Here is a 144,179-nt window from a genome sequence, read left to right as displayed (position 1 = left end):
TCTCTGCCTGGTCCTCAGAACTCTTCCTTCACTTGCTCCACATCACACCCTTGCTTTTGCTTGGTTGAAATGTATTCTTGAATACTAATGCCTCCTGCTTGTCTGGATGGAGCTTTAAGAGGAATGTGCAAGTGTATGTAGAAACTAGCCTACTGGACAAAGGCAAAGTTTAACTTCATTGCTCTATCAGCTGTTGCTTCTGGCCCTGCCAGAATGTGGCCCCTAGTCTATGGTTACCAAACATCCCTGTTTCCCGGTGACAGTCCCCAAATTTACAAATTTGTCCCCAGACAAAATCCGTCCCCGGAATGTCCCTGGATTTCATTTAATGTCCCCGGATTTATATTTTAAGTGTTGTAGATTTATTAGTATGGAATGAATGTTGCGCAATTGGTTTAACGGCACAAGACACATCATATGGGGCCTTCCGGTGAGGCAAAATGGCGGGCACCACGGCAGCGAGCAGTTCCTGAAGCCAGCCAGAGCCAACTGTGCTACCAGGCTGGCTCCGGGCTGCTGCCACTGCCGAGGGGGGAACCAGGGACGCCCGGTGCGTCAACTGGGGGAACTTTTGACACCCCCCCACGACCCAAATAGAGCCGGGAGCAAGAGTGCCCGGCCACCCAGCTGACTGCCCAGTGGCGCTCTGGGGCGAGTAAAAACCCCGGAGCCGATGCAGGGAGGAGGAGAGGAGAAGGAGAAGAGCGAAAGAGGAAGGAGAAAAAGAGGGGAGCCCCGACCTTGCTGCGCTGCTGCTGCTGCCACTGCTGAAAAGGAGAGGTAGGAGAGCACCGGGAGGGCAAGGACACATGGCCAAGCCCAAGCCCTAAGCCGAGTCTACTCCACGGTGGCTAGCGCTCCAAGAGAGCAGGCTGGGGCCCAGAGGAAGGCTGCACAACAGAGGAGACCACAGAAGAGAAGATATTACTTCTTAATGTGTTTTTTTTTTAAAAAAAAAAGTAAATAACTCCCCCCCCTTACCCTAGTAGGTAATCCAGAAGGAAATGTGGCCCTCAGGCTACAAAGGCTTCCACACCACTGTTCTACAGCAAGAGGAGTTGTGCTGATGAATGTGGGGCTTTCAGACATGGATGGAAGATGCACCAGGCCAGGCACCCCAAGTTGGAATAGTAGAAAAAGTAGAAGAGGCTATGCTACTTGGATTACAGTGCTATTTCGAACATAGCATAATCCACATAAATCCAGGTATTTGTCCTGATCCACAACATTTGAGTAAACAGAGCACCAGAGGAAACTGCTGGTACCCATAATTCTGGCGCATTTGTTTATTATGCCTTGGGATCTGGGTGCTTTGGGTGGAGGTGGGAGAAGCTATTTTAATAGTTCCTCAAAAGGAACTGCATATCTGTGGCTCTGTTCTCTGGGTGAAGCTCTTGTGATTGGCCTGAGCAAACGCCAAACTTCCAGCAAGGAAAGTAGTTGGTCTGCAGTTCTAATCTCTAGTTGTCAGGTACGTTTGGACATCATCTAGGTCTGATCTGGCTGTCTGCATTCCTGCGAAGCTAGTAGTTGTGCATCAGCATGGTGCATGAGAACAAAAGTTCCAGATTGTACCCTGCAGGTCATTGGTAACAAAACTAACCCAGAATGGGAATTTCTCCCATTATTTTACCATGGACTTCTGCAGTGTGTGTGGATAGATAGATATAGTTGATAGATATGAGAATGTTCCCTCTCCCAAGTGCTTGAAGTGCAGGTGAGGAATCATTCTCTGTGTTTGGGGATGTCTCCCTTTGCTGCAGTTTTAGAAGGGGGCATGATTTGACCCCTTTTTCTATGTGAAGGACCTCCATGGCCCCTCTACCTGGATCTTTCCATCATGTGTTTCTTTAGCAGTATGCATCAGTACTGTTTGTTTATTCAGGCTGTCTCTTTAGATCAACCCATGTTCAGTGCTTGAATTAGAAGAGGGCTAGAAGGGGCTTAACCACCGTACCTTTCAGGATGTTCCCCTAAGTAACTGTTTTTAGAAAGCAATGCAAGGAGCAGGGCTTGGCTAACATTGGGCTGCAGCTTGTAGGTTTCACCTCCCTGCACACGTCTCATCCTTTGAGCATTGCAAACAAATAAACATACAAACATTTTATAAAAACCTAAAGAAAACGGAGTCTGGTGCCCTCATTGCCACATATAAGCATATACTGGAAACAGTTTCATTTTAGTGGACAAAGCATTGCTTGTTTTAGTAGACCTGCTGTCTTCAGTTTGCTGTGTATTAAATCATTTGCTTATTTTAAATTGTTTAAAATAGCCTTTTAATTTTAAAAGGTTTTAAATTTTAATGCCACATTGGATAAAACTCTTGAAAGCTAGCAATCTCTGTACTGTGATTGCTTCTCAATCTTTCTACAAGGGAGAAATGATTATCTTTTGGTCTGACAAAACATAATTCACCTCAATGGGGATTACTTATGAGTAAAATGGCTAGCTTTTTGTTGCAAATTATACCAAATCTCTTATGTAAATAGCACTCCATGTTATGCAAATATTTAGATTAGTCTTCCTTCTACCCAAAGCCCAGGACAATTAGAAGAATGAAGGAGCTGCATGGTGTAATTAATTGATTCATAACCGATCAAAATTTGACTTGATTTTTATTTTATTTTTTTACTTGGAATTTGCCAATCTGATTGTCATTGGTGAAAAAAAAATCACCTTCAACTGACTAACCAGAGATGTTTTACAAATAAAAAATAAAAAATGCCCCTCTACCATCTCTCTAATTCCTTTAATGTGATGTAAGAGTGACACAAGCTGGACAATATGTTTTTTTCCTAACTTGATGGATTTATGAGCATGCCTGGTGCAGAATGTGGTGGCCAGACTGCTGATAGGATGCACAGCTTTCAACATAGAATCATAGAATTGTAGAGTTGGAAGGGAGTGAAACCATTGTTAAAATATCTCGCTGCACATTTATTACTAAGCCAAGTTCAGGGTCCTTGTATGAATCTACAACTTTATGCAATTTCGGTCCAGGGTGTATTATGGACCACCTAAACCTTTATATCCCAGCTCATTCACTGAGATAACCTGCAGGAGTGTTGTTAGTTGTTTCCCCAGTTGGCGAGGCTCACATGACAGCAACAAGAAACTGAGTCATTAGTACAATCAGCCCAATCCTGTTGAACACTCTGCTAATAGAAATTCAGTAGGCACCTTCTGTTTTAACCTTCAGACGTCTGCTGAAAGCTTTTCTGTGCCACCAAGCTTATTAAGAAATTCAGAAAATATTTTTCTGTAATAGTTACCGGTGTATGATCTCCGATTTTACATGGTATTTACTGTACATAGGGACGCGGGTGGCGCTGTGGGTTAAACCACAGAGCCTAGGGCTTGCCGATCAGAAGGTCGGCGGTTTAAATCCCCGCAACAGGGTGAGCTCCCGTTCCTCGGTCCGTGTTCCTGCCAACCTAGCAGTTCAGAAGCACGTCAAAGTGCAAGTAGATAAAATAGGCACCACTCCAGCGGGAAGGTAAACGGCGTTTCCGTGCGCTGCTCTGGTTCGCCAGAAGCGGCTTAGTCATGCTGGCCACATGACCCGGAAGCTGTACGCCAGCTCCCTCGGCCAGTAAAGCGAGATGAGCGCCGCAACTCCAGAGTCGTCCGCGACTGAACCTAATGGTCAGGGTTCCCTTTACCACTTTACCTTTACTGTACATACATGTGATTGTTGAAAACTGCTTTGATCTTTTAATTAATAGTGGTATACAAATATTTTTATAAATAAGGCAAGAGACAAAAGATGGACTCTTGGGATAGGAAAATTAAACGCCACTCACTCGCAGGACTTACATAGCAGGGTAGTTAGGGAGACAAATGAGAAAAGGATTGCAAGCCAAGGGCAATATAAGCTAATATGGAATAAATACTATCTTAGTTGCAAATAAAACATGGTGAGAATTTCGCCTTGTGCTTTAGATGTGCCAGGGGAAGTTCTCTGCATTATTCACACACAGCATATGGATTTATTCCAACAACACCCACAAATGTTGAAATAGGCTTTGGGAACAACATGAGTACCCTTGCCTAGGTGACTCTTGCCAGTTTGCCTTTGACTTCATTACATTGTGAATCAACTCATCTTAGGATTTTCAGTTGTTATAAGACTATGGACTAAGAGGGATGCTGCAGTCCTGGATTTCCATTTCTTTCTCAATCAGGACACCTGCTCCCTTTCTCTGCCCTATCAATCCAGTTGCTGGTCTGTCTCAATTATGTCAATTAGAGGTTCAGTGCTGCCTTACTGAATTGAGCTGGCTTTTCCTCCCTTGATAGAATTGGAATCCAAACTGCGGATGGGAATCACTCAGGCTGCTTTTTTATTGTTTGCTGATTAGAAAATTAGTTTCCATGGACCCAATGGAAAACAGTGTTGCTGAAACATAACGAACTGGTTTTCCCCACTCCCAATATATTTGAAGTTTCACTGAGGTTTTCAAGACCCAGACACACTAGTATCTAATGCAACTATTAATTCATCTGTTGCAGTAATGCTGCTTGCCTCCTGCCCAGTCTTTTTCCATATTGGTGCTTAGATGGACAGCAAGACAATGTTTTCAGTGAGTATTATCATGTGTATTATTATTTTTTAATCTATTCACCTGTGAGCCTGCTGCCTTCCCATCCCACCCCACCTCATCAACCAACGCAACATATTCACTGATATTCTAACTATTGAGCCTCACTGCTAGGCTATGAAACAGCCATTGATTGTCATAAAGTCTACCAGCAAAGTAAATGACAAATTGCAGAATGCAAATAATGTGCGGACAGAATTTGAAAAAAGGGGGAAGGTTTAAGTGTGGGTTTTAATATTTACATTGGTGATGAAGGGGCTGGTCATGCAACCCCACAGAGAATTCTGTATTGTGGGTGGGGAAATAGGAGCAAATAGCAATAGAGTCCAGCATCCTATTCTCACAGTGGCTCACCAGGTGCCTTCTCTGGGAAGCCCAAAGCAGGATGTGAGTGCAACAGAACTCTCCCCATCTGTGATTCCCAGCAACTGGCATTCAGAGACACGCTGCCTCTGTGTTAGAGACAGAACATAGCCAGCATTCATGGCTCACTGAGAAAACAGTATTCATGGGGCTTTGGGCTAAAAGGCAGTATATAAACAAGCCATGCCATACACTACTTCTAAAATTACCAATATATCTTTTTAATTAGTTGTGTTGGGGTGATCTACATTGTTTTAGTGTGTTCACACTTCTTATTTTGAGGTCCTCCAAGTTTAGCATGGAAGAGGGTAGATCTGCCAGAGTATCTCCTATTCCCTGTCCTAGAGGGAATGTGAAGTAAAAGGATAAAAGGTTTTTGTCCCTGCAATAAAACACACAGCCATCAGTTTGTTTCCTATTCTGTGAAAGGCTGCCTCAATGCCACATCAGGCCCACCACGCTGGGTCAGCTCCTTTGAACACAGGACAATAATAAGAGCCCTGCTGGATCAGACCAGTGGCCCATCTAGTCCAGCATCCTGTTTTCACAGTAGCCAACCAGAATTCCATAATTTAACTGTGTGCTATGTGAAGAAGTCCTTTCTTTTGTCTGTCCTTGATTTTGGTATAAAATCATCTCTCTCCCATCTTTCCACCTCTAACCCTCCAGTTTCAAGCTTCTCAATTTTCTCTCTTCCCTTGCTTTCAATACTTGGGTACATAACTGACTTCTTAAATGTTATTTATTTCTATTAAAACTGTTTATAGCTTGCCCTTCATCTGCCTGGGTATCTGAGCTGTCTACTTTTCTGGCTTCCATTCTCCTGCTTCAACCAACACGGCAAGTGCTCTCTCAACACAGAATCCTGAGACTAGACAGCTACTACGCTTCTGACCTGATGGCTGACAATTTTCTGGTTTCAAATTAAAGAGAGAACGAAATTAGCAAATTAATTGTTTGCTGTATTTTTGCTAGGTGTTGTGTCAGCTGCCTTAAGCTTGGCAGCCAATTGAAAGCTCAACTGGAGCCATCCTGCATAGGAGGTGGAGCTCTGCATTGGGCCTTGCTATCCACAGAGTGTCAATCACATTAATTTTAAATTACTTCTGTACAGCCTGGTGTCAAAATGATTAAAGCATGAAGAGGAAAGCAGAGAGGAAGAGACACTTACCTTGCAATTACAACAAGGACACATCTTCTCCCGCCCCCTGCCCTTTCATCAGTCTCCAAACTTGTCGAAACCTTAAAATATTTGTCCTCTACATGCATACCCAAGATATTGGAAAATTGAGAGTGATTTTTTTTAATAAAAAATGTAGCTACATTTGTGAGGCATTAACTTCTAAGATACATTAAGTAATACACTGAATTATTAAATAATGAGTAATATTCCTTATAGCATGGATTATCATAGTCTATGTGGCGCCCTCCACATTTAACAATGCAAGGTGAGTACAAAGAAAGTAGAGAATCTTTCTTACATCTTATGAGATCTTAAAAAAGGAAGAGGAGGAAATTGTAAACATGTGAAGAGAGAAGTCACTTAAATATGATTTGTCCTGTTTTCAGACACAAGCCTTCCCCCTACCCTGAACCCCATTTCCCAGAATTAAGGCCGCTTCAAGTATCTGAAGGAGAAACTCCACATCTCCATCCTATATGTGCCTTTACTTGCTCTCAGCAGCTGTACTAAGTCACTGTCAGGTCCATGTTTTGAGAGTCCAGGGTTAAAAGGTCTAGTAACTGGACTAGAGGTGTACAAGATTCATTTTCTGTTGCTTTCAGAATTAATATAACAATTTTGAGAATATGGAAAGGGACTGTTTGAAAATGAGAAAAGGGTACAGAATTTAAAAATTGCATCCATTATACCATGCTAATAGCAAATTCATTCTCCCTTGATCCTTACATAGCCAAAACAGCACCATCCATGTACAAAGGGGAGATATTCGCAGGCTTGGGGGAACTTCAAGGTTTGCAAAAATACAAAAAGAAACAAAAAAACAACAACCCATCTAGAACTGTGTGGGCTGAATATGCTTAGTGGGCACTGAATGCTAATTGACTTTCGGGGGTAGGAGAAAACCAGGGAGAATGGCATGGAGAATCCTGGCAGAAGCAAGGAACGCTGACCACAGGGCAAAATTTGTACTACTAAAGTTGTCTGGTTTTAAGTAGAGAGGGGAGAGGTGATAACTTAGTACCAGAACATGTGTTTTCTATGTGTAAAAGCTCTGCTTTAACCTCCAACATCTTCAGTTACATTTTCTCAGCTCTGGAGGCTGAGAGAGATCCCTCCCTTAAGACCCTGGAGGGCTGCCTCTAGTCAGCGTAAACAATAAGGAGCCAGATGGACTGTTGGACTGACATGATACAAGGCAGATCCTTATTCTTGTGAGGCAATATTATGTCCAGACAAATTGGTACCACTTGTAGATATACTCTAGTAAGATTCAGAACATGCAAGCAATTGACAACCTCTGAAAACACTATACCTACGAATGATTTCTACAATTGTAATGTTTACTTAGCACCAAAAGTGTGCTAGGCTCTATTAAACAGGAATCTGTTGAAGCAAATGCATGGAACCCTGCTGGGCACTGGTGTTAGCTTAATGCCTCCCTTTGTCAGCATTGGCAGAAATGGAAGAGGATTGATGATGATCCTATCCTAAGTTTTTTTAAAAAAAACAATGTGTGTGGTGGGGAGTGTCTTGTACCATGTTTGTCCTTCAGTAACAGAAGTAAGAAGCTCTTGAAAGTGCTTTTAATCAGTGTTTCTCAATGTGGGAGCCGTGGACAGTTGCCAGGGAAGTCCAGGATTAAAAGTATAACCCTGCTTCCTTTCTTTTAGGGTTGAGGTTGGATGTATGGCCCTAAGTCTGGGTTGAGTTTATACTGTTAGCTGAATTGTCTGTCATACATTTGAAGAGGTTTGCATAGCAATAGCTGTGAAAGTCTTTCCCAGCAAAACCAAGACAAAACCTATTGTGACATCCTAAAAGCTAACAAATTTATTATGGTTTAAACCAGGCATTCCCAAACTGCGGCCCTCCAGATGTTTTGGCCTACAACTCCCATGATCCCTAGCTAAGAGGACCAGTGGTCAGGGATGATGGGAATTGTAGTCCAAAACATCTGGAGGGCCGAAGTTTGGGGGTGCCTGGTTTAAACTTGAATAGATTACAGCCCACTTTATCAGATGCACAAATATTGAGTTTTACACACGCACACGTATTACACACAGAAACACACACATACTTTGGGGGAGGGGATTATAAACAGTGAAGTCAGAGGGAAATGGAATGCAGAAAGTACAGGGGTGGTGATAATTATGTAATTAACAGGGCCATTCACAAAAAAATAGTTGCTGATAACATAGACATCTTGCCATTGGTAAGCAGAGCTGCCCAAGGCATTTTGCTGCTTGAGGCAGAAAGCAAGTACCGCTTCCCCTAGTCAAGGCATATATTTTGGCACCCGAAGCAGAAAATCACATGTGCCTCTTTCCCTTCCCAGGCAGTAAAAACAGAACAATCATAAATTTAAAAAACTAACAATTTGCTGCCCTTTCATAACACACAAAACCAGGTGCCTCTGTCTGCCTAATGGTAGGGCCAATCATGTTAGTGTCAATTAACACATGTAATGTGAAAAACCATTGTTATTACTCAATAAATCTGTTAGTGTAATGTGGCACAAGAGTCGCTGTTGTTGGTGTTTGTTTTTAGTACTAGGAGAGGTCCACTCTGACAAAGTTAAGAAAGCTCTTGCTTTGATTGTTTGCCACTAAGTGTAGGATATGGCTAGCATCGTTTGCTAAGCGTAGCAGAGCTATTTGCTCTGCAAGCATTTCCTGTGGAATAGTCTCTCTCTTAGGCAAACAGTGATATAGGTGGTATGGGAACTGATGGATAGTCCATCTACAACAGGCATCCCCAAACTCAGCCTGCCAGATGTTTCAGGACTACAACTCCCATCATCCCTAACAAACAGTACCAGTGGTTAGGGATGATGGGAATTGTAGTCCCAAAACAGTGCCGCAACCCCAGAGTCGGTAATGACTGGACCTAATGGTCAGGGGTCCCTTTACCTTTACATATGAATAATGGAGTGCCTGGAGAAGGTGCAGACTAGCTTTTCCCACCCCAGCCACACATAGTTTTTTATTGATAAATTCCTACTCATATCTCTTTTGGTTTCTCAACAGCACCACCCTCTCCCACCCCAAAAATCCTCTCTTCCCAAAGCTCACACACCCTTCCTTCCTCCTCCTCTACTTATACCCTTGATCCTATGACCAGATAAGCCCGTTGTGACTAAGAGATGGCTATGGAATGTGCACATTAACAAGAATCTGAACTTGAGCTAACCCTGCCTGCAATCTAATTCGTATGTGTGCTTCGCCTGTTTCACATGCAAATGAAAGTAGCAAGCAAGCAAGCAAGCAAGCAAGAGAGAAAGAAAGAAAGAAAGAAAGAAAGAGAAGTTTAATTGGAGTAATACACACGCATATACATATTTTCTCCCTTTTGCTAAGGGAAATTTGCAAGAACCGGCACCAGGGGGCAGCACAGGGAGAGTTTTTGTTCTCTTCCCTGCAGTTGGGCCGTTTTTCCTACTGATTGTGCTAAATGCTTATGTACCAATGTTTCCATTTACAAACCCTGCCTCCCCTCCCCCATCCTCCAGCTCTGCTCTGCCGTTAACCCTCTGCGATGCTGCTGTAGCAGCAGCTTGCTATGGAGCCTGTTCCCCACCTCCCAGCTGACATGCAGCTTGGTGATGGGATAAATTGAAGGTCTCAGAAAGGAGACTGAGAAAGAGAAGTGTGTGGGGGTTGGGGGGGAGGCACTCTAGTAGCAAAAAAAAAAGGGAGCGAAAGCGGGGAGGGGGGTACACACACCGAACGGGCTTTTCCCCTTATTCTAGCCCTTTCTAAGTCTGTAGGAGTATGGAGGGGTGGGGGTGACTGCTGCTGTGCGCTTTCCAGATTTTTTTGGGGGGGGGTTAATTAACTCTCCATTTGGGATAGTGGCGCAAGCTACAGCAGACTCTGAAACACACACACACACCCATGGAAAAGTTAGATTTTCCTTGTTTGGAAGTAAGCAAAAGCCGACCTGCCTTAGATTTTAGTGGACTGGGCGCCCCCTCGCCTTCAGAGAAGGCGCTCCACTATCTCACGATTCGGGGTTCACCCCTCTCTCACTGGCCCCCGTGTTTTTGAGTTGTGGGAATTAACACGCGCCCATGGGGTGGTTGGTGGTTGTTTCTAAATTATTATTTGAAGCAGTGGACAACAAAGGTTCCTCATTTCGCCCCACCCCAATTTCGGGGTTTGGGGTTCCGCTTGGGAGAAGTGCTTCGGCGCCCTTGACTTAAAAAAAAAGAGTTATTGGGGTCATTATGCCCTTCCCCCTGCTGTGTTCTGTAAACGGATGACAATTTTTCCCCTTATGAAGGGGGTGTCTTTTGTGTTCCTCTGGACGACAGATACCAAACGCCTCTGCTCTCTCTCCCTCTTTTTAGGTCAAGTGTACATCTGCACCCCCTTTAAAATGTGCAGGGTTTGTGGTCTTTTTTGTTGTTCAGACAGTGAGCACTGTATGCGGTGCCCCTGTGACGATTACTTTTCAGTTCTGTACTCTTGCTCTGCCCTCTGGGCTCGGGCTCGCTTTTTACCTGACTGACTGACTACCCGCCCATTCCCCTCACAGTGTAGGACGTGCTCCCCGCCCCCCTCCTGGCCGCCCCACCCGCTCCTAAGCGGGAGTTTCCAGGAAGCGCTGAGCAGAGCCGCAGTATCGCTCATCCGCTCTCTCTCGTTAAAACCCCTCCGCCGAGACTGTGGCAACCATGTCAAGTAGTCCCCCCGGTCTCACCACCGCGAGCCCTCGCTTTCTCTTCCCCTTGCGAGGGTGAGGGCGAGCGAAGAGCAAACCTGGCGCGTTCTGGGATTTGAAGGACGCTTCGGCCGGCGTGAAAAACGAAGTGGTGCGTGTAAATATGCTGAGTATGAGGCGGGGGGAACGAGTCCCGGCCGCCGCGGCGGCATACAGTCGACAAACAACGGAGTGAGAGAGCCGAATATCTCGTTTAGCGAGAGGGGAGGGGAGTGAGCGGGAAAACGCGGTTCGGAGCTGGGAACAGCCTTTCCCTCCCCCACCTCCACTCCCTAGCCGGGGGCGCTTCTCACTGAGTTTCAGAGGCGCCAAGCTCTGCCGAGCCTGGGAGCTTCGAGCCTGTCCTCTTTACACAGAGTAAAGGGGGCGCCTGCTCCCTGCCTTTCATTTTTCTCCTCGCAAGCCATGTGTATTTGCCAGTTTCAGCCAGACAACCCCCCCACCCCACCCGACGCACACACTGAGGGCGCCCCAGTTTTCAGTCACGGGGCATCCGCCTCAGATTTCTGTTGCCCAATCTAACACGGACGTTTGCGGCGAAATAAATACCTGGAAAAACACACACGTACACGTTTTCACCCCTTCCCCAATTATTGCCACACTACAAGAGCTTAAGTGTGGCTTTTGAAAATAATGCAACCCCCCACCCCCACTAGAATCCTGGAATTCACTTCATAAAACACCTCAGCAATATCAAGAGCCCAACTGAGTTAAGAATTGCCCCTTTATGGTTTATAAAGCATTCTCTGACCTATGAATAAACCATCCTATTAAGTACAGAGCTCCCTGGAAGCTGTGCAGTTGGCTTTTTATACTGTAAACTTCTCTGTGGTCCTCAGATGAAGGGTGATATAGAAATTAAATAAATAATTGCAGACACTCTGGACTATAAGACCTTCAAAACTGTGATAAGCCAGTCCTGCTCCATTTGTTGGGGGTCCTCCTGCACATTACCCTAAACTTTGGCTCCAAAGCCCAGCCCTGAAGCTGTGCCTGCAGTCACAACATTATTAGAGGGAGAAAACGTTTTGTTGTAGACACCCTCGGATTAGGGGAAATATTCCTTCATTTCTGTGGATCTTTCCCTCAAGTGTACAGATATAACTAGAGCAGCAAATTTGTCCTCTGAAATAGTGATGATGTCGCAGAATTGAAAGCAGGACTGGAGTGAAGCAGGGAGATGGGGAGCAAAGTTGGAAAGCGGGAAAGACCCTGCTTGTAGATGAGATGGGGGTGGGTGGGTTAAGAACAAAGGAATAGGCAGACTTTGGTGGTTATTTTGCAGAAAATATGCACAGGAAGGACACAGGAGTCATAGGAAGAAGCTAGTGGCGCTGCTTCCAATTCAGACATTCATTTCTCTCTGTGTTGCATCTGGTTCTGAGCTCTCATTCTGACAAGAGTGAAGGATTTAAGAGGAAATGCTGAAGGGAATGGGGGATTTGAAAAGTTGGTGGCTATTTCAGGAGGAAGTACTAACTAGAACTTGGGCAAGCAACAAGATTTGTAAAACGTGGGCCAGGTTTCAACGGAGAGCCAGTGACATTGGCTCTGCTCATGGACTCATATGCCCAAAGGCTTATCAGTGGTGTCCAAACATTTTTCAAAGAGGGCCAGATCTGATGAAGTGAAGGACCATGGGGGCCGACCAAAGTTGTTGAGCTTCTTTTAGGATTGAAGTTGTTGAGGTTTTGGTTTTTTTTTTAGGATTTTACCCCATGAAATAAACTGCCACAGGGGCCGTATTAAACCAACCGGTGGGCTGGATTAGGCCCCCAAAACGGACTTTGGACATGCCTGGCTTAGATGGAGGCAAAGGGCTCTTTAAAAAATGACTCCACAGTACAAACTACAACAGCAGCTTTGGCAGAGCCCTTTCCTTAGGCATCTTGGAGGCTCACTACCATTTCCCAATATCCTGGCTTGCTCACAGGAGAGAGTCACCGAGGTGCATAATAAGGAGAAGGCCATGCCAAAGCCTTCTTTGCTGTATATGCTGACAGAGAGTAGGTTAGAAAGCCTTTTGCTTGTGACTCAGCTTGGGAGTAAGTAGGAGTGAGTGTCCTTAGGATCAGAGGATATGCAGGAGAACAGGTGAAAACTTTTAGGGGATGATTGTGCTCCCCAGGCTTTCCTCTCCTAAAATATATGTCAATTAACACATGGCTTACAATGTCTAAAAGTATTGTTTTTAAACAGGGACACAGAGCGGTTAATGGGGCAACTGACAGAATCCTTCCTAATACACCTTTGTTCCCATTGATTCTGCAAAAGAGAAGTTCTGAGCTCTACTTCTATGACATTTCCCCCCACCAAAATCAAATCCAAATAGAGAAGTCTTGCTTTGTCAAACAGTAAGTATACAGTTACATCGGTTCCTTCCTTTGTGGAAATCACACTCTGGCAGAACTACAGCATATAGCACACTTTTGGGGCCTTTAGTTTAGATCAGCTTATTTTTTTATTTAAAAAATGGGGTTTTAAATGATCTGTCTTTCCAAAGGAAATAGTTTTCTCAATACCCCTTTCCACTGGGTATGTTATTCCCACCCACATGGAATGATAATCCTGAGTCTCTTTCCCAGATAAAGAAAATTCAGAATCTGGCCGGGCTTGCTGCACATTTTACTTTGCAGTACACTCTGCAAATCCTAACTCTGGATTTCTACCAGAGCTTCGCATCCTCCAATTAAGCTAGCTGGGAGACAGGGGCAAAAACAGTGATCATTCTGAAGACTTGTTTTCTACTGATTCAATTTCTACATCTCAGTTACCCAGTGTACCTATTAACCCTGAGAAAGAGGGCAAAATCCTAAGTATTCTCAGGCTTATTCTTGCTGTTTTTCTTATCCCATTTGTAGCTACAAAGGCTTCACATCCTCCTGTTAGTGCTGCTGAATAGAGCAGAGGACTGATGAGAATTCTCAGGCCTTGCTCTGGTTTCCCCGCCCCCTCCATTACCCCATCCCCCCTCAAGGCTCCTATAACTTGCATCCCTCCTGTTAACACTGAAGAGAGGGGAATACAAGAAGCTCTGATGGTTTTCCCCCAACTATATATATATTCTCTACCAGTCAAAACCTACAAACACAGCCCTGTCTAATTACAAAACCCACAGCCAGCTTTGTTGTCACATCTGACTGACTGACAGCCCAACTGACTCAGCCCAACTGACTGACTCAGCTCAACAGAAAACAAAAATGGGACTGCCTGCATTTCACTTCTATTTACATTTAATGGGCATTGATAGTTCTTTATTTTTCTTATTATTATTATCCTCAAATATTCAGTTACTGCATAGTTCTTCAGATGCTTGATTTTCACCCTTTTTAAAGAGTTAAACTTGTGTCATTTTTTTCTGAATTGCAAAGTGTCTCTTTAACCCAGAGGTTTTCAACCTTTTTGTGTCCAGGGCTCCCCTGACCAACTACATTCTTTCTGCCTCCTCTCCTCTCTCCTTCGGAGTCCTTTGGGCAGCAGCTGCTACCACCTCTGGTCTCTGAGCAGCTCCCACCCTAAAGAGAGGTGCCTCCTTATACCACCCCACAAGGGGTGGTATAAGAGGATACCCCCAGCCTTCGTGGTCTGACAGAGACTGGCCAAAGGTGAACCTAACTCAACTTGGGAGGCAGCAGTGGCAACAGCAGTGCCAGGCATTAAGCTCCCAGGCAGGAATTGCACATGGCAAGCATTCTAATTGCACACTTCTTATTTTTATTAACACACACACACACACACACACACACACACACACACACACAGAGAGAGAGAGAGAGAGAGAGAGAGAGAGAGAGAGTTACCAATGTGTTTTCCCCATACCCTTGTTGATCATTGAAGCTACCCACTTACTTGGGAATAAGGTTGCAGTATACTGACCTGGGACTTTGGGAATACATTGCGCTGACATAATGGGACTTCCTTATAAAGAAACATGTATAGGACTCCTCTGTAAAATGCTTCTGATAACACATTCTCTAAGATGCTCACATCTGTATGGGCAAATTTGTGGTCCAGCTACCTATGTCAGCATAAATGTCCAAAATGGGCGTGACAAGAGGAGATGTAGCTGGGATAGAGATGCCCTTACATTGGATTCTTCAGCTGCTTTTGAAAAAAATGATGGGGCTTGAGGAAAGACAAGAAATAATTACAGCAATGGCCTGTGGCAAAGTCCCTGTATTTGTTACATTAAAAAATGACTGGAGAATCAGATGCATATGCTCTCTAACCATCCAAAAACTCATTGTCAGGAGCGAGCCAGCAGTAAAGCACACCAAGGAGGTGGAAATAACTCTTTATTAGGAAAAAAGGGATCTGCACAGGAGTGCCAAGCCCTAATGAGCACAGCAACTCCTTGCTAGGTCCTTGCCCCTATGAAGCAGTTGTGGAGACTGAATGTCCCTCCCCCCCCCAATAGCTGCCTAAGTCCCCTCCTCTCCAGGGTTTTCCCCAAACAATCTGAGACTGTGCCTTCATGCCTGACTTTGCTGCTCCCAATTTATGCCTCTCCTGGTCCTGGGAGGCCAGGAGGGAGAGGAGCTTGCCTCAACAGGATAGAGAAATACCTGTGCTCCTTCACCAGCCTGATTCTTCTCTGCCTCTTGGCCTCCCTCTTCTCCTGTATGAGTTTCTGCCTCTGAGTCTGGACTGTTCTCTGCCACAGACTCTCCCTATTCACTAAGCCCTGTTACTTCTTCAGCTTCCAACACCCGCCCCCAGTTTTCTCTCTCTGACCACTCTCTCTTGTTCTATGAACACTCCCTTGGCTTTGAGCTTTCTTCCCTTGGGGGTTCCCACTATTCCTTTGCATCTAATCAGTGACACTTCTTCATGTAATGGACAGAGAGATGAATTTGCCAGTCTCATAGATCAGGGTAAATATTACCAATAATATTAATTTATTCCAGAGCTCTAGCTGTGTTTGTTGCAGCAAAAATAACTAACAAATGTATTATTTAATCAGCTTTTGTGGATCAGAACTGACTTAATCAGATGCAAGTCCTATATCTCTAGAGTAGTTGATGCCACCTGTAATACCGGTAAATGGATACTAACACACCCTCTAGTCATATATATATATGTAGGCTCACTCCCAACGAAGTGTTATGATGCCTGATTATATAATCACTCCTTACACATATTTTTAAATACCAGTGTTATACGTGAGTGTTACAATTCCGAAAAGGCAGGTTCTCAATATATGAATAAGCATTTTTAGAGTTTAACTTACCATTTTCCCACAAAAAACTCCTTTTGTGAGTTCTAGTTAATGTTTGTGAAGCACTTTGAGTTAATAATTGTGTGCAGTATTTATCAAATGCCTAAGGGAATAGGTACTGTAGAAGATCCCTATAATATAGACAGTTATCTGTCTATGGTATCTGAAGAAGTGTGCATGCACACGAAAGCTCATACCAATGACAAACTTAGTTGGTCTCTAAGGTGCTACTGGAAGGATTTTGTTTGTTTGTTTCAATAATATAGACAGTCATTAAATGCAGTCTAGAAATCCAAGGCAAGGCCTAAACACACTGATGGAGAAAGCCCTATTGAACACAGTGTGTCTTCCTTCTGAGTAAATGTGCATATCAGAGAAGATATATAGGATCTTTATCCTCAGATAAAAGTATGATGTAGTACAGATTTTTTAAATAGATTTTTATAATACCAATTTTATTTTTTAACTAATTTAACTAATACATTGTTTGCAAACTCCAAAATGCTTATATTATAGTGTCCCATCATGACAGCATCTTATTCATGACATTTCTTGCTGGAAGACATCCAGTCAAGAGTAATGCTAGATGGAGGCCAAGGGTTTGTATTTTGAAAAATGTGTTCCTTTGCAGAGAGAGAGAGAGAGAGAGAGAGAGAGAGAGAGAGAGAGAGAGAGAGAGAGAGAGAGAGAGAGAGAGAAGTGAGCAAGCAAAACAAAATATCCTTCAGCTTATTGCAGAGCACTCATACTTTTAATGTATTCTGATACATTTTACTATTGTGCTTAGATGTCAAGGTGAAATGTGTTGTAATAACAAGTAGTGTGGTATAATAAACATTTTAGAAGAATTTTTTTCAGTTTTTTAGGACAGGAGAGACAAAACCCTTAACAGAATTATATGCAGCTCACCCGTAGATGTGCTCCTTTAAGGGCAATTTAAAGAAGTGCAAAGACATGCACATATGAACAGGTGGCTTAATATGAAGTTGCTTGTGCCCTATCTTCTCTCCCAGTTATAGTAGGTTAAGAAGATTGTGTGGGGCTCCAGATTAGGAGACACCCTCCCCAAATTGCAGATGAGACATAAAGGAGAAACACATCAGCTGCTTGTTGAGGTGGTAGGGAGAAGTTATAACAGCATTGGGGAAACAGTTAAACAGGAAAGAGAAAATGAGTGTTAAATATGTATGTATGTGTGCATATGATGTAAGACTGAAAGTTGAATATGGTAATATACAGTCTTTATCAGGGATGTAAATTTATTAGGAAAAACTAATTTTAAAGAGGGCAGTGATAAACATGAGTTTCCCTTCTCTTAACAGGAAAGCAGAAACAATAACATGGGAAACATAGACTTTTATAGATCTTTATTGAACTACAGTTGCAATTACAATGCATCCATATTCAGGTAATTCAGAATAGAATCAATATTTTCCAATTGTTGATATGTCTTTTTCAAATGATTAAACAAGCTTAATCTTTCAGTTGCATCTTACTATAAACAAGCAGCATGCTGGTATATGCAGCCCATTTACACCTCTCTTCCTGCAAGCATGGAAACTAACAAGGAAGGGCTAGCTTACTGTGATATGCCAAACAGGGAATCCAGTTGTTGCTTCCAAACAAGCAAGGATTTGTAAGCCTTCAAACCCTGGCTCCTTTGGAAACAACAAATCAGGATCCTGGGTTTGGAGAGCATGATAAACAAGCTCTTCCTGGTTAGTTTTATCTGCTTGTATAAGGGTAGGGTGTAAACAGTGAGTATAACTCAGGGCATGGCCAATGTTGCTTGGTCATTTGTACCTGGGCTACTAGTCTGCATCTATATATAATCATTTGATGGTGGTGGTGATGTTTGTGATGCTTGTTAGAATCTAATGCAGTGTCCACAATCTTTGGAGCAAGGAGCACATCTGAAAATCGACAAAACTATTGTGGCCAAAACAATGGGCAAAATAGCTGCAAAAAAACCAAATAAAACATTTTTTTAAAAAACTGTCAGCATTCCCAAACTCAAACAATCCACCTCAACCAAACATCAAAAAGCCCCAATAAATAAATAAATAAATAGGCAGATGGACATGGGGTGCCTGAAGGTGTCAGGATGCCATTATGGAGACCACTGATATAGTGTCTGACTTTGGCCTTTTTAGTCTGAAGTGAAATTGAAAATTACCGTGCAATTAAACAATAGAAGAAATAATGCCTTGGGGCACAATACTATGCTAAATTTCCACCAGTTACTCTAAATTTAGCACCTTATGATTTAGCTTAAGTCTTGGAGATATCCCACCCTCAGAAATTCTACACTGTTAGATCACTAGGAATACACCAGTGTGATATGATGCCGGTGTGTCCCCACTGCCAGTGCAAGTCAACAAGCAGGGGAACAAAAAATTTGCAGCACTGGGAATATGCTAGGAGAGGGGTGACTTTGATTCCTGACATCCCTCACATATCCCCTACACTATCCTGTACACTAGCATATTGTTATGTCTACAAAAGAGGTGGCATACCAATATGCTTGTATTTAACTCAATAGAGTTCCGAAGCATTCAACTACGGAGGTGTTCAAAAACCAAGGTGCCACTGTATATCTGATCCTGTACAACCGTTCTTCTTTTCCTAATACTGTATGTTGAAATGTCTAGGGTTTGAGGAAGCAAATATTAGAAAAGAGGTCAGGGAAAGTAGATTAAAGAACTCAGGAGTCAAAGCAAAATATTAGCTAATGAGAAAATAGGAGAGCCTTCTGGTTTCCTCAATGAAAGCTTCATTTGAGGAGGTAGCAAAGTGAGACTAAAAGCAAATGAACATGGAGAAGGTTGGGAAGCAGGAGGATAACAGAATAAAGGGTAAAGAGAAGTGAATAAAAATATCCAGCTGACTGGAAAAGTGTAACAATCAAATGGAAATGGAAGATACAACGTATGCATAAATGTATACAATTCTGAAAAAGTTTGAAGGAGGAATCCACCAATCCATGTGGAATGAAAAGAAAATAAAGAGTAAAAGCAAAGCAACAGAAAATAATAAATGTAAGTAACACTATATTACATTTTATAAATTACTTGTTTACATGTATGAGCACCATGTTATGCATGGCTTATCAATAGCAATTATTTTCAACATAAATTAGCACATTGGTTCAGGTTGGATAGTTTGCCAAACCATGGTTTGAGTTTCCAGACTACAGGAAACAAACCATGGTGTAGAGCTGCTTGTCTGTGCTTGTTAGCTACTCCTCCTCAAAGAATTTTGGGAGTGCAGTTTGGTGAGAGTACAAAACTAAAATTTATCTGTTGACAATCACTTGCCTCTCTCACAGAAACTACAGCTCCTGTACTGTCACATAATCACATTTAACACCTTATCTCTTGCTCGAGTTGTGTTTATCACACTTCGTTGGTATTTTGAACTCTGCTTATAATTATAGTCATCTTTGTATTTCTGTTTTTAAGACTAATAGCCAACAAATAATGTAATTAAGCAAAGGTATGGCAATTGTTAATATACACATCTACTCAGAAGTAAGTTATATTGAGTTTAATGGGTCTTACTCCTAAATAAGTAGGTATAGGTGTGCAACCTTAAAGAGCATGCAACCTCATGTTCAGAGGATACCTGATCATCTGATTGCTAAAGTATGGATTGCCTGATGGATTGCCTGCCAGGGGCCTTGTTGACAACCATTAAACCATAGTTTAAAATAAAGTATGGTTTAACACGCACAAGCTGCTTGCTCTTCTCCTGCTCTTGACTGTACTTGTGTGGGAAGGAAACAAGTCAGAAAAAGCCTGGCATGTCATGACATGCCACCCCAGGCTCATGATTTGTTTCCTCCAATCAAACCACAAGCAGTAAGTTTAAAACAAAACTTGGCTTATACTCATGGTTTGTTTGAAGAGAAACAAACAATGAACCTGGGTTCACGTCACGATAAACCAGATTGGCTTGTTTCTTCCCACATACGGCACAGTCAGAAGTGTTAGGGGGAGCAAAATGCCAGTGTGCATTACACCAAACTAACTGTTTAACATTGCGTGTGAACTGGACGGAGTGGCTGACTTCATAATTTTCTTAATTCTTCAGCCCTTCCCCTGCAATATTCCAGTGAGCCCTGTTGCACAGATCGGGAAGCTGAAGCCTTGAGAATGCCTGATATTGCATGAAAGAAAGAAAAGAAATATGTCATTCAATCACAACAAATTCCCAAATGAATATACATAATAAGCATGAGCCCACCCCCCCACCCCATGTTATAGGAAGAACAGCATATGGCTATTCAGGCAAGCTGATTCTATATGAAGGGAAATAAAAAAAAATCACAGTGAATACTGTATAACATTACACTAAATTTGGCATCATTTGTCTGAGCCTGAGGAAGTCTTATGTTTCTTAAGCTGTCCAGCCTCACTTGTCTAGAGGAAGGATCACTGTAGTTTTCCAAGTACAGTCTGACACAGAGAATTTGCTGAGCATGCTTGTATTCTATGGATAGGTCAGCCTAGCTTCTACTCACTGTGTATTTTATGCTTCTTTGCACTCTTGTGACCTGATTGGCTTTTGGAAGGGAGAGAATCATTTATATTTTGGTTTTCCTTTGCAGGGTCCCTTCATTTTTGTTATGTTACTTCATATTGTTGGTTTGTTACAAGGTAAATTAATTTAAATCAAACCAAATTAAATAATTGATTTAAATGAGATTCACCATTTATACATTCTTTACTTTCTGAAGGAAGGCATTCTTTCTGGAAGATATAACCATTGAAATATGTTGATTTATGAAGAAATAGAGCCTCTGCATTGCATTTGGAATGATGTTGCGACTTAAAACAATATACCTTAACTATATTAATTTATTTCACAATTAAACAGTTTGATATCCTTATTAACTGAACGTTTTAGTAACTGCTAAATAAAGGTGAATTATATATTTACTTTAAATATACAGAAATTGTTGTTGTTTAGTCGTTTAGTCGTGTCCGACTCTTCGTGACCCCATGGACCAGAGCACGCCAGGCACGCCTGTCTTGCACTGCCTCCCGCAGTTTGGTCAAACTCATGTTCGTAGCTTCGAGAACACTGTCCAACCATCTTGTCCTCTGTCGTCCCCTTCTCCTAGTGCCCTCAATCTTTCCCAACATCAGGGTCTTTTCCAAGGATTCTTCTCTTCTCATGAGGTGGCCAAAGTATTGGAGCCTCAGCTTCACGATCTGTCCTTCCAGGGAGCACTCAGGACTGATTTCCTTAAGAATGGATAGGTTTGATCTTCTTGCAGTCCATGGGACTCTCAAGAGTCTCCTCCAGCACCATAATTCAAAAGCATCAATTCTTCGGCGATCAGCCTTCTTTATGGTCCAGCTCTCACTTCCATACATCACTACTGGGAAAACCATAGCTTTAACTATACGGACCTTTGTCGGCAAGGTGATGTCTCTGCTTTTTAAGATGCTGTCTAGGTTTGTCATTGCTTTTCTCCCAAGAAGCAGGCGTCTTTTAATTTCGTGACTGCTGTCACCATCTGCAGTGATCAAGGAGCCCAAGAAAGTAAAATCTCTCACTGCCTCCATTTCTTCCCCTTCTATTTGCCAGGAGGTGATGGGCCAGTGGCCATGATCTTGGTTTTTTTGATGTTGAGCTTCAGACCATATTTTGCGCTCTCCTCTTTCACCCTCATTAAAAGGTTCTTTAATTCCTCCTCGCTTTCTGCCATCAAGGTTGTGTCATCTGCATATCTGAGGTTGTTGATATTTCTTCCGGCAATCTTAATTCCGGCTTGGGATTCATCTAGTCCAGCCTTTCGCATGATGAATTCTGCATATAAGTTAAATAAGCAGGGAGACAATATACAACCTTGTCATACTCCTTTCCCAATTTTGAACCAATCAGTTGTTCCATATCCAGTTCTAACTGTAGCTTCTTGTCCCACATAGAGATTTCTCAGGAGACAGATGAGGTGATCAGGCACTCCCATTTCTTTAAGAACTTGCCATAGTTTGCTGTGGTCGACACAGTCAAAGGCTTTTGCATAGTCAATGAAGCAGAAGTAGACGTTTTTCTGGAACTCTCTAGCTTTCTCCATAATCCAGTGCATGTTTGCTATTTGGTCTCTGGTTCCTCTGCCCTTTCGAAATCCAGCTTGCACTTCTGGGAGTTCTCGGTCCACATACTGCCTAAGCCTGCCTTGTAGAATTTTAAGCATAACCTTGCTAGCGTGTGAAATGAGTGCAATTGTGCGGTAGTTGGAGCATTCTTTGGCACTGCCCTTCTTTGGAATTGGGATGTAGACTGATCTTCTCCAATCCTCTGGCCATTGCTGAGTTTTCCAAACTTGCTGGCATATTGGGTGTAGCACCTTAACAGCATCATCTTTTAAAATTTTAAATAGTTCAGCTGGAATATCATCACTTCCACTGGCCTTGTTATTAGCAATGCTTTCTAAGGCCCATTTGACTTCACTCTCCAAGATGTCTGGCTCAAGGTCAGCAACCACACTACCTGAGGTGTACGAGACCTCCATATCTTTCTGGTATAATTCCTCTGTGTATTCTTGCCACCTCTTCTTGATGTCTTCTGCTTCTGTTAGGTCCTTACCACTTTTGTCCTTGATTATGGTAATCTTTGTACGAAATGTACCTTTCATATCTCCAATTTTCTTGAACAGATCTCTGGTTTTCCCCATTCTATTGTTTTCCTCTATTTCTTTGCATTGCTCATTTAAGAAGACCCTCTTGTCTCTCCTTGCTGTTTTTTTGGAAATCTGCATTCAGTTTCCTGTATCTTTCCCTATCTCCCTTGCCTTTTGCTTGCCTCCTCTCCTCCGCTATTTGTAAGGCCTCGTTGGACAGCCATTTTGCTTTCTTGCATTTCCTTTTCCTTGGGATGGTTTTTGTTACTGCCTCTTGTATAATGTTACGAGCCTCCATCCATAGTTCTTCAGGCACTCTGTCCACCAAATCTAAATCCTTAAACCTGTTCCTCACTTCCACTGTGTATTCATAAGGGATTTGATTCAGATTGTATCTTACTGGCCCAGTGGTTTTTCCTACTTTCTTCAGTTTAAGCTGGAATTTTGCTATAAGAAGCTGATGATCTGAGTTACAGTCAGCTCCAGGTCTTGTTTTTGCTGACTGTATAGAGCTTCTCCATCTTTGGCTGCAGAGAATATAATCAATCTGATTTCGATGCTGCCCATTTGGTGATATCCATGTGTAGAGTCGTCTCTTGTGTTGTTGGAAAAGAGTGTTTGTGATGACCAGCTTGTTCTCTTGACAGAACTCTATTAGCCTTTGCCCTGCTTCATTTTGAACTCCAAGGCCAAACTTGCCAGTTGTTCCTTTTATCTCTTGATTCCCTACTTTAGCATTCCAATCCCCTGTAATGAGAAGAACATCCTTCTTTGGTGTCATTTCTAGAAGGTGTTGTAGGTCTTCATAGAATTGGTCAATTTCACTTTCTTCAGCACCGGTAGTTGGTGCATAAACTTGGATTACTGTGATGTTAAAAGGTCTGCCTTGGATTCGTATCGAGATCATTCTGTCATTTTTGAGATTGCATCCCATTACAGCTTTTGCCACTCTTTTGTTGACTATGAGGGCCACTCCATTTCTTCTACAGGATTCTTGCCCACAGTAGTAGATATGATAGTCACCCGAACTGAATTCGCCCATTCCCTTCCATTTTAGTTCACTGATGCCCAGGATGTCGATATTTATTCTTGTCATCTCATTTTTGACCACATCCAGCTTACCTCCATTCATGGTTCTTACATTCCAGGTTCCTATGCAATATTTTTCTTTACAGCATCGGACTTTCCTTTCGCTTCCAGGCATATCCGCAACTGAGCGTCCTTTCGGCTTTGGCCCAGCCGCTTCATCAGCTCTGAATCTACTTGTACTTGTCCTCCGCTCTTCCTCAGTAGCATGTTGGACGCCTTCCGACCTGAGGGGCTCATCTTCCAGCGTCATAACTTTTATATGCCTGTTGTCTTTGTCCATGGAGTTTTCTTGGCAGGGATACTGGAGTGGCTTGCCAGTTCCTTCTCCAGGTGGATCACGTTTAGTCAAAACTCTCCACTATGACCTGTCCATCTTGGGTGGCCCTGCATGGCATAGCTCATAGCTTCTCTGAGTTATTCAAGCCCCTTCGCCACGACAAGGCATTGATCCATGAAATTAGTACTGATATTAATGAACAAATAATTGAAATTCCATGATGGATATAAAATCAAATATTATTAATGAAACATCTGAAGCAGGGCTTGTTATGTTTCTGTTTTGAAAAAAAAGTCTTCCCTGCTGTTCACAATAACATTTCCAAGGCAGCTTACAACATAATTTAAAATAATTAAGACTGAAATACTTGAGGTTGGGGGACCTTTTTTCAGACAGAAGGACATATTTCCTCTTGGGCTGCCTTCCAGGGGCCACATGCCAGAGATGGGTTAGGCCATAAGCAGAGCTGGGCAGAGCAATATATGTCAATGTTAACTTTTGTACAATGGGTATATTCCAGCTAATCTACACAACTCACATATCTTCATCTATGCAAAAATAAGTAGTATCATAGCACAAGGACACATTCCACCCAGGGAAAAGCACGAAGGAGAGTGCAGAGCAGTGTTGATGAGGGATGTGGCCTTGGAAGAGTTTTGAGGACTGAATAGAGAGGCTTGGAAGGCCATATCTGACTACAAAGCTTTAGGTTCCCCACTCCTGCTATACCTGCTCATCTTATAGCAAGTACCACTGAATTCAGTGAAAGTTACTTCTTTGTAGACATGTATAGGTGGTACCTAGTGAGTGGGTGCTGATTTTAATCTAAGCAACCAAGCAAGTTCATGTGGGAGTAGGCAGTCCTTCAAATACCCTGATCCTAGGCTTTATTTTCACTCCTTCCCTTCCCTAGCCTTGGAGCTTCTTTCCTGACTTGTTAAATCACTGTTTTCCATAATGTCTGAAATGGGAGACTGTCACTTAATCACTGCATGTACTTTTAAAACAAATTTATTTGTTAAAAGTAAAAGTACTATCATTTAAATTTTAAAAATTTGATTTAATCCAAAAAATGATGATGCTACTGAATCCCAGACAACAAGCTATACCAGTGTTCCACTGTTCTTCCCAATGTCCAGTTCAAACCTTTCCAGCTGCATTTTAACCCTATGTTTCTTGGTTGTGTTTAACCTCAGCCAGAAAATAGCCAAACTGATTCTATACATTCTTCTGAATCTTGGTCTTTCTCAACCATTTAATAACTGAAATACAGTCCACTATAACTATGCAGTTTTATTTCTGTCAGCTTGGAATGTCTGTAGATTAAGGATGGGACAGAAATTTGATTCAGTTTGCATTTAAAGGGAAACCTATCTAATTCACACTTTCGAAAATAATGTGCGAACCAAAACACAGCCATCCTTCAAAAGTCACACATCTCTGAATTTTGCAATGCCGTTCTCCAGCCAAGTAATGTGTACAAAAATCCATATGCTAGGGTTGTGTGCATTAAATACATATATTAGTGATGCAAAAATGCATTATAGTATGGAAACTTGCTTTGTATTCAGGTTGCTCAATGAAAAATTGATTCAGAGCTCTTGCACAACAAATCTGCTTCTATAAAAAAAGAATCAAACTTTTTGCTATAAGGAAAATGACAGAAAAATGCACTGGAAAGTGTACGATAATAGTTGCTTTAATGCAGTGTCCTCTAACATCCCCACAAACAGATCAAAATGAATGCTCAATAAATAGCTGAAGTTGTCTATCACCCTGCAAACAAATTAGGATGAGTGCTTAGTAAACAGGTTGTCTGGAAGTAAAGTACGGTAAGATCTTCAACAGAGGCCCTATTCCATTTGTTTGTGGTGGTATCATTTGATGCCTACCTTGCTTTTGTTCTGGCACCAGGTGAAGATTTTCTTAATTTTCACAGACATTTAAATTCAGTTTGTTTTATCTCAGCTGAATTTTTTCTGATGATTTTAGATTTTTCTGTTTTTATCTGTGTTTGTGTTAATTGTTTTATTTTGATTTGATTTGATTACCTTTTAAAAGACCCTAGAATTCAGTCATAGAGTAGGCTCAGTGAAATCAGTGGACTTAACAATTAGTTAAGTGTGACTTAGTTGGATAGCACACATAGTAAGAAAAGTTAAAGGAATCCTAAAGCTTGAATGTTGGCATATTATATTTTAGTCTTAGGATAAATGCTCAATTTGGGTATCGTCACCATCCTAAAGCAGCACTGTTGCAAAAAATTTATAACTGCACAAAGAACAAAACAGCATTAAAAGAGCAAATCAGGTGGAAATAGACCAATTGATGCACTGTCATCTTCCACATCATGTAACAGAAGGAACAAACTGGAAAAGACTCAAAGGCAATCAGTTTGGCCCATACGTATTAATTTTGATACATGTCAAATGCACTTATGTGTACTTGTCATCATGTTTATAAAGTATTTCTGCTCTGACCTGCACACTAGTTCTATACATTTAGTTGGATGAATGTTGCCCACCCAGGTCCTGCTGACATATTTGTTAGTTTATTCATTTACATTGACATTTTATGCCACTTTTCAAGTGAACCTTGCAAAGCAGTTTAAGTAAAATCATGGGTAAATTGTTAATGTCTACTCCCTCATACTAGAGGCTCTGCCAAACATGGCTACCAGTTTTCATCTGATATCCTACACTACCTCCTGGCCAAAATGTAAAATCATTTCTCTGCTATGGTGGCTGAGCAAGTGTGAGGCCAGCAGTATTTCCAATGCAGCATATTTTTGTATTTGCTAGATTTATAGGAAGCTTTTCCCCACTTTAAACTGGAGCCACTTGCACTATGCAAAGATATGATCTAATGAAGCTTTCAGTATAGATACTACATGTCAGCTGTTGACTTAGAGTGGACAATCCTGGAGTATAAGAACAATATCAGAGCATTAATGCACCACAGAAATAGTAAACTTCAGATTAATGTTTTCCCATATGGCTAGGAGCTAATAACCAACAGAACATAAGATTTTTTTCCTTGCATGCCATTGTACACCCCCATTTCCCCCCACCCCCGTGTTATAAATATTTTCTCTCTAAGGAAAATTCTGACACAGCTACATGCTTCTGCTACCGCAAAACTATAAATGCTCAAAACAAGTTATCTCTAAAAAGCAAAATATTATTACCATATATTTAGCAAAAGCTAGTGTTTACTACCATCAAAAGCTATGAAAAGTTTGTTCTATTTACCTGTCTGTTGGCAATGTAACTATGAAAAATCTAGTGAACTCCAGAGAATAAGCAAAATATCAAGGGCAGAACTTTACTGGTTTCAGTAGCTATACAATTAGCCAAAACATAAACCTTAATTATTCATAATTTTCCATTGGGCTGCCATATATACCATGGTGTTTGGATCTTGGGTGAAAAATACAGAATGTGGCATTCTGTACTATGCTGGTTTTCTCAACTAATACTGAAGGTGCACACAACCCCAAATGTTGGTGTAACAAAGTGAAATTTGTTTACTCATCAATTTTAATACCTTAAATACAAAAAGATAGCTTATAATACCAAAATAATACAGTCTTACATCACTTTGTTTATAAATGAGAGGTAGCTCATTTATGTTGAGTCTGAAGCTCAACATAAAAAAAAAAACTAAGATCATGTCCACTGGTCCCATCACCTCCGGGCAAATAGAAGGGGAAGAAATGGAGGCAGTGAGAGATTTTTCTTTCTTGGGCTCCATGATCACTGCAGATGGTGACAGCAGTCACAAAATTAAAAGACAACTGCTTATTGGGAGAAAAGCAATGACAAATCTAGACAGCCTCTTTAAAATCAGAGACATCACCTTGCCGACAAAGGTCCGTATAGTTCAAGCTATGGTTTCCCAGTAGTGATGTATGAAAGTGAGGGCTGGACCATAAAGAAGGCTGATCGCCGAAGAATTGATGCTTTTGAATTATGGTGCTGGAGGAGACTCCTGAGAGTCCCATGGACTGTAAGATGATCAAACCTATCCATTCTGAAGGAAATCAGCCCTGAGTGCTCACTGGAAGGACAGATCCTGAAGCTGAGGCTCCAAAACTTTGGCCACCTCATGAGAAGAGAAGACTCCCTGGAAAAGACCCTGATGTTGGGAAAGATTGAGGGCATGAGAAGGGGATGACAGAGGATGAGATTGTTGGACAGTGTTCTCGAAACCACAAACATGAGTCTGACCAAACTGCAGGAGGCAGTGGAAGACAGGGGTGCCTGGCGTGCTCTGGTCCATGGAGTCACAAAGAGTTGGACACGACTAAACGACTACAACTTACAGGGGAGGCTGGCCTATTAGGTTGGATAGGATACTGCCCTAGCAACAGCTAAACAACAACAACCTGTAGCACTCCAGATGTTGCTAGACTACAATGCCTTTCATCCCTGAACATAGGCCATGCTGGCTGGGGTTGATGAGAGTTATAAACATAGTATATAATTATTTAACTCTATCCACAATTGAGTGGTAGTTGCTTCAATACCATATGGTAGGGCTGGCCCTGATGTCAAGTCACTAAGAATGCTCACACTTCCTTTCAGATACAGGTAGGTAGCCGTGTTGGTCTGGTATAGTCGAAACAAAATAAAAAAAATTCCTTCCAGTAGCACCTTAGATTTGAAGGAGTGTGCATGCACACAGAAGCTCATACCAATGGCAAACTTAGTTGGTCTCTAAGGTGCGACTGGAAGGATTTTTTTTACTTCCTTTCAGAGTTGCATTGTTTATATTAAATTGTAAGCTGCCTTGAATATAGCAATTTAAAAATCAAAATAAATAGAAGGGAGCATTTTACAATTTCTCCTAATATCATAGCTGTTGAGGGGAGACCTTGTCTTGTTTCATATTGCTAATGATGCAAGGGCTGCAGAGATTTTTGAAAGGAAGGATTGATGGGCAGGAAGGAGTGCTTAACCTTTTTCTCGTTCGCTGATTTTACCCTGCAAGCCCCCTACAAACAATGTTTAGCCTGTCGTTCTCTTCTTATAACCCAGAATAAAGCCCCACTAGGGTAAAATCAGTCTCTCAGGCTATTTGGCAGCAGGATTGAAGTACATGAGTAAAAACACCTCCTCCTCCCATCTGTTGATTCACCAACCAAATCCCACATCCATGGACATAGGTGGAAGGGGCAGAGAGGGGCAGCTTCCCCCCTAAATCAATAAAAATAAATAAAAACACATAGCTAACTGAGGTTCAGCCCCCCTAACAAAAGGCCTGCCTACGCTTATGCCCCCACCTTTGTGTCACCTTAGCAAATGTGGTTTTGGGAACACACATTTGGCAAGGTGGCGTGTAGTTCCACCTTCCTACAAGAACCCTTTCAGGGTGTAGATCGGGCAACCTATTTTGTGCTTAGAATCTTTTATCACCCCTTCCCCATATTGTTCTGTGTACTGTGTGCAGTATGTGTAATTTCAAACATTTTGGTCTTCAGTTTGTGTATATGTAGTGAGTTTTATAACATTTTTATACTTCCTGATAATGGGCTTTAAAATTGAAACAATGGCAGATGTTTAGCTAACATACACAATGCCCTATCTTGAAAGATCAAGAAGGGTAGGGAATACAGTCGTAATTCCTCAAAGCTGATAAATTTGCATTAAATTTATTATTGTTTCTCTTGAATCCAAGTGCTCTCTCCTCCTGCATAGTCTAAACTTGTTTACTTAGAAGTAAGTCCTACCAAATTTACTGGCTTCATATCATAGTAAGTATTCTTAGGATTGTATCATTGGTGAAAGAAAGCAAGATTTCTCTTCTTAGTAATACTCCATTCCTATTAGCTCCTTGTCCATATTTTCTGTCTGTTTCATTTTGTTTGGAAAATGGCAGGGTAGAATGTGTTTGGTGTAACCTTAATCCTGACCAGCATCTGGGCTCTGTTTTTTAAAAAAAAAGCAGCTTCGAACAGAGGCTTCTGTATACATTTGCATGCTTTAAGTATAGAATGAACATTTTAAGATCCAGAACAAAATATATGATATTTTCTTTTGTCTTGAAACAAAGGCTATATCCAGATTTTATTTTTTTATTATTTTAATGTAAATGAAATGTAACTGTGGTATACAGACATAATATGAATTCTCTTGTACATCAGATGTTATCAAGATGGGCATTCTCAAACATGATACTCATTGCAATCCCATGCACACTTTGCTGGGAGTAAATACCGTATTGGACATGGTATTGGGGCAAGTAGACATGCAGAAAACTGCACTGTAAATAACTTTGTTCTTTTTTTCTGTTTGTGCTGTGTTTTGATCTTATTAATTCAGAACAGAAACTGTATGAGGAAGACACATGTTTAAATTTGAAATGTACATCATGGCCAGTCTATGGTTTGCATTTGTGTTATAAATCAAATTAAGCCTTGTGGGCAAAAGCAACCTCATACTCCAGTGCTACTCTCACATATTTAGGAATAAGCTCCATTAGTCAGTGGGTTTTATTCTTGACCATAAATATATAACATTCAACTGATCAAATACAAGAGAAAACGATAAAGAAGAATAGAGGGTTTTAAAAAAAGAAAAGAAAAAGAAAACATTGATCAGGGCACCTAATTGAAAAATTTTCACATTTAAGGTACTGATAACAAATTTTACTCCTCTGTTATAGTTTTACTTCAGCCTTCACAAGCTTTTCCTATCAAATGTGCAAAGACCCATAGTTTCAGTAAATAACACAGAATAAGATGTTGACAATAGCTTTTTAATTACCGTATTATTATTATTATTATTATTATTATTATTATTATTATTATTATATTTATTTATACCCCGCCCATCTGGCTGGGTTTCCCCAGCCACTCTGGGCGGCTTCCAACAGAAAAATGAAATAAAATAATCTATTAAACATTAAAAGCCTCCCTAAACAGGGCTGCCTTCAGATGTCTTCTAAAAATCTGGTAGCTGTTTTTCTCTTTGACATCTGATGGGAGGGCGTTCCACAGGGCGGGTGCCACCACCGAGAAGGCCCTCTGCCTGGTTCCCTGCAACTTGGCTTCTCGCAACGAGGGAACCACCAGAAGGCCCTCGGTACTGGACCTCAGTGTCCGGGCAGAACGATGGGGGTGGAGACGCTCCTTCAGGTATACTGGACCGAGGCCATTTAGGGCTTTAAATGTCAGCACCAACACTTTGAACTGTGCTCGGAAGCGACCGGGAGCCAACGTAGATATTTCAAGACCGGTGTTATGTGGTCTCGGCGGCCGCTCCCAGTCACCAGTCTAGCTGCCACATTCTGGATTAGTTGTAGTTTCCGGGTCACCTTCAAAGTAACCCCACGTAGAGCACATTGCAGTAGTCCAAGCGGGAGATAACCAGAGCATGCACCACTCTGGCGAGACAGTCTGCAGGCAGGTAGGGTCTCAGCCTGCATACCAGATGGAGCTGATAGACAGCAGCCCTGGACAGAATTGACCTGTGCCTCCATGGATAGCTGTGAGTCCAGAATGACTCCCAGGCTGCACACCTGGTCCTTCAGGAGCCCCCGTTCAGGACCAGGGAGTCCTCCACATCTGTCCCCCACAAACAGTACTTCTGTCTTGTCAGGATTCAACCTCAATCTGTTATCTGTTTGGGGATCCTAAAGTCTTTCCTGGCACAACATTGTGACTGCCATAAGAACCAGGAAGTCCTTGGTTTTCAAATTTTACCCACTTTCATTGTGTACACTTTCACAAGACCACTCTGTGATGCAGTGGTTTGAATGTTGGAGTAGGACTGGAGAAACCCAAGTTCAAATCCCAACCATATGACTGTGGACCAGTCACAAAATCTCAGTCTAGCTTACTGCATCACAGAGTTTTTGTGATGATAAAATATGGGAGAGGGCTTTGCACAGTGCCTTGAGCTCCTTGTAAGAAAGGTAGAATATAAATAAAATAAATCGGTAAGCCACAGTAAGTCCCACAATCTGTATGATGACTGTACGGGCCTACCTTAAAGGTTGTTTGAGGCTTACAACAAGGTAGTGAATGTTGAAGGACTTTGAACACTTTAAAGTACTTTATAAATTATTTTTCTTCTTATTACTTCCAGACTATTGGCTTTATAAGCACAAATATTGCACAATATCCAGGCATTGTTCTCAAGGAAGTCATTTTGTTGTATTACTGTGAAGATGCAGTTATTTTTCTATCTAGTCCAGTTATTGTGATTTGAAGTGTTGGCTAGAAAGTGGTTATGCAAGTGTTGTGGGCACTATAATGCATGTGCCAACAGAGACAATTTCTCATGTTGGGATCCTAAAACTGGTATGCTCTGATTGAGATTAAGGAACTAGTATAGGCACTAAATTCACTTAATTGAAGGCAAGGTTTATGGGCCTTTAGATTGTGTCCAACTTTCATCCTCACATCTGTCAGCAAAGCTGCATCCAAGCCAATCTGAATGGTTGTCAGAAAGGCTCAATATAAAACTCTTCAAAATAACTAGGTGGACATCTATCTATAATAAATATTGACTTTCTAGCTGATAACCTGGATAAACTCTGGACATAGCAATCCTATATTCATATTAAGCTTGGACTGGAGGGATACTACTGCTATGCTAGCAGGTCAGCTGCCATATCCAATACATGCCTCAGCATCCTTGGAACCACTGCCAGAGTCCCTCAGTCAGGGACTGTGGACATAATAACACCCATATCTAGTGAACACATGGCAAAGGGAAGATGTTCCCAGTACATGCCCCTGCACCACCACACACACAACATGCAAACTCTGCGGCATTGGATACCACTCACAGTGTTTGGACTCCATCAGCTCCAGTGGCTCAGTCAGCAACAACTCTTCTGCTGGTTCCCAGGCATTCCTTCAATAAAGGTTCAAATTCCTTTATGTTGTACATAGTCCTTATTTTGGAACACAGCACATACATTGGGGAGGAAAGGGAGCCTACACAGCACAGTTCTCACCTAAGTCATTGGGCAGGACAGCTGCACAGAGCACACACTTCTTGGAATGAGAGTTTAAAGTGCATCTAGAAAGGGGGGCCCCTTCATTGATCAATGCCTTGTCGTGGCGAAGGGGCTTGAATAACTCAGAGAAGCTATGAGCTATGCCATGCAGGGCCACCCAAGATGGACAGGTCATAGTGGAGAGTTTTGACTAAACGTGATCCACCTGGAGAAGGAACTGGCAAGCCACTCCAGTAACCCTGCCAAGAAAACTCCATGGACAAAGACAACAGGCATATAAAAGTTATGACGCTGGAAGATGAGCCCCTCAGGTCGGAAGGCGTCCAACATGCTGCGGGAGGCAGTGCAAGACAGGAGTGCCTGGCGTGCTATGGTCCATGGGGTCACGAAGAGTCGGACACGACTAAACGACTAAACAACAACAACAACAGAAAGGGGGGAGGGAGACTCTTTAGAGCAATGGTTTTCAACAGTGTGCCATGCCACCATGCCTTGAATGATGGTCAGGGGTGCCGTGTGCAACACTGGCCTCTGTCCCTCTTTCTTTCCCTCCCTCCTCTGATGCTCTCTCGTGTCTCTGCCTCCCAAAGACTTGCACGGCTGTTCGTTGCAGCAGTCCAGGCTACAAGCTTCCCAAGCAAATGGTGCCTCTGGGAGGCACCTCTCTTTGGGGTGAGGTGGGGCAGCTCAGAGACCAGGGATGGCAGAAGTTGCTGTCCGGAGGGCTCCCAAGGAGAGGAGAGAGGAAAGGAGGCTGAGGGAACACTCCACAAGGGAGGGTGTTCAAAAAAAGGGCAAGAGGCTGCCAGCTCTGCAAGCAAGGGGTGACATAACTGGACTCCTGAGCCCCAAAGAAGTGCCACAGAAAGAATGTAGTTGGTTAAGGGAGCCGTAGACTCAAAAAGGTTGAAAATCTCTGCTTTATATAAAAAGCGAAAGGGAGGAGTCAGGAGTGGCAACAAAGGGAGACTGAGTCAGCTGTGGTCACCCTGATTGATGACCGTTGAAGAGAGCAGGATGGGAGAGTGTGTGTGACCTTGCTCCTGCTTCTTGATCTCTCATTGACTTTTGATACCATTGGCCATGGTATTCACCTGGATCAGCTCTGGGGAATGGGAACTGAAGGCACTGTGTTACAATGGTTCCAGTTGTACCTTCAGGATCATGTCCAGACAAAAGCATTATATGAGTACTTTTTTGTCCCTTGGCAACTATGCTATCTATGAAGCCACTGGGATTGGTTAAGGTGCTGTCATTAACCAATAACCCTCAGCTTTATTTCTCTATAGCAGGGGTGCCCAACAGGTCAATTGCGATCTACCCCCAAAATAATAGCCCCCCCCCAAATAAAAGCTCAACAACTTCGGCTGATGCTCTCTTATAAAAGCTCAACAACTTCAGCTCATCCTCCCCCCCCAAAAAAAACCCTCAACAACTTTGATGGGTAGATCCCTACAAGCTTTTTTTTACAGTGGGAATAGATTGCAATCTCTTGGAAATTAGATGTGCCTGCTCTATAGCATCTGAATTGGGGGGTGTTTGTAGTCCCTTGACCAGTGCTTGGATACAGTGATGAGGTGGATGAAGGGAAAACAAGCTGAGCTTGAATGCTGGCAAGATGGAGGCAATGTGGGAGAGTGGTTCTTGTGTTTGATAAATAGATCAATTGCCTAACATGGATAAGGTTGCACTGCCCTTGAAGTAGCAGGTTCACAGGCTGGCGGTGCTTTTGGATCCAGCTTTGTCACTGGAGACCCAGGCAGCCTCAGTGACTGGTACCAGTTGTGACTAGTACAACAGCTGCAACAATTCCTAGTTGGGGAAAGCTTGGCCACAGTAGTTTATGTATTGGTTACTTCATAATAGGATTACTGCGCTATGCTGTATGTGGGGCTTCCCTTCCTCATCTTTCTCCCTCCCCGTCATCCTCAACTGACTACCTAATATGCTCTGGCAGGAGTACCCACCCTACTTGTGTATTTTGAGAGGCCTGACCTATTATATTCCAATAAATTTTAGTGAGCAGAGAGAGGAGAGGGCACTATTCCTGTCCTGAACCCATCAAGCACCCTGCATGCCCTTCCTCTCAGTCCCATCCTGAGTTCAACTGAAGTAATATCACACTAGTATATGGGAAAGTGATCCCTATCTACTACTCCCCAAAAACCAAATCAAAGCGTTTACTGATCAGCACCCAAAATGTAGTAGATCCTGAAATGGGGTTGCAACAGAATCACCCCAGCATGGGTCTTGTGCTTTGGACAGTGACTTTATAGACAGCAGGGCAGCTGGTGCTGTGTCCCTTGTGGCACCAGCTCATTTAAAATTTGCATGCATCATAACTGTCCTGGAGCTTGCAGCAGCACAGCACTTTTCCTGGACCAAGTAGGTTAGCTCCACAGGAACAGTTAGGAGCATCCTTATTCATTATCTGCATAGAACAGGGTTTGGGGAGGATTGTCTATCTATGGGAGTGGGACTAAGGCTTTTTTTCAGCCATAACTCAATGAAACTCAGTTCTGGCACCTCTTAGGTAGGCGCCATTGCCATTCTAAGAGAATAAGGGAGGTGTTCAGGGTGAGTTCCAGCACATTAAAAATAAATAAATAAATAAATAAATAAACCTTTATTGTCACTACACCACCTGCATGCAGTGAAATTAAACGAGCCCCCCCCCATACACTCAGTCTTGTTCACACTTTGTGTGCTTGTCGGAAGTCAATTGAGCCACTATTTTTTTCCCCATTCAGCAGCCCAACAGTCCACAGATAAAAACTGTTCTTTAACCTGTTGGTGCAGCTGACTATACTTCTGTATCTCCTGCTTGAAGGTAGGAGATCAAAGAGGTGCTGGTCAGGGTTTTTCTAGAAAAATAGCACTGTGGGGAGAGGAAGAGACAACAATGAGTAGCAATCAGCAGCTGTCCTGAACCTGGATACTCAGTAGGTGATTCTGAGAGAGTGAGCTTAAACTGAATGGTGACACTTGGGTACTCTGCCAGTGCTCATGCCTCAGCCTCCCCATTGCAGTGACTATGAGTTTTCCCTCTCCCACTTTGTGGGTTTGTAATGAAACACTCTGTGTCCAGTGACCATTTGTTCTGGTACATGCTGGTCTATGATCCAACAAGGATCATAAGACTCTCCTTCCTTTGAGATTTTAAAGCAGAGATCGGATGGCCATCTATCATGGATGCTTTAGCTGAGATTCCTGCATTGCAGGGAGTTGGACTAGATGGCCCTTGGGGTTCCTTCCAACTCTACAGTTCTCTGATTCTAAGGCAAAAAGTGCCAGCAGTGACAATGGTTGAAGTGGAGCACCTGGTCTTTGCTGCAGAGACCTTAACTGCATGTGTCGATGAGTGCATCTCCTGTGTGGGACACTATACTCCTGGGGGTGGGGAGTGATAGAGTTGAAACAAAACCCAGTTGTCACATATGATTTAAAAAGGGTGGGTGGGTGGGTATGTGGGAGAGAGAGAGAGATGGGAGACAGTTGCAGTTGTATATTACAGTAGTGTGTGTTCCGCTTTCCCTTGTTTATCTATGTGGGGTGCTCTGTTCTGACTAGAGATGGGTGAATCTGTTAGTTTTGTTTCTTTCAGTTTCTCAGTTTCCTGATCTTAAGTTCAGTTACCAGTACTTGGCTACAAAACTGTACAGTATAGCAGAATTTATAAAAGTGTTAATTTTGAATTTCACAGAGCCTCGGGGGCGCTGCTGGGGGTGCTACAGCAATGATGTATAATGGAAGGTGAGAGGTGGGGTTGGTGTTGAATTTTGGCATCACTGAAATTTGAGACCCCAAGGTCTGCCATTGGTTCTGCTGGTGCATCTGAGTCCTATAAAGTGACATTAACACATGGGGGGCATTTTCTCATATATTCTGTACCCGATCCATTTTAGGGCCTCAAAATAAAAACTAGTAGTTTGAGTTGACCCCAGAATCCAGTGGAGTTCTTTCACCACAAATGTTATCAACTCCCTTTGACTGACTAACTTACTAACCAACTGATGTTTTTGGACAGCTTTCAAAGACATACATACAGTGTGTTATATTAGTTTAACTTAGAGGTTAACAAGGAATGTATAATGGTAACCAAGTCACCATTCACCAGTATAGGCCACTATGGCTTACAAAACAAAGGTGGTAAAAGGAGCTGGGGAGATATTGCAGTTTAAATTGTGAGCATTTGGGCTTGTGTGCAGCTGCCACATGTGTTCCAGTATCTGCCTAGGTCAGTATCTGCCTTTATTTCTATGAAGAGCCATTGTACATGCGAACAGCAAATTTGAAGGCAGAGCTAATATTGGGTAGAGTTTTAGGAATGGGTGAAAACGTCAGTTTCAGATTTTATCTTTTTCTTGTTTTTCCTTGTTTTTCCAATCTTTGGTTCATATTTCCTTATCAGTTTCTCATTCATATATATTCTCTCTCTCTCTCTCTCTCTCTCTCTCTCTCTCTCTCTCTCTCTCTCTCTCTCTCTCTCTCTCTCTCTCTATATATATATATATATATATCTTCGTGAAATTCACCAGCATTTTTGTGTGCATTTTTCATTATGTACACATTTTTGCATGTGATTTTGCTGTGTGTGTGTAAACACACACACACACAGAGAGAGAGAGAGAGTGAGTGAGAGAGAGAGAGAGAGAGAGCGCACTTTATATTCAGCACATTGCTCGGGAATTCTGAGAAGCAAAAAATCAGTACAGAGAATATCAGTGTACATTTAAAAGATCAGTCGGCCATTCAAAATTGCATTAAACTTAGGTCTGAGTAGTTTCTCCACTTGTTCTGCACTTTATGAGTATGGGTCCAATCATGGCCTTTGTCCCACTGCTTTCCTCTTGAAAACCTGCTCTTTAGATCTAAATCGGAATAAATGGCAATCCACAGAAAATCCAGTTGCCATTTGTTCCTATTCAGTGCTAAACCTCAGGTTTTCTGGGGGAAAGCGATGGGACAAACAGAGATGTGGATAAGTCCTTTAGATGAAAACCTGCTCCTTGACTACAGGAACCATCGTGCCAAATTTGGTGATACTTAAGAGGTTCCCAAATGTATACAGTGGTACCTCAGTTTATTAACGCAATTGGTTCCGGAAGTCTGTTCGTAAACTGAAGCGTTCATAAACTGAAGCGAACTTTCCCATTGAAAGTAATGGAAAGTGGATTAATCTGTTCCAGACGGTCCACGGAGTACTTAAACTGAAGCATTCATAAACTGAAGCGAACTTTCCCATTGAAAGTAATGGAAAGTGGATTAATCTGTTCCAGACGGGTCCGCGGAGTACTCAACCTGAAGCGTACTTAACCCGAAGCATGGGTGTAATTGGTTCCAGAAGTCTGTTCATCAACTGAAGCGTTCATAAACTGAAACGAACTTTCCCATTGAAAGTAATGGAAAGTGAATTAATCCGTTCCAGATAGGTTCGCAGCATTCGTAAACCAAAAATTCATAAACCGAGGTGTTCATAAACCACTACTGAGGTGGTATGGTGTGATGTCATAACTTGTTCTCATTTCTTAGATGATGCACGAATCACCACCTCCAGTGCTGAAGAACAGGCCTTCCTTAGTTGCTTCTAGTAACATGGAGGGGGGACTTTTAAAATCCTCCTCTCAGCAAATAGATTTAGATGTGGCAAATAGAACCTTAAAAACACAGTCTCTGTGTTGGCTTTTCCCATGAGTCTCGACTCTGTTTAACAATACTTATTTTATTACATTTATATCCCACTCTTCCTATCAGTGAGCAAAGGGTAACATGCATGGTTTTCCTCCCTATTTGAGCATCACAACAACTGTGGGAGGTGAGGTAGGTTAGGTTGAGAACTAGTGACTGAACCTAGGTCATCCAGTGAGCTTCAGATTTGAACCTGACCTGGGATTTGAATGTGGTATTTGAACCAAAAAGGCTTACCCATGCTTAATGTAGTTTTGAGCACATATTTCTGGATAAACCTGTAGCTGAGCCTAAGCATTTGCAACTGAAGCAGCTGCTTATTCTTTCCCTGTTTACTGCCCTATTCAATCTGCTGTTACTTTTGAGTTGAATTTTATATTGTAAGCTCTTTGGGACAAGGACCTGACCTCTTGTAATCTGTAAAGCAGTATATACAGTGGTACCTTGGTTGTTGAACGTAATCTGTTCCGGTAATCCGTTCAACTCCTGGAACGGTTTGAAAACCAAGGCGCGGCTTCTGATTGGCTCTAGGAGCTTCCTGCACTCAATCGGAAACCATGGAAACCACAGAAGCCACGTTGGACATTTGGCTTCCAAAAAACATTTGCAAACCGGAACACTCACTTCCGGGTTTATGGCGTTTGGGATCCGATTTGTTGGGGTAAGAAAGTTGTCAGGGCTGGGAGGAAGGTTGACTGAATGCTAGGGCCCAGCAGCTGACTGAGGTTGCTGTGTGCTAATGCTGGCCCTGAATGCTGGTTCTGATTTCTAATAACTGAAATACAGAGACAGTTGTACTGTACATTACAAAGGAAATACTGGGTCCTGATAAATGTTAAGGGTTAGGCTATAAAGAACATTCTATAGGTGGCGACAAATAGGTATGAATGAATGGATGTTGAAGTATACCTCCTCAAGTATGAAGTCAAACAAGACTTTTAGAAATCACATTGTTAAATTCCTTATAGTAGAGAGGTTTATATCTAGGGACTGTTGTGTTTGCCTGTGTGTGTACTGGTAATAAAACAAGATTTATTTTTAATTGACCATTGAAGCTAGATGGGTTTTTAAAAATCAGAATGTCTCACTGTCTGATCTTGGTTACATGAGTAACTGTTCTGTGTTTACCATACTGCAAAATGACAAGAGTTGCCTCTTCTCCCTGTTCTTGTTCATTCTAAGTTCAGCATCACTAGAACTAGATGTTGGATTACTCACTTTTGCATTTATATTATTCTACATTATTATGAATGTGCAGAGGTCACAAAACAAGCACACTGAAGCTTAAAACCCGACTCATACACTTGGCAGTGTCTGTTCTCATAGTTTTCAAGCTTCTTCAGTTTGCACTCCCTTTTTGAGCCCCTGCAGGTTGAGAATTATATTACAGGAACTGAATGTGCCGCATGCTCCGCTCCACCTGACTCTACTTAGATCCAGTTCATATTTTGCATTTCACAGGCTAGGACTGGTAAAATAATAGATTTCCTTGACTCAGATTCGGTCCACTTTCTTGTCTTTTAATATGCAGCTCAAAGTTTGGGAACTCACTGTAAAATTATAATCAGACATTAGCGCCAAGGTTTAGCAACCTGCTGGGTCCTTAACATGTTACATTTCTGAGAACCATGTTGTTAACTTTAATGAAGATTATGCTCACATTTAAAATCCATGCCACTCTTTGAGCGTTGCAGCTTGTGTTCAGCAAATGCTCAAACTCCACATCAGTTTTTGCTATAACATTTTCTCTTCATGTTCCCGAGTACCATTCTGTCAGTACTGGGAGTGGGGGAGAGTAGGAAGGTTGATAGATATTGGTGGTACTGAATAACAATTTCAGCACAATTATTGCAGCTTTTGTTATACAATCAGGAATTCAACATAATCTATTTTATTTGGAAATTATTTTGATCTCTCCTAGTACTCTAAGGACTGTATTAGGATATTTTATATGAGATGGTGCACAAAAAGTAGGTAACAGCATACATCTAAGGCATTGCATATTTATAATGTAGCTTCAAAACTACTTAGTATCCACTTGGCTTATTCTGCAAAGTAACCCAACCCTCTTTTGACTCCATTCCACAGCTTGTAACTCACTCTATTAATTATAAATAATAGATGGATCTCCTGTTCTTGCTCCTGTGGTATCTCAGAATGCTGTGCATTTTAGTCAGTATTTGTCTTATATTTTCTTTCCTTTCCACCTCTGTTGTTGCTTTCAACCTTGGAAGCATTTATTGTTGAAATGTTATCCTATTCCTGAAGATCACTCCATGCCATGTTTGCAGACTGCTTAGGGGCCAGGGATAATGATAAGGGGTATGTGTGTGTATGTGCACTGCATGAGGGAGACAGCGTGTCCCAATCCTGTTTCCATGTCAACGATTCAGTCCACATTTGCCATCACACAGTTGGCAGAACAGGTTTTTTGTTTTTTTTAAATGAGAGAAACCCTATTCCCCTATTTTTTAGCATCCTAATCTATACCAGGTTTCCTAAATTGCCTTGGTACTATGTTAAATGGCAGGACTACTTTCATGAAACTCCACTTAATAGCAGCCAACCTAGTGGTGGTGGTCTGTACTGCCATCTGGGAGACTTAAGTTAGCTGAACCATGATAGCAAAGCAAGTAGGAACTGGCACTGCTGTGGAGGCCATGTGCTCAGTAAATAACAAGAAGACAAGGGGGGGGGAGTGCACCATGTTTGTGACCAACTGTCCTGCTAAGAAAGGAGGAGCTGGCTCCCTACGGTCTCTGCCTTCTGCCTTCCTCCTTAAGCTTCTAGTTATGTTATGTTGTTTTTTATATATTTTTTATTAAAATAGGCATAAGCTGTCATTTATCAGCACTGTTTGCAGCAATATAAAATAATAAGCACAAAGTTAAAATACAACACAAAATAGGGCATTGCTGAGGGGTAAAAAAACCAACCTTCTTTCCATGCCCAAGACCCCAGAGTCAATCCCTAGCACCTCCAACCCCTTTCTGAGACCAGTCAATGTCATTGATCTTCAACTGGTGGATCAGGCCCTATTACTGGATCACAGCCTGATCTAAGGTATATCACAACAGTAGCACAATGTTGTTGTTAATATATAAGAAATGGGTACCAAAATACATTCTACATCCAAAGAGGTAGAAGGCCACTGGTTTAGACAGTGTTGCACTCGATGGCCCAATGATCTAGCATAGTATAAGAAACCTTTCTATCTTTCTTTCCCCTCAAAAAAGGACAATGTGGTATAGTGGTTAGAATGTCAGGCTAGGACATAGACAGAGACTGAGGTTCTCCACTCAGCTATGAAACTTGAGGCAGTCACTATCTTTTAGATCTTATTGTGCCAAACTTGTCATGAATTAAATCTTCACATGCAGTATTATAGACCTCATAAAAGTAGGAAGTGATGCCATGCTCAATTATGATCTGCAGTCATGAGTTCACACAATTTGACTTCTAGGCTTAGCCTACCATCCATACCCTTCTCTTTGCTCTATGCAAGTTCAGTTGATGACAGCCCTCTCTCATTCCACTTTTCTGGCTTTTGCCATACCTTCCCCTAAGAACAAAACAAAACTCCTTCCCTCACACTATCTCCTTGAAATCGACTACTATATACGGTATTTAAAGGGGTTTCCAAGATTTGAAAAAGCTCCCAGTTTATATTTCTGTCTTTTATCAGCTTACTTCTGTCCTAATGCTTTTGATCAAATCTTTCTTTTCCCTTCACCTTGATCAATGCTACCAAAACTGTGATTCTAAGTCCACTCTTGGAAGCAAATACAATTGAATCTGCTAAGTTTATTGTCAAGTATATGTTGTAAGCCTTCTGAGCAGTCGCCATACCACTCTGTGTTATTGTACCAGAATCTAGCTTTCTGCTGATACAAAATACATATTTAGTAGTAACAGCAGACATAATAGTACTCATTCTGCTAAGATTATTAGGTTTGGGGAAGAGGATTGGTTGAATGAAATAAATGGTCACATAATCATATAATTGGATAGTTGGAAGGGATCCTGAGGGTCATCTAGTTCAACTCCCTACAGTGCAGGAATCCTACCAATGGGGGGGGGCTTAAACCCCCAATCTTCTGGTTAATAGCCAAATGTGCCGACCCATTGTGCCACAGAAAACCATTTTTCAAATTCCAGTGTTTGGAGTAAATAGAATGCTTCAATATTTTTACTTTTCAAATCAAGGATTGTATTTTCCTAGATTTGTGCGGAACTCAACATACTGAATGGCTGATGCTGTCTGGCATCTTTGTGAGCACAAATGTTTGAACATAGTCATATCTCTTTCATTTTTTAAATCCTATTTCTATAAGTTTATTTATTTTACTTATTTTGTATAATCTGCCTCTATAGCAAAAGGTCTGTGATGTCTTAAAGCTTGCAATGTGGAGTCAGAATCACTACTTAGTGACCTTTGATGACTTACACCCCAGTTTTCTGCTATGGATGGAACTCCCTATGGGATCCATTCTATTATGCAGATATACCAGATGTAGCACATATGGTTTAAATGTTTTGTTCTGAATTTTATGTTACTCCCTCTGTGGAACCTTGAACGTGCCATAAATGTACGAAAACAGCATATTTACACATTATTTTCTTTCTTATATTTATAACCAGCTTTTCAGCCAAGACTGGCTCTCAAAGCAGCTCACAACAATGATAATCCATCACGAAGATACCATGGAATATAGTAAGTATGCATGAGTATGTATATATCTTGCAGACTCTTTAGATCACCGCTACCGTGTAATTATTAGATAGATGTTGTCCTTAAAATAGCAAAGCTACAGTACTTTAGAACAGTAGCCTGATGTGGTGGTGTTAGAAGTGTCACCAAATTAGAGATATCTTACAGCACAATCCTATTCATGCCCACTTAGAAGCAAGTCCAATTGAATTTAATGGGACTTGCTCCCAGGTGTGGTTAGGATTCCAGCCTCTGGTTAGGATTGTGCTGTTGAGTAATGATAAGAGTGGTAATCTAGTTATTAAATCTACCTAAATTTGTATATGAATAAAACAATGGTTTTGAGGAGAAATATCTTATGCTCATGAATACATATGGAAGGGGTGTTCCATTCCTGTATGAGAGTGATTAATGCTGGGTGCCTTTCTAGCCAAAGTAGGTAATTACTTAATGTATGTGAGTAAAGGTTGCAGTCCTAATTAAAAATGAGCAGTGGGTTGTCCAAATGGAACATAGGAAGCTGTCTTATACCATGTAAAACCATTGGTCCATCTTTGATGGTGTTTCCTGCTTGGCAGGGGGTTGGACTGGATGGCCCTTGTGGTCTCTTCCAACTCTATGATTCTATGATTCTATGATCTCATTCAGCATTGTCTTAGCAGTATCATTCCAGGGCAGGCATAGGCAAACTCAGCCCTCCAGATGTTTTGGAACTACAACTCCGATCATCCCTAGCTAACAGGACCAGTGGTCAGGGATGATTGGAGTTGTAGTCCCAAAACTACGGAGGGCCGAGTTTGCCTATGTCTGTTCCAGGGTTTCAAACTGGAGTCTTCCTAGCCCTACACCAGGAAATGCCAGGGATTGAACCCAGGAACTTTCCAATGTAAAACATGTGCTTCAGCATTGACCTATGTATGGCTCAGTAATTAGGAAAAAGTCATTGGCTATACAGCTAGGAAATACCTAGGTTTTTGTGGAAGATCTATCCTGTGCATGTCCATGTTGGAAAGCATGTATTGAAAAATCATTACTGAAGAAGCATGTCTATCAGGGAAGCATTTGTCAATTGGAAGATCTTGTGGTGGTGAGGGGAAGGGAAGGGAGATGCTATTTATTCTGTCCAAAATATCTGAAAATGAGAAAGAGCTGTAGTTAGATTTTGAGAGGACAGTTGGAATACCACTTCATATTTTTACATACTTGAAGCTTAAGTGAATTAAGAGCAGTTTTTCAGTTACTGTAATGTTAGGGTAACAGGGAAATTGTGTAAAAAAAATGTAGTTGCTGAAACTCAAAAAGAAGAAAGTTACGTAGCTACAAAATACAGAGGTACTTTCAGTTGCGGATGGGATCTGTTTTGGAGCTCTGGTCGGATCCCGAGGTTTCCGCAACCGGAGGGAACACTTCTGCACATGCGCACACGGCAGTAGACCATGTCTCACATGTGCACTTCTGTGCATGTGCAGGCAACAAAAACCCGGAAATATACTTCTGGGTTTGCCACTTATGTATCCCAAAGTTTTTGTAACCGGAGGGATACGTAAGTGGAGGTACTACTGTACCGGTGCTGGGTATAGGGGGCGCTAGGAGTTCCATCCCCCTCAATATTTTGAATCAGGGGGCCCAGATCCCCCAATATTGAGGGGTTCAACATCCCCTGCTGCCACCAGGTGCCCTCTGCGTGCCCCAGCCCCCACCCTGGAGCTGGGAGGAGGCTAGGATGAGCAAGGGTGAAGATCCATGTGTCCTGCCCCTGCGGGGAGCCCAGCGCTGCACTCCTCCTCTCCACCTGATGCCACATTACAGAGGCAGGATGCCTGTGCAGCCTGGCACATAAGCGCTCACACGCTGGGTGGGATGCATCAAATGATGCCCCCCCAATGTGGGGGCAAGTCAGTGCCCCTGTTACAAAATATAGCCTTGCATTATGAATGCTTGATAGACTGAAGTACATATATTTTATGAAACAAACTACACAATGGTCTGGTTTGCATATCACAGTAAGCCAAGCTATGGCTTACCAGAACTACCGGGTACATGAGTGTGTGGAACATGAGAGTGGAACCTGTAGCCACTTTGCTCCTCTCTGATGTTGATTACCTACTTCTGTGCCACCCTGAGCTAAGTCAAGGTTTGGTTTAGGCTGTTGTCTCAATCTGGATTTTCTTTTTGTTAATTATGAAATGTAACCAAAGTTATTTTAAAAGACTTTTTGCTGTTCTCACAATGGCTGACCCAATACCTATGGAAAGCATGCAAGCAACAGCACTCCCCACACTTTTGAGTCCCATCAACTAGAGGTAGATTGTACCCATCACAACTAGTAGGCATTGATAGCCTTATCCTCCATGAATTTGTCTAATGTTTTTTTCAAGCCATCAAATTGATGGCTATCATTACAAGTTGAAAAAGAACAATATACCGGTAAGTCTTGCCTCCAGCCCCATGCCTGTGGCATTTATTTTTTCATGCATCTGTTTTGTTTAGTGGATGAACACTCACCTGCTGTCCCACTCAGGCATGGGTGTTTTCATGATAAGTGTTAAAAACAAAAACCATGTAAAACACTAGCAAGTCTTCTTCCATGCCCTCCTTCCCTAAGCCATAGCCTCATTCGTTTGTGAACTTTTTGTTTCTTTGTTGTTGTTGTTGTTCTTGAAGGTTATGAACTGTTTCTGCATGGAAGGAAGGGGTGGAAGTGGCAGCCTTGGCTGAGCCTAAAGTGATGGGGCCAATAATGTGATGTGACCACAAGGCAAATGAAAATTCAGGATTGTGTTGTGTACATATAGGGAAGTCTTAAGGACTTCTTTGGCTGCGTCCAATTCTGGTCTACTAAAACTGAAGTGATTAATTCACCCAGGGTGGTTATTGGCTTATTGGCTTAAAAAGGAAGAATGGGTTTGGATGAAAGGTCCTAGGTACAACAACAACAACAACAACAATTTATTATTTATACTGTAGGCGGCTTCCAACATAAAAATAAAATACAGTAATCTATTAAACATTAAAAGCCTCCCTAAACAGGGCTGGAATTATTATACCCAATGTGTGGCTGATAAACCCAACTATGAATAAAGACAGTAAATACTGGGCTACAACTCTCCAAAAAGGTACAGCAAAAACTGAGTAGTAGTCTTCTAGTAAGTAATTATACTATCTTCCAGAATCAATCGTGGGATAAAAAAAACCTAAGCTTTAACTTGAACTGGTTAACTGTATGAAGGGTGCTGTGTAATACTTTAGTGTTTCAAGATTGTTTACTGTTCTTCATATGAAGTCATAACTGGAGATATCTAACTCCAATTAATGTGGGTTAACTTGAAGAGGTTTTTGGGTGAGTGGATTTGTAGAGTGCTGAGAAGACTTGGTGAATGGATTTCTGCTTTCCTGTCAAGTTTTATTGTGGTTTCTGTAGTAAGGAAGGAATTTCGCCTGTCAGCTTAGCCGGTTAGCCTGTTGTCATGTGGTACACTTTGGTCTTTCCTTTTATGGCTCTTATATGCTTACCTGAGCTATCTGAATTTGTTTTTACTACACATATTGCTCTGGTGAGGTGTACCTTACATACTTCTGCTGTTGGCCTAATATAATCTGGATGATGAAGGCACCTAGTAGATGTTTAGATTTACCAGATCTCGTTTTGAGTGGTAAGGTACACACCTTGTACTCAACAAGAGACTAGCTGTGAGCCTCGCACACTACATCTGGCACTGCTAATGGAGCATGGCATCAGAGCTCTGCACTCTGCAATCCATTGCAACATGGCAGGGGTTTGGATGCACGATTCTGGTCTCACATGTTGTTACTGATGAAATAAGCTTATGGATAAAGAGGATGCTCTTGAATTCCCTGCAACCCTAAACAGTAATTCATAGAGAAGTTAGTTCACTAGTTTTGCTTGAGCAAAGTAGCTAACCATTGTCATAGAATGGCTAGTGGGATAATGGATTTTGCTGCAATGGATTTATTGCAACACAACTCTTAAGAATATTTATGCAGAAGTAAGTCCACCAGAGTTAAGTGGGATTTAGCCCAATTAAGTATCCTTGGAACTGCGTGTTTGATGTCCAGGCTGCAGGAAGTGTGAAAATGCATAAAACTGTCCTGGTTAAAAAGTATTAAACTGAACAGCCTACATTATTGGTAATAACAGTTGGAATGGTGTGAATTTTCCACCATTGTTCTTGGGATATCCTCCTTGAAGTTTTGATCTATTCTAGTTGCCCTTCTACCAGGCCCTCTATGCTGGTGCCTCGTTAATCCCTTCCGCCTTTAAAGGCACGAGTCCCGGTCTTTCCTGGTTGCGGGAGTCTTTGTGCCCTGAGCAAATGAGAGGAAGCACCGGAGCATTCGCTTTCGAGACTTCTGAGAACTGGCGGGAATGGGGCTTTGCGAACAGTTCTGTTCACCTAGCTTCCTCCAACCCGCCTTGTGTTTTGTCAGCAGAGAAGCTTCCTTTTGTGGCTCAGAGGCTGAGCTCGGCTCCCTTTGCCGCCGATCCGTGGCGGATTTTGCGAGCGGCAGGCTGCTGTTAGTTTCAAGCTTCAGCCTTGCTGAGTTGAAAGCGTCCAGGGCCTGGCAGCTCCTCCTTTGTGAGGGGGGAGGGGAAGAAAGCTCCAGTCCGGGCCATATTCCAGTCCGGGTTTGGCAGGCTGCCGCGGCGCTGGGTAAAATGGCAGTGCTGAGCCTCGTGTCGGAGTGAGCAGGACTCGGCGGACGAGAGTCGGAAGCTGCCGCCACTCGGCTCGCCTAGTCTAGCCTCTTCGGCCGCACCGCCCGGCTCCGAGAACGGGGGTCCGTCCGGTCCTCCCTCGCTCGCCGTGTCCCCCTTCCCTTCCTCCTCTCCCACACCGGGAGCCCCGTCCTGCCCCCCTCCCCCTTTCCTCCTCCTCCCCCTTTCTCCACCGGCTGCAACTGAGCGGGGAGGCACAGTGGGGCCAGGCCCCTCGCACCCGCGTCCAGCCCGCCGGAGCTCGCCGCGCCTCGCCGGGGGAGGAATGAGACCCCGTTGTCCCGAGGATCCCGCCGCCGCCTGAGCGCGGAGGAGGAGGAGGAGGAGGAGGAGGAGAGGAGTGGTGAGGCCTTGTGCCGGCCGGCCGGCCAAGCAGGGAGTAGGTCGGGGGAGGAGGCGGGGGAGGGGGGCTGGCTGGGTGGGGAGGGGGGATCATGGCCGCTCAGGTGGCCCCCGCCGCCGCGAGCAGCTTGGGTGCCCCGGCTCCATCCGAGCTGAAGAAAGCGGAGGTGCAGCAGCGGGATTGTTCGTCGGAGGAGGCGGGGGGCGAGGCGGCGGCGGCAGAGCGCGGCGGAGAGAAGCAGTCGGAAAGTGAAGGTCCCCCGGGAAAGGAGCTGCAGGACGGGGCCGAGAGCAATGGCGGGGGCGCCGGGGCCGAGCCCGACCTGAAGAGCTCCAACGGGAACCCGGGCCCTAGGCCCGTCGCCACACTGAACAATAACCTCCCGGAGCCGCCCGGCGGTGGTGGCGGCGGTGTTAGTGGCGGCAGCAACAGCAGCGACGGGGTGGGGACGCCGCAGCAACAACCGCCGCCGCAGCAGCAGCAGCCTCCCCCTACTCATCCGGCCGCCTTGCCCCCGCCAGCCTACGGTTTCGGGCAGCCCTACGGTCGAGGCGCCCAGGCTGCAGCGGCCGTCGCCGCGGCCGCTGCCTTCCACCAACATGGCGGACAACAAAGCCCTGGCATGGCAGCGCTGCAGAGCGGGGGCCTGGAGCAGCCGTATTCGGGGCCCACCGGGGGCCCCCCGGGGCCGCCCCCTCCCCAGAACTCCCACGGCGGCGGCAGTTCGGAGCACGGCTTCCCCAACCACCAGTACAACAACTACTACCCTACAGCCGGGCGCAGCGCTGGCGCCTACCCGTCTCCCTCTCAGGCCTACGCCCTGAGCTCCCCTCGGGGAAACGCTCAGAGCCCCGCGCAAGCCGGGGCCAAACCTCCAGCTTCGGCATTCCAGCAGCAGCGTTTCGGGGCCATGGGGCCCTCGGCCGCCGCCGTCGGCGCAGGAGGAAGCGCAGGAGGAGGCAGCGGCGGGGGCGCCACCCCGCAGTCCACTTCCACCCCCACCCTCAACCAGCTGCTCACCTCCCCAAGCTCGGCTCGGGGCTATCAAGGGTATCCTGGGGCTGACTACGGGAGCGGGCCCCAGGATGGGGGAGCGACGGCCAAGGCCCCGGCAGCAGCGGACATTGCCTCCCAGTACACTGGGGGCACTAGCCAAGGCTGGGCGGCAGCAGCCACAGGAGGCCAACAAAGGAGTCACCACGCGCCCATGAGCCCCGGGAGCAGCAGCGCTGGAGGGGGACAACCGCTCACCCGGACTCAGCAGGTAAAAAGGCACCGGGAGGGCGGGGAGAGAGGACCGGGGCAGCGGGCGCACATGGGCTGGGGGTTGGGTGGTCAGCTGGGCGCGAGTGAGGGAAGGGGCTTGAGGACGCCTCTGGCCATGGGAGGGCAAGGGCAGGAGGGGAGCGCACCCGAGGTCCAGGTTGGGGTGTCCTTTAACGTGACAAGCTTTCTGTGGTCGTCTTCGGGCCCACATTACTAGGGAGCTGCCATTGTCTGTCTCTTTCCTCTGTCTCTAAAATGGCTGCCTCTCTGCCTTCCCTTCCTCCCTTTCCCAGCCTTTGTGTAAGCTCTCTTGGAGAGAGCCCTTCTCCTTTCCCCCTTTTCTGTCCCGGCTGGGAGCCTTTAGGGGGGTCCTGGGGTGGAGTGGGGTGGGGGTAAGGCTTGCCACCACCACCTCTGGGGAGGGAGGGGTTGGGGTGGCAAAAATAGCTCCATGTTGCTGGGTTGGAAAAAAGAGGGTGTGCTGAGCAGATTGCTGCTGTTCAGCTCTACTGTGCTCCACTCCTTTGCAGCTCCTTTTTCCTGTCTTGGTGTGGGTTGAATTGAGCTGTTCCTGTGCTTCCAGGGGGTAAGAAGAGGGCAAGTGACCTGCTCTGACACCCTCATCTTGTCCAGGCTAGCTGAAGCCATTTTCTGAGCAGCCTTTTTAGATAGCCTAGTGCCTTGAGCTCCTGCTTGGAAGTGCTGGTAAACAGTTCAGTGATTGGAGTAGTAAGTGCAGATTGCTTTGGTTTGGGATTTGAATTATGGAGGTAAAATCCTTCTGTCAAAGCCAGGAGACAGTTGGTCTTAGGTTGACATCCTATCTGTGATCTGATTGGCTCCCCATCTCCTGCTCTTGGCCATTTATAATTGCCTCTGATGTAATGGTACAACAATCCTGATGAGCTCATAAACTTTTACACTCTGCTTTTTCTACCAGCCATAACCCACTGCCACTTTCTGCCTTTTTTAAAAAAATTCCACAGCTGAAATTGGCTGTGACCTTGAGGAGGTTCAGCAGGAGCAGATCCACAGACGCTGCCCTCAATGCATTGTGCTTGAAACAAAAGAGGGAGCAATGGCATTTTGTTGTACCTTGGATTTATTTTGCTTGTTAAGCCTTCTGCAGCCTGGAGTAGATTCTATAGGGCTGAAGCAACAATGGGGCATGTGTGTGTGTGTGTGTGTGTGTGTGTGTGTGTGTGGATGCTTTTCTGTCAAACCAGTATGTTTTTGGGTTTGTGACTTCCCTGGGTATAAGTGATTTCTCTAGTTTCTAAGTGTTCATCTGTTTCTAGTAGAAATTGACAATTATAGTAAAATACTAGCTACAGAACCAGAAATGCTGCAAATGTTGTAATTTAATATTTTCAGAATTGTCATTTTATTCTGAAAGGCAATAAAATAGCACAATTTTCTTAGGGGGGAAAGAGCTGAAAGTTTGCATTTAATATAATTTAAAGACTTTACAACATACAAAAAAAACAAGAAATAAGAAAGAAAGAGAATGAACAGAAAAGCAAGCAGATAGAGAGATAAAAATAACAGAATAAAGAGAAAGGGGAAAATAAATAAGAGTGACTTCAAACTATCCATCTGTTAGTTGTTCCTGTAAAAGTTCATCATAATAATCCAGTGCAATGTCCAGTTATTCCTCCCTCTGCAAGCTGATGCTTGCATCAGAATCATAGAATTGCAGAGTTGGATGGTACCCTGAAGATCATCTAGTCCAACCCCCCTGCAGGAATATGCAGCTGTCCCATACAGGGATCAAACCTGCAACCTTGCCAGTCTTAGCATTCCACTCTAACCAACTGAGCTATCCAGGCTGTATCTGCTGTAACAATATTAGGTAATGAACAGAAGGACATAGAAATTATTGATATTTTCCTGGATATAATATAGTTCAGTAAATAAGTATTTAGTATCATAAGCAAATTTGGAGTGCTAAAAAATGAAGTCATTTCACAAGTTATGTGATGGATGATGTCTCCGGTCTTAGAAGTCCATAATGTAAATCTGATATATTGAACTGATAAGAGACCAGTATTCTTTCTTGGTCCTCCCTAGTCATCTTCAAGGTTCTAGGTCAGGACTTGTTCAGATTATAGTTTAAAGTTTCCCAATTCTTCTGTAAACTAACCCCTAGAAAAAAGTTTTGTTTAATTGTGTTCTTTAATTACTGTGGTAAGGACAATAATTAATTATGCTTGAATATAAGCATTTAAAAAAATATTTTTTTTTGAGTTTCTTAGTTGTGTGCATTCTTCAGCTCATTTTTTTCAATTGTTAAGATCTTTATAGTACAGTACTGTACTGGCACTTCTAGAGGAGCAGGTAGAAGAATGGTCTCCATCCCAAGGAGCTAGCAATATAGAACATGACTATGGAGGGAAAGAAAAATGAAAGATACTGAGCATGAGAGAGATTCTGGCTATTGAACTAATTCAACTCAAGTAGTATTTTTAAAAGGTTTTTGGGCATTTTGCACAACACAGGACACAGTGATTATTTGTGTGCTGGGATGAGCCTCTGAGGATATTTTGTAGGGCTAATTCACATGCTACAGGCCAGCAAAGCCTGGTACACTTAGTAGGGAGCCTGTAGTCAGTCTTGGCAGCCTGAAGTTCTTGACTGAGGCCTATTAATTTCAGTTACAATTTGCAATTTTAAGGATTCACACTTGGATGTATCCTAAACATTGAAATATGTGGAGAGGCCCTCTATAATATAGACAGGGCTTATTCACACATTACATTGCAGACCACATTTTATTAGAGAAGGTCTGGTTACTCTGTAGCAGTCCTGTTTCTCATTCATGATTAAAACCAGTCTTGATTGTTTAAGGCGGTGGTTTTCAACCTTTTTGAGTCCACGGCTGCCTTGATGAACTACATTCTTTCTGCAGCACTCCTGTGGGGATCAGGAGCCCAGTTATGTCACCCCGTTCTTGCAGAGCGGGCAGCCTCTCACCCTTTTCCAAACACGCTCCCTTGAGTGTTCCTTCAGCCTCCTTTCCCCTCTCCTTGGGAGTCTGGGCAGCCACCCCTGGTCTCTGAGCTGTCCCACCTGCCCCAAAGAGAAGTGCCTCCTCACACTGCCCCACAGGGGCCTGAGAAACACCCCTTTTTCCAGCCCCAGAGGCACCATTCGCCTGGGGAGCTTGTAGCCAGGGCTGCTGCAACAAACAGCTGTGCAAGCCTTTGGCAGGCAGAGGTGCAAGAGGGCATTAGAGGAGGGAGGGAAGGAAAAAGGGACAGAGGCCAGTGTTGCCAGCGGCCCCCTTGACCATCATTCAAGGCACCCCAGGGTGCCATGACACACTGGTTGAAAACCACTAGTTTATTTATATGCATTTAAGAGAAAGCTGTTATTGTGTCAATATCTGGAATTAGTGGGTAGATAGAAGCTGAAATTTATAAGTAAAATGGTTCTCTTTTTTCAAACCAGCTTCCTATCAGTATGCATGTTGGCATCTTTTGAGTGGGGATTAGAGAGGGAAGAAATGGTGTACATACTAGACAAGGCATCTTAAACTTTTTCAGACCCTGGGCCCATGCATTTGGGGACCCATTTCTTAATCCTTTACACTGTATTTTTATAGTGATAATGCTGTTACAACCTACTTTGGATTAGGCTGTGACCTACCAGTTGAAGACTAGTGCCTTAGACAGATATTGGATGTGTGGTAGAAAAACAATCTAGAGTTAGGGATGAGTTCCTTCTCTTCCCTATCTTGGCGGCTGGGTTAGTTTGAAGCATACAAGTGAACTTAAAAAATTTATTGAAGGTGTGCAAGTTTTGTAAGGTTTTGGTTCAATGTTGGTTTTTGGACCTTGCATGAATCTTTGTTCAAAGTCTGGGGTATAGAGGGAAGAATGCAAAATGAAATACATTAAGGCTGTGTACACACCATACATTTAAAGCACACAGCTTCCCCCAAATAATCCTGGGAATTTAGTTGTTAGGGGTGCTGGGAATTGTAGCTCTGTGAGGAGTAAACCACAGTTCCCAGGATTCCTTGGCAGAAGTACTTTTAAGTGTATAATGTATATACAACCTAATTTTTGTTTTCTGCTTAACATTGTTGCATGATTTGATTTGATAATTGCTACATCCGACTTGGGGTGCTGTGGTCTTAACCAGTGGTCCTCAACCTTGGGCCTCCAGATGTTTTGAGACTACAATTCTCATCATCCCTGACCACTGGTCCTGCTAGCTAGGGATCATGGGAGTTGTAGGCCAAAAACATCTGGAGGCCCAAGGTTGAGGACCACTGGTCTAAACCACAGATCCTAGGTCTTGCCGATCAGAACATTGGTGGTTTGAATCCCCGCGATGGGGTGAGCTCCCGTTGTTCAGTCCCTGCTCCTGCCAACCTAGCAGTTCGAAAGCACATCAAGTAGATAAATAGGCACCGCTCCGGTGGGAAGCTAAATAGCGTTTCTGTGCCCTGCTCTGGTTCGCCAGAAGCTGCTTAGTCATGCTGGCCACATGACCCGGAAGCTGTCTGCAGTCTGCGGACAAACACTGGCTCCCTTGGCCTATAGAGCAAGATGAGCACCACAACCCCAGAGTCGTCCGTGACTGGACCTAATGAAGTAAGATCCATTTGGACTCAAGGGAACCTAAGCATGTGCTGTTAGTCCCTTGTGTGCAACTGTTGTAGCAGTATCACAGTTTATCTGTTCAGCATTATGTGGAAGGTTATGATATATTTAAAATTAAATAAACTCTGAAAACAGCAAGATGAGAGAATCTCCACAGAATGTGTACTTGAGGAATACCTTTTTCATGAAAATAAATATGTGGTATTTGTGCCTGCTGCTGAGGTTGATATAGATAAATACTGCCTTTTATGATGTTTCTGAATGGGAAATATCAAAGTGAGTAAAGGGAACAGATTTTCTGCTTGAAGTATAATAGAGTGGAAATCTAGAGAGTTCCTGATCAATTCTGAGTGACTGGCATAGACTTTGTAGTGTATCTAGAGAAAATGAGGAATTTTGGGACCAGTTGACTGGTTAATGTTCTTCATACTGTAATACCTACTACCCCTTAAGTGTTTATTAAATGAAAGAATGCAAATTGATCTTCCAAAACTGACTGTTTGACCTTTATATAGCAGCAAAAGTGAAAATTTGGAAATAAGTGATCACCTCTGCAAACTTCACTGAAGCTGTGTTCTCATCAAGCAGTTTTTCCTGATCTCAGTTTTTAAAATAATGGCATACTTACAAAAAGATACATTCTGGCCTCTGTCTTTAATCTGTACTATTGCTATTCAAGTGTAGGTGTTTAGGCTAGAGTGCTTTCAATTAAATTGGTGCTAAGTGTTGCTGTGATACCTTGGAATCAGAAGCTGTGTCCTAACTTATGTTGTCTACTGAGTACTTTATATCTTAGATTATGTGAGGCTTTGTGTAAAGTAACATGGGAGCAGTGAGCCATTCCACACAATAACAAAGTGTTGGGAAAGGGTGGCCTAGTTGCCTCAGGAATATTTATGTATATTTGGTTCTGCATATATTTTTTAACAAAAGCTAGAGGAGGTAAGCAACCAGGTCAGGAAAATCATTTCATGTTTCTAGGTACCAGAATTAAATTGTTGGGTGTTTAACTCTATAGACATTCCTGGCTTGAGAAAAGATACTGAGTCGGGGGTCGTCTTATACGCTGGGTCGTATTTCTTATACGGCGAGTATATCCCAAACTCTATATTTTAACTGGAAAAGTTGGGGGTCGTCTTATACGCCCAGTCGTCTTATACGCCGGAATATACAGTAGTTTCTAAGGAAGATGCTGACAAAACAACACTGCTTTGAAAATTATCCCAGTTAGTTGAACCTGCAGAACTCTTCAGTGCAAGTTACAGGTAGGTAGCCGTGTTGGTCTGAGTCGAAGCAAAATAAAAAAATTCCTTCAGTAGCACCTTAAAGACCAACTAAGTTTATATTTTGGTATGAGCTTTCGTGTGCATGCACACTTCTTCAGATACCTGAATATCTGAAGAAGTGTGCATATCTGAAGAATCAGATATCTTCAGATATCTGAAGAAGTGTGCATGCACACGAAAGCTCATACCAAAATATAAACTTAGTTGGTCTTCAGTGCAAGGTCATAGTTTGAAATAAGAAAAATGCTCTGCACGTCCATAACTTGGTCATGTGTCCTCCTGGGGGAAATTAGCTCCTATATAGGTGTGGGCAGCCTGTCTTATCTTCTAATGGTGCAAATGAAAATACAATAGTCCTGAAAAGTTGTATCAAATATAAACTTTATCACCATACCATGGAGATTAGCAGAGACTAGAAAACTCAGTTGGTTAGAGCATGGTGCTAATGATGCCAAGGTTGCAAGTTTGATCCCTGTATGGGTCAGCCGCATATTCCTGCCTTTCAGGGGGTTGGACTAGATGACCCTCAGGGTCCCTTCCAACACTGCAATTCTATGATTCTATATACAGTTTTCATGGATATGTAACATGTCAATCCATTGCATGTTTAGATCCCATGACCTGCATTCAAACTTAACATTAAACCACAATTTGTAAAGATTGCAGAACAGCTGCATGAGAGTGGTGTGTTACGCCCCCTTACTGCTTCCTTTTAAGCTAGTGCATAAGGGAGTGTTTAAGGAGGCTTTTTTTAGTTGTTTCTGTATTAATGATTTGGATGTATACATGTATCTGAAGAAGTGTGCATGCACACGAAAGCTCATACCAAAATATAAACTTAGTTGGTCTTTAAGGTGCTACTGAAGGAATTTTTTTTATTTTGCTTCGACTCAGACCAACACGGCTACCTACCTGTAACTAGGAGATCTAAGTCATGGTTTGCTTGCTGTGCATCAGAAAGCTTAAACGATGGTGTATAAGCTTTTTATGTATGGTTGGTAACACTGGTTTGGCATAGTGCCACAGTGTCTACATTCTAAATCTGTTCACAGAGAATTATCTTCTCTTGATGCACCAGAGTTTGGGCTTTTTTGTTTTTAAACTGAACAGCTTTTAATCTGGCTTTTGTTTCTGGTTCTTGAATCATATCATCTTGTTCTTGTGCATGAGGGCAGGCACTCTTGTTTTGGAAAGGTGGTTTCTAAGTCTGTAGATTGAAGTGTTGCCCACCCCTGAAGCTTGTGGATCTTGAGGGTAAAAGGCAGTCAAGTCCAGTTGTATTGCCCTTCAAATGCTGAGTTTACTGCTGGGGATGGCTGAAGTCCCCCCTTTGCTAATTTATACACTAACTTGTATAGTAATAATATTATGCCAAGATTCTTAATCGAGTTATGTACTGTGGAGCCAATGGGACTGTTGCTTTATGAACCATTTCTGGTCAGAATCTCCTGCCAATGTTCTAAACTAATTGGTCTCTTTCCACTGTCATTTCATCTGTCTTTTTTTTTTTGGCTTAATGTTGAGTAGTAATATTGTAATAGTTCATTCACAAATTGTGCCCTGTAGGGAGGGATCTTTCTGGCACCAGGAGCTTTTAAAATGTGAATATGAAGAGGAAACTGTCTGAATTTTTAAAGCTTCTGGTATTCAAATTAGAAATTAGGCATATTCTAACTAGAGAGGAGGCTCCAACTTTAAGAACTTTTGAGTTGACAGTCTCTGTTCTGGTAAAAATGTTAAGATTCCAATGTTCCTGTGTTCTTTAGTGGTTGCCAAATGAGTAGTGTGCTACAAAATTTCAAATGTGAAGCCATTCTTTCCCTCTTTCCTGTTTTGGATTTAACCATACATTAAACCTGTAGTGATAGAAATTGTAACCAATGGGAGCAATAAATTAATGGCAATAGGGTGCAGGGAGAAAGAGTCTGTGGTATGCTTTCATTCTGAGCCATGGCTAGGAAACAACACTACTGTACATCTGCACTTGATCAGTAGCATTGTGCTCTCTTATTCTAAATAGGTGAACTTCAGTCTTTTAAGATTTATTCGTATTTGTGAAACAACAACAACAACCAGGTTTCTAAATAGCTGCTCACCTGCTATGCCAAGTAAGAATGGACTTCTGGGTGACCATGTTCCTTCACTTTGAAGGAATGAAATATATAACTCTTTGGGGGGGTGGTTGTATTTGAGGTCAATAGGGTGGTCCATGCAAAAGCATACCTAATTGCCATTCTTGGTCAGAACTATGTTCCCATCTTTCCATTTTCACTCTGATAGATGCAGTACCTTAAGGACCTCTACTATAGACCCCAGAATCTGCTGGTTTGGGCTATCTTTGCTGACAAACTTATTCTCTTGGTATATCACTTTCATTAAAATTGCTTATGCTGGCTTTAGAGAAGCATTTCACAGGTGTGTGTTCATTGTTAACTAGCTCCATCTTATGATGCTGATCAGTTTGAGTGAATGACCCTTGAAATACAACCCAAGCCATAGACTAAAAATCAATTTTCTATATGATGGCAGGTGTTTGAACTTTTTCTTGTAATTTGATACAACCCACTCACCAATGTGCTTCCATTTTCCTGCATTTGTAATGGCAAAATATGGTTGTAGATTTCATATTTGGTTAATCTGTTGTGAACTCATGTGTACTAGTTGTACTTCAATGAAATCTGCTAAGAATGGGAGGAGGGAGAGAAGGCAGTTTATTTGTATTCCTGTATAATGATTTGAATGTGAATGGGCAGTGTATTTGTTAGCAGGTTTATTTTTATTTGAAGTATCCATGTCCAGGCTTACTATTGATACATTACATTCACAGGTAGGGCTGGATGATATATCAACATCGTGCGCAAGTAGGATTGGGATCGTGGCTGCTTAGCTGGGGAGTGTGAAGCCCCTGCTCCCCAGCTGAGAGAGCCCCAACTCCACTCCTGCTTCCATAGCTGCTCAGCTGGGGAGCCAGGAAAGAGGCAGTGCGCCTGCATGGGCGAAAGTGAAGACAATCAAACACACGGAGCCTGACAGGCCCTGTGCACTTGGCTCCTGCCACTTGGTCTGTAAAAGGAGCCCCAGGTCTCTGCCGCTCGCATGTGAGTGTCGGGGACATTGGAGCTTGCTCAGCTGGGGCCAGGGGCCAGTGCGGCTTCTTTTAACATTGCAGTAAACCTAGCTAGTGATACATCATGATGTTGAAAATGCAACATCGCCCAGCACTATTCACCAGGAGAGGCAGTACAACATCCTTGCTCTTAATTGAAAAGTTGTAGAGAGAAGAGTTGTTGGATGAGTTGTCGGAGGTTGGATGGCGGCTAACAGATTGAGGTTGAATCCTGACAAGACAGAAGTACTGTTCTTGGGGGATAGGAGGCGGGCAGGTGTGGAGGACTCCCTGGTCCTGAATGGGGTAACTGTGCCCCTGAAGGACCAGGTGTGCAGCCTGGGAGTCATTTTGGGCTCACAGCTGTCCATGGAGGCGCAGGTCAATTCTGTGTCCAGGGCAGCTGTCTATCAGCTCCATCTGGTACGCAGGCTGAGACCCTACCTGCCCGCGGACTGTCTCACCAGAGTAGTGCATGCTCTGGTTATCTCCCGTTTGGACTACTGTAATGCGCTCTACGTGGGGCTACCTTTGAAGGTGACCCAGAAACTGCAATTAATCCAGAATGCGGCAGCTAGACTGGTGACTGGGAGTGGCCGCCGAGACCACATAACACCGGTCCTGAAAGACCTTCATTGGCTCCCAGTACGTTTCCGAGCACAATTCAAAGTGTTGGTGCTGACATTTAAAGCCCTAAACGGCCTCGGTCCAGTATACCTGAAGGAGCGTCTCCTCCCCCATCGTTCTGCCCGGACACTGAGATCTAGCGCCGAGGACCTTCTGGTGGTTCCCTCGCTACGAGAAGCCAGGTTACAGGGAACCAGGCAGAGGGCCTTCTCGGTAGTGGCGCCCGCCCTGTGGAATGCCCTCCCACCAGAGGTCAAAGAGAATAACAATTACCAGACCTTTAGAAGGCATCTTAAGGCAGCCCTGTTTAGGGAAGCTTTTAATGTTTGATGGATTTCTGTATTTTAATGTTTTGTTGGAAGCCGCCCAGAGTGGCTGGGGGAACCCGGCCAGATGGGCGGGGTATAAATAATAAATTATTATTATTATTATTATTATTATTATTATTATTATTATTATTATTCTAATGGTAGGCAAACCCCTCTGAGGTGTGAGTGTTCTATAAATAAAAAAGACCCTCTCCTCCTGAAAACAGAAGCACCTGTATACTTTCACTGATGAGCCCAACATACAGGAACATTTATGTGGGAACAAGGAATACCCTGAGCCCAAGCCATTTAGGGCTTTAAAGCTTAGGACCCATGCTTTGCATTGTGCCCAGACACACAGTGGATGCCAGTGGAGCTGTTTTTTAACAATAGCATGATGTTCCCTGTGGCTAGTTCCAAGTAATAATTAGATGCTAAGGGGTGTAGCCAACTAAGAGTAGGCTCAAGAGTAGACTTATCAAAATTAATGAACCTAAGCTAGTTATGTCAGCTAATTTCAAGGGGTCTGCTTTGAGTAGGACTAGCATTGGAATCAACCCTATACAGTGGTACCTGGGGTTAAGAACTTAATTCATTCTGGAGGTCCATTCTTAACCTGAAACTGTTCTTAACCTGAGGTACCACTTTAGCTAATGGGGCCTCCCACTGCCGCCACACGATTTCTGTTCTCATCCTGAAGCAAAGTTCTTAACCCGAGGTACTATTTCTCGGTTAGCGGAGTCTGTAACCTGAAGTGTCGGTAACCCGAGGTACCACTGTATCTTGCACCTGCGGATGTTTAAAATTTGCCTTCAAAGGCAGACCCATATGCAGTTGTGACCGGAAGCATCTAATCTTGTACAAAGCTCGTGAAAGGTACTTTATACCATTGATGCTGTGTGAACATCTAAAATATGAATCAGACCAGTAAGTACACTAAAGTTGTGAATCTATTCCTTAAAGAGAAATGCAACCCATCCAGAACAGGATGGGACACTATTCCCAGTTTACCTGTATATTGCTCTTAAGGGGGGGGGGGAAGTAGTTGATAAATGTTCTTTGAAATTCTCTCCCCCATAAACATATAGGTACAAATTGTAACTAAAATGACAATGGCAATAAAAGATTTTAAATATTAGGAGAGAAAAATAATTAACCACTTTGTCATAGAAACTGTTGCTATACATACATATTAGGTAAAAGTAAAATGGGAGGTGGCATAGATATCTAGGTACTTTGCTATTATAAAATCCATGTTTTGAACAGCTTGAGAACAGTTACAAGCATTGTATGTGTGTGCCATTCCCCTAATCTCCCAAATTTAGAGGCGAGTGGATCCCTGTGTAGTGAAAACAACACCATTCTTGCACACTGAGGGAGTGTGCTATCTGCAGGTTCAATGAAACTCCAATAGAAGTGGGGCCCTAAAAGGGGGTTGTGAAGCCCCAGTAACGAAAAAGCCATTGAGGACAGCAGAGTATCCTCAGTGGGCAAGGAATGCTGATTAACTGTTATGGTGTGGAGGAGGGTCAATGGAAAAGTGTGGGAATAGAATGAAGTATCCCAGAAGAGGACAAGGCTTGCTGACTGGTATATTGAATAGGGGTACTCCAGACTGCAACATTTTATTCCAGGTCCACTTGTGTAACCTGAAAACACATTGGATAGTTTTGTGGAAAAACTAAGCCTTCCAGTCGCTCATTGGTATATATTAGGGCTTTTCATTTGTTTAAACATGAATGTATGGGTTTTTGCATCGTTTCTTACTACCCCCTTCATTTTGGATCATCTAGTGACTATTTAATTGTTGTGTTGTGCTCATGACGGGCTGGACAGCAATGAAGAGAACATTTTTTTTCCAGCAGACCTAGATTCAGCATTCTCTTTCTGGTACTGTACTTTTCATAGTGCTGAACAGTGCAGCTCTTCCAGAGTTACAAATATATTAATTCAGTTGTGACACTAAATTCATATAGAAACATTTGGTTAGTGGCTTTTTTGCCAGTGAAAGCTTATTCTGTATTAGACATTATTTGTTTCTGTTTATAATGTTCTACTTGCATGCTACTTCTATATAAAAAGAAGCTTTAGCTTGCCCAAAATAGTGGTGTGTTTGTTCCAACAACTAGGGACAGAAGCTAGGCCTTTCATTTCTAGTCCTGTGCCTGAACTACGAGGTCATTCCTCCTTAGTGCATTTCTTTCTTTATGCTCTGTGTTTAAAGTAATAATGCCCAAACTTGCCTTATGAGGCACACAGAGGGTGGAATAAGCACCAACAAGGCTAGAACAGGAAGAACTGCTTCTCTTGGGATTAATGTATTGCTTGTTACAAAAAGGTATAGTGATCTGCCCATGTGATATAATTAGGTATGTGTTGGGGAGGGATTTATATTTCTTTATGCACCTGGACTTGCAGGTCTTGGCATTGCTCAGCAGTTTAGTGAGGCAACTTTGGTAACAATCGTAGCATTGCTTCTAGAGGAATCAAGTGCTGCTGAGTGAAATTATGCAGTAATCTTAAGAAAACTTCTAGTTTCTTTGGAAGATATTTGAGAACATATTCAAGTTGTGTGACTTCAGTATATTCCTTCCCAATAACCATGTGATTCAGTATATACAAATTTCCCTGTTGGGGAACTTAAGATACAGACAGACATATGTTTGGAATTTAATCCAAGTCCAGTGATGGTGTTTTAGCAGTTGGACCTTTTATTTACGGATTTGTTGGCAGGTTATACTTGGTTGTCTGAAATTCAGATATAAAGGTGTTAGTTGGTGCTTTGAAGAACCTAGATAGTAGTTTAGGAAGTTGCCAGTGATCTAGCGAATTGTGTTATATGTTAGTCCTGTAGGAGCTTCTTGCCAAATATGTGACAAGTCCTGTCCTACAACAACTTTGATTCTAATATGTCCACCAAGCAGTCTTTGTCAAATTATTTGCTCTCTCTTGAGTGAGCAGAGGTGTTCAACCATAGTACTACCTGCTGAATTGGGGCAGGGGTAGGGTCTGACAATCTTTTCTTTGTACAGATTACCTCCATAAGTTCATATTGATTCTTTCCTAGGAGGTTCATGGAGTGGAAGGAATTAACAGAGATGAGAGAAATGGTCTGTATGACTGCTAAGGAGTGAATACTGGCTTGGAAAAACATAAAATACTTCATACTTTCCACATGGTGAAAGTATATTGTCCTTTCAAGTTCACTTTTACTAGGTTGAATTTCTTAGTTATAACACTGTTAGATTTAATATTAAATACTATATGATAAATGTACTTAACTTTTCTTCACCATTTGTTTCAAGGTTCATTAGTACCGTACATGTTGCAAAACAGATTGGCCGCACGGAGCATGGCCATTTATTTGAAGACCAAGATTGCACTTACTAGGAGGCAGGTATCTTTGAATTTATTAGCACCACTTCCTGGCAACTATTAATAGGATTGCCATGCAAATGTTCCAAACTTTTCAGAAGCAAAATTAATTTGGCAGGGCAGTGTTCCTCATGAAAAGAGAAGTACACTTGTGGTTGTCAGGTGGAACTGTGAAAATATTCAGAATTGGTCAAACTTTGCAATTATCTCAGATAAAAGGACATAAAAAATAAAATTTGAACATTACAGGCTCTGCCTTCCTTGCAGGTGGGGGTTTGGATTCCTGTGCCTGTGATGCTATGCCAGGCCGTAGCTCCATCCACATATTTATCTACTGTATATTTTGGAAAGTGATTTGATTGTCCACTTGTTCTCTATAGTTTTGGATGCTTCCTAAATATAGTTGCCAAATCGTGCTTGAGGGTTCTGAATGCACTTTAGTCGCCATTTTGAATCAAGATGGCAGTTTGAAATGTACCTTCGGTGTGACTTTGCACTGTTGTTGGCATGGGTTCGGCCTCTTGAGAAACCATCACCAAAGTTGGCACAAGGGTTTCTGAGGTGGGCATGGGGGCCTATGTTGATGTTTAGGTGCCATCATCATTTTGGATCAAGATGGCGGACTGAAACATGACTTTGTGTGACTGCACATTTTGGGGCATAGGTTTGGCCACCTCCTAAGATATTGTCACTAAACTTGGTTTGAGAGTTCACGGTGTGAGTGATGATTTTTGTCAATGTTTGGATGCCAGGTGCCATTTTGATTCAATATGGAAGACCAAAATGTGGCATTGGTGTGACTTTACCCATTTTTTGGGATGGCATGCCCAAACGCACTTTTTTTTATAAAAAAAACCCTCAAAATAGTTTTTGGTTTCTAAAAATTTCCTAGGAGCCCCAGTGCTCCCTGCTAGTATTCAGTACAAGTGTGGCCTATAACAAAAAGTTGCAGTGTAGAGTACTCCTCTTCAGGTTGCCAGCCATGCTCTTCTCCATAGTACTTCATCCCATTCCCATTCAATTTTCTATCTTTCTATCCCAATTTCTTGAACATTTGACATTCTGACTGATCATGGTTTGTCCACATTGGGTTGTTTTGGGAGTTCTCCCTCTATGGGGGGGTGGGTTCCCTAAATATTTTTTCTTTTGGCACTTCTGCAGGCCTCATGGTTTGCACTAGCCTGCTGATAGCAACCTCCCCCCCCCACAAGAGGAAGGTGTTTGTTGACTACATAGGCACTCCCCACCAAACACTGGAAACAGAGGGGATGATTTTGGGATGAACTGTGCCATATTTATAACATTTAACCAAACAAGGCAAATATTTTCCTTTCCACTGACATGGTGGGGGTGGAAGGCATTGCTTGGTGAATACATCTTGCAGTTGACTGCAGAAAGCTTAATACAGGACACTTTGCTTCTAGCTGAGAGTATCTCAGTCCTACTTTCAGCTACTCTTTTCGACTTGTACAAACTGAGTACAGTGGCACAGTTAAAGGCTAACTTACTGTAGCATGAGCCTTTGTATACAAGATCCATCATTGGATGGACAGAGGAGGTGCTAGGAGTACACATCATGAGATGTCCCCCGACAAGTAAGAATTTGGTTGGTTGTCATGGGGTGACAGGGGCCTAAATACACCCAAAGTTGTTGTTGAAGATGTTCTAACAGCATCTGAGTTGTATAATGGAGAAAGTCCAACTGTATGCAATGGGCTTTGTTCATACTTCATGTTGCAAGTCATGCTTCCTGAATGAAGGTTGGTGAATTTAGGCCAGATGGCTGTAGGACTAAATAACTGGTATTTATTAACTTGATGGTATAAGAGAAATAACTGGCATTTATTAACTTGATGTAAATAATTAAACAGGAATACCAAGCTTAACAGTGGCCTCACTGTGGAATCACTTGGAAGACCTGCATTTCCCTAGAAAAGAAATCTTAACTATTAAAAGGTGTTTGCCTCTGACTTAATCAATATGGGAAATATTTCTACAAGCTTTGTAGTATTGGGTAATGTCTGATTTGTCACATAGTCTGCAGGTCTTGCAGTGCCTTGTTAAGGATCTGTGCATGCAGAGTATATATTTTCTGTCTTCATAGTAGTCCACTTTTTTCATTTTATCAGAGTGAGACTTGTCCCAGAACACTTAGGTGAGTTCTTAACAGCAGTAGAATCCAAGTCTTTGGCTCTTTGACTGGAACATACTGGCTCAACAGTAGTGGTTCTTAGTTCTTGTTTGCTACTACAGGAAAAGCTTGGGAAATTACTCCTGATTCTGTAGTGAGAAATTCTTTCCCCATACCCTAGCATAGTTAATATCTGTACATTGTGGTGCCATAACTTGCAGTGATATAGTATGGGAATGACATTGCATCCTGTAGAACAGGCATCCCCAAACCTTGGCCCTCCAGATGTTTTGGACTACAATTCCCATCATCCCTGACCACTGGTCCTCTTAGCTAGGGATCATGGGAGTTGTAGGCCAAAACATCTGTAGGGCCGCAGTTTGGAGATGCCTGCTGTAGAACAGGAATAACCAACATGGTGCCATACAGATGTTGTTGTATTACAAATACCATCCCTGTAGTCCAGCATCTGGAGGGGTACCATGTTGGCTATCCATGCCCTAGAACAAAGTACAGTATTGTTCTAGGAGGTACTAATTTTTTCTATAGGCCTCAAATTTTGTTTGATCTGCTATCTCACATAAAAGGGCGCTACATCTACAGTGGTACCTCTAGTTGCAAACACCTCTGGTTGCGCACGCTGCAGGTTTTGAGCTCCGGTAACCCGGAAGTAGCTGCTCCTGGTTGCAAACTTTGCCCTGGGATGTGAGCGGAAATCGTGCGTCAGAGGCACGTGTGCAGCGGGAGGCGTGCTTTCGCTAATGGTGCCTCAGGCTATGAGCGGTTTCCGGTTACAATCGGACCTCTGTAATGGATTCCGTTCGTAACCAGAGGTACCACTGTATTCAGTTTTTTTAAAAAAACCTTCACTTTAAAGTTTCATCTTAACTGATCACGTGGAACATACATTATCTTAGCAAAGTGGAGAAGGTGGGGTTTTAGTTGTTTGTCGTGGTTTACTGTGATAGTTCTTCTTTGTAGCCACTTGCTACAGGAATGAAAACCTAATTTCAAAATACAGATTGATGTAATAAGATTAATTCTATTTCAGTTTAACATTTTGCACCCCACTTTTCATTCAAAAGTACCTAACGATGACATCCCTTAACAAAATACCAAAATAATATGCAAAACACTCTTACAATGAAATTGTGATTGTGCAATGTAAAGTGCTACACGCACACGCACACACGAACATAAAGCTGCCCTGAGGCTTTTTTGAAGCATGTGATTGGCAAATAAAAACAAAATGTTTTTGCTCTGCTTGCTGCCTCAGAAGAAAGTAACTGCAAAGAACAGAATTGTAAACAATTACATTTCTTTACATTCCAAATGTGTAACTATATTGGCCACAAGAGTTTGAATTGAAAACTGGAGACCACTGCTTCATGTGGCCCTGATCCTGCTGGGCAGTCTTAGGGAAGCAACTCCCTCTGTCTGAGTATTAGAATAATGGCCTAACTTGCATGGTTGTTGTAAGAAACAATGAAATGCTGCATGTATTCAAACTTACCGGTAATAGAAGTACTGAAAGTTGCCCACAAAGTTATGCCTTGATTAGTGTCTGGTGTGACGGCCTCAACCCAAAGTTGTCCTTTTCTTCTATCTAGTGAAACTGTTACTAGATGTGACCCATGGTGTTTGAAAATCATTCAGAGAGCTCTGCTTCAGGAGTTGCTATCATCATAAGAATTGAAATTGGCTCTGCCTCCTAGTTTCCTGCTATACTTGTTCTTATCCTACTGGAAGGTTTGCAGCATCGGCTGTTCCTCCTTTCCCCCTGGCATTAGTGTAATATAAATTTCAGTATCTATTCATCTGTAGCCAGGGATCCCTCTCCTTGCTGAACAACTCCTGGTGTTGCTAACTTTGCTTTTATAAGCAGTCCAATTAATCCATCTGAACCGACATGTAGATGGTTGGTGTGCACTTCTTGCCACAAATAGAAGCTTATTGCTATAATACGGCATTTTAAAACACATGGAGAAGGCTTTTGGTTTTGTTTATACTAGTATACATCGCTTGCATCCTGTCTTTGCTGCTAGCAGCTCAGTACAGCATACAGGGTTATCCTCCTTTCTCTCTTTTACCCATTCAATAACCCTGTTAGGCCAAGAGACTGTACCTGCCGAAGCAATTCAGTGAGATTCATGACGAAATTGGGATTTGAACCCTGGTCTTGTAAGAGCTAGTCTGACAGTGTAACCACTGCAATATTCTGGCTCTCCTCATGTCACTGAAAATTTATTCCATGTGGAATTTTACAAAAGCAGCATATGCCAAGCCCATACGATATTGGAGTTAAATCAACTCTGAGTTTGCACTAGTTGTTACAAATGCAGGTGTGTTGGATATATATTGACCCCAAGTTGGAATATCTGATACAAAACCAATGGGTTGTATTCAGTGCTATCCCTATTCAGAGTAGACCCATTGACATTAATAGGCATGACTAACTTGGGTCTACTCAGAATGGAACAAAGCTGATTTGAGCTTAAACTGTAAATAGTAAAGAGCTCAATGGGTAGTAACTTTTAATGAAAAAGGTACTAAAGACTGTGAGGCTGTTTAATAGTAGTGTTTTACAAATACACATTCCATTAATGATAGCAGTTGCTTTTTGTTTTGTTTTTTCCTGGACCTGCTTTTGTTTGGATGTGAATGAAAAGAGTGAAGGAAGGAGAGCAGGATTCAGACTTTGGGAACCCTTGAGTAGGGCCTTAATAGTAAACTATTTTATATCTACAAGGAGATTGTGCTTTGAGTGTGTAGGGCAGGCATCCCCAAACTTCAGCCCTCCAGATGCTTTGGACTACAATTCCCATCATCCCTGACCACTGGTCCTGTTAGCTAGGGATCATGGGAATTGTAGGCCAAAACATCTGGAGGGCCGCAGTTTGGGGATGCCTGGTGTAGGGCGTTAACACTAGTTGACACAGTTTTGGCCTGGGTGTGTAGTACAGTACTCTGTTTCCCTTCTGCCTTAATGTGACTGATGTCTGTCCTTGATGGCAGTCTTGAGCGCCAGGGACAATTGAGTTTCCACTGGGGACCAGTAGCATGAAAACTAAAAGACTTTGATAGTATGGAATACATGCCCTGCAAGACAAGGCTGAGGGAGCTGGGTTGGCTCAGAATCAACTAAGTTCAAGGGGAACTTCAGTTCAGATGACTGTTGCTAAAACATTGATATAAAGGTTGGGAAATTGCTTTTGCTGGAAGGTGGGAATGAGACTCTAGCTCTTGTCCCCAGTGGTCTTCCCAGGCAGGCTGGCCCCTCACCCAATTTTGCAGCTTTTGAGGCAGCTTGCATGCTACAGAAGGAGGATTTAATTCCTTAGGGCTCCCAGTTTCCTGACACTGCATTGCATTCCTCTCCATTCTCAAAGTCCTGCACTATATGTGTCCCAATTCTTACCTTTGGTATTCTGCTAATTTGTCTCTTAGCACCACAGCAGCCAACCACCCCTATTCCCTAGCTGCCATCTGGATTCTTTTCTGCTGCCACTGGAATTGAGTTGCCCAAAAAGCAGTTACTGTATCTCCCCCAACCCATGATTGCTTCTAGACTTTGCTCTTATCTAGATTCCCCTCTTTCTCTTCACCCTGCAAAAGTTGCTGTCATTCTTTGCTTTTAGTTTTCTCGTAAGTATACTGCTCCCCAAACATGGTGAGAGCATTGGCTAAGTGCTCCCAGGTGTCTACCCTTCCATTGTTTCTCACCCATGGAACCATTGTTTTTTGTAGATCTCCACTTCCCTTTTGCATCTCTGCATTGGTTTTATTGGCATCATGATTCCCCTTCTCTTTCTTTATTTCAGGCCTTGATGTTTGGTATGCTGCCTTTCTCTTAAATGTTTTCATGGAGCTCCTTGGTGGCTTCAGCATTGTGATTGTCTGTGACTGAGCAGCCTCATGCTACCTCCACCCCAACTTGATTTCCATCCTTTGGAATGACTTCCTCACCTATTGCCACTCTCAATCCCATCCTCTCTTAAGTATTGCTTGTGTGACCTTTCTGGTTTGGATTTTTCCTGGCTGTGGCTGTCACAGTTGACCCTCCAGCTTTTTCTGTCCTACCAGCCATGATAGTTCTGCTTGACCTCCACTGCCTATGGCAGTATGCTTCTGAATACAGGTTGCTGGGAATCACAAGAGGGGACAGTGCTTTTGCACTCAGGTCCTGCTTTCAGGCTTCCCATAGGCATCTGTTTGACCACTGTGAGAACAGGATGCCTGACTAGATGGCTACTGACCTGATCCTGTAGGGCACTTCTTGTTCCTTTTGGGAACTTCAGATTTCTTAAAAGCCATGTGTGAACTGTCACTTCTGCCAACTGAGTTTTCAGACTCCACTAAAGGCCTTATATTCCTTGTCCCCCTACCCCAGTGTACTGACGGCCTATTTACTCCAGTAATCATCCTAATAGTGTACAGTCCTATCTTTGATGTTCAACTCCCATGTTGCTGAGTGCCTTGAGTGGATCCACAGCCACATTACTCATCTTAGCACTTTTGGGTCTCCACTGCTTCATTCTTCACATAGGTGCTTTCTTTCTTCAGTAAAAAAATGGAATCAAATAGCTGTGATTTTTCTCCTCTTAAAAAATGTGATGCTGTATATATCTAACTAACCCAGTCATACTCAAGTGTAGAGCCATTGACTTAAAAACCCATTGATTTTATTGGATCTACTCTGTGTATGGCTGTTGTTGGATATTGCCTGACAGGAAACATAACACAACTACCGTGTTTCCCCCTTTTTAAGACTCCGTCTTATAACTTTTTTCCCTCAAATAAACACGGTGTCTTATTTTCAGGGGATGTCACACATGACACTTTCTGGCACATGCAGTTGGAGATACAGATCAGCTGTAGCGCAGAAATCAGCTGTTCCTGGCTCAACTGTAGCGCACACCTAGCGAAGTCAGCCCTGAGAAGGGAAAATGGCGTTTAAAAATGCCGTTTGAAGTGATTTCAGCCTGCCGCCCGGAACCGGCCACTGCAGCGCGGAGCGCTCAACAGCGCCGGGCGGAGCACCCAGCAGCGTGGATGGAGCGCTCAGCAGTGCCAGGCGGAGTGCCCTACCGTGCCGGGCGGCAGGCCTCCTTGGCAGGGCCAGGAAGAGACGAGGCCACTGGCTCGGGCGCTCCCGAGTCCTGACCCTAGCCACTTCCATGCGGCAGCAGCAAAAGAGCTGTGCGGCCACATGGAGAGGCGAGCGCCCGAGCGGGAGACGTACGCTCTGCAAAGCTCTGCACTCACTTCATCCGCCCGACGGGAAAGCGAAGTGGGGAAGAGAAAAAGAGAAAAAACTGAAGCGGCTCTTTTTCTCTTCCCCACTTTGCTTTCCCGTCGGGCGGATGAAGTGAGTGCAGAGCTTTGCAGAGCGTGCGTCTCCTGCTCGGGCGCTCGCCTCTCCATGTGGCCGCACAGCTCTTTTGCTGCTGCCGTGTGGAAGCGGCTGGGGTCAGGACTCAGGAGCGCCCGAGCCAGCGGCCTCGTCTCTTCCTGGCCCTGCCAAGGAGGCCTGCCACCCCGCCGCCCGGCACGGTGGGGCGCTCCGCCCGGCACTGCTGAGTGCTCCGCGTTGCAGCAGCCGGTTCCGTGTGGCAGGGCGGCAGGCTGAAATCACTTCAAACGGCGTTTTTAAACGCCATTTTCCCTCCTCAGGGCTGGCTTCGTTAAGCGCGCGCTACAACTGAACCAGGAACAGCTGATTTCCCCGCTAAAGCTGATCTGTATCTCCGCGCTCTGCTTCCTTGCTTCGCCCGCTGCTGCTGAGCGTTCCACGCTGCAGCAGCTGGTTCCAGACCCCGAGCTGGCAGGCATGAAGGTATGTCTTATTTTCAGGGTATGTCTTATATTTCTCAAATGCTTAAAATTGCTGCCCTGGCTTACTTTTTGACTACGTATTAAAAAAGGGGAAACACGGTAGATGTTGAGGTGAATCAACTTGGAACAGGAGGGGCTTCATATAACTGTTATGCTGCTTAGGCTGCAAAGTAGACTGGTTGAACTACCATACTTCTGTATTTAATTATGGTCTTGAAATCTGGTTGAAGTTCAACTATAGCCATGTGAAATGCCTTTTCTGTTAATCATCTTTTATTGTGCGTCTAGACAACTATCCCAGACTTATTCATTAGACAGGAAGGACTTGCAAAAGGACTCTATGTATATTATCAACAAACTCCTGGTTGGATAGGCTATAGCTCAGACATGGTTTTCTGTTAACTTTCATTCCTTACTCTGTGTGTGTGTGTGTGTGTGTGTGTGTGTGTGTGTGTGTGTGTTGGTAGTTTGTGTTATTCAGGCATGACAGCAGCAATTACAGTTACTGCAGTTTATGGGAAAGCCTCATGCTACAAGTGGGTAGGGTGGCGAGTCATTAGCACAATCCAAACACATTGGTGTGATGCTTCGAATACTAGTTCCTGTAAGAGAGGGTATTCACATCCAGTATCTCCTTTTATCACTAGTGGCAATCATAATTTTGTGTCTCTAGTCCTCTTGAAACGTACATCATTAGTAAAGGAAAAATGTGTCTGATACCAGAGCGATCTAGCTGATGTTAATTGATTATTACTTAGTTCATTTCAGTTTATTTTAATCAGTTAACTAGTTAGATGAAAAATTTTCATTTTTTAAAAAGACTACCTATGCTTAATTAGTGAATTTCTTTAAAACAGAGTTTTCTAATGCAGGTGATATGCACCATCTTAGAGGAGGCATTCTCTTCTGTATGAGAGAGGAGAAATGCATTTTCAAAGACGACTTAATTAAGAACTTTAAAATTGGGGTTTAGTGTGAAAATAGCCCTAGTATTTATGACCTCCTCGTATTTCTAACCTATTCTGTATCTGAAGTATATTTGGTTCTTGTTATTTTCTTCCTCTCGCCCAATATTTAGATGTTATACTGTCACTTCTATTAATCCTTTAAAGAACTCGTGCTGCTTCTGACAGTAGAGATGCTGGAGCAATGTGTAGATTTGCCTAACTGCCCACTGAATTTTACACAACTTCAAATATTGTGACACCGTTCTCTGCCCAATGCATATTTTGAAGTACAAATACAATCAAAACACATATAAATGTGGGTTATTATTATTTTTAAATATAATATAGAAACAGGACAAAATGGATTTAGTGGTGATCAACTGTGAAAGTGACATGGGACAGAAATAGGCAGATCCATCCCTGATTGAGAAATACTGCAGAATCATTGTCTACTTTCTAGTTCTACCATCTGGAGAAATCCCACCCGCATTTCATAGTTGTGTGAAGCTGTATCCCCGCATACAATAAATAGAACTGTGGCTGGCATGGCTTGGCTCAGTTTGTTTGAAAGGGAATGCCTACTGAGCATGGCCAAGTAGTATATGCCTAGTTAATGTGTGTGGTGCTTTTCACAGTAACAAAAGAGAGGTCTCCCCCAATAAGCTTATACTCAGTTAATTCTACCTAGCCTTGCCTATTTGTCCTACAAGCACTGCTATAGACAAGTGGTACTGGTAGCATGGCTTGGAAGTTATACCTTTTTACAACTGCCCATTTTGGCAAGAGTTGCTAGAACTCTTGTCCCTGGTAGCTACTTCCACATTTGGAGGTTGTCTGCTTTGAATACCAGTTGTTGGAAGCCATAGCAAGGGAGAGTGCTGGTGTGCTCAAGTCCTGCTTGTGAGCTTCCCATATTTAACTGGTTAGCCCCTGTGAGAACAGAATACAGTGGTGCCTCACAAGACGAATTTAATTCGTTCCGCGAGTCAATTCGTTTTGTGAAATATTCATCTGGCGAATTTGCTGTTTCCCATAGGAATGCATTGAAATTTCTTTTTTTGCCCATAGGAACACATTAATTAAATTTCAATGCATTCCTATGGGAAACCGTGATTCGCAAGACGAATTTTTCGCAAGACGAATTCGTCTTGCGAGTCACCATCAAATCCCAAGACACATTCGTCTTGCGAAAAATTCATCTTGCAGGGCATTCATAGAATCATAGAATAAGAGTTGGAAGAGACCACAAGGGCCATCCAGTCCAACCCCCTGCCACAACAATGCCTTAGAACAGAAGGTGAGAGGTGTGGGGGTGCCAAAATTTGGCATTGCACAGGATGCTGCTGAAATTTGAAAGCCCAAAGTCTGCCACTGCAGTGCAGTACTAGCAATGTTACCAATTAATATTTGCAAGCTGTGGTCAGTCTTTCCCACATAGGCGGTGCTGGGTGGACACAACTTAAGGCTTTGTGACAAACATGAAAACTTGAAAATACTTACCGTAGTTGTGAGATTAACCTGAAGATGGGATTTGGGTGGGTCTAAAGTGTTAGGGCAGTGTTTTTCAACCACTGTTCCGCAGCACACTAGTGTGCCGCGAGATGTTGCCTGGTGTGCCGTCGGAGAATTACTTTATATATAGTCAATATAGGCACAGAGTTAATTTTTTTAACATTTTCTAATGGTGGTGTGCCTCCTGATTTTTTTCATGAAACAAGTGTGCCTTTGCCCAAAAAAGGTTGAAAAACACTGTGTTAGGGCTTCCAATTACCACAGGAACTAATTGGCTACAGGTTCATACATATAAAGACATACATGCTCAGCAGCCATGTGGAAACCAGCATTAGAAACTCAGAAATAAAAGCTATTAACCAAATGGCCCCTTAAATCTAGTTACTGGCTCCGCAAGGGAATGTCTAGGCACCTTTTTTCTTTTTTTAGAAGTTCAGAAAGCTGAAGATGAATTGTGTATATTGTCAGCACAATAAAATTCAAAAAGCATAATGTGGTGTTTTCCCATTTATTTTGCTGCTGCTTTGATTCCCATAGGTTATTTCAAGTGTCTTTGGGCTTTTTGAAAATGGAGGCAATTAATCACTCCAAAAAGAGAGCATCAAATAAAAGGAGCACCCCAAAGCCATACCTTTGTATTTTGGGCAGATTAATCTGGATTAACTACCATTTCCTGATTCTGTACTAACAACAACTTTAAAAAGCTGCAGTGTAGGCTGCACAAGACACTAATGCCATCTTCTATAACATTTTAATGAAGTTACTTTCTTGGATAAATTGAATGTACTGTAGATTCCTCCTGTGTCCCCCTTCCCCCGTACTGTCATCACACCCTGAGTATAAATCCAGGTGAAATCTTGTTCATTTTCCATATGGTCTAGTCCTCATTTGAAGACTGCAAAAAACACATTCATGCCTCCCCCCACCCTACCCCAACATTCTTATATTGGTCCCTTCTCCTGTCTTCAGAGTGGCTGGAAGTGGATTGAAGGAGGAGTGTGTTAGACTTGCTTTGAAACCTCAGTCATGAATCTTAAGAGGTTACCTTGACCAAACATCTGACTTGTGTCTGCCAGACTCTGGAGAGATCTTCCCCTTGAGGATTCTGCTATGGGAAAATATTTTTAAAGAATGTATTGTCTCTTCATTGGAATTTGATGTGTTCTTCCCAGGGTTCGAAATTAGCATAGCCCCAGGCTTATTTTGTGCCTAAAGATTCCATTTGGGAGCACCTCAAAAATTCTGGGTGCCATTTTTTGCACCTGGCTGACACTCAAGGATTATTGAAATGTATGTGATTGGAAGCATCAACGTATATCTTAAGGACAGACAATATGTTAAGGAGTTTAACAATAAAGAAAGTGTTCTGAAAACTAAAGTATGGTACCAATATTTTATTGTAAACACCAAAATAAAATGTGTCACTTAGGTGAACTGCGTATTAATTCATGCTTATAAGAATAATAAATAAATACGTGTTGCCTCTCCCCCCCCCCCCCCGGCAACTAAACATTCTGTTTTGGCGCCCAAGCTTTTTGGCTCCCAACTTTTCTTTCCCAATTTCTAACATTGGTTCTTCCTGCATGTATGTGGTCCTCTTTGGGAAATTTCAAATACTGTAAGCAGTTCCTGATCTCCCAGAGCAATATAAAGGCATGTGAATTGTTGGGGAAGTACCTTCAGCAAGTAGTGCCTTTAGCAAGGGTTAAGCTGATATAGCCCCTTGCTACTCAGTACTGTATTTGTTGCAGCTAAGTGAGAGAATGGCAAGTTTTAGAGCCAAGCACAAATACGTGTGCTTTCCTAGAAGCATGACTCTTCATGGACTCACTCGGATATACTGTAGTGATATACCATAAACTAGTGTTAAGACAGGTGAGTCAGCAATGAGACTTAGGTTTGTGCTTTCTCCTGCACACACACACACACACACACACACACACACACACACACACCCCTTCTTCCAGAAGAGAAGTTTGGAAGCTTTCACTTCTGTTTTTAGATTAATCTTAGTTTGTCCAGATGATCAAACCTTGACAAACTGTGGTTAATCTTAACTACGTCTTGTTGAAACAAAGAAGCTTCATAAACACTGGTTAGGGTTGTAACACTAAACAATGGTTAATCTGAAAGGAAAGTAGAAGCTTCTGATCTCATGACCATGCTGAAGAAAAAAGCAAGGAAGGGGGAGCATGCAGGCCTAAGGCTTGCTGTAGCATATTCTAAAAGTGTTACAGTACCTCAGTTTTTGAGTGTCTTGAAAGCCGAATGTTTTAGTTTTCAATACCGAAAACCCGGAGGTAAGTGCTTCCATTTTCTAATGCACCTTGGAAGTCGAATGGCTTCCGCTGCATGTTTTTCAATTTCTTAAATGGAAATTGCAGGCGGCCCTTTACGCCTCAATTTTCGAATGTTTCGGAAGCCGAATGGTCTTCCGGAACGGATTACGTTCGAAAACCGAGGTACCACTGTATATCTGAATGCCACCAACATTTCAGCTAATGCTGAAACTATGAAATTGCTTCTAAAAACAAAGAGCTAGTAGCCCTTTGCTGAAACAACAACTCCCCTGATTAAAGCTATTTTCATATTTAAACTCAGCAATGTGTACCTAAAACGTTGCCTGGTCAGTTCTCCGCATCTCAGGAGAGTGCCTTTGTTGACTTGAAATAGTGTGGTGTTTACAGCACAGGGGAGACAACACACACACCCCGCCCCAACGTGGAACAGAAAACTAATTTCTTTCTTTGGCCTGTGATCCCATCTGCGTTCAGCTGTGGGGAGCTGATGGAGGCTGCATCTGTGCATTTGCCCAGCTGCATTAAATATGTGTTTTGTTGGTGAGAGCTTTCGTCTGTTTGGTGGCTTCCAAGTCCCAGGGGTTCAGGGGTCTCTGTCCTCTCTGCTAGCTAGCTAGAGTGTGGCAGGGCCCAATAGAAGAAGCTGCTGGAGCAGCTGCTGCTTCTCCTTGAACTGCATAGGAAGCATTTTTGCTGTCTTTTGTACAGCAGCCCCGTTGGCCAAACAATAGTTTGTGCTTTCAAGGCCATGTGCAGAGTCACGTGACCTGCTGCTGCTGCTGGGGTCCTTACCCATCTGTTTTCTCCACTCTTTCTGGGTTATCAGGCACAGGTCCAAGTTCTCTCCAGCAGCCAGCCTCCTGGTCAGAGATTACGAGCCAGCGCTAACCTTCCTGGCGGGGGTGGTGTGGCTTTGCTTTTATGCAGATTAGCCATGTGCTTCTCACTTCAAGACATTTGAGGAAAGCACATTTCCTGTGTTTAGCTCTCAGTGGGTGGTTCCTGGCTTTACTGTACAGGGATGGAGGGTTGGGGCCTATGAACTAAGAGCACTCTGGAGAGGGATTACAGTACACTGCCCCCCTTCCCATTCCACCTCCGCTGCTACGTCACCACAACACAACCACTAGTGCTCTCATAGTGTTGGTGTCATTCATTCAGTGCCAAGATTGCTTTAAAAAATTCCCTTGGCCCCAGTTCAAACAGGAGTACAGCTGGGATGTGTTAGATTTTAGGCAGTCTGCCCTCAATTTGAGATGAGTTATAAATAGCTGTGCTGACTTCCTTAACTAGCACACTCTGAGGTAAAATGCAGGTTAATTACTGTGGGAATCAATTAGGGCTTCTCTCCGTTAAAGAGCCAGCAAGACTTTTTATTATTATTATAATAAATCAGATGACAAATCTGGTCAGGAATGAATTCCAGACCTAAGGTGGGGTTTTCATTTTCTTCATAATCCAAGGAATCTGATTTCTACTTCTGCTCAAGCCATATACAGTCTTTTTAAAAAGTCCTTTTGTCTTTTGCCTTCATTTCTACAATTAACTATGATAACCTTGTAACAATTTTCAGAAGGATAGCTGTGTTACGCTCTTGTAGCAAGAACAAAGAAGGGTCTTGTACAGCTTAAAAGACTTAACAAATTTATTATGGCATAAGATTTTGTGGATTTCCAAGAGTAGAACCTGAAGCAGTTGATTCAAATACAACAAAGGAGATTCTGACTAAACATTAGGAAGAACTTTCTCACAGTATGAGCTGTTTGACCATGAAATGGACTATCCTGGAAGGTGGTGGACTCTCCATCAGAGGTTTTAAATGGAGGTTGGATAGCATCAGTCAATGATTCTTTAGCTGTCATTCCTGCATTACAGTGGATGGGACTACATGGCCCTTGGGATCCCTTTCAACTCTAAAATTATTTGATTCATCAAATGCACAAAAGTAAATTACCCTGAATTTCAGGTATATAGATACATGATGGGGGGAAAATCTTAAACAGTGAGGACATGAAAATTTATAATAACCTTGAACAAAAGGGCCTCCTTGCTTGATTTTGCTATCAGAAACCAGATTTATGGCACTGTCATAGCAAGCTTTCTTTATCCAGGAAACAATTGTTTTTGATCCCTGAAAAGTCGACAGCATTGTTAGTACTATGGCTGAAACATATTTCATTTAGCCAGGAAGCAACTGACTATCCTTGGGTCTAGGCCAGGGGTCCTCAAACTGCAGTCCACAGGCCAGATCCGGCACGCCAGGGTCCTGAATCCAGCCCACCTGCAAGGCCTAAGGTTTGGAAGCGGCTGGGCGGGAAGAGCCCTAAGGTAAAAGTGTGCCCCTTTAAGTGCTGCCCCTTTAAGCCGTTTGAGGGTGGGATGGCAACGAAGGAACCCCTTCTATGCCAGCCCTCCCCCCCCCATTCCCCTCAGGCGAGCTCCATGCTTGCCTCACCGGATGTGCACATGGGTCCAATGCGGCGGCCTTGGCAACCTTAAAAGTTAGGTAAGCACCAAAAACACAGACAACATATGCTAATAGAATTAGCAAGAAGAGAAGTCTCAATCACAACAGTTTATTGTACAAGGGAATCTCCATGTAAATAGTGGTGGGTTAATCTTTAAAATAAAGCTCTCCACCCAAACTTCCCCAAGTTTGAAAATAAACTTCAATGCAGAGAAAGTCATATCCATGAGGAACAGCGGCATCAAAAATAACCCAGAAGAAATGAAGTATAAAGGTGAGGTACAGGTAACTTACGGACATAGGTGGTGCTGTGGGTTAAACCACAGAGCCTAGGGCTTGCCGATCAGAAGGTCGGTGGTTTGAATCCCTGCGACGGAGTGAACTCCTATTGCTTGGTCCCTGCTCCTGCCCACCTAGCAGTTCGAAAGCACGTCAAAGTGCAAGTAGATAAATAGGTACCGCTCCGGCGGGAAGCTAAACGGCGTATCCGTGCGCTGCTCTGCTTCGCCAGAAGCGGTTAGTCATGCTGGCCACATGACCCGGAAGCTGTACGCCGGCTCCCTCGGCCAGTAAAGCGAGATGAGTGCTGCAACCCCAGAGTCGTCCATGACTGGACCTGACAGTCAGGGTTCCCCTTACCTTTACCTTACAGGTAACTTATATTATTACTGATAGCGCCTGTTGTGTGTCTGTTCTGGCTATTCTTTTGAAAAAAGTTTTTTTTATATATAAAAAATACACGAAAAAGAGAATGTTTCTGGCACCTCTTTAGTCCAGCCTCCAACAGGGTCTGAGGGACTGTGAACTGGCCCCCTGTTTAAAAAGTTTGAGTACCCCTGTCTAGGCAGAAGGTGAGAGAAGTGGGAATTGGGAAGGTGTGGGTCAAAGAGGTCCAAATAACAGAATCTTTAAGCTCCTCGCCTGTCACTGCTAACACATATTTCAAAAGATTTCAGTCCTATGCATAGTGGTATTTGTGTATGAGCAGGTCACCACAGATGGGGAATGAATATATTATGTGGTTTTAAACAGATTTCCAGTTACCTCATGTATGTTTAATTGTCATAAAGTTGGACTAAGAAATTTTTCGGGAAAGTTGCTCTTCACACAGAAATAACTTGCAATGCTCCCACTCCATTTACATGTTTTACAAGTGCATTTTTGGGGGAAGGTGTTACCGGTAATTCTACTTCTAAAATATTTAGACCCTCTCTTGTACCTGAGAGCAAAGTGGCATTTCATAGGTTAATTACATTCTCTACAGTACTGTTTAGTAATACCCTTGTAGGAAAGCTATTGTATTTGATGCTCCTGCTGTTTGGAGGTGAGAACTCTGAATTGGGACCAATTAGGCCAGTAGCTATTGAAGTCTGTTGTATTGCTAATTGTCTATTCAAAATAAAAGTGCAAGGAGAGTAACTGTAAATATCTGTGCGGTGATCAGGCTTCTCACTTAGTACAGATGTGGGTTTTGGGAAAACTGCTATGGAATTGGCAATTTTGAGATTGCTTCTCATTTCTTTGAATGTAGGTGAGTTGCAAGCAGGGGGTTGGGGTTTCAATGATCAAGGAGTAGCGCTTTCTCTGTTATGTATGTCTGTGGAAGGACCTTCAGCTTTTGAAGTGCAATCATGATAATCTATTCCTGTGGTTTCCTTTTGAAAGGATTTCCCCTGTGTCAGTCCAGAAGAGAATCTCCAGCCCTTTTCAGTCAGGGTTTGGTATTTCCTTATTTATCCTGTATTCTTGCAAATGAGCCAGTATCACTTTTTTCCTGCCAGTAACAGTTTCTGTCTCTTGTATAATATCATTCCCTGTATTCAACTCTGGCAGCTGTTCCTCCCATCAACATTCACTGATAAATACCCAATTCAAAGTTTAAGTGGAATTTTTGAGAATAGAGTAACTGGTACAAAAGGGTGGGCTGTATTGAAAGATTTGTGGAGGGGGCAACATGTTTTATTACTGTGATTACAAACCCAAACCTTTTACTATTTGGGAGTCTTTCAGACCCATGACCCTTTCAAACCAGAACTTGCTGGTGTATATGGATTTTAATATTACATACTAATTTTTCAGGCAGAACAAAACCAAGAGAGTGTTGGCAGAGGTGGTCCCACTTTTTTTTTAAGTCAAGATAAATATGGTTAACACTCAGAAAGTAGACACGTATCTGCCTCAAGAAAAGAACATCAGTGACACTTATATAAATATGGCATTTTGGGTGCTTTGGAAATTTGAAGCTTTGTTTTTTTGTCAAACTACTTGGCATCATCTTAACTATATTTGAACTCAAATGTGAGTGAAGTAATGAGTGTTAATCTGTTCTCCTAAAAGCTGTTTGTTTAACTTGCAGGCACTTGTCTATTGGTCTTTAATGCTAATAACATCTATAAAATTTTGGAATGGGTAACTTACCCTAGAGGGGTGAAGTTTCCTTGGAGTGTGTAGTGACCTACAATATGATGCCTATGCCTTAGTTGACTGAGAATATACTTTATGGATAATTTTATATGTTGGCAACGTTCTTTAAGTGAAATGTATTTGACTTTTGCCTTGTCTGTATGTTTGTCTTTTACTGATGAGTCTGCCTTTCACGAGTAAGACTGTAACATTTATATATGGTACAATAGTTACAAAATATCAAATTGCTATTTTAAAACAAATCTTGCAATTTTCTTTCCTAGCCATCCAGCCCAATGGATCAGATGGGGAAGATGAGACCTCAGCCTTATGGAGGAAACAACCCATACTCACAACAGCAGGGACCTCAGTCAGGGCAACAGCAGGGCCATGGATATCCAGGACAGCCGTATGGGACTCCCCAGAGATACCCAATGGGAACTCTAAGCAGGACACAAACTGCAATGGGCACCGTCTCTTATGCACAGCAGGTAAAGAGAAGTGAATTGTGGATTGATGTTAAAAACCTGAAATGCATAGAATTACTGTTTGTGTGTAGTGGCCAAATGCCAGTGTAATGGGCAAGAACGCCTGAAGTTCTCATGTGATGAAGTGTTGCCACAAGATAAGCAAAACATTGTGTGTTATTTATTGTTGAGTATACTTTAACCAGCTGCAGCAGCAAAGAGGTTCTTTACAGAATCCTAAACCTTCTGGGTAGCATTAGATTTTCAGGCTGCATCTTTGCACTTGGTTTGTATCTCCACTTACATTTTCTCTTTCTTCCTTGCATAGATCCCACCTTACGGACAGCAGGGACCTAGTGGATATGGGCAGCAGAGCCAGACTCCCTATTACAACCAGCAGAGTCCCCATCCCCAGCAGCAGCAGCAGCAGCCTTCCTATGCCCAACAGCCGCCATCTCAGACCCCTCACGCCCAGCCTTCTTATCAGCAACAGCAAACTCAGTCTCAGCCCCCGCAGCTCCAGTCATCCCAGCCTCCATACTCCCAGCAGCAGTCGCAGCCACCACATCAGCAGTCTCCATCTCCGTATCCTCAGCAGTCAGCGGCTGCCCAGCAGCATCCACAGAGTCAGCCTCCCTACTCCCAGCAGCAGTCACAGTCACCCTACCAGCAGCAGCAAGCTCAGCAGTCTGCTACCTCGGCGCTTTCTCAACAGTCTGCATCTTACTCTCAATCTCAGTCGCAGCAGCAGTCGGCATATTCTCAGCAGCGCTTCCCACCTCCACAGGTAAGACTTCTTCCAGGTGCTGCTGCAGACCTGTTGTTGGATGACAAGTGCAAGCACAAAGCAGTGTTGCGTCTCTTGGAAAAATTATACAGTGACACTAACTGATTTGGTTGTGTTGTAGCCTTTTAAAATTTGGGTAAGGTTCTTTATGCTTTTAAAGGAAGAAATAAGGATTGCAGCTCTGTTAGGGAGCAAGTGATCACTCAGGTGTTGACAATCATAAAGTGTTGTTGGCTCGTAAATGCAAATTGGGTCAGGCATGCACAACTTGTGACCCGGCAAGCTGAACGTTTTCGTTAGCCATCCACAGCTGCCCACCAGGAAGTTCAATAAAAAGAACCTCCTTTTGCCTGTCTGTGACCGCAAAACAGGGAGTTGCCAAGTTGGTGGGAAGCCACAGCACATAAGTGACCTGAATTAGATACTTCTGTTACATTTTATATCCTTCCTTTCCTCCAAAGAGGTCAAGGAGGTGTGTGTCTCTTCTTTCTTCCCCACCCCATGACAACAGGTTAGACTGAGAGATAGTGACTGCCCCAAGGCCACAATGATCTTCAAAGTTGGGATGGGGTGGGGTTTGGAGATTTGAACCATCACCTCCCCAGTCCTAGTCTGACACACTAACCAATATATCATAGTGTGACTATCAAATACAGGACAGGATAATACAAAATGGGTATTTAAGCAACTGGATGGAGAATAGATCAAAGCTAGAATCCATGTGCCAAGCACCTTAAAAGTGGAGAGAGGATTCCCTTCTCAGCCTTTAGGCCAGAAACAAGTATAAAGGGCAGTGGGGAGAGGTAATTAATGATGGGATTGAGACCAGCAATGGGGGTATTTTCTTTGGCCTCTGTAAAATTGAAACTAGAGACGTCATATGGGGCAGTTGATTAGAACAGTGTGTGTTGATAGAACAGGGCTAATGCTGTGAGCCAGGGTGAGGATAAAATAGGGATTCTTTTTCCATTTTCAGGATCTCTTCTGTTTTGTTCATTGGATTGATCTTTTGCATTTCAGGAGTTATCACAAGACTCGTTTGGGTCCCAGGCATCATCGGCTGCCTCAATGGCTTCCAGTAAAGGGCAAGATGATGTGAATTTGAATCTTCAGTCCAGACCCTCTAGCTTGCCGGTGAGTCAAAGGCCCCATCTTATAAATGGCTTGGGTTTAAGTAATTGGAAGCACTGTTAGGTACTTACCGTGTTTCCCCCTTTTTAAGACACCGTCTTATAACTTTTTTTCCTCAAAAAAGCACAAGGTGTCTTATTTTCAGGGGATGTCTTAATTTTTCATTAGGTTTTTATTTTATTTTATTATGGTACCTTCTGTTGCTCGTTGGTCTTATAAGGCAGGCAGGAAGGGTGGAATTTGCAGAGACTGGCTCTTGGAATACAGGAAGGGAGGAAAGTCTATCCGCTGCTGGGTGCTCCGCGGGCGCCGAGGCCATGCAGCCCACAACATTCCGGTGGGGCGGAAGGGGGCCAGCAGCGCTCCCGCCGCTGTCCGTTCAGTGCCGAAGCCGCGGCCTGAACCTGCGCACGCGGGAACCGGGCAGGTTCCACGCCGGGGGAGCTTGGTGCTCGCCGTGAGCGGGCGTGTGAAGCGATGGCGCGAGGCTCCCCCAGCTCCAGCCTAGGCAGGGATTTTGCTAAGGCAAAGCCTTCAAGGAGCCAGGCTTGGGCGGCTGGCTGGCTGGCTGGCTGGCGGGGGTTAGGTCGCACAGCGGCTGAGGAGGCAGGGCGGGAGTGGGGCGGAATCTGAAATGGCCCACTCGTGGGTGGCAAGGCGGATTGGGAGCGGGGCGAGACGTTGCCGGGCTGCTCCGGCACAACATGGCTTTAAGGGAGGGGCGTGAGGGCTTCTGCGGGGGTCAGCGGGGCCCTCGGCAGCTGCGCTTCTCATGCTTCCTCTGTGTGGGAGGTGGTGCTACAGAGCCCAAGGCGGAAGCCGGGAGAGCCTCTCTGAAGAACTGTTCTCCCGGCACGCGCTTAAACAGAAAGAGCCCAGGCGGACCAAACCAAAGGTCCCTCCAGTCCAGCGCCTTGTTTTTAAAAGCGATTAGAAAAAAAGCCGTCCGTCGCCCCGGCAGCGCGAAAGGGCCCACAGGCCTCCCGTCACTGTTCAGCCTTGGGCCATGCAGCCCACGACGCTCCAGAGGCGCGGGAGGGGCCAGCTGCGCTCTCACCGCCACCCATCGCCCCGGCAGCGCGGAAGGGCCCGCAGGCCTCCCGTTGCCGCTCAGCCTTGGGCCATGCAGCCCATGACGCTCCAGAGGCGCGGAAGGGGCCAGCAGCGCTCCCGCCGCCACCCATCGCCCCGGCGGCGCGGAAGGGCCCGCAGGCCTCCCGTTGCCGCTCACCCTTGGGCCATGCAGCCCACGACGCTCTAAAGGTGTGGAAGGGGCCAGCAGCGCTCCCGCCGCCGTCCGTTGCCCTGGCAGCGCGAAAAGGGCCAGCAGCGCTCCTGACGCGGGGGGGTTTCCCTGTCCGGGCGCTCGGCCCGAGTGGAAAAAAGTCCTGGGAAGAGCGGGGAGGCTCCCAGCGCGGCTCGCCTGGCAACGCGCTCAATTCATGCACCCCCTCCCACATGGTCTCAAGCCTCTCCGAGGTATGTCTTATTTTCGGGGTATGTCTTACGTTTCGCAAATGCCTAGAAATCCTGCCATGGCTTACTTTATGACTACGTATTAAAAAAGGGGAAACACGGTAATATGCATAGCACATGTTCTCGTTGGAATTAAAAAGTAGGACCATGCATTTATTAAAGCTAACAACATTTGGGCACCCACTTGCAGGGGGGGGGGCGTGTTGGAAATGGATTAAAAATAATAATGTAGAATTCTGAAAGTAACACCCCCTACCATACCAGAATATACATCAAATTTCTACTTGGGCTACAGAATTATGCCTGAAATTTACAGATTATATGTGGTAAAATCTCTTACTTCATTACACATCAACGCCTGCTATACTCTAGTGGAACTTGTTACTGTGTTAGTTACTGTGTTATAGGTGTGGACATTTTGGTGTCAGTTTAGATTTACTGTATTGCTGCTGTGAAACCAACTAGTAGAAGATGAAGTCAACAAAGCTGCCCTGATACTCTGCAGAAGAGAGAAACCATATTCTGCCATCAAATCTTGGTCAGCTATTGCTTCTATACTTGTGTCCTCTAGCCATTTCAGTCATTTATCAATATTCTTTTAGTTTTAGTCTGAGTGTGATAAGGCTGTGGGATTCAGGTTTTAGTGGTGGTCCAATTCATTGTTGGTGCCAAGCAGTGCTGTAGCTGGAGATGTAAAAGATCATACATACTGCTAGCTATTTATGGCTGTTGCTGTATCTTCTGTGTCTCATTGAGAATAATTAGTAGGCTAATGACTTCATATGTATAGCTCTTCCCTGTTCCTGAAAGGACAGCCTTTTCATCGTGTTTGGGAAAGCTGTTTAGTGCATTGGCCCAGTGCCAGGTCTCTCCTCAAGAGACTGCCCCCAGCAGGCTCAAAGGAGAGTTTGAGCTGCTGACCTAGAATCAGTTAGTTCTGCTTGTGCTGGAGTGCTATTTGGCTTTCAGAGCTCTGAATGCTCTCAAATATGCAGTTGCATGAGCAAAATGCAGAAGAGGTTAAATGGATGGCAGAAACTGCATGTTTTAAATATTTCTAGGATTTATTAGATTACTTTCTGAAGAGGAAGTTGACACACAATAGTTCAGTAAAAAGTTATATTTAATATATGTAGCAGAATGCAGTTGTGGTTTCTCCCCTCCTTCTGAACTAATGCAAGTTGCAGAGTAGATTCATGCTTTCTGATACGATAACATGTTCAGTGTTACCACCACTTCTTTTAGGAAATACTGCTTCTTGCAATGAGTGGTTTCCCTTTACATCACATAGTTCTTCCAAAATTGTATCTTATTTGACTAGATCAGCCTTATTCAATCTTATGCCCTCTAGATATTTTGAGCTATAGCATCCATCAGCTCTGACCACTAGCCATGCCTGTTGTGGCAAATAAAGAGTTGTAGTCCAAAAAGTTTAATGGTGGGCATGGGGTTGGGAAAGGCTGGACTAGACAATGTGGACTTCCTCTAGGTTTTGGTGTTAGCAGTTAATTCTTAAGTGACAGAATAAATTCTGATGTTGAATTGGAATGCAAGGTAGAAGTTTCATTTAGTAGTGTAGTGGTACTGTTTCCGCAAATTCTTCCAGTTGATGGTTTGTCATTCGTTGAAATTAGTTACTATCTTTAGTGGGGTGATTTCTTTTCAGAACAAAGTAGGTGTATTTCACATTTTTATGACTTAAAGAGTGGCTAAACATATAGTCCGCTAGTGTTTCAGGATGTGCTTATGAGAAAGTCTCCATCTCTTTAACCAACACTAGGACCAATTAAAGTCCCTAGATGCTTGAAGAGTTAGTATTCACTAGGGATTGATGGGTGTGCTTTTCTTTCTAGATGAGCTCTGTCTCTCTGGGAATTTACCGTAGGTTAGTACTGCTGGCTTAGTGGATTCTGGGTTGATAGATGGCTGCTTGTTTTGACTAGCTTGTGTTCTCTAGCTTGGTAATATGCAGTCTCCTTACACTTGTGACAACTAATTGGCACAAGAAAGTGTGTCCAAACCAAAACATCAGGGTGAGTCATATGCATGTCCACTCAGTCCCATTGTGTTGAGTAGGACATACTTTCAGATCACTGCAGTTCTGTGCATGCTTGCCTGGTGTAAATGACACTGAATTCAGTGGGACTCACCTCTGTGTAGAATTGCATAATATTGGGTTGTTGGTGTCTGTCCTAATACTGAGAGTTCTGGGACAGCCTCCTGCCCGTGTCCCCCACTCCTCTAATTTTAGTGCTGGAAAGGGGATTGGCAGAATCCCATAATTGTGGAGGCTCTTGAAAGTCTAGTATACCTGTGAGAACCCTGCCAGCCCTAACCTTCCAAATTCAAATTTGCTGCTTGAAGAGCAGGGAGCACAAGTGCTTGTTTTGATGCTGGGAAGCCAAGACCATTGAACTTCTTCTGCTTGCCTTCCAAAGGAGTCCCAGCCTTTACCTCTTGCTGTGTAGGAAAAGGTTGGGGTTCGTGTAGGTTGCAGAGTTCTACCTTTGGGTGCCTCTGCAGACTACTGCTGAAATGGCCAACTTCCTTTCCAGATTGCAGCTGGAAAATTGGGCTGTCTCTCTGCCTCTTTGTCTTTCCACCATTTTCTTAACACTTTAACCTAGAAAGGAACAACAACAAAAATGCTGCTGCTGTTGTGACATCCCTGAGGTTGGGGCATGGCCCTCTATCTTAAGGCCACTTTTCTAATTTGAGCACCTGAAGGCCACCACATAATCCAGAAATCCTTTGTCATGGCCAAGTTCACATCTGCCTTTTTCATATACGTTATGCACAAAGGAACATTTCTCCCACACCACCACATTTTTATATAAATAGATTGGTTTTCTGAACCCTCAGTGTGCAGATAGAAATGTTGCTTGTTCTTTCAGCAGTACCAGGGGAAATATTGGGAATTCGCTGTTCAGGGGCATGAATGCACCCCATCCCTTCTCCAATCTAGACAGATCTCTATAAAAAAGAACCCAGTGTGTTTAGTTTTGAGTTACACACAATGGGCAGAATTCAACTAAGTTGTTGTGTGCATGGAACAAGTTCCACGTGTGCATTGAGACTTCCCCCCTGTCCTTTTCCTGTGCACTCCCCTGTGCCACCTGAGTGTGCTCTGAAGGGTTTGGGGAACACCAGAGGGCGAGGGTGGGTGCAGAGAAAGTGGGGGAGAGACCTGTTGGGTTGAGAGGATCTTGTTTCCTGTTCACATATTCCACTTAGCGCTACATTGAACTCCATCCATTGAATTTGTCTAACATATTGTACACAGTCTAAAATGGGAAATAGATCACTTTAGTATTGCTTCTACAACATTTTGGATTGAGAAGCAACTGCATGTACAGCTCTGAATGCTAGTAATAAAATGCACATAGTTAAGATGGCGTCTTCTGTAAGATGGCAGTAGTGTTGGCGAATAGTTCAGTAGAGAACAGGGCTGGATGAAGTTGGGGAATTTCAGTGAACGACAGTTGAAGGAAATCTTCACTTTTGACTCCTCCCCACCCTTTTATTTTTGGAATGGGAAGACTGTATGCATTTAAAGAGCTAAACTTCCATCTTTCTCAGCCAGCATGGTCAGTGGTGAAGGACAGTGGGAGTTTTGAGTCCTACAATGTCTTGAGGGGCACAGGTTCCTCATCCCTGGCCTAAAAAAAGGTAGGCAGAGCTGTTGTTGGTGTATACTTGGGGGAGGTTGTATCCCAGCAATTCAAGAAACTATAGGTAAGGACTGAGATAATTTCATAGTTGTGACTGGAACTTAATCTTTTGTCTTTTTTGCTTTTGCTTTATACACCTTTTACTTCATCTTGACAGCTTTGGAATTTCTATTTTTTATATCTCTAAGGAATTGCATATTAAGTTACTTTTATTTAAAGCACTGGTTTTCCAAAGAGTGACTTTTGAGGGAGTGGGTCAGCAACCCAACCTATATGAAGTGACCTGCCAGCAGGTTTTGTTGCCATGAATGGTACTTTTACAACACTTCTTCCCCTGCAACTTGACACACAGGACTGCATTTAATTGAAGGCTGCCTAGGTTCCCTAACTTAAAAGGAATAGCTTAAGGATATATCCAACTAACTCTTACTCAAGGTTTTGAGTTAATGGACTTGACCAACTTAGGGCCAATAATTTTAGTAGGTCTACTCTGAGTAAAGGTTTGTAGAATACAACCATTATTTTTCTTTACTAAGCAGTGTTATTCTACTCTTAAGTCATTTGTTAACAGTATGTGCAGTTGTGCACAGTAAAATAGTGGGAGCAATGGAAATAGGGCTGTAGCTCTTCCACTTGCTGGTAATCGGAACTTGAAACTAATGGTAAACATGATTATAGCTCCAAAGATCAGGTGTGTGCTCCTTTTTAATCCACTGTTTGTAGTGTATTTTAGGCAGCTTCACAATAATAAATAATAACAGCACTTACATTGCTTCAGGATGTTTAAAGTGTTTCATGTTATCTTGTTGTAATCCCTTGCAACAACCCTCTGAAAACTGTATTATCATATTTGGGTGGGAAGCTTAGGCTGAAAGTGAGTTGCTTAAGGCCATCTAGCAGAGGCAAGATCTGAACCACAGGCTTTGGAATGCATCCCTTAGACTCTTAGCTATTGTGCTGTACAAGCCATGATGATCGTTTGTGATGATACAACACTGAACAGCAGTACAAGGCAGGAGGAATTTGTATTCCAGAAAGGAGTGGGTGGTGTGGGGAGTGGCTAAGTGATTCTGTGGCATCCTTCCAATTGCTTAACCATGTTAAGCAAATTGTGACTGTGTGCATATGCACATAGCCACCCCTGGTTGCATAGACAATTTTAAAAAGGATTCAAAATGAATAACAGTCCAAGCGAGTCTTGCTCGATCAAAAATGGTCAGTAAGTTGATAAATCAAATGCTATATAAACTCTGAATTCATATACAGTAGTTGTGGTCTGCTCAGGAATCATTTTGTCCATGCTGCTGGAAAAGGTACCACTGGGAAGCTGAGAGGGTGTCAAATGTGTCATGCAAAGACCAACACAGTTCTTATCTGGAAGCAGAACTGTGTATATCTTGAAGCAAGGACAGAAATAAGGGGCCCAAAGGATTGGAGGAGGAGTAAGGAGGAAAGACCGTGGGAAAGAAAGAGGCGACAAAGCTAGATGAGAATGAAAGTAAATATGTGCCCTTCCTTTGGTGTGCATTTTGCATATTTAAAGCATTTATTGAGAACTGCAATCAATAATACTGAAATCAAATTCTGAATTACTGAAGTGTGTGTTTGTGTGTGTGTGTGTGTGTGTGTGTGTGTGTGTGTGTGTGTCATTTAGGATGTGAAAACTTAACTTTGGTTAGCCCTTGTTTTCAAAGATAAAAGCCAATGTGGTACCCTCCAGATGTTGTTGGACTACAACTCCTACTGCCTTTGACCTATGGTCCTGCTGGCTGGAGCCGATGGGAATTTAAATCCATTAATATCTAGACACAATGTTGGCTACCCCTGCCTGAAGCTCAAATCTTATATCATGGAATTTTGCAGCATCTGTGACGAAAGAAGAAGAAATGGCCAGTTTGCAAATGCAGTTAACAATAGTAGAGCAGGTTCCTAAAATTAGGGTGACTAGGACTAGGAGCAAGGCAGGGCTATATCTCAACACCAGAGCACTTGCTTTACATGTGGAAAGTCCCAGAATAAATTTCTAGTACAGAGATGAGGAACCAGTGCTCCTCCAGATGTTATTGGACTCCCAAGTAACATCTGTCACAGCCAACATGGTCAGTGGTCAGTGGGTTGCCTCCCAAATGTTTCTGGACAATCATAGTTTCCTCACCCCTGCTCTAGAATCTCCACTTAAAAAGGTCAGGTAGCAGGTGATGTGAAAGACATTTGCCCCAGACTCTGGAAAGCCACTGCCAATCCACGTGGAAAATACTAGATGGATCAATGGTTTGACTTTGTGTAAGGCAGTTTCCTGTGGAAAGCTTCACTCCAGCCTTTGCATTTGGATGACATCATGAAGAAATAAGGTAGGCTGCTACCTACAAAGGGCAGTCTTGGCTTGATGGAAGATATGTCTACAGATAGAGTTCAGTAGGTCTATTTATCCCATTCCAACCCTAATCAAACTATATTTTCTCTTTTGTGGAAATTCCTTCAGAAAAAGGATTGTGGTCCAGTAAATATGTCTAATAATAATAGTAATACCTTCCTAACTAACACAGGCTTTTCATTGTGACTTTAGCTACCATGTGTGTTACTCTGAGTTAAAAAAGCATGTTACACATAGACCTGTTTTGCATTTGACTAAGCAATAACTTAAGTACTATAAGCATGAGCAGGAAGGACCCATTGCCCATGGCTGTGAGGATGACATCAACAGAATTTAGTTTCACTTTCCATGTAAACTTGTTTGCTGTTCTATGCAAACCAGAGATTGTGGTTTAAAATGAACTCTGGTCCATTTCTAAATAAACCAAACTATAAATGGTCAGTGTTTTGAACCATGATTTGCAGTTTATACATAACAATCCATGTTACACAGAAATGAAACAAAACAGCTGAAGGAATTGTCCTGGCTGATGGGAGCAAGTCAAGACAGCTTCTTCCTGGAAGCTGACAAGCCATTTCACCCATCCTCTTAGCTTCTGAGATTTCACCAAGCATTGCTCAAGCACTTCCCATCTGGTCTTTGCTGTCATAAGGACTCAATACGTGAACTTTTTTTTAAAAAGAGAATGTAACAAGAAGTTTGTTCTTCATCCAGCACCATCAACCACAATTGCCATACCTTGAACATTATCATGGACATAAACCTACTTCTGAAAATACATATCCACCTCTAGTCATAAATAGCTCCATTTTTTATCACCAGTTATTCTAGTGCATAATGATCAGGAATTTATGTGCCTCAAATTCAAGTCCAAAGATTAGAAATCTATCCAGATTGGCCTTTGGGTACCAAGCATAATGTCAACAACACCAATTACAACTTACTGTTATATAGAAGAGAATTACCACAGAAGCACTGACACTAATGGTTCTGTAACAAATAAATTGTATTTTATGTGTGATTTATTGAATAAAATTTATGGGTCCCACACTACTTCAGGCCCAGTGCTCCTAAGAGGGACAGCCAATTCTGCAACACAGAGGCATTTGCGTAAGTTGTGCTTATATAGGTATGTTGATACCCAGGCATTCTGCTGAGTGTAACGAGTACTAATACATTAGGTTGTGGTTGAATACATCTGTATTTGTGTGTTATTGAGCTATGAATTGCACCGATTGCTCAGGTTATCTGACGTGCAGAAGACGTTTCTTCATATGTGGTTCTGCCAGCTTCTCTCTACCCCCAACTCACAGTGCCCCAAATGTATAACGATCCTCAGAAGCTGAAAGTAAAGCAAAAAGAGCAAGCATTCCTTTTTCTACAGTTGTAGCCCATAAAATGGGCTCTACTGACCAAGTTTCATATAGTGGTGGGGCAAGATGATGATTTGGGGGGCTCAAATTTTGCTGAGCTAGATGCTATCACCTGTTTTGAAGTTTCTGCCTGAAATTTGTTCCCTTGGTCTTGGCGTTTGTGACTCCTTCCCCTCTTTTTGTGGTGTGGAACTGGGCCCAACAATTTGTAAATTTATGGGGAAATAATATTTGCCTGCTAATTATAACTTGTCTAGGCATTGCTGTAAATGGTCCCAGAGTACAACAGTGCCAGAGATCCATATGGCATTTGAAGGATCAGTGCCTCCCAAATTTGTTCTGGCAGAAAGGTTCCTATAAAGCCTGGCTGTTAAATGACTCTGCTCATTTGCATGGAAAGACTAATAGCAAAACAAACTCTGCACGTGACTACCCACATCTTCCCCCCACTTCTTTTCTAGAGCCCAAGTCCTTTGAGCCTTTTATAAACATTCAAACAATGTATTCTAACACCATTACCAAGTCTCTTGCTGGGAATTTTTTGTGTCATTCCAGTGACATAAGTATGACCTGCTTCTTGGAACTGATCTGCTATTTGTCCATGTGGCGCTCCCACCTCTGAACTAAGCCAGTCTAACCTGGTGCTGGCAAGGAAATTCCCCACCCCACACTGCTGTGTCAGTCATGGCCGTGCAGCACGGAATGCTGTGTGCTTGATTCTCTTCGAAGAAGCAGCCAATCAGCGCCTGCCTTATAAATCATGTTGCTCTGAGCCACTGATGCAGTTTGCTGTCCCTGTGCTTCGTGCAGGAGGCTGTGTTTGCAGCAGATCATTCTATGCTCGATCCAGGGCCCGTTTCCTGTTTCTATTCTAGTCATTGGTGGCTCAGCACGGCTTCCTGCCTGTATACGTTACAGATTCCCCTGATGGAAGCTTTTTGTTTTTTAAGGAACAATTTCGGTTAGAAAATTAACTGAAATATGAAGCCAGCTGCGACTTGGAAAGGAGCAGATTTAGACAACAGGCGTGTGCGCTTTAAACAGTGCTGCCATTTCTTTCTTGTTCTGCTTTAAGCCTAGCTTCGGTAAGCAGGACAGGCTGGTTTTTAATCAGAAAATTGCTAGAGGATACCCAGTTCTGATCTTGGATTCCCAAGAGTGGCGGTTTCTTAATCTTGTATAACCACTGAATTGGAAGAGCCACAATTGCAATTGCTGCTTGCTTCAAATGAATAAACTAAATCAATGCATTTTAACTGTGTAGAGAGAGAAAAACCAAAAACAGTGAGGGTGAGAGGAAGAGTAGTATGTAAAATACAGTATGGATGAGAATTACATTGTTTTAAAGTCATCTCTGAACATTCTAATTTGGAGTTTTATCAGAAATAAGCTAGGTTTTATCAGAAATAAGCAAACCCTGCACTTAAACCGAATCAGTGATCTTCTATTGCATGACCGCCATATCACCCACTAAAAAACACAGTTCAAGACCTGATTTTTCTATTTATAAAGAGGGTTTTTTCAGGCTGGTGGTTATAAGTATGACATAGTAGTGTAGATACTAGACATAGTTTTAAAAGCTGAGACCTAGAAACTGTTAACTGCTTGCCAGAATGAAGATCTATTTGTCTCAAGAAACACAAGTCTGTTTTTGACCAGGATAATTCACTGAGCCCACCCACATGACTTCACACTTTGTCCTCTAAATACCTAATTTTGCTTAGACCTATAATATTTATCCCACCTGATTTGAAACACTGATTGTTCAGCAACTACCACTACTTATTCCTGGAATGTTTGGCTGTACCATGGGTTCACTCATACTTGAGAGAGCACCCTGTGTAATTGACAACATCCAGGGCCACCTCTGGGCTTGTATCCAAACAGGATTTGTATGGTTGTAGGGCATGTTGGTTCATTATTGTTGATGATATGATGCTGTCCAACCCTGTACTCCAGCATGAGCTGTATTCATTACCCATGTGTTTGATTCAGGCCTGTTGTCCTCTTACATTCAAGTAAAAGGTCTTACTCAGTTTTCTTGATGGTGGTTTTGAAATAAAATTACAATTTATGGTATATGCATACAATTCACTTCTAGTTAATGACCTCTGATAATAAGGGCTAGTCGGTAGAAGGGGTTCACACCTGAAAAATACAAAATACAAAAAAACAAAAACTATCTATCTATACAAACGCACACCACAAAAACAAACCAATAACCCACATTTAAAAAACATTTAAAAAGCAATAGAATGTTAGTCAGCTGGATGCCTGGTTGAAGAGAAATGTTTTTGCCTGGCACCTAGTGATATTTTATATCATTATATGAAAGCGACTGGCGAGTCCACAAATGGGGAGCCATTGCAGAAAAGGTCCATTCTTGTGTTGCCACCCTCATAGAGGAGGCACACAAGGACCTGAGACGATGATTGCAGAGTCCGGGTTGGTTTATATGGGGAGAGGTATTGCAGTCTTGAGCTGTGAGAGGGAGCACTTCTTTGAATCTTAATTTCCCCCCTCCTTATTTTCACAAGTCCCTGCATTTAAAATAAAAGTTGTTTTATATATAATAAAAATCAAATAAGGGATGTTGTATTTAAAAGAAGTGCAACACCAGCTGTTCCTGTAATTATAGCTTGCATTTATAAAGTTCTGTTGTTTTCTAGGTAAGTTCTGCATTTATAAAGTTCTGTTGTTTTCTAGGACACGGGTGGCGCTGTGGTCTAAACCACTGAGCCTCTTGGGCTTGCTGATCGGAAGGTCGGTGGTTCGAATCCCCGCGACGGGGTGAGCTCCCGTTGCTCTGTCCCAGCTCCTGCCAACCTAGCAGTTCAAAAGCATGCCAGTGCAAGTAGATATAGGTACTGCTGTGGCAGGAAGGTAAATGGTGTTTCCATGCGCTCTGGTTTCTGTCACGGTGTTCCGTTGCACCAGAAGCGGTTTAGTCATGCTGGCCACATGACCTGGAAAACTGTCCATGGACAAACACCAGCTCCCTTGGCCTGAAAGCGAGATGAGCGCTGCAACCCCATAGTCGCCTTTCACTGGACTTAACTGTCCAGGGGTCCTTTACCTTTACCTTAGTTAATAAAACCTCCCCCCCCCCCAAAAAAAAAAATCTGAAAAAATGGTAAACAGCAGTGTTTGACAAAAGATAAGCAAACTCTGAACTTCACCAAATACCTTTGGCAAAAGGAGAAGCTTACCTGACAGCGGAAACTACACAAAGAGAAGACCAGTCAATTGCATATGAAAAACAGATTGAAGAACAGGGCTGTATAGACTTGAGACTTTCAGGATCTGTCATGCTTTTTTGAACTAGAACCACAAGTTCCACCACTTCTCAAAAGTCTTTTTGCATATGAAAGAAGCCCCTGGTGGCTGACCTTGGAGTGGGTTTCCTCCTTTGTCTTATTTCCTCATTAAGGTAATTAGGACCCAAGCAAAGGGGTCTTAATTGAACAAAGCCCCAAATTAATAGGCAAGCAATGCTGCTGTGCTGCATCAGAAGTAATATGGTCAGTCCCAGATGAAGTTTCCAAACCATTTTCAAGCACTGCCCAGTGTAGACAGTTGTATTCCAAACAGAGGGTTGTATGCAACAAAGCCATTATGCAAGTGGAACAAATTCTGCTCATGCGGCGGAACTCCCAACCCCCACTCCCTCCCCCCCCAAAAACCTCATGCAAAACCTCAATTGGATTATATGCCAGTGAAACATAGATCCTGATCAAAGAGAAGGGGTTTCAGTGAGTCTGGCAGTGGGTGCTGTGAATTTGACCAATGAAGCAAGATGATGTATGATCTCCTTCAAAGAGACTGTTACCCAGTTAGCAACAGGCAGTATCTTGAACCTCTCCTTCTTGGGTAACCACCATCAGTTTGTCCTTCAGTATGTTCATTAGCTCCCTTCTAACTTGTAATGGTGCCCAGGCGCTTGCTCACCTAGATCTTTCCATTAATGAAAAGTAGTGTTAGGTGTCATCAGAATACTGTGACTTTACTCCAAAACAACAGTTAATCTTCCAAAGTGGCTTTGCATATATGATGTTAAAACATTGGGGACAGAATGGAACAATGTTATACACCATAGCATAAATTTCATGTGATAGAGCACTGGTCTCTCAATGCCATTCTTTGAGAGAGAAGTGCAGCCATAAAAGAACAATGTCCTCAATTATTATAGTAGACATGAAGATCCTGTAGTCCTCCATATGTTGTTTGTACCTCAACTCACATTAGCCCCTGCTAGCATTGGCAATTGGAATAATGGGAGTTGTAGTCCAACAACACATGGAGCGCCACAGGTTCCCTATTCCTGCCCTAGAGTTCTGGCCTCACCCAGAAGAAATTGATTATCAGTGTATCAAGTACAACTGAAGGTTTGCACCAACAAGGTCATGTTGGAAAAGCCTACAGAATTACAGTGGTACCTCGGGTTACAAACTCTTCAGGTTACAGACTCCGCTAACCCAGAAATAGTACCTCGGGTTAAGAACTTTGATTCAGGATGAGAACAGAAATTGTGCTCCGCCGGCGCGCCAGCGGCAGGAGGCCCCATTAGCTAAAGTGGTGCTTCAGGTTAAGAACAGTTTCAGGTTAAGAACAGACCCCTGGAACGAATTAAGTTCTAAACCAGAGGTACCACTGTAGTTAACTTGCTGAACGTTGTGGAATCCAAAGTTAAATCTCTAAAGCTGACTACCTTGATGAATCTTCTACCTGTGTGGATTTTCTCATACCTCTGAAATCCATACCCTGACAAGGTAAAGAACTCAGTCATGTCACATTCCTGGAACGCTTTACTAACGCCAGCACACTCAAGCATCAATTGCCATGCAGCAATATCATGACTTTATAGCAGCCGTCCACAACCTGGTGCCCTACAGATGTTTCACACCAATATTCTCATCTGCTCCAGTCAGTGTCAAAGTCCATGATCAGGGAAGAGGCAAGTCTCAAATAATGCTTTGTAGTATGACTGCCAATATTTAATCCAACCCTTTGCTTTTCCCCTGACAATGCCCAGTAAAGGCTACAAAGATGGGTCACAGTAGCACAGTGGACAAGAGAACTGGGAAGGACTTCATTTCCCAACTCTTCTCCAACATTTAGCAGAGACATCACCTTGCCAACAAAGTTCCGTATAGTTAAAGCTATGGTTTTCCCAGTAGTGATGTATGGAAGTGAGAGCTGGACCATAAAAAAGGCTGATATCCGAAGAATTGATGCTTTTGAATTATGGTGTTGGAGGAGACTCTTGAGAGTCCCATAGACTGCAAGAAAATCAAACCTATCCATTCTTAAGGAAATCAGCCCCGAGTGCTCACTGGAAGGACAGATCCTGAAGCTGAGGCTCCAATACTTTGGCCACCTCATGAGACGAGAAGACTCCCTGGAAAAGACCCTGATGTTGGGAAAGATTGAGGGCACAAGGAGAAGGGGACGACAGAGGACGAGATGGTTGGACAGTGTTCTCAAAGCTATGAACATGAGTCTGACCAAACTGCGGGAGGCAGTGGAAGACAGGAGTGCCTGGCGCGCTCTGGTCCATGGGGTTACGAAGAGTCGGACACGACCAAACAACAACAGTATTTGATTTATCCTTACTCTTATTAATGTGCTGTTCACTCTAAGGTCCCAGGGCAGGTTACAACATTAAAACACAATATTATTAACAGTTTGAAACAGCAGGCAATCAAGTGGGTCCTAAAAAGATACACCTCAAGTATAAAAAAACCAAAGTAAAGAGGTGTGTCTTCAGCATTTGCCAGAAACTCCTTTTATCAAGGGTCCAGACCCACCTCTGTGGAGAGGGAGTTCTACAACTTAGGGGCTGCCACAGAGGAGGTACTTGGGGTCATTTAGGGCTTTAAGCATGTGAGCACCTTGACTGGCTCATAAAAAAAAAACTGGCCACCAATAAAGTATGCTATAAACTCCATTAAGAAGAGTTTTGTGGGAATTTTTCTGAGGCTTGGGTTTTACCTTCCATAGCCTTGGGCTGAAAATGGTTTTTCACCTCTGTGTTAGAGCCTCATTGTTGTCCTCCATGACATTGGTCTGTGGGTAGTCTGGGTAGTCTGCCCTCCTAAATTCTATTGAGAAAGGAGGTTTGTTTTGTGGTTTATTCCCACACTAAAATGACATCGTTTCCCCCCTGCAATTTAAACTACGTTGAATGGTAGGATGTGGCTTTCAGTTTGGGAGGTGCCCTATCCAAGATCAGTGCTTTTCCCCTTTAAATGGTTTGGACTGCAACTCCCATCATCCCTGTCCATTTGGCATGCTGGCATCCCTGACAATGGGACATCTGGAGGGTACCAGGTTAGGGAAGACTGGTAAAGTCTGTCTGTGAAGTGAGTGAGACCCTGACGTGCATACTGCTGTGAGTATGAGCACGGTTGCTCTCCTCCCCCGCTCCATCACCTCACAAAAGAAATCCCATCTCTGCTGGCTTTTATGACTGATCCCAGAAGTTGTGCATGGATTAGGGATTGTGAGGTTGTTGTAGGCCTGAAGGAAAGAGCAAGCAACTGGATCCATGGTCATTTTCCAGCCAAAAGTGGGATAATCAAGAAGTTCAGTTCTGTTGCCTGTGACCTCAAATCCAGATAGTGGGTTTTTATTCCACAACTATTAATGTGAAGCTTTTTGTATTATCAACACTGTTTTTTGAATGGTCATTATTTTTAGATTTAAGCATTAACACAATTTTCAACAGTCAGTTGAATTGCCTTTTGACTGAATTGTACTTACACTCACCCATATGTAAACTTGTCAACATTTTGTGCATCCGATGTAGTGGACTGTATGTAGTCCATGAAAGTTTATACCACATTAGTCTTTAGGGTGCCATAAGGCTTGTCAGACAACAGTAGTACAAGCAGCCTGTCCAGATTTAGCCAGGCCTCTACTTCCTTTGTGGTGAGTTGCAGTAGCTCCACCTTTTGAGAGGCAGAGCAGTTGCCACCACAGGAGGTAGCAAACAGTGACTTTGAGCTGGGGAAATCCAGGGTCACTCTTGGCAGGCTTTCTTAGAATGTCAAAGAAACCAGCTTAGTTGGTGGTGGTGCCAGCCCCACATTCTTAACCAGCCCTGGCAAAATAGAGTCAGGAAGCTGAGAATTTCCAACATTGCTGCTTGTTGCCTTGCCCAGTATTTTGCAAGCAGCTTTTTTAAATCCAGGGCTCCTTGAAGGGGTAAGCAGAAACAAGCTTTTTTGGGGGGGGGAGGTGGCTGCTTGAGGAAGAGATCCATATCCAGCATTTCCCCAGGAGGAGGAGGAGGAGGAGGAGGAGAATACTGGCTTTCCTGCATGGTGGGTTTTTCCTCCAGCGACATCTTGTTGAGTGCATGAATCATGGTGCTTTTTTCCTCTTTACTTTGAGCCTTCAACCACAAGCTTAGTGTTCCCCTTTAAAAAGGAAGGGAAAGGACATGAGACTGATCAGCCTCTACTTACTGCTGGTGCTTTGAGGATATATTTTAATAGGTATTTCTTAAAAAAAAAAAGAACTGGGGAGGGAGGAAAGGGAGAGGGGAGGTGGAATGGTGTTGAGCAGAAGCAGTGGATGTGATTAACGCGCCTACTGAGCAGATCTGTGGGAGTGGAGTATCGACCTCTGAAAAATCAATGGCTGCTGCAGTAGCAGTGCTGTCTCTCCCTCTCCCCCCTCTTTCTTTTTCAAGGTCTTTAGTTGAAGGAGTGTGGTAAAACCAGCAGCTCTTCTCCCTTCCCTTTGCTGTCCCTAGTTTCACCAAAACAGCTGAAGAGCCTGTTCTTTCTCTCTTCCCCCTACAGTAACTTGCTTAGATGGGTTAATTTTTGTAATTGGAGTGAAATTTCTCGACACACACACACATACACACCAGGCTCCTCCTCCACAGAGCCTCCTTTCCAAGCCCTTCTTCCCTGCACTGCAGATACAGCAAGCAGCTCTTACCAGTTTTGTCTTAAACCCTGAGTAGAAGGAGGTTTTGCTTCATTTTTCAGCCTAAAAACACTATGTTCTTGTTTCCATCCTGAATCATATATACTGCTGTAGAGCAGCAGGAAACTCCTATTGGGAGGAGAAATGTTCTCTCTATCAAAGAAGAAAAACTGAATTCAAACGCCCCTTATCATTTGTGCCCTTTTTTGAAGGAAGGAAGGAAGGAAGGAAGGAAGGAAGGAAGGAAGGAAGGAAGGAAAGAAAGAAAATAGGCAGGCAGGCAATTTAATGCATATATAAAGTAGATAGAGATGCTGCCACAACAGGCAAGGAGTTCTCAGTGCATTATTACTTTGCATTTAGAACCTAAGGATCCTTTAAAAAAAATTCTAAAGGAAACTGTATATTTTAAGGAGGAGCTCAAAAATGTGACCAATTTCATACTTACCTGCACTCGGTTTGTGACTTAACTCTTATTGGAGTACATTGGGAAATTGCACATGTGATATAGTCTGTATATACGTGTCTACACACTCACAAGTGTTGGTGTACAAAATATGAAAAGCTTTTGTGAAGAGATGAAAAAGTGGGAGTTGTAAGATGTGCAGGGGTCCCCAAACACAGTTGAAAATATAAGAAATTATTGGGGGCAACACAAAATACCCAACACAAAGAAGGAAGACTGAGGATGCTCAATCCCAAAACAGCCAAAGCTCCTATACATACCACAAAACAAATAGAACACAGACAAAAAAAAGCAACTAGCACCACCCCTTGCCACAATCAACCCCAAGGTCGGAGACTGATGGTGTGGGATAAGGCCAGGTCATGAAGCACTTTAAATACTGACATTAAAATGTTGAATTTGCCCTGGTAGTGTTACAGGTAACTAGTGCATGCAGAAGCACCCATCAGGCAGCAGCATTTCTGCACTAGCTGTGATCTCCAGACTTTATTCAGGGACATTGTTGCAGAAATCCAAACGAGGCTACAGGGACTTGTGGCAAAGTTATCCTGATCCAGGAATGACCACATCTGGCACACTAACCATAGCTTGTGTCTCAAGTGTCTGTGCTGGTTCCATCTCTGTTGAAAATAGGCCATGCACCCAATTCTTGTATATGAGGAAGACCTACCAAGAGCACCTCCATTTTGTCAGGATTTGGCTTCAGTTTATCAACTCTCCAGCCCATCATTGTATAACAGTTCAGCACTGATAAAACTTCATCTGATTCAGATGGAATTAAAAAGCAGAGCCTAAGTGTCATCCACGTATTGATGACACCAAGCACCAAATCCCCAGGTGACCATCCCCATAGGCTTCATATAGCTTTTAAATAACATTGGGGGTGAATTAGAACCCTATGGGACCTCACAATTCAGATATCAAAGTGTTCGGCATGAGTCGCCCAATGTTCTTTTATGGAAATGGTATTGCAGATGCCCCCAACTCCCATGCCCCCAACTCCCAGTCCACAGATCTGATCCTGATGGTTGATGGTATCAAAAGCCACTGAGAGTTCAAGGAGAATTGGCATACGCACACACACACACACCGTATCATTTGCAATACAGTGGTAAGGTAAAGGTAAAGGGGCCCCTGACCATCAGGTCCAGTCGTGTCCGACTCTGGGGTTGTGGCGCTCATCTCGCTCTATAGGCCGAGGGAGCCGGCGTTTGTCCGCAGACAGCTTCCGGCGAATCAGAGCAGCACACGGAAACGCCGATTACCCTCCCACCGGAGCGGTCCCTATTTATCTACTTGCACTTTGATGTGCTTTCGAACTGCTAGATTGGCAGGAGCTGGGACCGAGCAACGGGAGCTCACTCCGTTGTAGGGATTCGAACCGCCGACCTTCTGATCAGCAAGCCCTAGGCTTTGTGGTTTAACCCACAGCGCCACCTGGGTCCTGTTTATGAACAATTTGGTTTACGAACACCGCAAAACTGGAAGTAGTTTCCCAGTTTGAAAACTTTACCTTGGTATAAGAATGGAATCTGAATGGTGGAAGGGCACCGGCGGCAGGAGGCCTCATTAGGGACAGTGCACCTCGGTTTAAGAACGGTTTCAGTTTAAAAACGGAATTTCGGAATGGATTAAGTTCGTAAACCGAGGTACCACTGTACAAGTAATCAACCCGAGCTGTCTCAGTTTTTACCTGTGTTTGATCATTCTAGCTGTGAGCAAATTTGGTGGATACCAGATTAAACTTCTCAGTATAGGTTCTAATTTGGAAATTAATCAGTTGAAATGAGAGAATAATTTTCCTGCATGAGCTTGAAAATCGTGACTTAAAATGACTTTGGATATGTTTATATTTTTGTGTTCTGCCTAATTTCTCATTGTTTCTGCTGTTGCAGGTATATTTACAATTATGAACACTAGCTCTTTCAAATGAAGTTAAAAATCGGCCAAAACCATAATACAGACAGTACAATCAACTGCTGGTGGGCACAATTGCTAGTACTCATTTTCAAATGCCCCTCCTAGATGCAAAGTTTTGCCTTTTTTATTAAAGCTATGGAAAGTGTTTAGCTTTTAAAAATTGCTATAATTTTTTTATTATTTTCAATTTGAAAATCTAATATGCAAAAAAGCACCCCCATATCAGTCAGCATCATTGCATTTGTAATACGTAAGTAATAGCGTTCTAGGTTGTACCAAGTTCCACCATTACCTAAAATAATAAATAAGTTCCCCAGCAGTGAATTTGCAAATAGAAATGCTGATTCTGATTTTTAAACCATAACATTTCTGTAGTGTTTTACATTTGAAGAGTGTTTTACAAGGTGTCTAGCTCAGTGTTTCTCAACCTTTTTTGGGCCAAGGCACACTTGTTCCATGAAAAAAATCACGAGGCACACCACCATTAAAAAAGTTAAAAAAAATTAACTCTGTGCTGCCCTATATTGACTATATAATTATGACTGTAAGAAACACTTGCCAATTGCTGTGTTGGTTGCAATCTCCTGTAATAAGGCTTCACAAGCCACTGATTTCTCTGCCAGCACAATCCTTTGCTCAGCAAGTTTCAGGTTGAGCTCATCCAGCCAGCTTCTTTAAGTTTGTCTAAAACCACCCTCCCGTGGTGGTGGCTGTTGAGAGCTGCGCTCGCCCCGCGTCGTGACCCGGCCAGCTTCCTTTCCGGCGGGTCAGTGTCGGATATTGGCGGCCGCCAGGCACGTGACAATGCAAATCGCCCTTCTTGTCGCCGCACGTCGCGGCACACCAGCCAGCGTCTCGCGGCACACTAGTGTGCCGCGGAACAGCGGTTGAGAAACGCTGGTCTAGCTGAGTGGCCCTCTCATGCTTGTACACTTGCTCATTCAATTTGAAAACATGAATGAGCCTCTGGTTGCTGTGAATAGGAGTGCTTTTCTGTATGATAGCCTCTTGTAGATGAGAAAAGTTGACTTGATCTACTCTAGGGATAGCCAGTGTAGTGACTTCAATATGTTTTAGAGCTACAGTACCCATCATTCCCAACTAGTAGAGCTGGTTGGAGTTACTAGAGTTCAGCAATGTATGGAGGACACTATATCTTAGTCACCCATGATCTTCTTCATAGCAAGTTTATGCTCATGCAATAGAGCTAGAATCATTAGAGAACGTGTGTGACCAAGTGTTGATACCAAACATTTCCAGACGTTTTCATACAGTCAGAGGTTTGCATGTTATGGCTGGCCTTGATAGTCAAGCCAGAAATTGGGATCACCCTCTCCCTTTCCTGCCAGTTTGGCTAATGCTTGGCAGTGGTGCTCCATTCACTTCCAAGCAGCTGTCAATAGAACCCTCCCACTACCCTTTCCTTCAGGAAAGAGCCAGGGAATGTGCTGTCTTATCTGCTGTTCAGTGAACATTTTCAGAGTGCCTCTGCCAAACAGCAGCCAAGGAGGCTCCCTGCCACTTCCCTTATGCTTCAGAGTAGGAATGGGAGAGATATGCTTGCCATTTTGGCTCTGTGTGCCCAAGGTATTTGACACAGTTGCCAACCAACCCCTAGCCTGTCCTATGTTTGGAGCTGAGGGGAACACTGCACAACCACCTGGGTGATCTCAGTCCACCTTTGCAGCATCAAGGTTTGGAGGAAATCTCATCATGCATCCCTCATTTTGCTCTCCAAAGGGTGATGGCTAGCTTGCTGTGGAGATGGAAAATGTAGAAACCTGTTAAAAACACCTGCTTTCCATGAACCATATACAGTGGTGCCTCGCTTAACGAATGCCCTGCTTAACGAAATTTCCGCTTAACGAAGGATTTTTCGAGCGGAGCTTGCCTCGCTAGACGAATGCGTTTTACGAAAAATTCATCTAGCGAATCACGGTTTCCCATAGGAATGCATTGAAATTCAATTAATGCGTTCCTATGGGCAAAAAAAGTCGAAACAAATTCAGTGCATTCCTATGGGATTCGCTAGACGAATTTTTCGCTATAAGAAAAGACCCGTGTGGAACAAATTAATTTCGTCTAGCAAGGCACCACTGTAATGTAACTTAAAAGGTGAGGGAACAGTGTTGAATAGGTGCAAATGTCAGGGCTGTATGTCATTAATTCTGCACCACTGGGCACCTATTCTATACCGTCCTATACCGTTTGGGAACACTTTTTTTCTAACATGTGAATACTCTGTAGGTCCTGTTCAATGGTTTCGATATATAATTTTACCTCAGTTTTATTTCTACCAGATTTCTTCAGCCTTCTCTTTCCCTCTTCCAAATACAAACCTTCATTTCGGGCTCCTTTCTCCTATATTCATAGGCCTGTGATTCCCCCCTCCTTTTGTGAAAGTCTTTGTGTTCCTCTTTATAATTATCAGTAGCTTAGCCAATGGTAGATGGAGACCCTTATCCCTTTTCCACCTATGTGACAATAGAGCAAGTTAGCCAGTCATTACCAAAGGATTTACCACCATGTTGCAAAACCTTATAAGAAAGACTTTTTGGAGTATGCAATTAATTAAAAGTAAAGTACAGTGACACCTAAAAAGGGACCCAGGTGGCATTGTGGGCTAAACCACTGAGCCTAGGGCTTGCTGATCAGAAGGTCGGCGGTTTGAATCCCTGTGATGGGGTGAGCTCCCGTTGCTTGGTCCCAGCTCCTGCCAACCTAGCAGTTCAAAAGCACATCAAAATGCAAGTAGATAAATAGGAACCGCTATAGCGGGAAGCTAAACAGCGTTTCCATGTGCTGCTCTGGTTTGCCAGAAGCGGCTTTGTCATGCTGGCCACATGACCTGGAAGCTATACGCCGGCTCCCTCGGCCAATAATGTGAGATGAGCGCGCAACCCCAGAGTCGGTCACGACTGGACCTAATGGTCAGGGGTCCCTTTACCTTTACCTTTTACAGTGACACCTATGCCATACTGGGAGGAACTGTGAGCACTGATCCATTCTTACAAGGATGAAATGTTTTGTGGTCATTAAACCCAAATTCTGTACAAACTTATTACTCCTTGGAATCCTGTTGTATTTAACATTTTAAACTAGACTTTTTAAAAAATGAATTTGATACTGTTACAATGGACCCTATTAGTTGTGGCACAGCATGCACACATTCATCCCTTCTTGAGAGTGCTGGGAACCTTGAGAGTCTTTTTGTGATGCCCAGAGATGGGAAAATAGTACTGGAATATGCGCTACTGTTAGAGTGTTAGAGTGGTAACTCTACTGTTAAAGCAGCTTGGGGCCAAAAATCAGCCCAGAAACTAAGAATATTATTAGTCTAATATTCTTAACAAAATCTGATGCCTTTTAATTCAGAATAGTAAGTACTGCAGGTGTATTCTGAGTCAAAACTATCTAGCTCTTTTGTGTTTGGCTGTACTGGGAATTCCATTTTCATCTTTGAAGCAGCCTTACTTACCCCTCCCTTTTGAGGGCTGTTTGATTTCAGCCATAGTTTTGTTTTGGTATGAAAAGGTGGTGTTAGCGGCTGATTCCCTATTCACCAGCAGCACGAACAAACTCCTGCTGGCATAAGGTTGAATTGGGCAACCAATCGCAGCTGGAACAGTTATAGTTTCGGAGTCCCTGTGGGCTTCCGCTATCAGGTCACATCCCAAAATAACACTGGGCAGTATTTCAAGTGAAGAAACAGAGGCTTTGGGGTTGCAGCCAGCCTGGAGTGTGAGATTCTGTGTGAAATACTTGGAATCCCTCCAACATTTTTGATCTGCATGGCAGATGAGCAATAAAATGCATAAAAAACACATTGGAAACACATGAGGAAATTCTCCAGACCAAGACATTTCCTTCATGCTGGCAGAGTTACTGCTGTTGATTTGCACCTCCTGTTTTCCCTTGCTTTATTGGCTGTATTGAGAAAAGGAGGGAAGAGTGCTTTGTTTAGCATTGTTCAGAGTTGCTCTGTAAAACGACCTTTAAACTGCTCCACCAGTTTACTTCCCTGGAAACATATATTTGAATTTAAATATTTTACTACTTCTGATGACCTGCAATATATTGTCCCCGCCCCCTTTTCTTTTCTTTCCGAACTTCTATGGCAGTTATCATTATTTACAGGTTCCATAAGTTTTTATGACACTCTTGTGGCCCCAATTGAAAAGTCATTCTAGATGTTAATAATCTAAAAGTGACCACAAACTTCATAAAATGGAAACTAATCAGCAGACACATACACAAACGGTGTTCATTCTCCGCAATTTTAAATGATAAACCTTAGGAAGCAACATTTGTATATATTCTTATTTCCATACCTTAGTTTGTAACATCACTGCTGTCCCAAGATTTCAATAGAAAGCCCTGCTGGAGGAGGCATCGGTGATGCCAAGTGTCAATGAAAGTTCATCTTTTTCCACAGATTAATTTCCTTTAGGGCTGATTTCACATGTTACCCATGTGGCATGGTCACCACATCTACCCAGATAACTGCTTGTGTGAAGTGATACTCACATGGTTTGAGCTTATGGCTGTAACTCCACCAGAGAAGTCCCCTCCTATCAAAAAGAACGGTTTCCCTTAAGTTGTCTCAGTCAGCCTGAATGTCAAGGTGCTGATGTATACAAGTAGTTCATCACTCATGTGTTTGGGAGTGCAGGGCAATATGTGAATAGGCTTTCTGTTTAAGATGAATGAAAATGTCCTTGGCTCCCTTTCTGTTTTGCTATTCAGACCTTTCTTAAATGAATGCAATCCAAATGGGATTTCCTGGTATTGTCAGCCCTGTCTTTTTATTGGTCTTGTCAGACCAGGAATTGGTGGTTGAGGAGAAGGAAGCTTTGCAAATCTCCCTTGAAGATCATATTTCAGATGTTTTTTTGGGAGAGGAGGGCCTCTTCTCAAATGTTCCAGAACAAATATTTTATTGCAAAATAAAAAAAATTCCTTCAGTAGCACCTTAAAGACCAACTAAGTTTTTATTTTGGTATGTGCTTTCGTGTGCATGCACACTTCTTCAGATACACTTGAAACAGAAGAGTCAGACCCTTATGTATATACAGAGGGTGGTGGGGGTGGGTGGGAATGGGTGATGGGCTGATGGGAGTGGTAAACCTGTAGATGGCTGTTAACGACTGATGATGACCGCAATTGGTCCTGCGGGGGGGGGGGGGAGCAAGGGCTGAGGCGCTAAAGAAAGCTTGATCATGCATAATGAGATAAGAATCCTATGTTTTTGTTCATCTCAGAACAAAAGGTCTTTGGTTATTACTATATGAGCATGTAAATGAGTTGAACCCCCTTAAAAAATAAATCAGTATTAAATGTTGCAAACGGAGTTTAAAGTAACATACAGTGTGTGTATGTGTACAGGTCTCAAAGATTTTAAATTGTATTGGTAAGTTTCTGTTTATTCTTCCTGGGTCAAAAGTGTATATTCTGAGTTTATAGCTGATGTGTCTGATTCTGTTAAATTTGTGTATGAAACCCTGCCTTGGTTTTGTGGTACTGCTGTTTAACAATTCCTGCAAACGTGTGTGTGAGTGAAATGGTGATTGTTATCATCATCATAATCAAATTTATTATCTGCCCTAATCCAGCAGGTCCCAGAGCCCACCTGATAGGATCTGTGGGGAAGGAGGCAGTCTCACACATATTTGGGGCCTAGGTTTTTTAGGGCCTTAAGCATTAGCATGAGCACATTGAATTGGGCACAGAAATGAACTGATGACCAATGTCACTGTTTTAGAACAGGGATGAAGTGAGTTCTAAAGGCAACCCTAAGCCAGTAATCTGGCTGCTGCATTTTGGACAAGTTGAATTTTCCAAGTTATATTCAAGGACAGCCCTGTGTAGAGTGTCCAAAGTCAATCTGTCCAAAAGGGGCTGTAGCTGACAAACCATCCAGAGCTGGAAATAGGACTGGAACTTCCGTTATCCCTGACCATTGGCCTTCTTGACTGTGGCTAGTTAGAGTTGTAGTTCAAAACATAAGAAAAACACTTGGTTGGAGAAGGCAGATACAGTCAGATTCAGCTAGGTGATACTTGGGATCTCATGTATGCAGCCTCCCATTCAGCTCAGTGGGCCTTTCATATGAAAGATGCACTGAGCTATGTGGTTCTACTCTGACTCTACCATAGTTTGCAGTATGATGGAGTTCTTTTATCATTATTGTTATTTGTCTCCCTGCTGTCCTCTCCTTTAGCCAAAGCTGGGTGGTTACACAAGACTGAATTCTGCCCTGGAATCAGATCACCAGTTCATGACCGGTTCAGACAGACCTTGATGTCCTTTTTAAATGGAGCATAACCACAGGGGCTTTGGATTGGAATAACAACTAACTGTTTAATTAGCAGCCAAAAGAAATAGAATTCCTTGTGTACTATGAAATTGCTACAAGGCCTTTACCATTAAGAAATACTATAAAATTTACTTCAGTTTAATAATTTCAGACCAATGTTGTTGAGCATTTAAGAGTCTAAAGCTAGACTGAATATTGCTTTCAAGTTTAGCTTTCTCAGTTTAGACTGAGAGCATTGTTTTCCATCATACATGTGCTCATCAGTAGAGAGATCATAGGATCTCATAAAAGGTCTGTTTATACGAATTTTATGAACAATCCCATCTTTCATTACAAGTACTTTCCTTGGAGAAACATAACATTCATAGTCTTGCAGGAAGTGATCTGCACGCAAATGGCTGTAACAAATATTCTGTTGTGGCACCCAAACTGTCTTAATGGATTGCAATGAAGAGCAGTGTATTGCTTCGTTCTGATGCGCTTCTCCCATCACATGCCTGCTAGACTCATTAGTTGTTTGATCAGTCAGTCTTCAAGCATGACCCCCAATTACGGTAAATGAAATTTAGGTATCTTGTAGGGCCACCACTCATTTCTCATTTTAACTAATAGTCAGAGCCTTGTTGTGCTGTATTTGCAAAAATCTGAAATGTAGATACTGCTGCATGGGACTTTGTTAGCTAATTCAGTATTATTTTACTCTGTGTAATTTGTGGCGGAAGCTGATTGTGTGTTTTGGAATTAGACATCACTGACTTGCTTTCTTTCATACTTTCAGAGTGTGTGTTTCTGTAGTAGAGATAGGCAGGAAGCTATCAGCTAGGCTGCTTAAATGTCTTCTGAGAGTTCAGCATGAACACTTGGATAGCCCAGTTCTCCTTTCCCTTCTAAGCCCTGCTCCCACCTCCTGCTCTCTGTACTAGTCCTTTCCTATCAACTCTTTCCTTCGACCAGAATGCTTCAACAAGGCAGCCAGACATATCATTCCCTCTCCTGCTTGTGTATTCTCATTGTGGTGCATTGATTAAAAATGGGTGGTTCAAGCGCATCATGGAGTCCTTGCTGCCAAAATGCACCAATCCCGATAAGTAAGATAATATAATGAAAATAAGATTGTTCTGATCATGGAAATGTTTTGTGTCATTCTGGTCAACCCATCACAGCAGAGACATTCATATAGAACTGAAAACAAAACTGAATTGGCATGCCTTGCTTTATAGAATCATTTGTGCAGGAAGAAGAGACTGGAGACATTATCATTAGCTTGCACATAGTTTGGTGTGTGGAAGTGAAGTACAAGTAGGGAACAGGACAAGAATCTAGGGGGCTTCTGTTGTAAAATAGAAATAAGTTGTAAAAATTGAACATTAACAGGACGTACTATTGCTCATAAGACATACTTGTTGGTAAGTAATGCTGTAAAAAGCAGTACAATGTAAGTTGACGGATTTATGAAAGATGAGACATTTAAGTGTCAAGTTGGTGGTCTCCAGATCTTTTGGAATTAGGGTATTTTTTGACTACAACTCCAGTTGTCTTGAACTGCATCTGTGCTTGCTGGGGCTGTTGGGAGTTGTAGTCCAAAAAAATCTGGAAAGCACCAGGTTGATAAAAGGCTAGTCAAAACTGGGAATTGAGCAATACTACCTTTATTTTTAGGGTGTCCCTAGGTTTGTTTCATTGAGATGTTGGGCATGATGGACTGTAGCATTTCCTCTTCCACCCTTTGAGGGTAGTCGAGATTTTCAGAATTTCATCACTCCTGGTTACAATCAGACAATTTCCAGATCCACTTGGTAGCACTTAAGTCACTGTTGCAACTGTGGGAATTGCTCATCTAAAGGATTTATTTCTACCTGGAACTAAGTTGCAGCCTTCCCTACTGATAGCAACCTAAGTTTTCTTCTAAAGGAAAAATCCCATAAATTTTGTAGTACAGTGGTACCTTGGTTTAAGTACACAATTGGTTCTGGAAGTCTGTACTTAACCTGAAGCGAACTTCCGCATTGAAAGTAATGGAAAGTGGATTAATCAGTTCCAGACGGTCCAGGGAGTACTCAACCTGCAGCGTACTTAACCCGAAGTATAGGTGTAATTGTTTCTGGAAGTCTGTACTTAACCTGAAGCGTACTTAACCTGAAGCAAACTTTCCCATTGAAAGTAATGGAACGTGGATTAATCCGTTCCAGACGGGTCCGCGGAGTACTTAAACTGAAAGTACTCAAACAGAGGCGTACTTAAACCGAGGTATGACTGTATATGTATAGTAGCAGTCTCTCCTTGATGTGACATGCTTTCCTTTGTGTGTCTCTATAGGATCTCTCTGGTTCAATAGACGATCTGCCCATGGGTACAGAAGGAGCACTGAGTCCTGGCGTAAGCACATCAGGGATTTCTAGCAGTCAAGGAGAGCAGAGTAACCCTGCTCAGTCTCCTTTCTCTCCGCATACCTCTCCTCACTTGCCAGGCATCAGAGGACCTTCCCCTTCACCAGTTGGATCTCCTGCTAGTGTTGCTCAGTCACGCTCTGGCCCACTGTCTCCTGCTGCAGTACCAGGTAAAACTTTCTTTTTTACAGGCACAAGCTTCTTAGTTTTAACAAACTGCTTATTTTAGGAAGGTGGTTAGAGTGTCTGACTGGGAGTGAGGAACCCCAGGTTCAAATCCTTATTCAGCCATGTACCTCACTGGGTGACCTTGGGTCAGTGACCTCATTATTTTGCAGCCTAACCTACCTCAGGATTATTGTGAGGAAGAAAGGAAGTCCGGGTGGTGGTGGTATAGAAAAATGTAGAGGAAAGGTGGAATATCAATGTTAGCAATACATTACAAATAAATATGGGGTAGAGACATGAGTTCAGAACCCATGTCCTGGGTGACTTTTGTCTACTTCATTATCTCTCCTCTTTGGTTCACTGTTTCTGAATGAGAATAAAAATGCTTTATGGATAAATAAAATACATTTTATTGCATGCGTTCATCTTTAAGGGATAAAGCAAGCTATGAGCCAGAAATCTCTTTCTTTATAAGTGGGGTGGGGAACCTCAGGCCTGGCTGAATGCAAGCCTCTAGGAGCCTCTGCCTGGTACATGGGACTCTCCTGAGGCCACATTCTGCACTGGGCCTTCTTTGGGGCTTCCTTGAGTGCTTTTACCTGGCTGAAATGAGTTCTTCAACTATGAGAATACTGCTTGCTTAACTAGATGAAGTATGTGGTGGGTATAGAAATCTGTACTTTGGGGGTAACTCTACAGAGGTAAGAGTCACATCTGTAGCTCCATCTACTTTCCCCTCTGGCCCTGCCACTTTTTGTACCACTTTCAGGTTTGTCTTTTTTGAGCTGCTTTAGTGGGGAGTGGGGTGAAATGCAGTTCTTCACCATCATTTTTTTCTTTGTTGTGCAGGTAACCAGATGCCACCTCGACCGCCTAGTGGCCAGTCAGACAGCATCTTGCATCCCTCCATGAATCAGTCAACCATAACCCCTGATAGAGGTGTGTGCACGTGTGCAATGACAGTTGCGCTGTTTTGCCTTGCTTCCTGTATATAACAAACATCTCAGTGGTTCACCCATCAGTCCTGATGCACATGATAATCTTCCATGAAAGGTGTAACTGGTGATTTACGAATTAGAGTAGGGAATTGGGACAGTCTTTAATGTGGAATGTGAACTGGAAACATACTTGCACATATAATGCTTTTGTGACAAAATTAGTTTTGCCATGGTGCAGTTTGCATCATTCTCCAAATTATGCTAGATACACACACACACACACACACACACACACACACACACCTATACTTGTTTTCCTTTTGCCACTCCACCTCAGGTTATTGCTTACAACAGCCTTCCCCAACCTGATGCCTTACAGATGTTGCTGATTTCCAAACTCCCACCATCATAATCATTGGTCATACTGTCGGGTTGATGGGAGTTGGGAGTCTAAAATAGGTGCAAAGGTGCCCAACGGTAAATTCAAATGTTACCTCTTAACTATAGCGATCAGTGGGAACAATGCAAATTTGTCATTAGCATCTGGTACAGCTGGCTGTTGCTTGTTCTATTTATTCATTGAAATAGGGTACCATGTTACTTTCACTTTTGCCACCCCATTCTCACCTTTCTCAGTGGGTTCAGATAACTTAGCAGTCATCATAAATAACTCCTTAAAGTGACAGCTACAAAATAAGAGTGTGCTGTGCCACAGTTATGATAAGACTAGGGAATTACCATGTGATAATTTTTCACTGAGGTTTTCAAGCTATTAATGTGAATGTAATTTATGAAGAATTTGGGATTTCCAGAACTAATTATTTTATCAAATGTGTTTCCATCTGCATAGCCTGTTTTCATAACAATATCCCTTGAAATCATTATTAATTAGGTTACATACAGAGGACTCCACAGATGCCCCAGTATAATTCCCCTCAGCCTGGGTCGGCCTTATCTCCACGTCAGTCTTCTGGAGGACAGATGCATGCTGGGATGGGACCTTACCAACAAAATTCCATGGGCAGTTATGGACCTCAGGGGGGTCAATATGGGCCTCAAGGTGAGAGCATTACACTTGTGTTTCAAATAAAATGCATGAGCAGTGAACATGTGTTGTTTCTGTGGTTGGATAAAGAACACCTGCTTAAGACAATGAGACGCATGGGTAGAAAGCATGAGCAGTCTTGTCTCTTGACCTAGGAAGTGTGTGATTACAGTTTTTATCATGGATGTTGTTTATTGGATTAAAGTAAAGGGTGTGTGTGTTCTGCCACTATTGCTGAATGTGAACTAAGTATCAACACAAAACACTAACAGAAGATTTTAAAAATATGTGCTGGAGTATTCATTTAGAAATTTTGGGAAATTGAGGGGGGTTAAGTGTGACTTTTGTCTCCACTTCATAGCCCTTAATACAGTTAGTTTTGGTAATTCAACAAGTCATCTTAATATTTGGATCATTATTGATTAGTCCAGCCTTTGACAATGATTGGCTGATTAACTTAGTCATGAGATCTCTGGTGGAATGATGCATGGAAAGACTCCACATAATGTGGGCACTGCTTTGTGGTTGATATTGCAATGTAGCTGTGGTGCATTTGTGTGTGTGTGTGTGTGAGAGAGAGAGAGAGAGAGAGAGAGAGAGAGAGAGAGAGAGAGAGAGAGAGAGAGAGAGAGAGAGAGAAAGAAAGAAAGAAAGAAAGAAAGAAAGAAAGAAAGAAAGAAAGAAAGAAAGAAAGAAAGAAAGAAAGAAAGAAAGAACTGATGTGGAATAGTTTAACATTAGGACACTATTTTGTGAAGCCAACATTCTCCCGTCTTTTATCCTGCCTTGTAATATGCAGGCTCAAGATGCAAATGCAAGAATTGCCAGGACATTCTTTGGTCTTGCTGATCATGCTCCCCTTTTCTCTGTAGGTGGATATCCCAGGCAGCCAAACTACAATGCTATGCCCAATGCAAATTACCCAAGCCCAGGAATGGGAGGAACCATGAACCCAATGGGAGCAGGGAGTCAGATCCATGGTCAAACTGGTGTACCACCCTATCCTGGGCTTCCTCCAGGGAGAGGATTGAGCCATGCTGCCATGGGGAATAGGCCCTATGGACCCAACATGGCAAACATGCCTCCCCAAGTAGGGACTGGGATGTGTCCTCCACCAGGTGGCAGGAAAGCACAAGAAGCTGCTGCTGCTGCTATGCATGCTGCTGCCGTCAACTCAATCCAGAATAGGTAAGCCATGGGGGACCTCTTACCTCTGAAACAGAATTTCCTAGAATTTCAGCTCTTTAAAACAATGCCTCTTTAAATAAGTCATCATAGACTTCCCTAAATCCAGAGTAAAATACTGTTAGTCACTCTATTTGCAATACAGAAAAGGCAAAGGCAGTCTCAGATACTGGCACTGAATTATTACCAAAACACTCTAAAACAAAGTACAGTCGCAAGAATAGGGTGGAACTATACACCTATATCTGTATATATAATATCAAGTGTTGCAAGAGGTATACCTTCATCTTACAGCAGAAACTGCATAATGAAGATGCCAGACACATCTTTGTGGGGAAGAAATGCCACAATTTAGGGGCTGCCATATATGATCCTCTCACGGGATACTATCCTTCAAGCTTCTGAGGGCACAGAACCACCAAGGGGCCCCCTCCTGCTGATCTTAACACCAGAGGGAGTTTGTGGGAAGGACGTATTTGGGGCCTAAGTCATGGTTAAATACCCGTATTGGTCTGAATATAAGCCACACATTTAAAAGTCGGGGGGGGGGAGAAAAAACGACAATACCCTCCTAAAGCCACTCCCTTCCTCACTTTCTCCCTTCCCAGCCTTGGGGGAGAGGACAGGGGACTATGTGCAGGGCAGGCACGGCTTTGCCGTATTCCTGGTGCTGTTTGCCTCGTGCTCCTGGGTGCATTCTGGGCGGGGCGGGGGGAGCCACGCTGCATTGCCAGTGGCCTTTCCCCTTCCCTGCTCTCCCCCTTCACAGCCTTGGGACTATGTGCGGGGTGGGCACCACTTTGCCATGCTTTTAGCTGCACACTGGATAATTTTTGTAAGGTTGCGAATATAAGCCACACTTTAACATTTCACAGTCAGAATTGGGGGAAAAAAGTGTGGCTTATATTCGGGCCAATATGGTACTAACATCAGCACCTTAATTTGGGTCTGGAAACAAACTGACAACCATTGAGGGTTAGGGAAGGCAGATGGGGCTGGTAATGTTAGCTATCTCTCTTCTGTTGGATTATAATGGAATTCATTTTTTCTGCTGTCCAATGTTACCTGGAAGAGACAATAAAATAAGTGGGGTGGGTTTCTTTTGTCTTGTGTTGGGAAGGCCTCTGCTTCAGTTGCATCTGGAGCATGCATACTCAGTGAGCAATTTACACAGTATTGAGAAGCTTGGGGAAGAGGGCTATGCCAATTTTAGGCGTGTCCAATTGACACGTGATCGCCAATGGGTGGGTCCTTTTGAACCCGGAAGAAGGCAAAATGAGGATGGAACGGGGTGGGGTGCACTTTAATGCGTTCCATCAATGCACATGGGGGCCAGGAATGGAACCCCTACACAAAATGGTTGCCACCTTTATCCTGATGCTAAAAAAACTCAAACCTCAAAACCTTAGAAGAGCTGAACTTGCCTCAATAGCCCAGATCTGAGTCTCACTTTTTCACCCACCCAGCAAGTCAGAGATACACTAAGGAATGCCCACTATGGAGAAAGATAATCACTTTAGTCTACCTGTTTGTGTAGGGAATTTAAGCAGGAAAAATCCCATTATTAGCCAAGTGTTCATTGGTAATGTACACAGTTGACTATTTCTAATGTAGTTGTGTTGTTTTTAGGCCATCTGGTTACCCCCATATTAACCAAGGAGGAATGATGGGAACTGGGCCTCCCTATGGCCAAGGAATTAATAGCATGGCTGGCATGCTCAATCCCCAGGGCCCACCATATCCAATGGGTGGGAATATGGCCAACAATTCTGCAGGTAAGATGCTGTACCCAGTCTTTCTGCCCAAGTTATTTGTGTTTTTTAATGGCACACTGAAAAACATTTTCATGTTGGTGTTTGACTCTCTAGGGATGGCTGCAAGTCCTGAGATGATGGGACTCGGGGATGTTAAACTAACACCAGCTCCCAAAATGAACAATAAGGCAGATGGAACCCCCAAAACTGAATCCAAGTCGAAGGTAAAAAAAAAAGTTTTCTGTAGCTTCTGCAGAGATTGGGAGGTAGTTTGTCAGCACTTGTTTTTAAAGAAATGTGAGCCTGGATTTTATTAGTGTGCATTTGACTCTATCTTATGTGATTTGGTTATGATGAAAGTATGAGACTTTTCTTGTTTTACCACCCATATTGTTGCTGAACAACATCATTTCCTTGTAGAGAGCTGCACTACCAACTTCATATGATTGCCAAATGAGGCACTTGTTTGTGCAAATTCAGAGAACACCTAAGCATTTATGGGGTTCTTTAAAGCTTGTTGGATTGTGCCTGGAACACACTTAGACCATGCCTGCATAATATTCTCCTTTATTAAGTAATGTGTATTGTACCTCTTGCCTGGGGTTTACCTCTGATAAAGCATGGCCCTAAGGCATGAAGATCTCTACAGCTATACAAAGCTTTTCATTCCAAAGCACTTTATTCTAGCTTTTGCTTGCATTCTGTTGCACTAGTGAACATTTTCTCTGGAATTAAGAGTAGAGTATCTTGTGGGTGGCACTGTGGTCTAAACTACAGAGCCTAGGGCTTGTCGATCAGAAGGTCGGTGGTCCGAATCCCCACAATGGTGTGAGCTCCCATTGCTTGGTCCCAGCTCCTGCCAACCTAACAGTTTGAAAGCACATCAAAGTACAAGTACCGTGTTTCCCCTATTTTAAGACGTAGTCATTATATAAGCCATAGCAGGATTTTAAGCGTTTAGGAAATAAAAGCCATACCCTGAAAATAAGCCATACCTCCGAGGAGCGAGACCGCTGAGTGCCCCAGCCAGCCAGCGGGACCCAGCACGCTGGCCGCGGCAAGAGTATAGAAAAGCAGTGCCCCGAGCCTCTGGGAGCCGGCAAGAGCAGGAGGCGGCTTGCCAGGTCGGCATCCAGCAGTGCGCGCGGAGCACCCCGAGCCTCTGCGAGCAAGCCGCCGGTTCCAGTGGCGGGGCGGCAGGCCGCCTCGGGCAGGCAAAAAAAGAGAGGCCAGGCTGCTGGCTCGGGCGCGCGGAGCACCCCGAGCCTCTGAGAGCCAGCAGGACGAGGAGGAGGCTTGCCGGGTCGTTGCCCAGCAGCGCGCGCGGAGCGCCCCGAGCCTCTGAGAGCCAGCAGGACGAGGAGGAGGCTTGCCGGGTCGTCGCCCAGCAGCGCGCGCGGAGCACCCCGAGCCTCTGAGAGCCAGCAGGACGAGGAGGAGGCTTGCCTCTGGGATTGTTGTTGCTGCTGCTGGCTGCCGGCGGCTCGGGGCGCTCCGCGCGCGCTGCTGGGCAACGACCCGGCAAGCCTCCTCCTCGTCCTGCTGGCTCTCAGAGGCTCGGGGCGCTCCGCGCGCGCTGCTGGGCGACGACCTGGCAAGCCTCCTCCTCGTCCTGCTGGCTCTCAGAGGCTCGGGGCGCTCCGCGCGCGCTGCTGGGCGACGACCCGGCAAGCCTCCTCCTCGTCCTGCTGGCTCTCAGAGGCTCGGGGCGCTCCGCGCGCGCTGCTGGGCGACGACCCGGCAAGCCTCCTCCTCGTCCTGCTGGCTCTCAGAGGCTCGGGGCGCTCCGCGCGCGCTGCTGGGCGACTACCCGGCAAGCCTCCTCGTCCTGCTGGCTCTCAGAGGTTCGGGGCGCTCCGCGCGCGCTGCTGGGCGACGACCCGGCAAGCCTCCTCCTCGTTCTGCTGGCTCTCAGAGGCTCGGGGCGCTCCGCGCGCGCTGCTGGGCGACGACCCGGCAAGCCTCCTCCTCGTCCTGCTGGCTCTCAGAGGCTCGGGGTGCTCCGCGCGCCCGAGCCAGCAGCCTGGCCTCTCTTTTTTTGCCTGCCCGAGGCGGCCTGCCACCCCGCCACTGGAACCGGCGGCTGCAGAGCGGAGCGCTCCGCAGCGCCAGGCGGAGCACAGCGGCCTGGCCTCTTTTTTTCCTTTTTTGCCTGCCGCCCCGCCACCGGAACCGGCAGCTGCAAAGAGGAGCGCTCCGCAGCGCCGAGGGCTCGGAGCGCCCTGCAGCGCTGGGCGGAGTGCAGCGGCCTGGCCTCTTTGGTTTGGGTTTTTTTGCCTGCCGCCCTGCCACCGGAACCGGCAGCTGCAGAGAGGAGCGCTCCGCAGCGCCGGACGAAGCACTGAGCCAGCGGCCTGCTGCCTTGGTGCCTGGACCCAGCTGCTGCTGCAGCGCCGCACAGAGCGCCCAGCAGCACCCCAGCCAGCTGCCTGGCCCCTCCGAAGAGGCCTTAAGGTACAAGACATCCCCTGAAAATAAGACACCGTGTGTTTTTTTGAGTAAAAAAAAGAATAAGACGGTGTCTTAAAAAGGGGGAAACACGGTAGATAAATAGGTACCGCTCCGGCGGGAAGGTAAACGGTGTTTCTGTGCGCTGCTTTGGTTTGCCAGAAGTGGCTTAGTCATGCTGGCCACATGACCTGGAAGCTGTATGCCGGCTCCCTCGGCCAGTAAAGTGAGATGAGCGCTGCAACCCCAGAGTCGTCCACGACTGGACCTACCGGTCAGGGGTCCCTTTACGTTTACCTTTATCTTATGCATTTAGTCTATATTTCCAGTGTGTGGAATGGCCAACCACATGCCAGCTTACAGATCAGCTTTCAAAAATGCACAGGAATGTATTTCGGGTAATGGGAGTCAACAGTCTTCCCCCATGAGAGCTTTGTAGCAGTGTTTATTATAACAGAAGCAACTAATCAGATCTAAATGACAAAATGCTGTGCGATAATTTTATTTAAAAGTATTTGTGGATGCTTTGACCCCCAAGCTTCATGCATCTTCTGTGTCTTTAGGACCTGATTTCTAACTTTTAGTTATTTTTGTTTAAAAAAATCCAATATGTCCCTCAGTGCCAACCTGAATTAGTGTATAGTTCTTCTGGTGAGGGTGGGATTCAGAAAGAGTTGTTGCAAACAGGGTTTGAATTCCTTATTAACTGGAAACTCTGGTTAGCCTTAACTGTAGCTAATGTTTGTGTCACCAAAACACTGAACTGTGGTTAAGGAAGAAAGAGAGAATTGGTTCCAGGGTAGATAAGGGGATAGGAAGCACATCATATCTGTGGCCTGCTCATATTCTGATTTTACATCTGCATCAGCCCAAGTAGATGTGGCCTTGGACATTCTATGCAGGATGTCTCATCCATATTACATGTTACATTGGCACCTCAACTTTCACCAATCTGGAATGGAGATATATTTCCCTCAAGGATGATTCTAACCCTCAAATGTTAATTTTAATGATAAGGGAAATGCAGTGATTTTATATTTTTCTTCTGCCAGGCATTTGGTTCTTAGAGAATTAGCTCCTTCAATGTTCTGCAGTAGCAACCTACTTGTAAGGTTAACCACTTTGAATATGGGATCTTTACTCAAATTGTCAATTGTATCAAATAGGGCAATGGCCAGGAGATTGTCATCTTGGTGCCAAAAAGCCTTGCACGATTCTCCCCATACCTTTTTTATTTTTAATTGCAACATAGTAGAGGAATAGTAGAGCAATTTCATAAAGCTTTGTCCTTTTTCTCAGTCCAGATCTAACATCTACAGTAGTGCTGTTGCAGTACTAAACAAAGAGTCTCATAGTCTTCCTTGTGCCCTTCAGACTTCCTCGTAGCAAAATACTAACATAGCTAAGCAAGTTAGCTTCATTGATCTTTACTAGGCTAGATAGGGTCTGTTTTCAACACTGGCAAATAAGCATGGTTCCTTTAAACTCAAACTGCTCTTAGACTTTGATTACCTGGTACCTCCCACAGCTTTCTGCTTTAAAGATTGCAGTTCCAAGTGCTAGAGGTTGGAGCCATAAGGAAAGGGACTAATGCAAAAATTCAACATACATTTCACAAAGAAATTTTGCTTACATTTTCTTAATGCTCAGACAATTTGGCCATTGCCTAGTCCCATAACATCCCCCCACAAAATGTTTATTAAACTACTCTAAAATTCACTGGGGAGAGTGATCCTCTCATATGTTGGATCAAACAAACCTTCCCTGTCCCTTAAATGAAATCATTCTCTGGTAGTGTTTTTCCTGAGGCAGCTGTTGCCTTTTCTTCTGCAGTACAATCTTCCTGCAGTGTGAGAGAAGTAAGAGAAGAACAATTTTCCTAGGTAGTGGCCCATATGGGTTCGACTTGAGACATTTTAGGAGCCCAAAAGGAACATTATCAGAACTGATTACTAACTTCTTTGGCTGGGAACTTGCATAGACAGCAAAGTTATCTTGAGGATTCTGACCCTGACAAAGAAAGCAACTTTGACCACTAGTTGTCTAACTTTAGTTTGTCCTAAAGTCTTCTTGCATTGCCTTTGTTTGGTGAGACGCCTTTCACTTTAACTAATGCTGATCCAAGACTTCTGACTATTTATCTGATTTGTATACTCATTTTCAACAATAGTTGTGAAAGCAGGTTACCCTTCCAGAAAAATAAAGGTTATTGATAAAATGACAGTAATAACAATACAACGTTGTAACAGTAACAGATTAAAAAATCGGGCAGCTAGCATTAAAGTAACATCTTAATAATAAAAGGCTTGCTGGAAGAGAGAGATTTTAACAGTTCGTTGGTAACAGATTCCAGAGCTTGGGGGCCACCAGCAAAACAGCTGCTTGGATGGTGGCCACTAGCCTGATACATGGTGGGACTGCAAAGAGGTATTCATCCTTATATCTCAAAGTGCATGACAACAGGTCATGTGCTTCCAGACTTGGAAAAATCTGCATACTATCATTGATCAGTTGCTTGAAAGTTATACTAACACCCCCTTCTTTCTATTTTTAAAACTCAAAGCTGTGCAAGCACTGTGTCTCACACTATTGCTATGACATAGTGCATGTAGTTTGCTCCTCCAAAGAGAAGTTGGCTAACAGAATTAGGAGGCATCTGGATGTGGGTGTTCCATTTTTCACCCCTGATGTTTCCTACATCTCTTACTGACTCTAACAACAATGGAGTTTCTCTTTCTGTCTAAATCCTCACTTCTTCCCCAGGCCAGTTTGTCATTACCAAGAGGTTTTCCTTCTGGCCTATGTACAACTGCATTCAGATAATACTGGGCTGACCTGCATCCATCTCTATAACCTTCTTTTACATTTGTTTCTAAGACTTGTTTTTACGGTGTTTTAGTTTGTATTTAGCATTCATGCAATTTTATTTATTTAATTTTTTCCTGTGCTGCCTTTCTGCAACCTCCTCCCCCTCCCCCCCAGTATGCAAAGTGGCTGACAAAAATAACCAAACCAACAAATTAACCAAAATCCTGTATTGGTAAACATCAGTAACTAGCATTATAAAAAGAAAATTCAAGGCACTTCTGGTAGCCATCAATTAAAGCAGAAAATCAAGATTAATTCAAACTAAACAATGAGACTACAATAAACAACAATAATGGAAACAGAAAGCTAATTAATATGAATTCAGAGCCATTAATCAACAAATTCATGGACGAGCAGGACAGATTTCACTTTATGCCTAAAAGATTTAAAAAGAAGCTAGACGTATATTCCTCAGATGGAGTTCCATTGTTTGGGCATAACCCTTAGCCATGGTCCACTGTCTAGTAGCAAACCTGCATAACCTCCGGAGATGAGTACATCCAAGGAAGTTTGTTGATGACTCAGCTGCTGAGCAGGTTCATATAAGAGCATGCAGCCTTTAGGGTACCCTGATACCAGATGCTGTAGGGCGTTATAAATTAAGACCAGCCCTTTGAATTGTGACCAGAAACAAACTTGAAGACCACAAAGGTATTTGAATATGGATGTAATGTGTTGATTCCAAGAGATAAAAGATTCATGACTAGTTAATGACCTGGCTATCATATTCTGAAATAGTTGTGAAGTTTTCAGAGAGACAGCTGTACATATAATGCACTGCAGTAATGAAACCTGGATGTTACTAAACTGAAATGTCAAGATCATCTTTGCAGTAAAGGACCAGTTTGTAATTATTGTACAACTGATGTTAACCTAGATTTCTACAGTGCACTTAGACTGAAGTAGGGTGGGTGCACCTTCATCAGAATGGTGTCATTGCTTTTCTCTCTTCCTGTGTTATGTGATGATATCTGAAGACCTACCTTTTCTCAGATTGCTTTTAAATTATTATGTGATTGTCTACTCTGCTTCTTCCTCTCTTTTTTCTCTAGAAATCCAGCTCCTCTACTACTACAAATGAAAAGATTACTAAACTCTATGAGCTGGGTGGTGAGCCAGAGAGAAAGATGTGGGTAGATCGCTATTTGGCTTTCACTGAAGAGAAAGCAATGGGCATGACCAATCTACCTGCTGTGGGCCGGAAACCCCTAGACCTGTATCGGCTCTATGTCTCTGTGAAGGAGATCGGAGGGCTGACTCAAGTGAGTTAACTTAAGCTTGTATCTGTTAAGATGCCCTTTCTCAGGTCCGTCTTACACACAACACACGTTTATATATCTTATTAACCCTGGAGGGATGTACAAGGCCACATCTAATTCATAAATTCCCAGTCTTGATAAGCAGAATTCTTGATAGGTTGCTTCAGTTTTTTAATTCACATTACTACATCAATTTGGGGTAATACTACTATTAGTGCTCCCTCCCCTCTTGAACTTGTGTTTTTATATTTGCTTCCCTAAGATGGACAATAAATTGCTTATTGCTTTTTAAAAACCCTTTGTTAGGAGGGGGGAAGCTGGTGATTTGTATTTGAGTTTCCTTACTTTCTTAAACACTACTTCAGAAGTGTATCACTCTGCCTGTAGCATGCTTTAGAAAGGAGATGTGACTTGGATTTAAAAGTTGGCTCTTCTTGCTTTGTGCAGGTTAACAAAAACAAGAAATGGCGTGAGTTAGCAACCAATTTGAATGTGGGTACCTCCAGCAGTGCAGCTAGCTCTCTGAAGAAGCAGTACATCCAGTGTCTCTATGCCTTTGAGTGCAAGATTGAGCGAGGAGAAGATCCTCCCCCAGACATCTTTGCAACTGATTCAAAGAAGTCACAACCCAAAATACAGCCTCCATCTCCGGGTGAGTCAACTTTGACTTCTGAAGTGTTGAATTCATCCTGTTTTGCAATGTCTAGATCAGGGTCTAGTAGGCCACACCCTGCATGACTATATCATAATTGCTCAACAGGATCCTTATTCTACCAGAATGTGGAACTGTTGCAGTTATGTATTTTTTAAAGGCATATTTACAAATGTGATTTATCTAGGCAGCCTTTCTGCATTTGTAAAGGTGATAGAGCATGGTTGAGAACTGGAGGTGGCTTTTGCCTGCTCCAGGCAGGATAGCTCTTTCAGATAAAGGATGGCATGCTGGGATTATACACTGATGTAGAGACAGTTGACTTTTCTTTCTGTTGTTCGCTTAAGACTTGAAAACGTCTTGCTGCATGTCTCAAATTTGACATATTGCTTTTTAGAATCCAAAAGTATGATTTATAAGGCTGGAATGATAGATTTAGTGCTGATACATTAAAGATTTCTCATGGGTTCATGGTTTCATATCTGATCTAGAACTTGAGAAGACCTGGTTTCAACATATTATTCACTTCTTACGTATAATGTTGTGTCCTTACACAGCTGCCTGTACAATCACAACATGCTGCTCAACTGAATGGGCCAAATATGATGTGTGCTAAATGTCTTTTTTCTGTTAGTAGTCCTGTGGTACTCATTGTATCTTTGCAACCACATAGCTGTGACTTTTTTAGCAGCCTGGGATTGTCACAGTGAAGGGTGGGACTAGTACGAGAATAATGGGAACCAAGACTTAACAATTGGCTTAAATACACTGCTACTGCTGTATTAATGTTCTTCAACATACTACCTGTCTTGATGTTTGAAGAGCTCTAATCCATATTGTCAGGGGACCTCCCTACAGGGAGCCTCCCCCCATCATCCTGACCAGCACTTCGTTCAGCGACAGCAGCAGCAGCAGGTCAGGGGGAGGAAATGAGGATGGGAGCAGAGTGGATGAGGCAAGGCTCAGCGATGTATCAGAGCCCCTGCACCACTCCAGCCAACAAGTAGGAGAGGGAGCACAGCCGCTTCCAGCGCCTGATTTGAGGCGCGCGCCCAAACGCTAGGTTAGGGGGCGGCGTTTCTGGGTGCCCAGACTATTATGCTGGCCCTGGAGCAGAAGGGCGCCATTGCTGGATTCTGTGAGTGACTAGGAGGTCATGTTTTCTGCTATCTCTGCACTGTAAATACTATGCACAATAAAACCATTAAAGACAGAACGGACTTGGGCGTGTTTACTTGGGACTAGCCACAACAACCCCCTGACACATATACTAGATTTTTTTATTAAAAAAGACTAATATCCACCACAAATTGGGCACTGTTTTAAAAAAAGTTTTTCTTTCTCCCCCACCCCTTCACTGTAAAGGTAAACACTGGTTTTTCTTAAGGCAACACTGCTATGATAGAAGTTCTTTGGCTTTTCTTTTTGACTTATGCTCACCAATCCTTGTTTCATGAAAATTTCTCCGAACTTTGATAATCTGTTATACTCCTGGCCATATGTGAGGGGAGAAGGTTGGAATGTGAGCCCAAGGCTTACAGTGGCTCCTTCCTGCTCAGTAAACCATGGTTTAACATGACTTGCAAGCACGGGCACTGTGTTAGTATCATGGTAGTAGAAATCGATGGGGGGGGCATGTTAAAGAATTGTGACAAGGCAGCACTATATGTAGCTACATTCTGAAGTAACTTCCTTCACAACAGCATGATGGAGAACAGTTGACATGTCAGAAGTTTTGGGGGCTGACGTATCAGATAGGAGTGACCTCCAGCAGCCAGCCAAAATGCATTAGGAATTGTGTTACATGAGATCAGGTGATTTGTCCATCAAAATGCCTTTGACTAAAGATGTCACAGGTTGATCCAGGGACCTTTGGTCCTCAAATCTAATTGGGGGCTACAAGAGTCTTAATTTGGCCTGTGAAACTGTTTCCCTCAAGCCACATCCACTCGCTCCAAACCTGGCATCGTATATGATGTCATGTGTGAGGTAGATAAATACTACAGAGGAACAACCAGGAACCTTTAAATGAGCTCCTTCTTGTTCCTTGGCAGATGGGGCTTGTATACATCATGTTTTAAATTGGATGTCAAATACAAGCTCTGCTGGGATTGTTTCAACATGGGAGTTCCCAAGCAGAGCCAGTCCCTGCCAAAAGTGGGACTTAAAATCACAATCAGCTGGTTGGCATTGACTTCAAGCCCCGATTGGATTGACCGGGCGATCTGCGTTTGCTGTGAGCACCTGACATCATGGTGATGACATGCCTGTCAAAGTAGCACAGCCAGAGGTGGCAGAACTCAGGATCCAGAACTCTGACCAGATCATGTTACTCACCCCCCCTGCTGTACAATGAAGACGTACTATTCCACAAAACAATAGTCCCTTATTTGGAATCATTCTGTCTATTTGAGCAGTCCAATACTGTTCAGTTGCTGAATGCACTAGCTGGGATTCAGTAAAATTATCACTGAGAGTAGTGATGTGCTCTTGCTCCCTGCTGGTGACCCAGTCTGAAATCCATTGCTGGAAGAGGACATGGTGGGAATTTGAGATTGATATACAGTGGTGCCTCGCTAGACGAATTTAATTCGTTCCACGGGTCTTTTCTTATAACGAAAAATTCGTCTAGCGAATCCCATAGGAATGCATTGAATTTTTTTTTTAAAAAAATTTGCCCATAGGAACGCATTAATTGAATTTCAATGCATTCCTATGGGAAACCACAATTCGCTAGATGAATTTTTCATAAAATGAATTCATCTAGCGAGGCAACCTCCGCTCGAAAAATCATTTCGTTAAGCGGAAATTTCGTTAAGCAGGGCATTCGTTAAGCGAGGCACCACTGTAATAGGATCTGTACGTACCCTTTTCCTGCTGCTTTGTGCCCCCTCTCTTGAGCAAATGGATATGCTTCCAGTCTTTTGCTCTCTGCAGTGTGAATCCTTTTCATATTCAAATACTGCGGCTGCTTATTCTGAGTAAATTTAGTGGAGGGGATACATAGCAACATCATCATTTGAACCTGAACCTCCTAGACAATAATGTTTGTTGTTGTGATAAGGTGTGGTGACATGTTGCTTGGAGTATCCAAGTGACACACTATCCCACACCACATGAATGAGGGGATGCCCCCTGTAGCATATTATGTGATGGAGGCATCAGGGATACAGGTGTCAGTTTGGCTGTCAGCATTACGATTTCATAGGGTTATATCCAGTCCTAGTCCTGTTCAGGGTGGATCAATTGAAATTAATGCACATGACAAACTAAGGTCCATTAATTACAATAGGTCTGCTCTAGAACTCAGTTGGATACCCATAATCCCTAACCCACCACCTCAAAAACAATTGTAGGTTTCATTTGCTGTGTTTATTGTACGCATCATCTTATTGCATTATTGTAAAGCCTCTCCAGGAAAGTTTGTTTGAAGGGTGAGGTTGTGCATGAATTTAAAAACTCACAAGTACATTAATTAGTGATAACACAACCAGCTCATTTTTTTCTGTGTTGACCAACAACTGTAGTGGGACAGGAAACCATTGAACACGTATGTTGCAATAATGCTGTTAACCTCCAAAGTGCTGCAGTATTCCTTGTTGTTGCCATGATAGGCTACCATAGCTAGCTCTCTAGAACTTATTACCCCTTTAAGAGGTGTACAGTTCCAAAAACTGGCTCTTGACTGATTTACTGGTACCTGCAGGCCTCTTTTAATTAAATGCCCTGTGTTGCTTTGGTTTCTGTTGGCTTCTGTTGAAAAGTGAATGCTTGTGGCTGGAAACAGCCATATTCTTGTGGTTGGATGGGGCTGATCTGTGCACTTAGGGGTATATCTGAAGGGGTAAACCTGCAGTTACAGCAAACAGCTCGCTTGTGGAAGATGCCAGGGTTCTCCAGCCATGCAAACCCCCCTATTTATTGTGTGTGGGTTTGTGGTGCTAGGTTCTGATTTGCTTTGCCACTCTCCTTAAAGCATTTGTGGTGCCAAACCCCTCCTTACAGTGCTGCACAAGTAGTGTCTTGTGTGTTAGATGCTGCCTCCTGGACTGCTACAGCATAAGCTTGCTCGCGCTCTCTCCTCCATGATTCCCCCTCCCTTCCCCAATCCCTTTCAGTTTTTTTTGGCTCCTGGTTATGAATGAATGGCTGGCAACATGTGCCCTGGGAAGTGCAGCCAGTTAGGCTTGAATTCACAGTGTATGGAATTGGCATCCCTCCAGCAGTTTGTAAATTTGTGAGTTGGGAGGGACAGCAGGGGGTGGGGACGAACAACAAATGGCAGCGACACAGGGGATGTCTCGAAACCTCTTCCTGCTGATGTCAGTGCATTAGAATGCAGCAGCGACTTTGCTTGTTGGATTCCCAGGGGAACGGAATGGAGCTGAAAGGCTATTGAATGGGGAGAGGGTGTGAGGGGAGGGGTTATGAATGAAGCTCCCTGCTGGGCTTGCCTCTGCCCTTCCTTCTCAGGAGATGTCCCCAGACTGGGAGGGAGCAGCTGAGCAGAGGGAGAGGGTGCCAGGAAGGTGGGGCATAAACAAACATGACCTGTAGCTGACCTCTAGAGGATTTTAATGAATAGCTGAAATGACTCATCAACTTGCAAGGCTGAGGCAAGGGATATCAGTGCTGAAAATGGTAACTAATGGAAACCTTAATTAAGAGTTTGGCTTTCGCTTGCCGCTTGGAGTGTATAAATCTTAGAGATGGCACTATTAGAGGCTGTGGTTGGCCTGGAACAGCAGAACTCAATAAACTGCACAGCTGGCTTTTTGATACTGTATACCTGGATTTTCAGAGTTTCCAGTGGTCTTGTGTCGAATGATCCAGAGTAGTTGCTTGATCCCTTTCCTTAGCCTTCTATAGAAGAATTTGTCTTGGACTTCCTGGGAAGGCTCCAATGGAGAGGCCCTGTGCTGTGCTTTTAGAACAGGGGTCAGCAAACCTTTTCAGCAGGGGGGCGGTCCACTGTCCCTCAGACCTTGTGGGGGGCCGGACTATTTTTTGGGGGGGGGGATGAACGAATTCCTATGCCCCACAAATAACCCAGAGATGCATTTTAAATAAAAGGACACATTCTACTCATGTAAAAACATGCTGATTCCTGGACTGCCCGTGGGCCGGATTTAGAAGGCGATCGGGCTGCATCCGGCCCCCGGGCCTTAGATTGGGGACCCTGTTTTAGAACCTTTTACTTGAGGAGCTCGAACTAGGAGTTGTGTATTTAATCTGCCATCTACATGCCTTTCTTGGTCATGTGCAAAACGGGACCATACTGATGCGGAATTGCCTCCCTGCCTAAAGATGCAGCTCAGAACATTGTTTCTCCTGGGAGACTTTGTTTTGTGGTCTAGCTCACAGCACTTTTCAGTTAAGCCTAGCAAATTTGGGTTAATAGTCACAGGCATTATGGTGTGCAGGCAAGAGCAAGTTCTGTTCTAAAAATGATGAAAATTGACTCCCAATATATTCTAGGACTTCAGGAAGTTGCCCTTCCCTGAATTCAAGATGTACTACTTTTGAGAGTTTGCATTGCTATAAAATTCTTCAAGGTTTTTCTTAGTAGCTTCTCTTTACCATGGAGCTGATGCCTCTCTTCTCTACTTGCAGCTGGTTCAGGCTCCATGCAGGGCCCTCAGACACCTCAGTCCACCAGTAGCTCCATGGCAGAAGGAGGAGACTTGAAGCCCCCAACTCCTGCATCTACGCCACACAGTCAAATGCCCCCTTTGCAAGGCATCAGGTATTGCACAGTCAACTTCCTACTACTGACAAATGCCTAAAGGCTGCTTTGCCTGGCCGTGGCTTTTCTAATAGATTGCATTGATTGACTTCCATGTTGAAACATTTCCTCCTTTTGTTGGCTCAGGAGTAACTCAGTAGGCCTTCAGGACACCTTTCCTGATGGCAGTGACCCTACTTTCCAGAAGAGGAACTCCATGACTCCAAACCCAGGGTACCAGCCCAGCATGAATACTTCCGACATGATGGGTCGTATGTCCTATGAAACAAAGGATCCATATGGCAGTATGAGAAAAGGTGATGTTATCTTTCATGCTCTAGCACAGAGCCATTAAACTCTAATCCCATGAAAGGAGCTTTAGAACAAAATAGCTTTACTTTTATGTCCAATATAGCTTCATGTTCCTGCTGAAGATTGATGGTTTCCTTTCTCCACTTTCAGGAAGTGATCCCTTTATGTCCTCAGGGCAGGGCCCCAACAGTGGTATGGGTGATCCTTATAATCGTGCTACAGGTCCAGGGATGACTAATATGGCCATGGGGCAGAGGCAGCATTATCCTTATAGCCCTTATGAGAGAGTGAGGTGAGTATTCACCCTGGATGCATTGATCCTATTATTATTGATTGATTGATTTGATTTATCCATCCATCCATCCCACCTTTTCCCTAGAACAAGGCAGTTCTCAAAAATTAAACATCAGTTTTCACAGAATTTATGTGTCTCAGGTTTGGGTTTACAAGTGAATATGTTTTTCAGGAGTATTTAAGTGGCAGGAGGGGTGGATATGGGCAAGACAGGCTTTGAAGGATTTTGGTGTTAGTGGAATAGGACAAGAAGATGTGGCAGATGAGGTGATGGCTGGACTCTTGTTTCCTGAACTATGGAGCCTTGCATGAGCACCACCCCACCTTGTCAGACAATGAGGACTAGAAATTCAGCAGGACTGAGAAATTTAAAATTCTATACAAAATGTACAAGATTGCACAGAACTGCAGAAGGCAAAAAGAGCCCTGGGTTTAAATAAGAGTTCTGTAACATGCATTATATTTATTTGCAGTGGTGATTGTGCTGTTAGGTCAAGTATGGGGAAACAGTAGCCCTCCAGATGTTGGACTACAACTTCCACCATTCCTAGCCATGCTGACTGGGGATGGTGGGAGTTTGGAGTCCAACAACATCTGGAGGGCTACAGGCTCCCCACCCCTGTGTTAGATTCTTTCTTTGTAGACGAGGGCTAGAATTGCTTATAGTGTGAGGGTGTGCTGTGTTTTCCTTCAGGACTGAAGCTGGAATGGGACCTGAAACCAATTTAGGAACCGGAACACCCCAGCCCAACATCATGCCTTCCACTCCTGATTCAGGGATGTACTCCCCAAGCCGATACCCTCAGCAGCCACAGCAGCGGTAGGTTCCAGTACGCCTCTATTGTGTCAACAATACAGTCACAATAGAATTCCATAGTGTTCTGTGCATCTGGGAAGAAAACTAATACTTTCATCTTTTCTGCAGACATGATTCCTATGGCAATCAATTTCCCACTCAAGGTACATCCTCCAGCAGCCCCTTTCCTAGCCAACAAACCACCCTATATCAGCCACAACAGCAGGTGAGCTCCCTGAGGTTTTGCAATTCGACTGATAAAGATTGTGGTGGTTGCAACCTATGAGCAGTCACAGAAGGGAAGGATAGTAATAGTTTAGTTCAATGGTTCTCAAAAGGAGTTGCACGAGAGGATGGCAAGTGCGGTGGGAAGATTTAAGGACAATAAAATAAACCTTTGAATATTTCAGGGTAGTAGTGTATCAAAATGTGGGGGGGGGGATTTACAATCAGAAACAGTATCCATGCCTCTATTCAAGATTATTGGCTCTGCAACAGATTGTTGTGAACAGAGATATTCAGCTCTGACAAATATGAAAGATCAGAAAAGACGTAGGCTTCCTCAACCTCGGCGCTCCCTGACCACTGGTCCTGCTAGCTAGGGATCATGGGAGTTGTAGGCAAAAAACATCTGGAGGGCCAAGGTTAAGGAAGCCTGGAAAAGAGAACCACTTATTTGCATTGATAAGATGAAAGTTTGTTTTTCTCAAATTAGACCTAACGTAACTGATATTATCCGGCAAAAGCAAGCTTACACTTCTCATTGAGTTTCTATACATACTTAAGCTACATATGTAAAAAGGCTCATTTATAGTTATATTTTGGGAATGGTTCATGTTCTTATGTTGCTGCGTGGTTTTATGCTTTCTTGATTTCCTATGATCATATTATAAAGTAGTTGTGTTCTGTGTTAATCAAGCACTGCTAGTTGTTTCTTCTTGTTTTCCAAAGTATTTCTTATCAATAAAAAAATTGGTGTGCTATGATAAAAAATTATCCTGAAAGTGTGGCCCAGAGAAACATTTCTGAGAATCACTGGTTTAGTTTAACAAATGCTGGGATTTCCTGGCTGGAAGGGGAAGGGGGTTGTCTTCCAAAGCAAACCAGTCCAGAACTGAACCAGTACAGAACTGTTCCCATATTTGTTCTGGATCTGCAGGCCTTAAGTAGGCTTTGCCTCTATTGTGCTGTGGATTTTGCAGAGGGAACTTAAACATATCCATGCTAAACAAATAATCTTTTCTGTTAGTTGAGAACTAACTTTCTAACTTATCTGCAAAAATATTATCTTTAAAATGTAGCTGAGCTAAATTAAATCTTAGTTCAGGAAATTTAGGGTAGGTGTCCACCCCTCAAAGCTCTCTTTTGTATAGAATTCAGTTTCTGTATTTCTTAATATACATAATCACAGTGTAATTTTGTGTACAGGGTTCTCTTTCAGTCTTGGCAGTATATATGACTCCTATCTTTTTATTTGAAATCAAAGCTGGCATATAATTATGTCTCACTTGTATGGGAAGGTGTTTACGGTTGTAAAGCTTGGTCTATAACCAAAAAATCCAGGATTTGATTATTCTTATAGCTTTGCCTTAATAATGTTATCATAGCAGGATACTTGAAGGTTGAAATATTAATAATAAAAGCCCTGTTATAGAAGCTTAACCAGCTGTTTGCAATGGGCACCTTTGACACTTTTTATTTTTGGCATAACTCTTGCACACTCTTATCTTGCCACAGACCCCTTGCCACAAATCATTTCTATTGTCTGGAGCCATGTGGCTGTAGTCAAATTTGCAGTTACTGATGTGATCGAGTACAGTGGGCCCTGGTGAGCAAGGCTTATGAAAACCAGCATCATAAGTTAAATTATATCCAGTTCCCAGTCTTAGACTTGATAGTGTTTGTGTTTTCCCCTCCTAGTATATAAAGGAAACCATGGCCATCTCCAAAGTGCTTTGATATAGTCCTGTATATGGCAAGAGAGGAAGGCAAAATAAGGTTAGCTTTCAATGCACTTTATTGAAAACCTCTTCCAGCCTGAACCAGTTACATAACAGATTCTGTACAGAGAGTACAGCTGTTCGTTTTGGACAAGGAGATAACCAGGTTTGAAGCTTCTAGTACCAAACCCTGGTACACCAGAGAACAGTTCTGAGTAGGATGAGAGGAAACTGATGACTTCATACTGTTCCGTGAATGCTGTAGTTTCCTGCCCATAGTCTCTCTTAGAATGAGAGCCGCTTGCGAATTGCCAGCTTTTGTTTTCTTTCCAGAATTATAAGCGACCGATGGATGGCAACTATGGCCCCCCAGCCAAACGACACGAAGCGGAGCTGTACAATGTACCGTACAGCACAGGCCAGGGACAGGCTCAACAGCAGCTGCCTCCGGCACAAACCCAACAACCAAGCCAGCAGCAAACTGCTCAGCCTTCTTCACAGCAGGAAATCTATAACCAGTATCCGAACACATACCCTGCCACAGATCGCCGACCTGCTGCTGGGCCACAGAACCAGTTCCCATTCCAGTTTGTCAGAGAGAGGGTCTCTGCTCCCCCAGGCTCTAGCACACAGCAGAATATTGCTCCTCAGATGATGGGTGGGCCCATACAGTCCACTCCAGAGGGCCCACAGCAGGGCACCATGTGGCAAGGGCGTAACGAGATGAGCTACAGCTATCCCAACCGGCAGAGTTCTGGTTCTGCACCCCAGGGTCCTGCATATCATGGAGTGAATCGAACAGATGAAATGCTACATCCGGATCAGAGGGTTAATCACGAAGGACCGTGGCCTTCTCATGGAAACCGCCAGCCTCCTTATGGGCCCTCTGCCCCTGTACCCCCAATGACAAGGCCACCCCAGCCCAACTACCAGACCCCACCTAGCATGCAGAATCACATTCCTCAGGTATCTAGTCCAGCACCTCTTCCCAGACCAGTGGAAAACCGCACCTCTCCAAGTAAATCTCCATTCCTGCACTCAGGAATGAAGATGCAAAAGGCGGGGCCTCCTGTCCCTGCCTCACATATAACACCAGCAGCTGTACAACCTCCTATGATACGACGGGACATCACATTCCCACCTGGATCAGTGGAAGCTACACAGCCTGTGATGAAACAAAGACGACGTCTGACCACAAAAGATATTGGTAATTGAGCTTTCATTCCCTTGAGTTGATGGGAGAGTGGTGTGTGCCAGACCACAAGGCACCCTTTGGTGTATCACTCATGCAGGGATTTGGAACCTTTTTCAGCCTGAGGGGCCATGTTCATTTGTGCGCAACCTTCCAGGGACCACACATCTGGGGGTTGGGGGTTGGGGGTTGGACACACACCACTCCATCCAGGCAAGCAAGAGGTATTATTACAATTCAAGGGCACATTCCAACCAGGTAGGATCACTAGAGGAGGACACAGCAGAGCCAATGGGTGGGTGTGTCATGGGCAGAGAAGGGCCAATGTGGGTTGTCAAGCCTGGAGGCCTGGAGTTCCTCAGTGCTACATTATAATGAGGGGAAAGACTCATAGATTGGAAATAGATGGTCTTGGTTGCTGTGGTTATGTCTAGTATCCCTTCATGTGCTGGATGCAATCCACAGGGAATTTTGGAGACGTAATAGAAATCAATGGGAGCCATGCAAGAGCTTGCTTAGATTTGTGCAAGGATGATTCCTTATGGATTGAGAATTCAAGTCTAGTCACCTGGCTGGGTAACTTGCTTTTGGTTCTTGTATAATGTAGAAAGCAGGATACAGGGACAGGATTAGTTTCATTTCATTCTGGGAGTTGAAATTAAATCATGTGTGTTTCTATATTGCAGGAACACCTGAAGCATGGAGAGTAATGATGTCTCTGAAATCTGGGTTACTGGCTGAAAGTACGTGGGCTTTGGATACCATAAACATCCTGCTGTATGATGACAACAGCATAATGACCTTCAACCTTAGCCAGGTGAGTTGACACCTCCAGGAGATAGGACTTTGAAATATAAAAGTGGAATTGAAAGACCTGAGCAAAAGATTTAACATAGAAATGTGACTAAAGTTTGGGCTGTGTGTATTGTGCATAGTGTGGAATTCAGCATCTTGAGAATCATTTAATGTCCTTAGGGCTGAAATATTAGGCTTGAAATCTTTGGGGGTGCATAGGGCTTCCAGAAATCAGGCCATATGGTTTCCTGTCTTTGCTTCTTATCCCTCTGTATGACTAGAAGTAACAAAGTTATATACTGTAAAATATGTAAATCTAGACAAATTTGCATTTCTTTACTAGTATCTGTATCTGTGCAGACTGTTTTCTGTCTGATGTAAGTACACACAATTTTTTCTTATCAGTGAAATTTTAAGTGCTGGGGCCTTATTTATTTATTTATTTATTTTCAATTTATGCACCGCCCTATACCCAGAGGTCTCAAGGTGGTTCACAAACAATCAGGGCGGTTCACAAACATGGCAACGAGTGGATAAGACAAAACAACAACAACAACAACAACAACAACAACAACAACAACAACAACAACAACAACAACATAGCCCAGGGTTAGGATTTGTGAGTTAATAAATACAAAGTCCCAAGCAATTTACTTGGGGCATTAGTCCACAAAAGCCTTAGTCCACTTTATCAGAGGTCCTGATATACAGGGCATTTATTCATAAAAGTTATATTAAATTTGTTGACTCTTTAAAGGTTGTTCAAGACACACTGGTTTTAGTGCAACAGTGAAATTTTTTATTGTATTCTAGCATATAGCATATGCATTTCAACTTACAAGTTTGAAACTAGGCTCAGGTGTAACATAAAACTATGGTTTGGTGCTACATGAATGAGCCTAGAACTTGAGCACTTACTTTTTCCATTGGGTCCTGTGATTGTTCCCCTCCCTTATTTGTTTGCAGCAAGCCATATTTTTCCATTATATCTGAACTGGCAGACTATGATTTGCATTTGTCATTCAAACTATGGTAAAACCCTGGTTTCTAGGGCAAGTGCAAACCAGAATTGTAAACAAAGGTTTGACCATGGTTTTCAAGCAGTTTTCCAGTTTGGATGTTATGACAAAATGTGGTTTTGACACAAACGGGAGAGAGAGCTATGATTAGGCATTATGTCTGAATCAAGCCAAAATTGTCTTCAGGGGCAAGAAAATGTGGCACTTTCTTATTTCATGTTCTGTTCCCTTGCAGCTGCCAGGGTTGTTGGAGCTACTAGTGGAATATTTCCGACGATGCCTGATAGAAATATTTGGAATCCTGAAGGAATATGAGGTGGGAGATCCAGGGCAGAGAACACTATTGGATCCTGAGAGGGTCAGCAAATCTTCGAGTCCTCCTCCTGAAGAGGGGGATAAAGAGGAGTCACAGATTCCTAACTGTGAGGAGGAAGAGGAAGGGGAGGAGGAGGCTGCCTTTGCAAATAAAGCCACAGCACCTCTTGAGAGCAACGAGGAAAAGCTAGTCAGTAAATTTGACAAGCTTCCAGTCAAGATAGTGCAGAAGAATGACCCATTTGTGGTAGATTATTCCGACAAACTTGGCCGGGTACAGGAATTTGAGAGCGGGCTGCTGCACTGGCGGATTGGTGGGGGAGACACCACTGAACACATTCAAACCCACTTTGAAAGCAAAATGGAGCTGTCGTTGACTCACAAGCGAGCTCCTTGCAACTCTATTTTGCGAAAACATTCTGTAGCTGAGAGCAACCCTGTCGCCCGAGAGGGAGTATCCCCTCCATCTGACAGTCCTCCAGAGAAAAGGATAACGGCTACCATGGACGACATGCTTTCAGCACGACCCAGCTCATTGGCAGAGGAGGAAGGAGTAAGAAATGTGGAGGTGGCTAAGGAAAGCAGTAAATTCCCATTTGGCATTAGTCCAGCTCAGAGCCACAGAAACATACAAATCCTGGAGGACGAACCTCACAGTAAAGACGAGACGCCCCTCTGCACACTTCTAGACTGGCAGGATTCATTGTCTAAACGTTGCATCTGTGTGTCTAACATCATCAGGAGTTTATCATTTGTGCCAGGCAATGACTTTGAGATGTCTAAACACCCTGGTCTGCTGCTGATCTTAGGGAAACTGATTCTCCTGCACCATAAGCATCCAGAACGCAAACAGGCGCCACTGACATATGAGAAAGAGGAGGAGCAGGACCAAGGAGTGAGCTGCAACAAAGTGGAGTGGTGGTGGGACTGCTTGGAGATGCTTCGTGAAAACACTTTGGTCACATTGGCCAACATCTCTGGCCAGCTGGACCTTTCACCATACCCCGAGAGCATCTGTTTGCCTATCCTGGATGGACTCCTCCATTGGGCAGTGTGTCCTTCAGCAGAAGCCCAAGATCCTTTTCCAACCCTGGGGCCTAATGCTGTTCTCTCCCCTCAAAGACTGGTTTTGGAAACCCTCAGTAAACTCAGCATCCAGGATAACAATGTGGATTTGATCCTTGCAACGCCACCTTTCAGTCGCTTGGAGAAACTCTACAGCACCATGGTCCGTTTCCTTAGTGACCGAAAGAACCCGGTGTGTCGGGAGATGGCTGTGGTACTACTGGCCAACTTGGCGCAGGGCGACAGCTTGGCAGCTAGAGCCATTGCTGTGCAGAAGGGCAGCATTGGCAACTTGTTAGGCTTCTTGGAGGACAGCCTGGCAGCCACTCAGTTTCAACAGAGCCAAGCCAGTTTGATGCACATGCAGAACCCTCCCTTTGAGCCGACCAGTGTGGACATGATGCGTCGGGCAGCTCGAGCGCTGCTCGCCCTGGCCAAAGTGGACGAGAACCACTCTGAGTTCACGTTATATGAGTCACGGCTGTTGGACATCTCCGTGTCACCTCTGATGAACTCGTTGGTTTCACAAGTTATTTGTGATGTACTGTTTTTAATTGGCCAGTCATGACAGCCGTGGGATGCCTATACCCCCTGTGTGCGTGTGTGTGAGTGGAGGACTTAGAAACTGATTGTTGCCCTTTATTTATGCAAAACCACCTCAGAATCCACTGTCTGCCCTGCGCTGTCCTGCTTCTACCTTGGGGAAAAAGATGTTCCCCCTTCCCTCACCTCTGCCCTTCAGATCTGTCCTAAACCCCTGTTCAAGGAGACAAAGTTCTGCCTACATTTAAAAAAAAAAGACTTTTTTTATTTTAACCAAAGTTGCTGTTGTTTACAGTGAGTTTGGGGAAAACAACTTTGTCCTGTTACCCAACAACAGGCGCTACTTTCATAACTGTTTTTAATGGTAAACTCTGAAGGACAAAAAAGTGACTGCTGAACTCTGTGGTTTATCGTTGTACATTCACAATCTTGCAGGAACCAAGAAGCTACCAGTTGTTAACAGACCTTGTCCAATGGAGGCCTGTGCAGTAGAGTGTAGAACTTCATGTACTGTACACCTTAAACTGTAAACATACTGTAATAATGTCTCACATTGAAGAAGAAAAAAAGCTGGATCAGCAGCAAGCTGTAGTTTTTAAAAATGTTTTTAGTTAATGTTGAGGAGAAAAAAAGGCTTTTCCCCCAAAGTATCATGTGTGAACCTACAACACCCTGACCTCTTTCTCTCTTCCTCCTTGATTGTATGAATAACCCTGAGATCACCTCTTAGAACTGGTTTTAACCTTTAGCTGCAGCCTCATGGCTGCCACGTGTGTATATATATATGACGTTGTACATTGCACATGCCCTCAGACTCCTTGCAGTTTTGTTCCCCTTCTCCCTGCACCCCTTTATAGTATGACGAGTTAAACGAGTTGATGACCTGCAAAAGCGAGACACCAATTATTTAATCTCTTGCCAGACATCTCTCTCTCTCTCTCTCTTTCTTTCTTTCCTTCTTTCTTTCTCTTTCTCTCTTTCTCTGGAGGATGCTGTACAGGTCTCTGTGTATAAAGTCATTGCTGTCTCAGCAGCCAATCAACTTATAGTTTTATTTTTCCTGGGGTTTTTTTGTTTTTTGTTTTTCTTTCTAATCGAGGTGTGAAAAAGTTCTAGGTTCAGTTGAAGTTCCTGATGAAGAAACACAATTGAGATTTTTCAGTGATGAATTCTGCATATTTGTATTTCAGACGATGTAGCTAAAAAAAACTTGATGTAAATTCCTCCCTTTTTTCCTTTTTTGGCTTAATGAATATCATTTATTCAGTATGAAATCTTTATACTATATGTTCCACGTGTTAAGAATAAATGTACATTAAATCTTGGTAAGATGTTTGTGAGGGTTTTCATTTTTGAATGGCTCAAAAGGCCTTCTAGTGGGATCATCCACACGTCTAATTTGGATTGATTTCATAAATGTAAATTGTATCTCTAAGAAGAAGAAAAACAACTCCTGTGTTAAAGGAAGAGACTGCCCACTTCTAAATGGAAATACGTGGCATTTCTGTTTTAAAATCAGGAAACAGTTGATGCTTTGAAAATTAGAAAAATAAGTGGTAAGTGTTTTTCCCTTCTGCCTGAGTGTCCCAAAGTGTGCCTGCCATGTTGCTAAGAATTTATAAATCAGTCCTGCTCATGACATCTTCAGATGTTGAAAAAGTGGGTAGTGGTGGATAAAAAATACAGGATATATAGATAAATCTATCTCCCTCACTCCTAGTTCTGTGTTTCTGAAACGAGGTCAGTTTCTTTGACCCTGTTGGAAATGGTAATAAGCAACTTTCATAAAGAACAAGAAGTACAGTAAAGCACTTTTCCAGGTTAAAAGCTGCTATTAATTTATTTAACTCTGTGAAGCCAGTATTAACAGAGCTTTGTGAATTGGTAGCTAAAATTGTGTCCTGTCCTTCTACATAATAGTAGTAATGGAGCTTCCCCCTCCTCCCCCTTTGTGTCCCCAAAATGGCTCTGGGAGGTCAGGAGAACAGCACACGAGGGAGAAGAGGGCAGGTTGTTCCTTCAGGCAAGCAGACATGTTTGCACTGATGCTGCCATCTGCTTAGTGCTGCATTGAGTTACTCCCTATTACTGTTAAGAATAAATACTCCAGTTATATCCCTCCCATAGGAAGCCAGGGCAAAAAATGGTGCTCAAGGCAAAGACAGTGTACCAGGGGCGTAGGAAGATAGGGGCGGTGGGGGCGGGCCGCCCCGAGTGGTGCAATCCCAGGGGCGCCATGGCAGCTGCCCGGCCTGCCCCAAAACGTGCCCCCGCCCCCAAAATGCACGCTACGTCCCTGGGGCCAGCGTGCCTGCTCTCCACCCCCGGTGCAGTGTACAATATATAGTACAATGTGGTGGTGGGAGGGAGAGTTAAGGATAAAGTGCTTGAAAAGGAGTTAAAAGCATAATAATAGATATTTAATATTCCATAACCTGAAATAAACACGACAAACATATTACTAAAGCACTCCTGTACTCTGCACATGCCAATTAAAAATGGGTGCTCCTTTGCTTAATTGGACAGACATGTTTCAGCTTTGAGTCTTCATCTGTGGTCAAGCATAGATAATTCTTAAGCTCTAGAATAAGAAATTATTACCTGGAACATAAATGAGGGTTATCCAGTTGCAGCATTCTGTCAATCACCACATCCAATGTACACATTAAATTAAGGGTTATTTTCAAATACTGTTAGAAATATTTCAAAAAGTTAGAGATATTTGGTTGAGTACAAATACAATCCAATACAGAGCAAGCCATCATATTTCTGATTTCTAAACTAAAGCCATAGCACAGAGGTACCAAACTGTCAAATTAGTCACATTTGGGCCTTATTGAAATCTATATGAAAACTTCAAAGTTGTGGCTGAAGTGTCACAGATTTCAACAGAGAGTAAGTGCAGCTAGCTTAGTCTAGTTGATCCAAGCTATTTGTATTTTACATTGTTAGCCCCTCTGAGACACAGTGGTCTGAAGAAGATAGGTCACTAAATAAATTAATATAGGGTTGTATCCAAAGTTAGTCATACTAAGAAACAGGCCCATTGAAATGAATGGATATGGCTAACTTAGGCCCATTGATTTCAATGGGTCTACTCTGATTAGAACTTTGTTGGCTTGGCTACAACCCATATAGTCTTACCTTGGAGGCAGAGAGATTTCCCTCCTACCTCATTAGGATGAAAACAAAGCCTTGCAAGCAAAAAAAGAGGATAATTGTTCAAGCTCATTGAATATCTAAGACCTTGATAAATCTAGCTTTCAGGAGTTCTGGGAGTTGCATACCAGCTTTCCTATTTAGTTGATGCAGCTGAGAGAAGTTAATAAGGCCTCTGTTGGATCAAATAATCCAACAATGGCCAACCAGATGCTGCTGGGAAGCCCACAAGATGGGCATGAAAACAGCAGCTCTCTCCTATTGTTCCCCAGCAACTGGTATTTACTGGCATTGTCTTTTGGACTTGGAGTTTACCTAAAACAGTCAAAACCTGTAGTCTATGATTAAGACATCCATGAATTTGCTCCTCTTTAAAGCCATCACACATTAGTGGCAGTGAAGTCCAGGGGTCTACAAAGGATAACTGAACTGAGCACAGGCAACATTATATCTTCAACCTCGGCTCAGCTGAGGATGCACATGCACTGGCGTGAGCATCCAACTGAGACAAGGCTTGTATAGATCCCCAAAAAGAGACATTATGGGGATGTAGCAGGGGCTGGACCAGAGGGGGTGGGGTTCTTAGGCTGGATCCTAAGAGCATTCAGCATAGACCACTGTTGCAAAGGCTTGTTTTTTCTCTGCCAGGCTTAGGCAGAGCAGCAGCAGCATCCCTGCTGCTGAACAGTGTTTGGATCTGATATACTAGCTTGACTTATACTGGCAGGCTGAATGTCAACTTGCTGTGCATAGGGTTGCTTGCTAAATGTATGGTATGTGTACCCCATCCCAGATATGAGGACGGGCAAATCCTATTGAGTAGGATTGTTGGGGTGTGTCCATGGCATGTTCTAAAGCAGGGGTAGACAAAAAAATTGATCTGGATTTGCTGATAGATGACTTGGGTGAGTTACAGATAGGCGGGGGAGAAAATAATTGTGCCAAATTTGCACTACCTGAACTTTATTGCAGCTGTCTTTTGATATTTGCACTTCTTTGAATTTTGTGATATGCTTCTCAAACAACCACAAAATATAAATGTGCATGAACATGTGTGCAAAAATGAATTTTCATGTTAAAATAAATACATGAACTATGCAGAAATGGGACAAACTACTTAAGACTGACAAAAATTTAAATCAGAAATGGATAGATTTCTCCACCGGCAAGGATTTCTGATGCTCAGTTGTTTGACAATCTCAGCCACAATATCCCTCCCCATCACTGCCCTCTGCCAGCCCACCCTAAAATATAAAATTAAACGAGCTGGGGGCAATAAGAAATGGAGTTGTATGTGGAAGGATTCTGAGCTCGATTCCATTCTGGTACTCAAAACAAATCCCTAGGTTCAAAATTATTTAATGTTAGTATGAATGCCTTTTGCACATACTTTCCATAGGTGGATCTCAGGTTTCTTGCAAAAAAAAACAAAGCAGATCCAGCAAGCATGAATTCTGTTCATCCTTGTTCTAAAGTCCCAAAGGTAGGTGAGGCTATCCTAAGCTGGAACAGGGAGCGGCAACTCAAATGGAAAAATTAAAAGGCGGTGCATACCATGAGCAAAAGATAGCTGCTCCACAGAGAAAAAAGGAAGGAAGAGGGGGTTCATCTATCTCCACTGATTGCTTATAAAGGCCCAAGTTGTGCTCTGAGAACCCCAGCCTTGTGTTGAGCCAACAGTCACAGGGCACATGGGAGGTCACATCCCTGTGAGGATGACCTCCAAACCATCCTAAATATCTTTGCAGAAGCTTACGAAAAGCTTGGCCTATCACTCAGCATCCAAAAAACCAAAGTGCTGCACCAACAAGTATAAAATAACCCCTCTGCAGTGCCACAAATCCAACTCAGTGGTGTAACGTTGGAAAATGTGGATCACTTCTCCTACCTAGGCAGTTACCTTTCCACAAGGGCCAACATTGATGCCGAATTCCAGCATCGCCTGAGCTCTGCGAGTGCAGCTTTCTCCCGATTGAAGTGCAGAGTGTTTGAGGACCGGGACATTCGCAGGGTAACCAAAGCGCTTGTTTACAAAGCTATTGTACTGCCGGTATCAACCTTACTATATGCTTGTGAAACATGGACCACTTATAAACGCCATCTCCAACTCCTCGAAAGATTCCATCAACGGTGTATCCGAAAAATTTTACACATCACTTGGGAAGACAGGCGAACTAATATCAGTGTACTGGAAGAAGCAAAGATCACCAGTGTTGAAGCAATGTTTCTTCAACATCAACTTCGTTGAACTGGTCATGTTGTGCGGATGCCTGATGATCGTCTTCCAAAGCAACTACTCTATTCCGAACTTTAAAATAGAAAGCGTAATGCTGGTGATCAATAAAAGAGGTTTAAAGACTGTCTCAATGCAAATCTTAAAAAATGTAGTATAAACACAGACAAACTGGGAAACACTTGCCTACGAGCGCTCCAGTTGGAGAACAGCCTTTACCAAAGGTGTCATGGGCTTTGAAGAAACTTGATCTCAGGACGCAAGGGAGAAACGTGCTAAGAGGAAGGCACGCTTGGCAAATCCACACCGTGATCAACTCCCACCTGGAAACCAATGTCCCCACTGTGGAAGGACGTGTGGATCCAGAATTGGCCTCCACAGTCACTTACGGACCAAATTGTTAAAATCGTGTTTATGGAAGACAATCTTCCTTGGCTACGAGTGATTGCCAAAGAAGAAAGAAGAAGACTGATTGCTTATAAAGGCCAAGTTGTGCTCTGAGAACCCCAGCCTTGTGTTGAGCCAACAGTCACAGGGCACATGGTATGTAATATTTCTGTTTCCCTGTGACAATTTATAACGGGGTGGCACACTTTTTCATTACAAGGGCTGCATTACCTTTGGGAGGGGCACAACCGGAGGCAAAAGTGGGCGAAGCAGTTAGTGTCGATCCAGATGCACATGAAAAGGTAAAAGTTACACTATCAGAACAGGATGCAGGACTAAGATGGGTCATTAACACACACTTTGCATGATGTATAAGATCCCAGGTTCATTCTCTGCCAATTCCTCCTTTTTAAAAAGAACAATTGCCCACTAGAATTCTTCATGTTCATTACTGGAGCAGGCACACTGTAAAGAGAGCCAGTGTGATGTAGTGGTTAGTGTGTTCTACGAGGATTGGGACCATGGCTCAAATCTCCAATCTGCCATGAAGCTCACTGGATGACATTGAACCAGTCACAGTTTAACCTATCTCACAGGCTTGCAAGAATAGAATGGAGGCAGACTATGTATGTTGCCTTGAGCTCATTTAGGGAAATGTAATAAATGAAAAACAAAGCTAGAATAAATATCTCCAGTGTTACCACACACAAAAACCAAAGTGCATCTAGGTAGGAAGCTGAGTGGAATTCCGTTTTGCTGTAGGCCTCCGTGTCCAATATGACTTTCTATGCATGCAGATTATGCTGTATGTGCTGGCTCTCTTCCCTGCCCTGAGATGGTTGATGTCACAATCTCTTTGCAGTTCCCCTTGTGGATTTCAATCGCCAGCAGCTCAGTACTGAAGCAGAATCCTTGGCATCCCTATATAACAAAAGCTGGTTTTCCTTCACAAAGGAAAGGCTGCATGCCCTCAGCACCCTGATTTTTATAAACAAAAATGTTGACAACCCACACCATTGGGGAAGAGTAGAACTAGTCCTATGCCTGCAACATGATGCCAAACAAAGGAGGGAT

The 144,179-nt window shown here is 43.4% G+C and overlaps 1 protein-coding gene across 1 annotated transcript; it reads left to right on the top strand.

Annotated features, from left to right (window-relative positions):
* The first annotated feature begins 48,091 nt into the window (after positions 1–48,091).
* Positions 48,092–138,651, top strand: ARID1A (AT-rich interaction domain 1A). Its single transcript, XM_035121144.2, has 20 exons — positions 48,092–49,798; positions 80,992–81,198; positions 81,503–81,961; positions 82,982–83,095; positions 110,943–111,183; positions 112,031–112,120; positions 113,012–113,179; positions 114,037–114,352; positions 115,979–116,124; positions 116,218–116,327; positions 122,472–122,681; positions 123,126–123,330; positions 128,944–129,076; positions 129,203–129,372; positions 129,518–129,659; positions 130,356–130,481; positions 130,587–130,683; positions 132,731–133,604; positions 134,276–134,406; positions 135,639–138,651. Exons 1-20 carry the CDS (start codon positions 48,626–48,628, stop codon positions 137,349–137,351), a joined length of 6,825 nt encoding a protein of 2,274 aa, XP_034977035.2. The 5' UTR covers positions 48,092–48,625; the 3' UTR covers positions 137,352–138,651.
* The last annotated feature ends 5,528 nt before the right edge of the window (positions 138,652–144,179 follow it).

The sequence above is a fragment of the Zootoca vivipara genome, chromosome 6 (genome assembly GCF_963506605.1).
Source record: "Zootoca vivipara chromosome 6, rZooViv1.1, whole genome shotgun sequence".
In the NCBI taxonomy this organism is placed as follows: Eukaryota; Metazoa; Chordata; class Lepidosauria; order Squamata; family Lacertidae; genus Zootoca; species Zootoca vivipara.
The sequence above is the reverse complement of the archived record's forward strand: the minus strand, read 5'-3'. Positions and strand labels throughout refer to the sequence as shown.

Coding starts and splice junctions, on each gene's coding strand:
- ARID1A (XM_035121144.2), top strand. CDS start 48,626: ATGGCCGCTCAGGTGGCCCCCGCCGCCGCGAGCAGCTTGGGTGCCCCG. Junction 81,199..81,502: donor CCGTCTCTTATGCACAGCAG/GTAAAGAGAAGT, acceptor TTCCTTGCATAG/ATCCCACCTTACGGACAGCA. Junction 111,184..112,030: donor GTCTCCTGCTGCAGTACCAG/GTAAAACTTTCT, acceptor TTTGTTGTGCAG/GTAACCAGATGCCACCTCGA.